Raw genomic sequence first — 143,095 nt, 5'->3', positions numbered from 1 at the left:
AAGAGTCTTCCAAGGCACATAGTCTTTTCTAATTTTAATATGTAGCACAATACAGTTACAAAGATATGGGGAAACAGTCTTGTAAACCCCATTTCTGTCTACACGGGAGCTAGGACAGCAGCTGTCTCAGGTCCCATCCAGCGAGGCACCTCTTTCTCTTAATCCCAGTTAAACCTCTCTGGTTATTTATGATGCCAACAACTAGCCTTGGATAGTATCTTCTGCTAAAGAACTAGTACTCTACCACTATTTACTTCATTGACAATCAAAGACATCTATCCATTACTCTGCCTCCTGCATTGCACGCACTCATTATTGCACACTCACTTGTGCACTTTGGGAATAAAAAAATCAACCTTTGTGTCCTCGTTTTTCCTTGGTAAACATGATTGAATGGGCTTAATGTGGGTACAGAGACCAGTCTACTAATGGTGAAAATGTTAAGAACTTTAACAAAAAACTGGAGTACAAATGATTTTGAAATCATCATGGAATGAACAAATATCGAAAGAAAATGATTTAAACACAATCCTCAAACCCTGTGTGTGTGTTAAGTGCCGTCAAGTCGCTTTCGACTCATGGCGACCCTATGAATGAAAGTCCTCCAAAATGTCCTATCTTTGACAGCCCTGCTCAGATCTTGCAAACTGAAGGCTGTGGCTTCCTTTATTGAGTCCATCCATCTCTTGTTGGGTCTTCCTCTTTTCCTCCTGCCCTCAACTTTTACTAGCATGACTGTCTTTTCCAGTGACTCTTGTCCTCTCATGGCGTGACCAAAATACGATAGCCGCACTTTAGTCATTTTAGCTTCTAGGGTCAGTTCAGGCTTGATTTGATCTATAACCCATTGATTTGTTTTTTTGGCAGTCCACGGAATCCGTAACACTCTCCTCCAACACCACATTTCAAAGGAATCTATTTTCTTCCTATCAGCTTTCTTCACTGTCCAGCTTTCACACCCATACATAGTAATAGGGAATACTGTAAGATAGCTCCCTGTAAGAAGGCAATATCTCTAAGGCCATTTTTGCCCAGGAGGTTTTGCCTTGGATTTGCCGCTCAATAGATGCACATAGTTCCCATCCGAATTCTCAAAACTCAAAAATAAGCCCCCATGCAGAGTTTTGAGAATCTGGATGGGGAAAATGTGCATCTAGAGAGTGGCAAATCCAAGGCAAAACCTTCTGTGCATAAATGACCTAAGAGCAATTCCTTCTCATGGTCAGGTTTTTTTTTTTTTTAAGATCTCCATCTCTCAGTTTTGGTAGACCTCCCATCTTTTCTGGTCCCCTTTGGCCTCTCCAGCTCTATGGTTTAGGTGCGAATTTTCTATCCTTTGTTCTTTTTGGGCTAGGACCATCAATATATCAATGGCTCTGGTGTTGACAGGTGAATCAAACTATCCTACTTTCCCCTTTAGTACTTGTTGGCCCATAAAAGGCCCTTAACACTCTCTGAGCATCAATGGAGGGCAGACCAAGTTATTATAACTTTGCTCAAAGTTCTGGAGTGTAAGGCATTTTACCACAGAAGGTTAGAAATTAATGCCCAACATTACATGAAAATATATAACATGCAATACATTCTTGATTGTGTATTTGAGAAGATTCTAGGAAGTATGCTTGGCTGCATGCCCTGGAGGAGAGGAGAAAGAACTCAGTAGGATTGCTATGGAAATCAAGTTGTTCCTTAAGCATGCCTTGAAATGTTAAAAATTACCAACACATACATAATACAACAGCTAAACATTAAACACATCTTTTGAGCATTCCTTTTCCCTTTCTTTTACACTTCTTGTGAATTCTGGGAAATTTACTTTCTTTGTTTCTATCAGACATTCTTAAAAGGGATAGGGACTCCAATATGGATTATCTCAAGTGGTTTATCTTTGCAGATTTCATGAGCTTTCCCAAAACTTAAAAATGGATACAATTTCCCAGTTAACTGAATGGAAATAGATAGTATAGAGAACATCACATCTGCATTGTAAAATGTTATCTTTTTCACTTCTTGATCCAGGAATATGCCAATCTGTGAATAGAGGACTTCCTTCTTTTCAATTTTATTTTGATTAGCAAAAAGAACTCCCCCAATACTTTTTAGAGAGCAGCTTTCTTCCCCCAGGGGCTTCTCAAACTTCTCAGTTTTGGCTTTGTCCCTTTGAGCTTTAGTCAGCACCCCCAACTCCCAGTCCATCTTGTCATCTACTTTCACCTCCCAGTAGTGCTTCCCAGAGTCATAAGCCTCCTTTGCCACTACAACAAGAATCCCAGAAAGGGCTACTTCTTGCCCAGACTTGTGAGGGTTAAAGAAGACTCTTTTTTTATCCTCACTGACGTTGATCCCAGGATGTTTAAAATCTGGATCCAAAGTTACAGCAGCTATAGGGAAGAGGAGCAAAAAATCATCATCATCATCACCACTACCAACAGCAGCAACAACAAAAACAAACCACAACTAGTATTTTCTCACTCAAAGTATATCATCAAGTATATCAGGAGTTTACTGCCATGATATTTTCATACAAAAAAAGGAAGAACAGTATCAACCACTCTTTCTGCTAGAAACCGCCTTTCTGCTAGAAGAAAAATGTCAATGCAAGTTCATTTGTCTTTCAGCATGTGAGAAGTCATTGAATGATGAACTAATTGAATGAGATCACACATGTGTGAATTAGGTTTTGTTTACAACATAGCTTTCTTACCTGCGTAACTCCGAGCTCTTCTGAAATCTCCAAAAATAAAGAAAAAATGGATCAGTTAAGAGAATGAGAAATAGGAAATTATCTATGAACCCAATGGGCAGTCCAGAATGTTTCATTACTGAGTGAGGTCATTTTAACATAATATTAAATATGTAATCATTTCCCATTACAGAACAATTTTCATCAAAAGCACTGTGGCTTACCAAGTTCAACTGTGAGTCTATCTGAAAAGAAGGCATTTCAAAATATATTACTATGCAGAATAAAAGTACTACAGGATGCTCTTATGGTATTATAATATACAGTAAATCTACCAGTAGTGTTAACTATATATAGGGTTGCCAACCTCCAGGTGATAGCTGGAGATCTCCTGCTATTACAACTAATCTCCAGCTGATGGAGATCAGATCACCTGGAGAAAATGGCCGCTTTTAGAATTGGACTCTATGACTTTGAAGTCCTTCCCCCCTAAACCCTGCCCTCCTCAGGCTCCACCCAAAAAACCTCCCGCTGGTGGCAAAGAGGGACCTGGCAACCCTAATTATATATGAAATAAATTTTACCACCACCCCCATTCAAATTATCCTGTGTTTCTTGGCCTTGCTTCAGGAGTTGCCAATGGGTAGGATCCAACCAGCTTTTCTACTACTGAAGAAGGGAGGAGTCTCCTTTTGGCACCCAAAAAGGCTCTGCTAGGGAGCATGGAGAATAGCCATGATGGATGGGGGCTGGAGTAAGTGGGACAAATGGGTGAGTGAGGAAAAAAGCTGGCTGAATCCCATCCAGTGTTATACTATTACTATTACTCCTCTGTATTCACTAATCCAACTCTTTCCCCCATCCCTCAAACCCATATCGGAGCTCTTACCAGAACGATTTTGTAATTCAGCGATATCTACAAAATAATGACTTAAATTAGCACAAGGGGAAGTTCTTATAAACAAAGATAAATAAGCACAAATTTGTGATCAATTCATATAACAGAGTAGTTCAGTATATACTACAGCTTAAAGGTAAAGGTCCCCTGTGAAAGCACTGGGTCATTCCTGACCCATGGGGTGACGTCACATCCCAGCGTTTACTAGGCAGACTTTGTTTTCAGGGTGGTTTGCAAGTGTCTTCCCCAGTCATCTTTTCTTTACCCCCAGCAAGCTGGGTACTCATTTTACCAACCTGGGCAGGACGGAAGGCTGAGTCAACCTTGAGCCGGCTACCTGAAACCAACTTCCATTGGGATCAAACTCAGGTCGTGAGCAGAGCTTGGACTGCAGTACTGCAGCTTACCACTCTGCGCCACGGGGCTCCTTATACTACAGTTTACCACGTGGGAAAGAAGTAATCAGATTATCAAGTTACCTGACTAGTTTAAAGCACATTGTGTGGTAGTGTAATTCACATGTTTACTTCATGAATCGGAAATGGATTTGACTATATGACAGAACTACATTTGTCACTGAATTCTGCCACAGGTGAAACGTGGCAGTGAATCTGAGGTTCTGTTCATGGCAGTACTGTTCCAGAATGTACTTTCTAGAATCTGGTAATATTTTTTGGGAATAGGTATGTCATTCAATAAGCCTTGCATTCATTAGACACAGCCCACACTGGCATGGCAGAATGGCATCATCATACAGCTCTGACACAGAAGCTTCATCTGCTTATTTAGCCACATTAGTACTGGAGCCATCTGTACATGTTATATTGTATTCTCTCTCTTATGACAATGACATACTTTAATTGAATAGGTTTAGCAGAAACAGATCACAATGATCAAGGTACAGTTTTTGCTAGAATGAACCTGGAAAATGTCAAATTTCCAAGTTGACATACATTGTTCAAGACATATTAAATACAGAGTAAGCAAAACAGGGAGCATCTAAATGGCAAAGGCCGGGTGCAACTAAAAAAAATTGCTATTGTTACTTTGCCTTTTCTTGAATATAGCAAATTAGGGCTACAAAAGAAACCCTCATGTTCATCAGCTCAATTGGAACCATGGTGTTTCAATCAGTAATTTTAATACTACAAAACCTTATCTTCACTGTATTTCTGTCACTTGCTTGTTCTTTCTCTCTCCCCCCATTTCCTCACTCCAGGAAAGGTAGCAGGTGGCAATGTAGCCAAAATAGCAGGCATTTATTCTTTCTTTTTTGTATAAAGAATACTCACTGGCTTGCCTTGTAGATATTTCTGTGCCTACAATAATACAGAAACAAAGAAAATTGTTCATCAAAGTTTGTACAGTTTCTTCACTTTCAGCCAATTCCTGAGCCTGGGGGCCAAATGGGATTAGGAGGAGACTAGAGCCCTACACCAGAGCCCGTACCACTTGCACCATGCAAATTGGCGTGGTGTAGTGCCACTTGCGCCGCTCCCCCGCCCCCAGGACTGCCGCAGCAGCATGGCCCATGGACTCCGGCTCAGCCTCCCAACGGTGCCCTGCCAGCACAAGTGCTCATGCCAACATCTTGGGAGGCATTCCCAGGGTGTTCCAGGGGGTGGAGCTGCCAGTAGGCAGCTTCCTAACCCCTTCCAGGCTAGGAACCCCCCTTCAGAAACACTGGTGCTACGCCAGTTTTTTTGTTAGAGCAGCATCGCTGATTTCAATGGAACTATTTCCCCCATTTTAAACTTTTTATTTTTTAAATACCTGTTTTTTAACTTGCAGCAGCCGGGAAATCTCTTTGGAAGCTCGGCGGTCATGCCTCGGCCATGCCGTCCCCGGCCACTGCAGGGCTCAGGAATGGGCTGATATACATATAAAACTCTACAAGATGGGCTTTATAAGGTTTGGGTAAAATTGTGGCACCATTTACTGAATTTCAGGGGCCTTATTTATTTTCAGTTTGTAATAAGATCAACATAATTGCTCATTATTGTATTCAAATTACCTTGACTCTGCATTTGTATTCTTTTGAAGAGCTTAAGGTAACTTGCATATTGTTTTTGTGACTGATGCAAATGCCCTATACATGTGAGCAGTGCAGGAGATTGGTTGAGAACATGCTGATTTCAGGGGCAGCAGTTTCCATATTGGTCTGCATCTTGAGTCTGTGAGTTCCCGACTTACAGCCCATTCCTAATTCTGCAGTAGCCAGGGACGGCGTGGCTGTGCCAGCGCCGCTGCGCCTCCACAGAGGTTTTGCAGCCACTGCAGGGGGGGAGGGGCATTTTTTAACCAAAAATTTCAAAGGTGGGGGAAAACCCCATGGAAAACCGCAGTGCTGCACCAGAGGAAACCTGGCTAAAGGGGGAGTTCATGGGCTGAAAGGGGTTAGGAAGCTGCCTACCAGCAGTTCTGCCCCCTGGAACAACCCGGGAATGCCTTCCAGTGTGTCAGTGTCCAGCAAGATACCGGCAGGAGGCCGAGCCGGTGTCTGAGGGCAGCGATGCTATGGCAGTCCTGGGGGGCCAGCGCAAGTTGCACTATGCTGGCATCCATGCCAGTTTGCATGGTGCAAGTGGCACAGATGCCGGTGTAGGGGTCTGGGCACCTCCTAAGCCCATTCAGCCCCCAGGCTTAGGAATGGGCTGTAACATTTTTACAGGGCTCACATCAACAGTGAGCAAGTATTGTTCTTCATCATCTTTCTGCTTTTCTTTTCCAATGCTGAAAAGTGACTTCATCTCTTTGCTGCCTTAATTTTCTGTCCTCTAAGCCAGTGGTTCTCAACCTTTTTCGAGTCGTGACCCCCTTTTACAATTGCCAAGTAACCTGTGACCCTCGTCACATTTGCATAAATTTGCATAAATTACATTTTCAATAGGATAAAGAAAACACATTTTTTTTGGCAGTCCAGGGTATCCATATATATAATTACTTTACATTTTAAAGTTTAAAACAAACAAGCAAACGGTACTACCACCTGTTGCACAGTGGCTGTGACTGTATGGCACGGCAACCTTTCCTGGCACGGAGGAAAGAGTGCCTCTGAGCATGCACTGTGTTCCTTGTCCTCCCCTCTCTCCCCAAAAACTCTTCCAAGCAGGCCGGGGCTCTCGCGAGGAAACCCCCTCTCTTGTGACTGGGACACTGCTTGTGCACAGAACTGCACTTATCCCTCAAAGCGGAGCTCTGTTTAATCACCTCACGAGAGCGAAGGGCCAGGAAAGAGCCGAGGGCCGCTTATCCCACTCGGACTTTTCGTGCCTTTTTCTCCCCTCTGCCAGTCAGTTTTCTGCCCTCTGCGCCTCACCGAACCTGTGCACTCGAGGGGGAAATCCCAAACTGCACCTCGACTCTCTCCCCCTTGGCCTTGCCAGAGCGGAACTGATGACTCAGGGCAGAAAAGTGAAGCCACACTACAGACATGCGCACTTGGATTCCAGGCTGAAGCTCCCGCCCCACCTGAGCGCGGCTAAAAGTAAAAACAACGTGGCTGTAGTGGCCCTCTTCTCCTCCGAGACCTGAACTGGCCGAGCCAGGGGAGCTTCCTCGGCCTCCCACACATCCTGCTGCATCATCCGCCCGGCGCAGGTGCGACCGCGCCCATGGCTGGCCTGCCCACCTTTCAGCTGGGCAGCAGGGCTACAGCTGGTGTGCGGCGGCACGCCGCCTCGTCTCTGCAGCCCGGCTCCTTCTGGCTGTCGGTCAGTCAGTTCCTCACCACTCTGCCTGGGGTCTTCCCTGCCCTCGCGGATGGATCAGGGTTACAGGGTGTCTGGGTTAGTCTTGGACAGTCCGGGATGGGGGCTGTCCCCCCAGAAAACACTTCGCGACCCCCTTGGGGGTCTCGACCCCCAGGTTGAGAACCACTGCTCTAAGCCAAACGTAACCATTTCCTTTAGCCTTTCCTCTAATGTTATATCTTTCAGCCTTCTTTATCGTCCTGTCAACCCTTTTTAAAACTTCCCAACTGAACAACGTTCTTGTGGAATGGCTTGAAGAGATCACAAATGTCCCTTTGTGCCTTTTATAAATTTTCCTTGATCAGAGGAGCATGCCTATTATCTTAGGTGCTGTGGAACACAGGCAGGATGGTGCTGCTGCAATCGTCTTGTTTGTGGACTTCCTAGAGGCACCTGGTTGGCCACTGTGTGAACAGACTGCTGGACTTGAAGGGCCTTGGTCTGATCCAGCAGGGCCTTTCTTATGTTCTTATGTTCTTAACTCATCATAGCAATTATAAACCTACATTGCTAAGGATGTGGTTCGTCCCTCCAAACTAAATTTCATTTTGAAACTCTTGCAAATATAGAAAAAATCCATCTTACCTAATGCATGTTTTAGTTGTTCTTGCTCTGAAAACATTTATAGTGAAGTGTTATTAGACCAAATTATATACTAACAAATTATTTCTATAGTAGGCCAGCTCCCAGCTCTCACATATACGCCAGAAGAAAAGGAAAAAGAATGAACATAACAACAGTGATACAATGAACAATATGCAATAAAAGGCAATCACAGTTATCAGCAGTATATAGTAAAATAATAATGACCATTAAACAGTAATTATCCTAATATTCTTAGCATGTCATAAGATACATAAGGTACTTGATAAACATAGTATTGATGTTAAACAGTCTTTACCATTTTGTATTGCATTCTTCTTATTTTCTGCAAAAGAAAAAATTGCATTTCCCCATTAATTATATACTTGTTGAATCTTTTCAGAAGGAACTACATTTTGCATCAAATGTACTGTACTGCTAAGAGTAGCCACAAATGTAAATCCCCCTTCCCCTCCAGGGATGGTGGAAGACAGGTTGTTTAGATATATAAGCTCAGGGTCCAGTCTGGAAGTCTGGAGGTTCATTTACACAGAACCCATATCTAACACATACAAATATAAACAATACCCATATTAATAGAAAAGCTTTGTTTTCTTGATGGCACTGCTGCACATAGCATTTGAGACTCACATGATGGAATGCTCCCACATGAAATCATGTTCTTATGCATTAAAAACTAGCATAACAAGATAAAAGACCACACCCAGACATTCCTTCCCTGATATCTAATTTGCTTGTATATGCTACAATTTATCAAAAAAGTGATAAATGCTTTAAAAAATTGAAGACGTCATGTAAGTGTAAATCAGGCATGTTCAACTGAACTTCAATGAAACAAACAATTCATTTAAACAATTTAGCAACAGAAAATGTAGAGGTTCTGACATCCCTACAGATATGTAATTACTTTTAAGCAACAGGCTCTAAACATTGCTCCTTATCCCTCCACCATTAACATTATACCAAATGGTCTTTTCCTTTTCAAAAAAATTTGATGTATGAAAAATTATTGTTAATTACTCACCAGATTGAGATACATTCTGATTACTCTCTGAAACAAAACAGAACCAGTTATCAGGGAGCTCATGGCTCAAACTGGAATCTAAAGTGTAATTGATCCTATCTATTTTTTGCAGAAGGAAGAAGATATCGTAGTAGCCCATCTTGATAGTTGCCAAGATGCCTCCATTTTGATTCATACCCCCCTCTCCCCACTTCCCTTTTGGAGCTTGGACTACTTTTTCTCTGTGTGTCTTTATAACCGTTTCCAGCCCTCACAGAAACAAAAGAAAAGAGAGTCAGCAGAGTAAGTAGGACAACACACAACTCAATCATATTAGCTGGGGTTGTCTCAGTGAGAAATCTTGCCTTGCCCAGTATCAGATCATCTATCTAGGTAGTCACCCATGCAAAACTGAAGTCTTCTACAATATTCTTAATTTACCCTAATAAGAAATTTTGTAATACTTACTTCTCAGTTTATGCACAGCAAAAAGAATAATGCCCAGGGTAATTAATAAAATTATTATGAAGGGAGGAAGCCAAGCAGAGGTGGTAGGATAAAAGACATCTGAAAAACATATTAAAATATTGGTTACAGTTTCTTATTTGTCTCCAAAAAAATTTCAAGTTGCAAAACAATATCAAATCAGAATTATGCCAGTGCCAGAATGCCTGCTGTTCTCACCCAGCCCAATCTCACCTCCTGTTTTCTACTTGCAGTCCCTTTGGAGGAACCTTGCCCAGATGAGCAGATAACAAAGCTAGTAGTGCTGCTCCAGCCATACCTTTCCTGCCTCTCAACAATTCATAAGGGACAGAACTTGAAACACTGTGTCATCTAGGTTCACAGCAAAATCTACAAGCATTCAGTACAGATCATAAGCCCTAAAAGTTTCTATATGAAGCATTTATGGCTAAAACATTGTGAGGGCTTTGGAACTTTTCACTCTGACCTTAAGCTATAAGAAAAACCACCCAAATTAGCAAGATTATAGATTCCTGAGGGTGGACTCCCTCCTCCACATACAAATATTCAATGCCACATCAACTATCAGCCATTTCCATTCCCGATGAGAGGAATCAAAGAGGGTAAAGGAATCATACATAGAACAAAATCTGAGTCTAGTAGCACCTTAAAGACCAACAAAATTTTCCAGGGTACTAACTTTCATGGGTATCTGAAGAAGTAAGTTTGACCCACAAAAGCGTATACCATGGAAAATTCTGCTGGTGCTTCTGGGCTCAAATTTTGTTCCGCTACTACAGACTTAGCATGGCAAACTACCTGAAAACACCTAGAAATGGTATGTCAAATGGCTGCATAGGAGAACCTGACCAAACGCCTGACCATCTATTATATTTGTATCCCACCCTCCCTCAAAGAAGTTCAGAGCGGCATTCAAAGGTCTCTTCATCTCTCTGAAAGAAGTGAAGCTGACAAATATGTCTTCACTTATGAAAATATTTCTACTTTGCTGTTCAACTGAAGGATCCTCAAAGCCACTAGAATTACATTTCTAATATTAATGTTAAAATAAAAATCGCATTAAAGCAATACTATCCAGAAAGGAGCACTTTAACACAACATAAGTGATACTAGCCAACCACAGAACTATGACTTGGCTCACTTCAGGAAGTAGTACAATCAGGATTAAAGGATGAAACAACCATCCGCTAAAAGTAAGGAATGGAAATTGGGAATGGGAATACTGGCTCAAAGAGTAGGGTATGAACAAGATTAAGTGTTTGAAGAAGATTAGGTTTGGATTCTGCCATTTTGTGTATGCAATCTCACCAAATTGGCCTCCATACTACCCCTCCCCCATCCCACATAGCTTTTGTACATGCAGGTTCTGCCACCCCCCAGCATAACTTTATTTGGTGGCTAAAGGGGATCCTTTTTTTCTTTTCACCAGCAGAAAGTCTGATTGAATCTAACTCATAGTCTAGATTAGGGCCATGTACCTTTTTTTTCTTTTTCTTTTTTGTATTTTTCAGGTTCGGGTTTAAAATGCCGGTGGGGCCAAAGCAGCCCCAAATGCCAAAGAATTCAGCATTATTTGGGATCTGCTTTTTCAGCTTCCTTTCATTGCCATTTTTTACTGGTACTCCCCTAGGGTTGTCACGTCCCTCTTCACCACCACCTACGGGACAAACTTGTAAAATCTGATTGTCTACCTCCCCAGCAGAATTGTCTGCCAGTCGGCCATTTTAAGTGTGGCAGCTGCAGTGCTTGTGCACAAGCGCTACCGGTGAAAGAATTTCGAGACACCAGGACGGGCTTTACTTTCACACTAAGGCACTTTAGTAATTGTAACAGCAAACTTGTTATTTATTTAATTCGTTGCCCGTGTGGTCTACTCTACGTAGGTAAAACGAAGAGGGAGATCAAACTTCGTATAGGGGAACACCGGTCCCGGATTAGGAATTCTAATTTAGAAGCCCCATTGACTGCCCATTATAAAGAACTTAAGCGTTTAGATACGGATATGCAATGTTTTGTTATCTGGCAGTTCCAAGGTAAGGTTTTTCAGAATCATAACATAGATAGGATTTTAGCACAACAGGAGTCCCGCTTCATTTTCCTTTTTGACACTTTGATGCCAAAAGGATTAAATTCATTTTTGGATCTCTCCAGTTTTCTTTAATTTTCTAACTATTGCAGTAGGTTTGCCTCTTCACCATAGTTTACGGTAGCATGACTTAGTACTATTGAGAAGATAACATGCACCTGTGGAACCATGAAAGCCTTAAGAGAGAGTCAGCTAGTTTCACTTTAGACGCTTACCAAGCCTTTTACACAGAATGGCAGAATAGACGTCTCTTCCCAATTTTGGTATGTAAGATGAAATATATTTTTGTAAGCATGACATTTTAATATTTGTAATTTATAATTAACTTATATTAAATGACGTTTTGTAAATTTGATTGGATATCTTGATAGCATGCATTTTATTACAGGTGATATTGGCACGTGGTACTTCTTGAAGCTTGAGAAAAGCTCTGAAATGGGGATTTTACCGGAAGCCCATTGAGTCTGATATTTATTCCGTGCTATATTTGGACTTTACCATTCTGGATTGTCTATCATTGTATACCTGACTTATTCTTGTACACATTTACTTTTTGTATTCTCTTTGTGTATTAACTTACCTTGCTCTATATTTATATCCTTTGGATATTCTTGCATTGAAGTTTCTCCTTTTTCCTGAATACAATTGTTTGCATATTGCTTATATGTGCTTCATTGAGCTTTCAACGAGTACATAACTTTGATTCCACGTTCTCCTATTTTGTACTTGCAGCCCGATTTTGATTACCAACTACCTGGCAGTTGGCAACCCTATACCCCCCCCCAAAAAAAACCAAAAAGTTATTTTTCAGAGTTTTTTCCATTTCAGCTTTAGTCAAAAGCACACCCCTAGTCTGGATGAGGTTGAACCCACTAATGCATGTTGCCAGATGAATTCATTTTGTAGCTGGTTCTTGGTGAGGAAGATACACTAAGTACTAGAGAACAAACCATGTGTGCTATTATGTCCTTCTACCACACACTCTGCCCTATTTCTACTCACCAGAGATCAGGATTCTGGATTCACTCTCCAGTTGCAAGACACTGCTGATGATTTTGCAAGAGATCTCACTGTCAATTCCTGGCTCTATTGTAATGGAACTGGAAATGCTGAAGGTCCCTGCTGGGGTCTCTGTGTTTGTGGTGTCTGATTTCTCGACTCGATTTTTCCCTTTGCTGTCCAGCCAGAGAGCCTGGGGCTTCGGATACCAACCCTTAGAGTTGCAAGTGAGGCCAATTCCATTGCCCTCATAAAGCTCCAAGGAAATGGAAGGCTCCTCTCCTTTTGCTGCACAAAAATAACAAGACATGTTTGTTTTTTACTGTCTCATGTAAAAAGGAATCTGTCAAGAGAGTCCTCATTGAGATAGACTCGAAGCATGACTCAACAAAACCTCCACTGAATCAGAACAAAGTCCCATCTAGCACAACATTCTTGTTTCCTAAAGTCGCCACACAGATGCCCCCCAGGAAGCCCATAAATACAGCATGAAGGCAGTAGCTCTTCACTGCTGCTGCCTCCCAGCAACTAGTATTCAGTGGCTTACCACCTCTGAACATAGAGGTTCCATTTAGCCATCATAACTAATAAACCATTGGGTTATACACTCCCCAGTTTCCGGACAAACAGATAACATACAAGTGCTTGAGTCTGTAAATGTCTGTTCTATGTTGCTATGTTTTTATCCTTTTAATCAATGTTAATATTTTTGTATCTTTTCTTTGCTGGTCAATGACTGTAATAAATTGATTTGACTTTGAGTCTGTAAATGGATGAAATATATCCCTAGCCTTTTCTTCAGCTTCCTTGTTATGTTTCATACATTCAGTCATTGAACATCATTGCAGGAAAAGAAACAGTAACCTTTAGACTGTTAACTCAAATGTTTTGAGGAGAGGGCTTTCCTACACAAACAATAGAGTTGCATTGTACTAAATGATTCACAAAGTCGCTTAGATAAATTATTAGGGACCCTGGTCTATACTACTGTGTTTTCCCACAATTCTTTAATGGGGGGAATGGCCATTACTGACTATGAAAAGTAAGTACTTTTTAAATTATCCGGGGGGGGGGCATTTTTCGAGGTAGGGTAAGCAAATTTGCAGTGTAGCTGCAAGGGACTCTCCTTGCATAAACTGCAAAGTTTGGGACAGGGGGTCCAATTTTATGGGGCTCCAAAGAGGTTGACCCTCTCCTCAATAGAAAAACATTGTAAACTTTACCATGCATTTCTATGGAGGAGGGGGGCATCACCCTGATCCAATCTTCATCAAACTTTGGGGTTCATAAAAGGAGATTCACTCGAAGGTACCCTGAAAATTTGAGAACTCTACCTCCAAAAATGTTCCCACAGGAATTTTGAAAATATCCCCATAGACTAAAATGGGCTTGAATTTTTTCAGTAAACCCAGAAATAAAGCTGAATACCCCTTTACCGATATGGATATCTGGCTTTTTCCAGGTTTACCGGGGGGGAAATCGAGCCCAATAAACCATAAATTTATTTAGGGTACCAATATTTATTTATTTTTTTGCACAACCCTAATCTCTAATACTAGCATGTCTTGAGTAGGGATGATTACAAAATCAAATCTCATGATCAAATCTTGGTTCATCCCACCCAGAATGTTGTTTGTGTTAGGGAGTAATGCTCCTTGTATTACTGAGTTGCATCATTAGGTTCAGTGCCTGTCCTCGCTAAACACTGTTCATGTGTCCTGACTCCTAGTTGTTTCTGTCCCATAACAAATCCCTGCTTTTCTTCCCACTTCTAGGTGAAGAGTGATGCAAGAGGAGGGACTTGGGGAGTGTGGGGATTTGTCCCAGTTATGGCTGTTCCCATCAGCTACATAGTGTAACCTACATTTTTAAAAAAAAAAGTCTGAGAAAGTTTGGATCTTTCCTACACAACCTAGAAGGGGAGGAAAGCCAAGGTTTTCCTCCTCTATCTTAAAATCTTGGTGGTTGCAGCTAGGTTCATTATTCCTGGAGCCTGAAGGGCTGGTGAGGGGAGGTTAAAGGGTGCCAGGTATGGATGTCAGCCTCCAGGTGGGACCTGGGGATCCCCTGGAATTATGGCTCCTCTCCAGACAATAAAGATCAGTTCCTCTGGAGAAATGGATGCTTTGGAGGGTGGACTCTATGGCATTGTACCCCACTGAGGTCCCTGTCCTCCCCCAGCTACATCCCCTAATCTCCAGGAGTTTCCCAACCCGGATCTGGCAACCTTATCCTCCCCCCAATATGTTCCAGTGGCCAGGGGGGACCTTGCAACCCTAGTGCCAGGGCAGGGGCAGACCATCCAGTAGGAAGTGTCATCCCTTCCTTGGAAGAGGAGAGCCAGGAAGCTGAACCATCTCTCCCTCACAGATGGTGAGGGAACCATCTCTCCCTAGACATGTCATTGTCCTAATGCTGATTATCTTAGCATAATAAACAGTCAGCTCACCTATCATATTCAGCTCAATGACTGCCTGGTCATACCAGTTTTCAAGGTAGATCATGCAGGTGTATTGTCCTTGGTCAGAGAGCTGGCTGTTTTTCAAATTCAAGGACATGTTCCCTTTACTAAGCTCAGAGTGAAAGAGCTCTGTTCGGCCTTGGTATCTCTTGTCCTGTATTTCTACTTTCTTTCTTCCATCATAGGACTTCACATCAATTTTTTCAGAGGAATGGTCAAAGGTCCAATGGACAGTTAATCTGATGCTTTCAGGTACACTGGAAGTTGTTAGCTGGCATGGCAGGATTATGTCTTCTCCAAGAAATCCAGTGACAGGGTTTGGGGGTGGAATGATGGCAAATTGACCTTCAGGAAGTGATAAAGCAAAAATCCATCTTAGATATGTTCCTTCCCTTGCAGTGTTAGTTGCAAGGAGTAACCTTTTTCTCAAGTTGGTCCATTTACAATTTCCAACTATCTTTTCTTAATGTTAAAAAAAACAGGAGGAATACTTTAAATTTACTAATACTGGATTCAAGTTTCTACTTGTAACTTGTCATTATGCCAGTGTACATAAAGGGATGATATAATGATGAATTATAAAACATATAGCTGAGAGCTTCTCTGATTGCCTGGCATCCTTTTTTTTGTCATGTGCTAACAAGCAGTAATACTTCCCCATGTATTTAAATTGTTCATGCAAGTGAGGAATAAGCAGGTCTTGAGTTCACTACTACCTCTGTGAGTAAAAGTATTTGAGTGTCCTTGCCACACGACACAGAACTGGATGACAGGTATGGTAATCAGGAATCTATTTGTTTACATTATTTTATACTAGAACTGTAACATTTGCAAGGGAAGGCAAAGGTACACCAATCGACAAATATATCACAATCACTACAAACTAGTGACAGCAATAACTTTACAACAATAAAAGCAGAAGCAATGAAAATGTTGAACATATCCCTACATTGTCCAAATAGGAATATCTTAAATAAATTTAGCAGGATTAAAGAGCAATTAAACAAGCAATTGAATAAAAGAGCCATACCAGCCACAGCTGCATAAAAATAAAAATCCAGAGAAATAAAAACATTTTTACAAAACTGCATAGAGAAGGTGTCAAGCATGTAGTGGTGGGAAAAGAGCTCTGCATGCAAGGTGCCACCACAGAAAAGGTTCTTTCCCTCATGGGTAGGGTTGCCAGGTGCCTCCTCTCCTCCAGTGGGAGGGTTTTCTTTTTAATCGCACGTGCTCGCACCGACGCACACACGGCACTTTAGGTTTAGAACCGGAAGTACTGCCTCGCAAGGGGCCTTTACCTCTTAGTTTGAGTGGTAAAGTGGCCCTTTACCATTCAAACTAAGAGGTAAAAGGCCCCTCACGAGGCGGAACGTCTGGTTCTAAACCAGAAGTGCTGCGTGCGGTGTACGGTGTGCGCACATTTGCCTGCCAACCCTCAGGTGGTTGACGGGCAGAGGGGTAAAAATGGCCAGGGGTTTGCCCGCTACCTGTGGGCACCTGGCAACCCTACTCATGGGTACTTACTTGGGGCAAACTGCATAGGGCCTTGCATAGGGCCTGTGATGCTGCTTTTAATGTTTGGGCAGGTTCACATAAGAAAATATTTTACGATACCCAGGACCCATTCAGTGCTTTCAAAGTAAGCATCAGTGGTTTGGAGTGAGCTCAGAAATAGAATGGCAGCCACCATGGCCTCTTCAAGATCTTTTCTCATACAGGTGTCTCAGTCAACAATCTCTGCTGCATTCTGCACTAAGTGACATTTCCGAACAGTCTTCAGGGGCAACCCCATGCAGAGCACATAATTGATGTGAACAGGCCACTTATAACTATAACCAGATCCCAGTTTCCCAAGAAGAAAAACAACTGGTGATTTAATCAAGTTAGTTGAATGACCAATATACCACAGATTATACCTGAGTATCTATCGCCTGGTATGGATCTAATAATAATAATACCCTCAAGCTACAATTCTGGGGTTGGATCCAGCCAGCTTTCCCACTAATACAAAAGAGAGGAGAGTTGGATCCAACCCCTGATCTTTCAGGAAGAGTGCAAACCTATCTAAAACGAACTGACACCTGATTTCCTGGTTAGCATAATTATTAACCCATTGGCACCTCACTCTTCACTGGCTTGAACTTTGGTGCATTAGCCCTCATGCACCCCATTACTTCTCTAGAATCTAGTTAGAACATCCACTATCTCACCTGACTCTGCTGAAAAAGAGAAATAGAACTGTGTCAGCCTACGGAAGATACAAGGAGATCTAAACAAGTGAAATACCTCATCCCTCTGCGTTTACACACATCCAAGTGTAGAATTGCTCAACTTCATGGACTGTCTGTACAAAAGTAGTTTACCTGCGTATACTACATGAGTCTGCAGAACCATCAAGATGCAAATAGCAGTTGATAAGGAACACATGGATTAGAAGAAGAGCAGAATAGGGCTGTACCTAGAAGACTCTCCCAGTATGCTGAGAAACAAAACAGGAGCCACTGTGAGTATACAAAGAACACGTCATCATACCGGTGAAATGCTTACTGAATTCAATAGGGAATGCACTGACACAAATAACCTCATCCTCAGTATCCTCCACCAGCATTCCAAAAAGTGATCAGACATTCCTAGGATACACTACAGCTATTCTTTGGGACAATTCGCACACAAATATTCAGTACTCAGTGACTGCAGGATCAAGTGATTACCAGCATGTGTGAATGGGCCATCACTGATCACCAATAGAACTTCAAGAATACTTCATATCATTTCAAAACTATGGGTTTGCAAATACTGGCCATGAGGGCTGCCTCATGCACACATTTAGGTGCCTTGATTATCTAACCATGCATTCCTGAGGTGAATGCCTGTGCCGGACATAGGAGGCAATGCAGCGGCTCTGCATTAGGTGGCCGAAACCTCCGCCCGGAGCAAAAAATCAATGCAACCCTCATAGGGTTGCATGGGAGATATGCCACCTAAAAGGTGGCGTATCTCACTGAAAAAAGGGGGCGTTCCCAAGCCATAACAGCTTAGGAGGCCACCTAACGGTGGCCCCACCCCCAGGCTGGCAACATGACGCCCCGGGAACGCCTCCCAGGACGCCGCTGTGGTCTTTGCCGGCATCCGGACACCGGCGGAAGGCTCCATCGGCGGCCCAGCCCAGTGCTGCCACGGCAGTGGCCAGCAACCAACATCCAGGCTGTCACGCCGGCGTTGGGATGTACGCTGCCAGCGCTGTGGGCCCTTGTGCCGACGAAGGTCTTTGCCTGCCTCCAAAAGACTTTCATCCATTATAAATGTATAAATTATTGTCATTAAATAGGTTATGTTTTACATGACATGTTGTGATGGAAGCCTCTCCCTGTAGTGGTGGCTCATTCAAACATGCAAGTCTTCACTGGAAGTTGTGTTATAAACTGCTTAATAAGTAAGTAAATACCAGATGAGATCCAACCAGCTTTTCTACTACTGGCAAAGTCAACAGGAATCACAAACAGGCTATGCTAGGGAGCTGAATGGGCCCTGACCTGGATGGCCCAGGCTAGCCTGATCTTGTCAGATCTCAGAAGCTAAGAAGGGTCAACAACCCTGGTTAGTATTTGGATGGGAGACCACCAAGGAGTACCAGGGTTGCTGTGCAGAGGAAGGCACTGGCAAACCACCTCTGTTAGTCTTTTGCCGTGAAAACCCCAAAAGGGGTCGCCATAAGTTGGCTGTGACTTGACGGCACTTTACACACACACAGGGAGCTGAATGGACAAAAGCCATGTGGAACAAGGGCTAATAAGAAGGAGAACTAGCAAAAAAACCTGGCTGGATCCAACCCATTAATTCAGACATGCCACCAAATAAAATATTCAGCAGCATAGACTGCAGTTTATCACATAATTCATGATTTTATGTTGATAGCAACCCTGGCCACATGTTAACATTGAATACACATATATCCTACATATACAGGTGTATATCTGTTTTTTAAGAGCCAACGCCTGTTCACTTTACAAATGAAACATGAGATTTTACATGCATTTCTAACATGAGAATTACTCAACGCATCTTTAAAGAAAAATCAAATGCACACTATACATAGATCGTACTGTAGCTTGTGAACAGGGCTGGTATGAACACTTTACTTTAGGAAGAGTAATCCAAGGAAATATGGATAAAACCCCCATTTACCCTGAATCCTGGTTAGAACAAAATCCCCCTCTCAAAACTGCCTCTTTCCAACATTTCACCCTACAGAAGATCTCCTTTCCCTCACTTGAGCAATTCCCTCCTTCCTTTTAGTCATACTCCTCATTACACATTACAATGGAAACAATTAAATGGAAGAATTGTTATGTTAATTGCTCATTGTCACAGTGTATATGTTTAACAATGGAAACTGATCAAATCTAGGGGGAAAAACTGATTTCTTTCTTGCCAACACAATGTGGCAGTCACTAAAAATATAACCTAAATATAACTTTCTCTTTACCCAAAGGTCACATGGACTAGATAGTTTACAACACCAATGAGTATCATAATTTAACTGTTAAAATTGCTATATATAACATACTGACTTTGTTTCAGTTAATGACTGAAACAAACTGAAAAGAGAAAAAAACTGGCCTGTGTGCTGACGATAAATATAATTTGCTTTTATAAAATGGGAATGGCAGCAAACAACCATTTTTTTTGTCCACTACAAATCAAAGTTGTCGTGGTCAGTAACAAAGTTTATACTTTTAGGAAGGCTCTTTACAGCAAGAAATGCAGTTCTTTCCCAATAATTAATTTATATTCCCTAAAACCACCAGTGAAATCTAGTATCAAAATATCTCTGTTCTTAAAGCTTATATACAAAACAGAATTCAAGGGGAACCTCCTTTAAGCAAACCCCTGATTCAACATTAACCCAATGTCCAGTTAATGGAAAAATCAACTTAAGTTCTGATTCAGTTAAAACATAATTTCTTACCTCCCCAGAATATTCTGTTATACTCTTTTGCAGCTTCACTTCCCTCTGGGTTCTGGTGGACTTTTGCCCTTTTACAGGAACAGTTTACTACTGATTATATTTGTTCTTTCATTTTGCATTTACTGAATAGAAACAGGTAGGAGTTAACAATATGCTCAGTTGTGCAGTTTATATCCCTTGTTCAAAACTTCTCTTGCGGGCCTCTGCAGAACATTCCAGGGCTTGGTGTCACATAGTGATGGGCAGCTCAGTCCTAAGGGCCATCGCAGTGAAGGCAGCCAGCTGCCGAGGAACAGCAATGCCTCTTGGTCTTTCCCTAAGGTCAGGGACCAGGGGGGCTGCATGGGCTACAACCACACTGGTGTCCCCAGCAAGCACACTGTCACATTCCAAAGAGGTCATAGATGTATGATGGTGGGGCCATGGTGGACAGGGGGAACCAACCAGCCACATGGCAGTAGCCATGGGAAACCAGCTCAGGGGATAGTTAATAAGGGGGACAAGGAGGGGGGCTCAAGCAGTGGTGGGCCATTCTTGTGGTCCCCACTCCCTAAAGACATAGGCCACTGCCCAAACGAATGGAGGCAGCAACATGGTTGGGAAAGGGATCCCATTACCCTTCACATAGTCACCCAAAGAACACCTGCACCCCTAATCCCATGCAGGCCCAGCCCAGTAAATCAACTGCTTGCTGTCTTTGTGAAACTTGATCTTGTTCAAGCATGTCATCAGTTGATTTTTGATGCTGCTGCAGCAAACACCATAAAAGTCATCACAGAGGGGCATTTTGGGTGAAGCACCTCCAATTCAGAATTTCTGTTGCCCCTGGAATTTCCCAACAATTTTTAGAGAGCTTTCTGTCTGGAATTCCTGAGGTTATTCCATACTTTATTGATACCCTGATTATGGGATCAACAGAGGGTTGATCCTACATCGTTTTGACAAATCAGGTCTCTGTATTAAAAATGCAAAACATGAAACTGGAACTTCTAGTGTAACATTCTTGGGCTATCACAGTGATGCTTCAGATAACCGCCCTACAGAAGATAAGGTATGTATAATCCAGGATGCGCCCCTTCCAAATCCTAAAAAGGAGCTTCAGGCGTTTCCTAGGGCTTCTCAAAGTTTACCACATCTTCCTTCCACAAAAGGCAAACATTGCTAAGCCCCTGCATTGCCTATTGATAAAGAGGTGCCTTGGATTTGGACTAGCCAGCATTCTAGAATTTTAAGAATTTTTTGACTTCTAATACTGTGCTTATACATTATGATGAGAAGAAACCACTGATCCTCACTACTGATGCTTCACCTTATTGGTGATGGAGCTGTGCTTAGCCACCAATTGGCAGATGACATAGAGGCACAGATCGCTTACTACTCAAGAACAATGTTATCCACTGAAAGGAACTTTGGTCACTCCTGAACAACAGAAGTTTGGCTGTGGAGCAAGGCACCTATGAGTCAAAAGGCAGAGCCAAAAGACCTAGTAGTGAAGCCAAGTGATAAAAGGGTAAAACCTAGACAAAGTGCAAAGACTAGTAAATGGTCAGAGTCCACAAAAAATGCTGTGTTTGTCTAAGCATAAATATTCCTCTATGGGTTTATAAGTCTCATGCTGCTAAGCAACATGGCAATTACATGATAGCAAGCCAAAGTAATAATCATATCTCTAATTCTGAACAAGGTCACAGAGTGTGACTTAATAGATCCACAAGATGGAACTAGGGACAGATAGGAGGATTTCTCAACAAAACTGAAGTCCTTCAAGACCTCTGCCTTCCCAACTAGCATTATTTCTGTCTTTCCAGGATTTAGTTTCAATCTGTTCACTCTTAGCCATTTAACCACAGCAGCCAGGTGGCAATTTAGGACTAGGAGTGTGCATTCAGATACGTTGAACCGAATGAACGTGCCATTTGACTGGAGCCGGAAAAGCTTTATTAAAAAAAGATGGACATTTTTGGATTTTTTCAGCTTTTTTGAGCTGCTGTCAAAGGGTGCCTTAAAATTTTTTTAATTGATCCAGCATTCTTTCGCTAACCTGAGCACCCAAAAAAATTTAAAATTGGTGGATGGGGGGAAGGAGAGGGTCTTGCTCTTCTCAGTTGTGTGTTTGAATCACTCTTCTATTTTTCTGGTAGCATCAAAAGTTAGCTGCTCAAAGAAATCTGGTTTCGAAAGAAAAGGGGGGAATCTGGGCATTAACATGCACAGAAAGCTTGGGGAGGAGAGGGAAGGCTATACTTTTTCAAATTGAAATGAAAGGAGGAAGCCACAAACTTGAGAATCTCTCCCCCCTTTCTGTATTCTTTTGGATCGAATGCAGAAGGGGGAGATTCTCACATTCCTACTATATTCGATCCAGTGTAAAACAATATAAAAATTAGGGAGGGAAATGGGTGGATGGAGGGGAAGGGAGAGGATTTGAGCAAAATAGTGGGCATGTAAAAGGGAAGGGTGTTTGGTGGGGCAGAGACATAATGACCATTTCAAGAAGTTAGAGTGGTTCCTCCGTGGAACAGGCTTCCTCGAGAGGTGGTAACCTTCCCTGGAGGTTTTTAAGAAGAGGTTAGATGGCCATCTGTCAGCAATGCTGATTCTATAACCTTAGGCATATGATGAGAGGGAAGGCATCTTGTCCATCTTCTGGGCATGTAGTAGGGGTCACTGGGGGTTTGGGGGGAGGTAGTTGTGAATTTCCTGCATTGTGCAGGGGGTTGGACTAGATGACCCTGGTAGTCCTTTCCAACTCTATGATTCTAAGTTTGAACGCTGGAGGACAGCTGGCTTGGACACAGATTTAAAAAAACACCCTGGTAAAAGTGTCGAGGAAAACAACAAAAAGATGTTGGGTAAACGTTTCTGACACCAAATGGTGGGGAAATGTGCAGAAATGAAAAAAATAAAATGTAGCTTTTAACAGCATGAAACTTTGTAAACCATTTGTGTGGAAAAGGCCATAGACAGGAAAGTTATTACCAACATTCCTTCACACTCTATAATAGCCAAGAAACCAAAACAAAGGGAAGGGTATGCAGAAAGGGGATGGGTTAATACTTAAAAGAGGGTGATACTAGCATCTGGGAGCCCCATGTACAAATCCCCATGCTCCTAAGCATGGATGCCAGCTCCAGGTTGGGAAATTCCTGGAGATTTGGGGGGTGGAGCCTGGGGTGGGTGGTATTTGGGGTGGCCACAGACCTCAGTGAAATATAATGCTTTATAGTCCCAAAGCACCCATTTCCTCCAGGTGAACTGACCTCTGTAGTCTGGAGATCAGTAGTATTTCCAAGGAAGTTTGCTGAGTGATCATAGGCACAGTTACTCTATTGCAGCCTAATCTACCTCATTGTGAGGATAAAATGGAGTAGTGGGAAATGATGTTGTAAGCCACTTTTGGAAAAGTGGTACATAGATATCCAAATAAGTGATAGCGGGGATCATTAAAGACAGGGATCACACCTACCCAAAATATTGTCTTTGGGGAGTTAATCATTGGCATCTTCTCCCATGGTAAAAAGTAAAGCACTGTACTTGGGGACCTTGTAGTGAAGGCCCCCACCACAACAGTGGATGTCCCAACGATAAACAAAGTCATTCTCACTTTGCACAATGATGGGTGTACTGCTAATATAGCCAGTTTCTTATGCGTATGTGGGGGGGGGGGTGTTCCTAAGTGGGAAAGGGAGTTGTTCTTTGTAATCAAAAATGCTTCTATGTAAACTCATCAGACACATATGGCATCCTTAGTGGAAAACATAAATAATAATTAAGTAACTGTGCCCAGGTTGATTAATGTGTAACCTGTTATCGCTCCTTTCATTTTTTTCTGGTTAAAGTTCAGTAGTTGATTTGTTTTCTCCTACACAATTTCAAATGACACTTTAAGTCTTCAGACCAGGATACAAATACTAAATGCAGTTCTCTTTTTAGTAGCTTACTACGCCGTTGTGGTTATTCCAAAATTTCAGGAAACGGTAAGTTCTTCCTTATTATTTTTTAATATCAAAAGTGGGTGAAATCATATTATAAAATGGAGTGAGCGTGTTTGTATGCATGCACATAATTCTGAGCATTGTTGGCAGTTTTGTTCATCAAAGAATCATTGAGCGCTGCTGCCTCAGCTCTTCAGAGGCTGGTAAGGATGGGCAGCCATGGTGGGACTCACAGCAGTGGTGGCTCCTTCTTCCCCGCCTGCAGCACCAACACTGCCAGCTCCCCACCCACACTGCAGCAGAGTCTGGTGAGGAGACACTAGGCTGACAGGGGAGATTCTGTGAAAGAACGGAGAGGTTTGTTTAAGGGATTAACCCCCACCGAATTCAGAAAATTTTTAGATTTTTCTGCAGACCAGTGGTTTGCAGGAAATTCTTCCTTCTCTCCACCTGCTCCCCTCCCGATTCACAGATTTAAGTACCTGTAGATGGGGCCAGGTTATGAATTAGAGATATTGATCATGTTAATGGTGTATGACAGGGATGGGGAACCTCAGGCCCGGGGGCCGGATCCGGCCCTCGAGATAATTTTCCCTGGCCCTCGAGCCGATTCCGGGAGCTCCAGGGCCCTGCCACTCGAGCTCTCCCTATTAGGCTCTCCCCTCGGCACTTCGGGCATTGTTGGCAGGCAGGCACGTGTGTAAAATTGATGCTGATTGGGTAATTGTTGGGACGTTTGTCCCAACTCTCCCCACTTCCTGCTCCTGGAGAGATACACAACTTCCCCCCAAAACCTGCGCCTGGCCGGAAGCCCCCCTCCCCTTTCTCTCACCAGCTGTTTTCAGGTGAGTGGGTGGCGTGCCGTGCCCTCCCTTCACTCTCCAGCTTGAAACTGCTTGGCCGCCTGGAACTTGTGTCACCATCTCCCCCTCGCCTGCCTGCCACTGGCCGCACCCTCCGCCGGCTCAGTGGGCTCTCCCCTCGCTCTCCCCTGGGCCGAGGCCAACAAGAAAAGTGGGCTCTCCAGCCATTCCACCCTGAAACCTTCCTCCCCCCCAAGCTTGCCTGTGACCCATGTGGTGGGGCGATCCCCCGCAGCTTGAAGCTGCTTGAGCGCCCGGAGCTCGTTCCACCATCTCCCCCTCGCCTGGCTACTGTTGGCTTCTCCCTTCCCTCGCTCACCCCTGTATATGTGTGTGTGGAAGTGGGGCATTCCCCCAATCGCCGGGCCACTAGCATGGCCCGGTGAGGACATGTGTGAAAGTATGGAAAGGGGGGGAGCCGAAAAGCTTCCCCCAATCGCGTGTGTGTGTGGAGTGGGGGGGGAGCCGAGAAGGTTTCCCCGCCGGGCCGCTATGTGAAAGTGGGGAGGGGGAGAAGCTGAGAGAAGGCTTCCCCAATGGTGTGTGTGTGTGTTTGAAAATGGGGAAGGGTTGGGAAGCGTGTGTGAGTGAGTGCGTGTATGAAAGTGGAGAGGGGGGAGAAGCTGAGAAGGCTTCCCCCAATGGCGTGTTTGTGTGTGAAAGTGGGGAGGGGGGGAAGCGTGTGTGAAAGTGGGGAGGGGAGAGAAGCCAAGAAGGCTTCACCCAATCGCGTGTGTTCATGTGTGTGTGTGGGGGGGAAGCCTCCCTCCCTTCTTTCCTTTCCTTCCTTCCCTCTCTCCCTCCTCTGCATAGCCTCTCCTAGAGTTGCCAACCTCCAGGTGGTGGCTGGAGACCTGGCAACCCTAGCCTCCCCCCCCCCGCCGCCAGGAGATCTACACCTGGTATGGCCCCTGAATGATGTTATAAATGGGCAAATGGCCCTTGGCAGGAAAAAGGTTCCCCACCCCTGGTGTATGACAAATTAGATCAAAATCAGAAGGGAAATTTTTTATATGAACAAGTTACACACACACCCAAGACTTACCTAAGACCTTCCTCACGTTTTCTCTTTTTTGCCTCATATTTCAGGTAACCTTTCCTCACATACTTCACACTGAATAATTGCCTTGAGGATATTGGCTGTAATACTTTTCCTAGCTCTTGCAAGCAATATGTTCAGCTGCTGCTGCCCCTCTGGAAAAAGTAGGTACAGTAAAGTTTTTTTAAAAAACTTTATAGTTTAGACTAGAGTGTCACACATTTGCCATTTTGTGGCACAGTACTCAAAACTACGAACACCACACTGTTAGCTAAAGGCCTGGTTACGTGTGTGCACTGTAAGCCTTTGATGCACTACAAAGGGGGCAATATTCATCTACTAGGGGCTCAGCCCCTGCTCAATACTCTTGTCAACCCTGTAGTTCATTGTAATGGTAGTTTCAATGGTGAATGAACACTTCTGCCTCCTGCTAAAAGAGTTGTAGAAATAACTGAAAAAGTAACAGCAAGAATGATAGCTTTTTGTGGGTGAGGGGTAATAAAATTAGATTTATAACAAAGGTCATAATCTCACAACATGAAGGCACTCAGGCACTTTCCATTTGTCATGGCATTGGAACTCCAAGCCAGCTGGGTCTTTGATTTATAATTACCCCATACTTATTATTACCCCACACAAGTCCTTTACATAATATCTAGCGTTCAGTTAATTTGTCATTTTAGCCTGTGCAGGCTGAAATATTACAGTGTGTCCTGACCCTTGGATTGACAATGACACTATCACACAATTTCCTCCTGTAACAGTGCCATTGATCACTAAGTGTAGGCATGCTTTTCATGGAGTCCACAGATGTTATTCTGAAACTAGTTCTTTATTTTTCAACCAAGTGTAATATCTTTTTTTTCAGAAAAATCAAAAGCAAACTATGGTAAGCGATTTTCTTATGGCCTTTTCCAGTGTCATTTCATTTTATAAAAAAGGGTTGGCAAAATCTGGTGGGGGGACCATTTTAATTTTGGCAAATAGTTTGGGTTGAAATAGTTTTGATGTTGAGAAAGGTGGCCACACTCCCAGACTGACCTCCAACTTTGTAGTAGGGTTACCAGCCTCCTGATGGGCTAGGGTTGCTAGCCTCCAGGTGGTTGCTGGAGATCTCCCACGAGTACAACAGATCTCCAAGCAAGATAAATCAATTCACCTGGAGAAAATGGCTGCTTTGGCAATTGGACTCTATGGCATTGAGGTCCCTCCCCTCTCCAAACCCCGCCCTCCTCTGGCTCCACCCCCAAAATCTCCAGGTATTTCCCAACCCAGAGCTGGCAACCCTAAGGTGGGGGCTGGAGATCTCCCAGGATTACAACTCATCTCCAGATGACAGAAATTAGTTCCCCTGGAGAAAATGGCAGCTTCAAAGGGTGGGTTCTGTATGGCATTATACCTTGCTGAGGTCCGTCCCCTTTCCAAATCCAACTCTTGCCAAGCTTCATCCCTCCATATCTACAGGTTTTTCCCAAGCAGGAGTTGGCAACCTACTTGCTAGGCAAGGCCACTGCACAAGCTTTGGAATTCTGGGATCAGCATTTTTGGTTGCTGGTTTTTCAACCAAATGTATTTTTTTCCAGGTGAACAAAAAGCCAAAATAGGTAAGTGAGCTTCTTCTGGCCTTTTCCAGTGTCATTTATTAAAAATTAGGGGTTCTTCTAAGACTGTCAACCAGCAAGTGGGGCCTAGAGATCTCCAGACATTAAAAACAGTTCTGCCCACTGCAGGGATCAGTTTTCCTGGGAAATGGCTGTTGTGGAGGATGGACTCTATGGCACTATACCCTGCTGAGGTCCCTCTCCTCCCCAGGCCCCATCCTCCCCAGAGCCATCCCAAATCCCCAGGAATTTTTTCACCATGAGGCATAGCTGAGCTATGGTCAAGTGAACCTAAGTCAGATGACCCATGACTCCCATGGTTACCAAGTTGTTACCAAGGAGAAGTCTTTGGATGGTTCAAACCGGTCTAGGCCAGAATATGGTTCTCAGGAGCAAGAAGTGAGATCCTCCCCTCCTCCCAACTCCCTACAGTTGAGTCAAATCACCCAATTAAACTGGTATGCAGTACTGCCCTTGAACATGCATTATCTGCTGGGGTAACAAGCTGCAGGTTTTGCTTGTTAGCTACTAGCTCTGGTAGGCCTCTGTGAATTACGAAGCAAATTCTAGGCACACAAAATGGAGAATAAACTGATGTCAAGCTAATGTCAAGAACAAGATGGTGCTTTTGTCTTCACAGAAGAAACCCAACACAGCAGTGGAACACCAGGCCAAGCAGAAATAGGTAATTAGTTTAACTTGACCGCTGAACCTCAAACCTCATAATTCCCATTACTTAAAGGGTGCCGGGGAAGGGAGCTGGTTGGTCAATAGATTGTTAGATCCCTGGAGTGCACTGGTGCACTAAGCCATGCCTGAAGAACCTAATCAGAGTAAGCAGGAGATTCTGGCAGTAGGAAGAGCCTGTAAATGGCGGCACAAGCGGAGTGCAAAGAGTGCTTTCCCTCTTAATGGGAGATGCTCTGAATGGCCAGCTAGAGGCAGTGTAGGTAGAAAGAGACATGACAAACCTCTCTGGGCACTGAGTGGGTTCAGGAGAGCATGTTCTTAGGTGTTTTTGATGTTGATGAAATGAGAAGGTTCACACGCAGTTCTGCTATGTATAGTTTGTTTACAATATTTACACAGTCTTTTAGCAATTAACATTCACTGCTCAGACTATCAAAGTGCTTCGCCTATCACCAGCATTCCTAACAGGACAATCTTACATTCAATGCATAGACTTATATATACATTCATGACCAATCACATTTCACCTGAGATTAGTCATTCTGGAAATCCCCATTTCTGGCTGTACAAACTAGCTCAGATCAGCATAATCACCTGACTCAGCTGTCAATCTGATCAGTATGATCTATCTAACAAACTTCAGACTAGCTAAACTTAGACATATGTTGACAAGATACATATACAATCAACATATATAATATACATATATAATTAACCACTCTATTAAATGATAGACTACATTGTGTTGATCTCTATGAATTGTTAATGAATAATCACACTTTTACATTATCTGTCTATTAGCTATAAATAATCATACTTTTCACACTTGTCAAAAGAGTAAGCTGATAGGTCTCAAAGCCTGGCAGATTGGATCAAGTATGGAGAGAATTTAATTAACAGTTGTCATGGGGCCTTGCATACGGATGGGGAGACCAGTGAGAGGGACAACAGAGTGGATGACTTCCCTAATGAGAAAGGGTGTCTTCTTATTAACCAACAGGCTAGAGTTGGTAGATGGGGTGAAGGTGGTGGTGACTTCAGGGGGACGTGGTATGTGTGACCAAGACGTGGGTGGGGGAAGACAAGACAATCACCCTAAAAGAACTGCCCTCCAGGTTTTCAGTCCTCTATCAGTCATGGATAAAGGGCCAGGGGAAGGGTTGCAGTGCTTATTTGGGAGTCTTTCTCCTTCAGGGCAATTCCCACCCTGGAGATCTCTGGCATAGATAGTGTTGGTCTGTTGTGGGATACTGAGAAATTGGTTTCCAGAATGCTCTGCAGGATCCAATCCCAGGAGTGCTGACAGAAGACTGGCATAGCCGTCTTGCAGAAGCCATCAACAAGATCACTCCCCGATGTTCTGTTAGCCCCTGCTCTAAATTAGCCCCTTACTACACTTGGAGCTGAGGGAAAATAAGTAGCAGCTTAGATGACTAAAGAGCTTGGTGTAGTACTCATGACAAAGCTGCAAGAACATCTTATAGGGTGGTTATGAGATCCTGTGAGATAGCAGTGATGGCTGCAAAGAAAACTTATCATGCAGCCTTCATTGCATTTTCTTTAGTGAAAGGGGACATCCTACATCAAAGAATTTAGTGATCAGGAGAAGGATAGTCTCAGTTTGTGAGAGGCACCAGGATGTGTACTGACTCAGTTACATGCTGTTTAAGTTCTTATTTCCTACTCTTTTTCAGATAATTCTAATGAAGAAAAATGTAAGTTCATAGAAAGGGAAACATGGAATTTTTCTCCAAAGAGACCATAGAGATGGGCAAGTGGGAACAGGGTTACTTCTTGGTTCTAAATACTAACATTATTTTGCTCCCATATTATTAACTTCTGTGATAGAATCTGGGTTGGTAGGGACATTTTGACAACTCAAAATTGTAACTTTGGGTTTTGATGCAGGGATTTACCTGACACCATAAACATGATCAGATAAGACAGGTTCCCTGATCAATGTGTTTTTTTCTTGCAGGCCAATTGCTGACAATTAAGGGTGAGTTTGTTTCATGTTTTTGAGGGATCTCCCCTGTTCTCTCTGATCCTAACAACCCCTCTAAATATCAGCAGGCTTCCTTGTTTACATTTCTATACATCTTCATATGTGGAGACAGACACATTAATGATTGGATGGGAGTAGGGTTGCCAACCTCCAGGTAATTGGAGGGGAGGACAAGCTTCCCTAAAAGTGATTATCAGCCTGTCCCTGACTTCAGGGTTTTTCCCCAGGAATGTTGAAGGAGTCAGTAGTGAAATCATTAATGAAAATGCCATCGCTAGATCCTTTAGATCAAGGTGGCTGTACGGGTGGCAGGTAGATCAGCTTCAGGCTTTCTTGGATGACACATTGGCTTTAGACCCATTCCAATCTGGCTTCTGACCTGGCCATGCGATGAAGACTGTGCTGGTTGCCCTCACAGATGATCTTCATAGATAGCTGCATTGGGGCAGGTCAGCACTGATGTTGTTAGATCTCTCAGCAGAGTTTGACACAGTCAGCCATAATCTGTTGACTCGCTACCTTGCCAATACTGGAGTATGTGGGACAGTCCTTCCCTGGCTGGTCTCATTTCTCCAGGGTCGGAGACAGAGGGTGGCACTATTTCAAAATGACACCCTTTAGTTTGTGTAGTCCTACAAGGGCCAGTCCTCTCCCCAATGTTGTTTAACGTCTATATGAGCCCCCTCACCCAGCTAGTCAGGACTTTGGGGCTGGTTCTCATCAATATACAGATGACACCCAGCTATATCTGTTGATGGACAGCAGGCCGGACACTGTCCCAGAAGGTCTGACCAGATGTTTGGAGTCTGTGGAGCGATGGCTGAAGCAGAGCCATCTGAAACTGAACTCATGGAGATCCTGTGGATGAGCCAGGAATGGCTAGGTGAGGAGATACTGCTCCCAACTCTTGATAGAGTGCAATAGATTCCAGGTGCCTCCATCAAGTGTTGGAGGCCTGTCATTCGAGGCTGAGGTCACCAATATGGAAAGGATGACAGTTTTCCATCTCCATCAAGCCCACCAGTTGACCCCTTACCTGTCCCATGCTGACCTGGCTGCAGTGATCCATGCAACGGTCACCTCTAGACTGCACTTCTGTAACTCACTCTACTCAGGGCTATCCCTGAAGCTGCTCCAGAAAACTTCGCGCTAGTTGGTCAATAGATTGTTAGATCCCTGGAACTAGTTTTGAAACTAGTTTTTTTTATTTTTCACCCAAATGTAATTTCTTTTTTCAGAACACTTAGAGGAAATCTATGGTAAGTAATTTTCTTGTGGCCTTTTCCAGTGTCATTCATTTATTTTTATTTAAAAAAGACAAGGCTCTTGAAGGTTTGTTAAGATCTAGGTGGGTGCTAGAGACTTCCAGGATTTTAAATGTTTGGGATGAAATAGTTTTGATGTTGGGAAAGGTGGTTGAATATAAAATCTCTCTTTTGCTGGAACTGCCCATGTTCAAAAATTTTATGACACTGTGGCACTGATGCACCGATTAGGACACAAGTATGGCCGTACTCCCAGACTAACCTCCAACTTTCTAGTAGGATTGCCAGCCTCCAGGTGGGAGCTGGAGATCTCCCAGGATCACAACTCAACTCCAGAGATGAGTTCCCCTGGAGAAAATGGCAGCTTCAAAGGGTGGGTTCTGTATGGCATTATACCTTGCTGAGGTCCGTCCCCTTTCCAAATCCCACTCTTGCCAGGCTCCACCCCTCCATATCTACAGGTTTTTCCCATATCTACAGGTTTTCTCCACAGCGACCATAGAGACTGGCAAGTAGGAACAGGGTTACTTCTTGGTTTTAAATATTAACATTAGTTTGCTCCCATTGTATTATCTTCTGTGATAGGATCTGGGTTGGTAGGGACATTTTGACAACTCAAAATTGTAACTTTGGGTTTTGATGCAGGGATTTACCTGACACCATAAACATGATCAGATAAGACAGGTTCCCCTACCAATGTATTTTTTTCCTTGCAGGCCAATTGATGACAATTAAGGGTGAGTTTGTTTCATGTTTTTGAGGGATCTCCCCTGTTCTCTCTGATCCTAACAACCCCTCTAAATATCAGCGGGCTTCCTTGTTTACATTTCTATACATCTTCATATGTGGAGACAGACATATTAAGAAGCACAGCAAGCTGTGGCAAACCCCAAATTGGTCATTGTTGGCGTGCTCTCATCCCAGCAGAAGAGAGTTCAGGAGAGGAGAATGAGGCTCCCATGCCTGGAGGGCCAGCCAAAGGGCAGGGTGGGCCATAGGGTTGCCAGGTCCCTCTTTGCCACCGGCGGGAGGTTTTTGGGACAGAGCCTGAGGAGGGTGGGGTTTGGGGAGGGGAGGGACTTCAATGCCGTATAGTCCAATTGCCAAAACAGCTATTTTCTCCAGGTGAACTGATCTCTATCGGCTGAAAATGAGTTGTCATAGCAGGAGATCTCCTGCTAGTACCTGGAGGTTGGCAACCCTAGGAGGTAGGCAGTGTCCTACCCTGGGGACTGGCTCAGGCACTAGTGCGGTGGATTAAAAGCTGGTGCTGTATGATAGCTGGAAAGGGACAGAGTTAAGGGGCTTTAAAAGAGAAGCTCCTGAGGATGGCCAAGGAGGAGAAACAGGCTGAGCTCATGCCTGGGAGAACTGCTGCCTGAGGAAGTGAGGAAAAAGGTGGAACAACCTCCTCTACATCCCTATCTGAGGCCTATGTAGGTCCTACTCCCCCACACACACACACACCCATTGCAGCAATATATCTGAGAGGTGGCCCACAGAGGAAGGGAAGGAGGCATGCCCCATCATAATACCCAGCATAGCATTTTCTTTAGTGAAAGGGGACATCCTACATCAAAGAATTTAGTGATCAGGAGAAGGATAGTCTCAGTTTGTGAGAGGCACCAGGATGTGTACTGACTCAGTTACATGCTGTTTAAGTTCTTATTTCCTACTCTTTTTCAGATAATGCTAATGAAGAAAAATGTAAGTTCATAGAAAGGGAAACATATGGAATTTTTCTCCAAAGAGACCATAGAGATGGGCAAGTGGGAACAGGGTTACTTCTTGGTTCTAAATACTAACATTATTTTGCTCCCATATTATTAACTTCTGTGATAGAATCTGGGTTGGTAGGGACATTTTGACAACTCAAAATTGTAACTTTGGGTTTTGATGCAGGGATTTACCTGACACCATAAACATGATCAGATAAGACAGGTTCCCTGATCAATGTGTTTTTTTCTTGCAGGCCAATTGCTGACAATTAAGGGTGAGTTTGTTTCATGTTTTTGAGGGATCTCCCTTGTTCTCTCTGATCCTAACAACCCCTCTAAATATCAGCAGGCTTCCTTGTTTACATTTCTATACATCTTCCTATGTGGAGACAGACACATTAATGATTGGATGGGAGTAGGGTTGCCAACCTCCAGGTAATAGCAGAAGATCTCCTGCTATTACAACTGATCTCCAGCCGATAGACATCCGTTCCCCTGGAGAAAATGGCCTCTTTGGCAATTGGACTCTATGGCATTGAAATCCCTCCCCTACCAAACCTCGCCCTCCTCAGGCTCCGCCCCAAAAATCTCCCACCAATAGTGAAGAGGGACCTGACAACCGTAGATGGGAGGAGCAGAGAATCAACCGTCAGTTCAAGTATTTGGTATGGGGCTTGATCTATCAATTCATAGAGATCCAAGAAACAGTATTAACCTGTGTCTACTGGAAATGGGGAGATATATTTAATATATATTTTTAATGTTTCTTTCCAGAAGAACTCAGGAAACTTCGCGGAGATGTTGGTAAGTCTGAAATGATTTTTTTTATGTCCCTTCTAAGTCATGTCATTGGATTGGACCCAACCAGTTTTCTGTTCAGCCTCACCAAATTCTCCTCCTTACTACAGCCCTCCTCCACACAGCCTTTGTGTGGAGGGTAAAAGGCTTGTTGTTTCTCTCTTTCAGGAAAATCTTTAAGTCCATAGAAAGGGAAACTTATGGAATTTTCCTCCAGAAATCTTATAGAGATTGGGAAACGGGAATAGGGTTACATCCTGGGTTTAAGAGTTAACATTATGCTGCTCTTATTGTGTTGTGTTGCATTGCGTTTTGTTGTGTGAATGGATCTGGACTGGTATGGACATTTCAATAACTCAAAATTGTAACTTTGGGTCATGATGCAAAGATTTAGCTATTTATCATAGATGTCATCAGATAAGACTGGTTCCCTGATAAATGTGTTGTTTTTCTTGCAGGCCAACTGCTGGTAGACAAGAGTGAGTTTGGTTCACATTTATCTCCTTCCTCTGTATTTTCAATGCACTTACCTTCCCTTGTGTGTCTAGGATGGAATTCAGCCAGCTTTTTCTCCAAATCTCACCCTCTGCTTCCTATAGCTGCCATCCAACATGGCTTTTATCCATGTAGGTCCTATGATCCCCACTTAGGGCTGCCTCCCCTGGTCATACTGTAGAATTTCCCACCTGGAGCTCCAGTTGCCTCCTACCGCTGCAGGTGGCAGCAGGAGAAAAATAAAAATACCGGTAGAATTACTGGTGTGACGTCAATTCCAGGGAAGTAGTGGGTTTTACCATAGCATTTCCAGCCATTCCTAGAGCTACCCTCTACCTTTTCCACAAGAATTGACATTGTCATGCTGGCAATGCCTCCACCTACCATGTTCCCACCCACAACCTTCCTGCTGGTTGGCAGGCTTCGTCTGACAACCTTATGGGCCCACCATAGGTTAGTCAAACCATTGTTCTTTATTGATTTAAGTTGCTTTGAGAGATGATTGTTGAAAAAGCAGAATTTAACTTTAACAGGAGGCTGGCAACAAGCCCTCCCCAAGCTAGAATTGTGATTGTATGAAAATACCAATAAGAGTACCTCTGTGTGGCATGAATATGGGATAGGTTTCATGTCAAACCAACTTAGCTTAAAACACCTGTGGGGGGGACTTCAGTGATGGGGACTCATGTGGAAAGGGCAATTTGTGCATAAAGAAAGCACTTGGCAAAACAAGCTGTCCGATAAGTAATTTTTATAAAGCATATTGATAAGTAGGGGTGTACATTCGGGTTCTGGTTATTTTGCTTTGAACTGTTTGGATTTTTTTTACAAATTGTTTGGATTATTTAATATTATTATGTCTAGCTTAATTCAAGAAGTGTTACAGCATAGTATGAAGGGTTGCTCTGGAGGGGTTGCAGGAGCTCTCTTAGAATTACAACTGATTCTAAGAGAGCTCCAGACTACAGGGATCACTGTATCTGGAGAAAATGGCAGCTTTGGAGGGTCAGCTGCATAGCATCACATCCCTGCTGAGCTCCTTCCCCTCCACAATCTTTGCCCTCCTCAGGCTGTGCTCTCAAATCTCCAGGAAGGTCCCCACCCAGAGCTGACACAAGCCTAACAGTAAGCAGAACTGGAGGATGAATGGTACAATGGAAAAGACTCGGTTGATTCACCTGAATTTTAAAACTCCATCTGTAATCAAACTATGACTGATTTTTTGTTTGTTGGTTTTCAGAACTGAGAGAAGCTCGTAGCAATGCAGGTGAGATGAAATGCACATTCTAGCACAAATATGGCAAATCCATTAATTCCCCTAATGTCATAATTTCATCACTGGTGTTTGGATTGCAACACAAATCTATACACTGAGTGCCTGTTCTAATTATTTTAATTCCAAGTGGCATACTGAAGTGTGGGCTGTGTTCATATAGTTACAGCTACAACTAAGACCAAGTATGTGTTGCCATCAATCATTTGATTATACAAACATGATAGTGTGCATATGCACAGTGTTTTTATTTAATTTATTGAGTTATCTATGCCTCTCCTTATCTCAGGAGGGAAGGAGGCATGGTATAACCTGATCTCATCAGGTCTTAGAAGCTAAGCAGGGTTAGTACTTGGAAGGGAGATCAGAAAGGAAAACTCTGCAGAGGAAAGCAATGGCAACCCACCTCTACTTCTCACTTGCCCTGAAAGCCCCTTGGTAGGGTTGTCATAAGTCAGCTGTAATTTATGGGCACTTTGCACATATGCACACCTTATGTCAGAAAACTCTTTTATCTAAACTGAAGAGTCCAACACTCTGTGGCATACACATACATACATACATACACATACACACATACATACATACATACATACATACATACATACATACATACATACATACATATACAGGGGCATTACAATATTCACCATTTTGTTTTCCATTCCTTTCTTAATAACCCCCAGCACACAGCTTGCTTTTATCACTGTTAGCACACAGTGAGTCAATATTTTCATTGAGCTATCCACTACAACCCCAAGATTTATTCCATTTCAGCCAGTTCGGATCCCATCAGCATATATTTAAAGTATATGTCTGCTCCTGCTTTCATATTAAAAATAAGGACTTGATACTGGAGGATAGTAATTCATCCAAGGCTACCTAATGAATCTGTGTTTTTTAAGATGCAAAACCATGTTTCTATCCATTGAATCCTAGTTGCCTAACCAAGAACTCTCTTTTCAGACAACATCACTCTAGATGCAGATTCAGCGCATCCCAAACTCGTAATTGCTAGAGATAAGAAAAGCCTCACCCATGGACCAAAGACTTTCACATCTTCAACTAATTCTCAGTGTTTTGATGGGATTGTGTCTGTCTTGGGCAGTGAAGCATTCTCCTCTGGAAGTCATTTTTGGGAGGTAGAAATTAATAACTGTACTGAATGGGATTTGGGAGTAGCCAGAAGATCAATAAAGAGAAAAGGACAAATTTCCTTCTCCCCAAAAAAGGGGTTCTGGGTCCTGGGGAGAAGTGGAAAGGATTATTGGGCAAAGACAGATCCCTGGACAAGAGTCACAGTGCAAAGAAAGCCCAACAAAATTGGAGTTTACCTCAATTTCCAAGAGAAAGAGTTGACTTTTTTCAATATTACTGACATGTCTGAAATGTTTGTATTTAACAATTGTTCATTCTCAGAAGACATAGTTCCATTCTTTAAAAATGGACATGAAGGAACAACCATGAAAATCGGCTCCCAAAAAAAGGATGCAGCTTAGGTGGAGTGCTTGTTCATTTTTGAACAACAAATTTCTTTCTGAGGATAACAGACGTCACAAATAATGACATTTCTCTCCTTTGGTCTTGGTTTACATTGTACTTCTAGTGCATTTTTATAAACATAATGTTGTTGTGCTAAGAAAACTATATATTTCTAAATAAAGTTTCTTTAAATCTTCGGACTTAGTTCAGGTATCCAGACTTGCCTTGGCTGCTTTCGCTGCAGGATTGGGGATTGTGGGAAAATTCCCCGCTTTTCCGGATGTGCTTTTTCCTTTATTTTTTTTCCTGTCGCTTTCCACTTGTTGGATTTTTAGTGGGGGATTTGTCAATCTACAGCTATTTTGTTCTGCCCATTTCTGAGCATCACCACCATGTCATCCAGACCCCGCCTTCCCATCCCTTTCCTCCACACTCTATCATTCCCTCCCTTGCTCCAAATTGCCCGTTGATGGTAAACAACAATTCTTGAAATAATTTTTAATCGCATTTCACTGATGTCCATTGATATCAATACTTTCATAGCAGTTGAAGCGTAATTATGCACTTTCCATCCAAAAGTATTTTTATGGTTGTGTTTAGTCTCCTTGAAAAAGTTGAATAAATGTTTTGAAATCACTGCACAGTTTGTGGTTCAAGAGAGGAAGGGGTTGGCTGACTTTCCATCATGTCTATGGTGCAAGGTTACTTTTTTCTGTCTGCATATTTGATATTAGTGTGCATAAATGTTTTCACCAAGTGATAATCCCCCCCCAGTTCAGACTTTCAATGCCACTTAAAAAGAAATGAGTTGCAGTAACACTACTGCAAAGTGACACCTGGTATAGCATGGAATAACTGCACCTAAATGATTTCTCAGTGCTTGAAAACGGTCTGGGCACCATTAAACATGTTTGTTTTTTCTCATCAAGATGGCTGCAATCAGCAAGAGCCTGTGTGTGTTAAGTGCCATCAAGTTGCTTCCAATTTATGGCAACGCTATTTAAAGCACTATTACTATTTTTTGGCTTCACTAAAATGTTGCCCTTTATTTTTCGGCCAAAAAAAGCCAAAATTGATTTCTCTGGCTTTTTTTTTTTTTTGGTTCGGCATATCCGAATTAGGGCTGTCGATTCAGTTTGTCCCAAACTGAAAAACAGCCGAATTTGCCCCGATTTGGAGGTTATCAGTTCAAGACCAACCGAATTCAAAAATAGGCGGGAAAATGACAAACCGAATTCTGTGAGTTCGGGCGATCACTGAATAAATTCGGCAGGTTCGCCATTCCCGAACCTGCCTTTTCCTGCCTTTTTTTGAATTTCCTGGAGTTCCTGGAAGCTGAGCAGGGGGTCTTTAAACTGCTCCGCACTGCCAGCCCAGGCGGCACGGAGCAGTTTAAAGACCCCCCCCCCCGGCTTCCAGGGACTCCCTGGAAGGGAGGAGGGATGCCTTTTTTTTTAATTTCCTGGAGTTCCTGGAAGTTCCTGCTTCCCTGCCTGGTTCCTGGAATTCCTGCTCCCCTGCCTGGGTCCCGACGCTCAGCTGTTGGGCGGGGTCCCAGGCAGAGACTCCCTGGAAGCCCGTGGGGGGGGTGCTTAAACTCCTCCGCACTGTCAGCCCAGGCAGCATGAAGCCCTTTAAAGACCCCCCCTGCGTGAAGCCCTTTAAAGACTCCTTGGAAGCCCAGCGGGGGGGGGGCTTAAACTTCTCTGCGCTGCCTGGGCTGGCAGTGCGGAGCCCTTTAAAGACCCCCCGCCTGGCTTCCAGGGACTCCCTGGAAGCCCAGCAGGGGGGTATTTAAACTCCTCCACGCTGCCTGGGCTGGCAGCGCAGAGCACTTTAAAGACCCCCTGCCCAGTTTCCAGGGACTCCCTGTAAACAGAGAAGGGGTCTTTATTCGGCTGAATTGATTCGGGAACTCCGAATCTAGTGCCGAATTCCCCAGATCCGAATCGGGGGAGTTCGGACTTCGGCATTTCCCGAATCAAAACAGGCTGAATTTTGCCGAATCTGAATTTTGCTGAGTTTCGAAGGGGACCTCCTCTGCTCCCCTTTTCAACAGCAGAAAAGATGGTTGATGGTTGAATCCAACCCATTGTGTGTTCCCCTGCACCAACCAGGGGTAAGGAACACATGGTGTTGCCAGGTACCCCCTGGCAACTGGCAGGGGTGGGAGGAATACTGGCACTGGTAAGGAGGCCTAGGCCTTCCTCCACTGCTTCTCTAACCCCCAACAAGGGACTGGCAACCCTAAGAATTCATCATATAATAACAACAGAGCATGGGTAAGTTGTACTACACATTACAGGGAAGGTGGGCAGGAGCTATACACACAGTTGTCATTTTGGTTGCAGCCTTAAGTCATATTTAACAATCTTCATTTCTTTGGGGTGATATATCTGGTCTAATTATAAATGATGCAATCGGAATAAAGTGAATAAAGTGCTTACACAAGGTAAACTTTTTTAAAGAACAAAAATTTCATAACCAAAGTAGAACTTTAAATTACCAACTGCTAAATTCACTAACAACTGGGTCTTTTGTGCTTATTAGTGCAGCAAAGCAAAATCTCAGTCTCCCCTCTGCCCCAGTTTTGCCACCCTGTGTGCAGGCTGCAAAGATGGGAGATGTTTCAGTGAATTGAGGGAGAGTCGCAAAGAAGGGCAACATTTCCCCTATTTACTAATGGTTACCTTACATTCTGGCTATCTTAGTGACAATTGGGGCCAAATGGAAAAGTGGGCCACATTCACACAGACATGTGTCTAAGACCCATCTGCCTGATCAGATATGGTAAGACTGCCAACAGACAGATTGCAGTTACTGTTGCCAAGACCAAATGAGTAAGCATCAGTGAAGGTGAAAAAGGTGAATGGGGGGCCAGTTTCAGAAAATCTTTTGTGTGATTAGCCCCCGGTTTCAATGTGTAAAAGTTCAGAACATAATTTTGAATTAGCTCTGTTTGTACATTCTGATCCTACTAAGTTCTACAGAAATATCACCTAATGAAAGAAAGTATAAGGAGAGAGCACCAAAATCAAAATATCTATACATTTATTGCTTTGGAATATGCACTGGCATTGGTGAAATTAATAGTCCATGCTTATTTGAGAGAATCCCTGTGAAAAGGCATCAAGAACACTGCAAATACCAGTATATGGATCAGAATAAGTACACAAACCATAAATATATACCATGTCCAGTTCTGTAATAAACACGCAGGGTCTTGCCTTTTCATTTCACATAATACATTGCCAAATCTTGCCTTTTCTGGTGAAGATAGTTGGGAATTTTTGTAATTCAAAGGATCTATGCTCTAGCCATAAACTTAAGTATTTCTGAAATGTTTTCTCCCCCTGGTTTTTTGATCCTATGGTGTACATTCTTCTGACACACAAGTTTTGATAATCTTTTCAGACCCATGAGAAACTTTTGGGCTTTTATCTCTTGAATCAAATTAAAAATACAAAAATGTCATCTTCTGTGAATAGCACCAGGTCTTCATTTTCATTAGTCATTGCCTTTCTCTGTTTTCTGCTGTATCATATAACTCCAACTAAATATTTCTCCTTGTTTAGCTTCTATTTATCATCTCTTTTATTTCTCATCTCATCTTTGTCTCATCTCTTTGGGCTGCTTCACACATTATTTGTCACTTGACTGTTGGCTCCAGCATCAAGCGATGCCATTCTGTGCATCAGAAATCCAATATCCCATCTCCTCACATCACTTAAATGCAGTGCCTTCTGATAAAGAGTGCACACATTCAGCTTGAAGTCATTAAATGTAGAGGAAGATATCAGGTGATCGATAAGTATGTGTAAATCAGCCCATGCACGGTTCCCAATGGCATGGATAACACTGGTGTTCTGTTGACTTTCAAAGGGAAGGTAAACATGGAGGGGAGCTCACAGGGCGAATACGCAGGGACTTTTTATAACTTCCTGGACTGAAGAATGGATACATTTTCTCAACAAACTCAACAGGGATTGACCTAATAGAACACATTAACTGAACATTGTAAAAAGACAGCATGTTCTCTTCCAAGTCCAGAAATACACCTACGACTGCACACTCCTCATTCTGACTATCAGTTAGACTATTTCCTCCAATGCAGTGGTATTGACTCTGGAACCATTGCATACTTACAAACCCTTCCTTCAATGGCTTTTCCAGCTTCTGGCTTATTAATCTTTTTCTTACTGTCTCAGTAAGTACCCCCAGCTCCCAAGAAACTTCGCCTCTCATTTCCACCTCCCAGTAAAGTTTCCCAGAAGAAAACCCTTCATTTGCCACTGCAATCAAAGTTCCTTTGAAATCCTTCATTCCTGACCGTAAATAATCTTGTTTAACTCTATTTTTCCCTTTGATGAGGAGTTCGGGATGTGCACACTGAGGATCCAAAGTGATGTTGACTAGAAAGCAACAGAATATCATTGGTAAAAAGGAGGTCATTAATATTCAAACTAAAAAGAAATAACAAGAGGAATAGGAGCTGGTCAGCACATACTAACTTTTTCATGGAGGCTGCTTTCCATTGCTCCACATGGTGAATGTTACACATGGCAAGTTCACAGGGATGCCAACAGAAAAATACCCCATCCCTTTAATGGGGCTTAACTTGTGGGAATGGGCAAAGCCTTTTGTGGCACGGAGATAAATGACATTTCATTGTGTGTGTAAAGTGCCGTGAAGTCACAGCTGACGTCTGGCAACCCCACAGGGTTTTCAAGGCAAGAGACTAACAGAGGTGGTTTGCCATTGCATGCCTCTGCACGGGTTGAGAGAGTTCTGAGAGAACTGTGACTGGCCCAAGGTCACCCAGCAGGCGTCATGCCTCTGTTAATGAGGCAAGAATTTTTTCTCCCAGCCCATTGGCATCCCTACAAGTTCAACTCACCGTTCATATTAGGTAAGTTTCACCATGTCACACCACAACTGCCTAGCTTGCAGTGGTAAATTCAAATCCATCTGATGTGAAATGGTTAAAAGCCACCATATGGAACCTGAGATAAAGCAGAGCTCATGTGCTGGTTCTGAATTGTGATGAGCTTTATCTTTAAGAGCAGCTCACTACAACTGGTGGTCATAGCAAGTCTGGCTAGACAAGGTCTCATCATCTAGGTTACAGAGCCAAGCCTTGATTGTTCTTATCTTTTGCACAAAGCGAGTTATACTTCACTAATGCTACTATCAAAGCAGGTACTCTTAGGTTTTTCTGTACATGATGCTACACCAAAGAAGTCTATGGAAATGTGAATTTAATTGGATTTTACGCTTGATATTTTCCTTTCAGTAACTAACATTTCCAAAAGCTTGATACCACTAAAACTCCCCAAGACTCTGAATGTGACAACATTGTATAGTCAATAAAGTGTTGGACTAGGATCTGGGAGACCCAGGTTTGAATCACCTTTCTGCCATAGAAACTTACTGGGTGACCTTGGGACAGTCACACACTCCTGGCCTAACCTTCCTCACAGGGTTCTAGTGGGGATAAAATGGAGAAAAGGAGGGAGATGTAAGTAAGCCACTTTGGGGAGAAAAAAGTAAAGGTGTGCAAGCACCAGGTCATTAATGACCCATGGGATGATGTCACATCACAATGTTTACTAGGGAGACTTGTTTATGAGGTGGTTTGCCATTGCCTTCCCCAGTCATCTACACTTTACCCCCAGCAAGCTGAGTACGGTACTCATTTTACCAACCTTGGAAGGATGGAAGGCTGAGTCAATCTTGAGCCGGCTACCTGAAACCGACTTCCGTCGGGATCTAATTCAGGTTGTAAGCAGAGCTTGGACTGCAGTACTGCAGCTTGCCACTCTGCACCATGGGGCTCCTTTTGGGGAAAAAGGCAAAGTATAAATGAAGCAAAATAAAAAGAATTTAAAAAGATAACAGGATATAAAATAGCAAGCTGATTCACGTTTTTTTCATATTGCATTTTTAAAAGCAGGAGCCAGCGTGATATAGTGGTTAAGAGTGGCACACTAATCTGGAGAACTGGGTTTGATTCCCCACTCCTCCACATGAAGTCTGCTGGGTGACCTTGGGCCAGTCACAGTTCTCTCCGAACTTTCCCAGGCCGCACAGAAGCAGGCAATGGCAAACCACCTCTGAATGTCTCTTGCCTGGAAAACCCGATGGAGTTGCCATCAGTCAGTTGCGACTTTCCACCACCACTTTTAAAAGTTCATAATAATAAAACATTTTATCAAAGAAACTTTGGACTTTTTGAATGAATATTTGAGAGCAAAATTCTCATTGCAATGAAAAATCATGACCACTGATTTCAATGTAATGAAAACTGATTCTATAATTCTTTAAATGAAATACCTGCCTGTCTATCCATTGGAAAGACCAGCACTCTGACCCAGCAATTTGATGTATCTGAGGGGCATATGAAGTTATACAGCTGCAATTCCTTTCCCATTTGACTCAATGAGATGGGCAACTTGACATAGATCTTTCCCTTCAACTGGTGAATAGATGTGTTCACAACTGATGTAACAAGTGCCTAGTAGAGTGTTCATAAAGCGGTGGGTTGGGATGCAAATTTATAGAGTGACAGTTACTAGGGAGTGTTATATTGACATGTTACCATACCTGCATAGGAAGCTGCCCTTCTGAACTCTGCAATGGAAAAAAAAAGGCTGTAATGATATTTGCAATGCTTAACAGCTTATTTTTGATGAACTTTTCTTGCTTGATTCCAAACAGAGGCGCTATGACTCACCCAATTCTGCCATGGTTTTCTCTGAAATGAAAGAAGTTGGCAATTATTATACAGAAATCCTTTGGCAAAACATTGTTGATATCACAGCCAAGAAGTTGTCAAGGGTGTGAATGGCCATGTCTAGAGAAATAAGAATCACAGGGCTTTGGACATAGCCAATGTTATTGGTTAACAGAAATGGAGCATAACAGAATTTGAACGCAACTGATGTATGCTTTCCATCTACATTAGGATTGTAAACAAAACTCAGTTTAAGTCTCATGCAAGAGAGGGATTTGTTGGATGTTCTACCAGAAATCGTCATCTTACCATAACTAACGTGTGCTTCTTTCCAAGCTGCAAATGAACAAAATGGGAAATTAAACATCTAGGAAAAAAGAATTTTCCCCCAAAGCATAAACAGTATGGGCTTTTTCTTTTCTTTCTACAATGTATATTTTAGAACATTTGGAATATGTAGTATGCTTATGGTTACGCATTTTGGAGGAGGGACATATTCAGATCCATAACCCAGGGCTAGGCCAACCAGACACATTCTATATTCTATAATTCCAGAAATGTCTTAGATCAGGAGGAAAAAAATTAATGTTCAAACTGGGAGTTCTTTCTGAGCCAGTGTGGTGTAGTGGTAAGAGCAGTGGTTTGGAGTGGTGGACTCTGATCTGGAGAACTGGGTTTGATTCCCCACTCCTCCACATGAGCAGAGGAGGCTAATCTGGTGAACTGGTTTGGTTTCCCCACTCCTACATATGAAGGCTGCTGGGTAACCTTGGGCTAGTCACACTTTCTCAGCCCCACCTACCTCACAGGGTGTCTGTTGTGAGGAGGGGAAGGGAAGGTGACTGTAAGCCGGTTTGAGTCTCCCTTAAGTGGTAGAGAAAGTCGGCATATAAAAACCAACTCTTCTTTTGCCCAGGGCTGGGTGTTAGACTAAGTGTTATTGGGTTCCTCAACAGCTTTATCAGGCCCAGAAGCCAAGCCCAGAAAATGAACTTCCTATTTGTGTGCTTGACCAGCACTATGGGGACAGGTGAGAGTTATTTTTCCTGGGAGCTGTCACTGGCATCCAGAGACAGCAGCAGTGTTTGCAGCAGCATCTGGACCATTAGAGGGCTGGGGGCGAACCCAGGTGTCACTAGAGAAGCCCTGATGTCTTGTAAACTGTTGTCGCCATTGCCTGTGGTATTCTTCAACAGCTGTCGAAGCCCAGACATGGAACTGACCCTGCTATCTGACTACTGGAGCACTTGGGGGGGGGGGGGTATTTTTACCAGGACACTTGGTCAACACTGAAAAACAGAGTGGTCACAGCTGGACCATTGGGGGCCTGGAGAGGTACAACTAGGTTCCATTGCTCCCTCCACTGCTCTTTTTGCTGCTACATCCACTGAGCCAAGTTTGCCCTAGAAACTCAGATGCAGAATTAACTTTGCCATGTAACAGTCACTTCTGGGGGGAGCAAATGTTTGGGATCCCTCCCAGCCTGGAGGGTTGACAACAAAGGGATCGCTCCCCTAGATTACTGCAATGTGATCTATGTGGGGCTGCCTTCAAAAACTGTTTGAAAACTTTACTTAATTTAAAATGCCGCACCAATGCTGCTGATAGGCACAATTATAGAAAATGTATCTTCCCAACATTGAAAGAGCTCCACTGGTTACCCATTTGATTCTGGGATCAATTTCAAGTCTTAGGGCCTGACTCAATGGCCTTTTATGCACAGGTTTTTCCTGTCTTGGTCACCCCCCCCCCCAACTACTTTAGGGCTTCATTTTAATTATGCATGTATTTTCCGACCTTCAGAAGTCGCCTCGCTCTCCCCTCATGTTTTCCCTTCATTTTCAGGATGCTTTTTTACCCTGAGTTTAAAGTCTGCCTCAGTCCCAAATTGAAACCCAGTCCTGTGCATACTTATCACTTTGGGTTTTTCTGCCCACACCCATTCTCGCGTGTACCTCCCACATGTCTGCCCCCCTCATCCATCCCCTCCCCTCAAAGTCATTTGTGAGTGCACTAGCAAGAGAACAATGCTGGAATACCATGAGGCTGCTTATTTGGTCAGTTTCACAGCAAGTTTGGGTCAATTTCAGTTCTTGACAGGATGGAACCTAGCCAGACTGATTTGTTGCCCTCCTCTTATAGGCATGAAAGCCTTTTTGTTTGTTTACGAGTGCAAGATTACCGATGGAATGATGAAATGGTCACAAATGACTATGCCAGTGTTTTTACATTCTTTTGACCCCTGCATTGAGATAGCCAGAAACAAATTGGTTGGGGAGGGTTGTCCAGACCCTTCTCTGCTTTGGATGTAATGTGACCACTCAGTTCAGATCAAATGAAAGAATCCCACTGCGGGGCTGGTGGGGGCTGATGATGTATTTCAAAAAATTACACTACAGCCAATTACAAAGCAGCGTTTTCAGGAGAAAGAGACCCACACCTGGTTCAGAAGCTCCTCATTTTCACTGGGGATGCATAATTGATCAAGAGGTACTCCTGGAATTTCTTCATGGGTGATAGCATCTGTGCATAGTGCTTTGAGAATTCAACTGCAAATACTGTGCAGTTAGAGAGCAACAGATCCAGAGGAAACAGACCATGCATAAAAGGCCAATGTTACATTTTCCTTGCATCCTCTCTGGATCTTGGAGATCACATTTATATTGTGACTTCCATGGTCAGAACTTAGTTCCCAGGCATGCAGGGGCTGGTTCAGATTGGGAATTTAAGACCTCCCTGATATATAACATTATTCCAACCTGAAATGACCTAGTGGGATACTATTGGCCCCATTTGGGAAATTTACATGTAGTCCATCAATACGTGTGTTTTTTCTAACAGGGAAACAGTGCCCCCTGAGACCATTCCTCATTTGCTGTGGCCCCAGTATAGATTGGCCCTTGCAGACCCTCCCCCCAATTCCCTGGGTAGAACTGTAAAAAAGCTGTGATTTGTTGACATCTCTGACTGGACTTTTGAATTACCTTCCTGGGTTTCTTTTCTTTCTTTTTCTGAAAGAGAAAGCAAATGGTAGAATGAGTCCCAACATAGTTTGGTGGATAGAAAGCTTATTAAATCGCACAAGGAAATATCCAGTGTTATGTGAATGAAGCACTTCACAGTTACTTAACCTGAATTAAACTGGGATTTAAATTAAGTAACTAGACCTGCAAATGACCTAGCCCTAGAAAAATCACCACCCTCTCTGCTTCTAAGAACAGCAATATGTGGCCTGGCACCCACCAATAATGTTTTGAGAGTGATTTTTCCATTCTCCATCTTTTTTTTTACACTTTGTACAAAACAAAACAAAGAAGGGACTTTTACCACAGCAGTTAATAATACTATACTGTTATATGAACAAGTCAGAAACTGACTTTTCAGCATTCAACTCATACAGAATAAATTATCTATAAGAGGGCAGTGCTAGGCAGATCTATTCAGAAATACCACAAAAAATGTCCTTAAATTTGCAACCTGAGCCAATTGTATCATTCCATCTGGATGAACTAAAAGGCAGGCTTACCCAGGGTACTTTTAAGGCATGCTGTTTCTGGAAGACACAAAAATTACATTATTTGAGTATTATTGGAGATAACACACATAGTAACAACAGTGAAATTAGGAAGGGAAGTTATAATCTTTATTTCATCCCATGCTTTAGTAAACGTTTAGAATTATATACTAAGAATGTAAAATAGCCAAAATTAAGGATTTTGCAGACTGATCCTGTTCATATAAAGGTAAAGTTAAAGGTCCCCTGTGCAAGCACTAGGTCATTCCAGACCCATGGGGTGATGTCACATCCCAATGTTTACTAGGCAGACTTTGTTTTATGGGGTGGTTTGCCAGTGCCTTCCCCAGTCATCTTCCCTTTACCCCCAGCAACCTGGGTATTCATTTTACTGACCTCAGAAGGATGGAAGGCTGAGTCGACCTTGAGCCGGCTACCTGAAACCAACTTCCGTCGGGATCGAACTCAGGTCGTGAGCAGAGTTTTTGACTGCAGTACTGCAGTTTACCACTCTGCGCCACGGGGCTCGTTTTGATCCTGTTAATAATTAGATATAAATCCCACCGTGTTCAATGTGATTTAATCCCAGCTAAATGTCCATATAATTTAACCTTTAATGTTCCATTTGTTTCAATCAAAGATGTTTACATTTGTACTTAACTTTCACATTCAAACCAATGGGTCGTCAGTTTTGACTGGGTTGTACCATATGTGTAATTTACACTAATTAAACTAAATGGGGGAGAGCAGAAAATTGCAGCAAAAGTGAAAAACAGGTGTTGGTAACATAATTTGGCACCTCATGAAGATTTGCAGAATGGGTTTTGTGATCAGCTTCCTTATCAACCATTGTGATTTAGTTTTGTCTTTATTGATATTATGGACTTTCAGATTTAATTAGTATTTAATTAGTACTGGCAATAACAAGAAGTGAATTTCTAAGTAGAGTTATACCCATCTAAACCCATACTATGATTGTTCTCAAAAATCCTGAGAATTAGAGTCCTTTGCATTATGCAGTTTCTAATATGAACTAGTAGCAATGTCATCCTCTTGACTAGTATCTGGTGTGTTATTGAAAGACACAACTTCTGAGTAAAGCGGTTACCTGTGGACCGCTACCAGTTGAACTTAGTCTTTATAGTCCCTGAGATTCCCCTGAAATTTGCACAATTTAACCTCCTTTATTACAAAATTTTGCTTTTTATTTTCCTTAACCAATAAAGTAGATTATTCCACAAAAAACATGGTTTCTCATACAAATGACTCTAAATTTCCTTAAATTGAGAATGTTCCACATTCAGTGTATTAATCTCTTCCCCTGTGATTTTAGTTAACAAAGCCATCAAAACCATGAAACTAGGGGCAGAGTGGGAGGCATAAATTACCCTTGAAAGAGCCCAGCCAACCACCACCCCAACCTGTGGGGGAAAGGAGGAAGAGCAGGCTAGCCATGTCGCATTGCGACAGTGACTGTTAGTGCTGCTCCCACCAGGACTTTTTCTGGTGGCCTTAATAGTCAATCCACCCCTGCATGGAACTTTTCTCAAGAATAGTAGGATAATAAACAGTCTTTATTTGAAGTTATCATTCTGGGGAAACTTACTGGGGTCCTATCTAATGTTCTCCCTGACCTGGATATCCCCAGGCCAGCCTGATCTTGTCAGATCTCAGAAGCTAAGCAGGGTCGGCCCTGGTTAGAATGTGGATGTGTGACCTCCAAGGACTACCAGGAGTGTGACGCGGAGGCAGGAAATGGCAAACCACCTCTGAACATCTCTTGCCTTGAAAACTCTATGGGGTCGGCATAAGTCAGCTGTGAGTTGACAGCACTTTCCACCACCAAAAATAAACACCTACCTTCTTCCATTGCTTCCCGTTCATTTTCTGTGTACATGGAAATATGCATTAGAATTATAATAATCTGTGTTGAAATATCTGGTGCTTAAAGTCACAATACATTTTGCCACAAACAACATTGAACCTTTTAGAAATTCTCAACATACATAGGAAGCGGGCAGTTGTAGTCCTTCTTGGTCCTCCCACACCTGTGTTATGTAGCTCTTTCCAGCCACCACAGATTTCCATCTTCCCTTGTTTTGCCCCATATTCACCACATAAATTGATATGGCAACTAACCTGAAAGAGCTAGCTTCCGGCGGTTTTCTGAAATAATATAAACACAATAGTTAATACACTTCTTGTGCTTACGATTTTCATGCATTCACGGTTGGGTAGATACTGGAGTTCTTTCTATGACAGCACGCCTAAGCCTGTGACCTGTTGTACACATGGCAGAGCACTGTAGCTTATCTTGACTCTCTAGTATATTAGTCTCATTCCTATCATCAGGATCCAACCAGTTTTTCCTGCCGATAATGGAAACAGGGTTCTCCTTGACCACCCAAAAATGCTATGATGGGGATCATGGGGACAAAAGCCATGTGGGATGGGGACAATAGTAAAGAGGTGAGATTGGGTGGATCTAACCCTATATTTTTAGGTGTACACCCAAAAAAGTTGGGTGCAAAGTGAAAAAGCACTTGCACATTATTATCATAGAATGGACCATGAACACAGTTCTGATATAACTCCTTAATTCACTTTCTTTTTTTCTTTTTTTTACACTACCAGCCCAGGAGCATTATTTGTATTGCATAATAATGCATATACATAGATTCTTCTCTGGAAATTTAGCATTTTGAAAGTGAAAAATTAGTATGACAATGAAAATGTACCAGTACTCATTTAACACGTGTCTCTGCATACTAGAACATTATTAATGATAAAACTTACTCTTCAATGTATAATAGATGGCAGTGATGACAATGATTCCAAGTACCATAATCACAAAAAAGGCAACCATCCATTGAGAGGCAGATGGAAAGAAGATATCTGGAAAGAGATCAAAGTCACTATTATAAGGTTTTCTATACCCCCCCCCAAAAAAAATCTTGCTCGTCTCTAAGGTCCTACCGGACTCAAAGCTAGTTGTTCTACTGTAGACCAAGATGGCTACCCTGTACAAAGGTTGCTCCCGCTTTATAAATATTGTTGTTTCCAATTGCTCGCTCATTTCCCCATTTAAAGAGCATTTCGGCTAACAACCCTCTGAAACTAAGGTTTTATATTGTTCGTGATGCACATCTTGTATGGTTGTCTTCCACTTCTACTCAATGCCATTTCTCACTCACCTGCAACGACAAGAGATGCTGATCCTGCTGATGTCTTTGTGGATTTACTAACAGTTCTGCAGGATGCAGAATTCCCAGAACCTGGCTGTAGAAGAACAGAACTTGCAATGCTGGTGTTGTCTGGAGTAGCTGTTGCTGGATCAGCAAGAAGTTCCTGTCCTTTGCCATCCACCCAAAGCAGCTGGAGCTCAGGAGACAGCATCTCAGATGTACAGATAAGTCTGATTCCTCTGCCTTCATATTGGTTCAGCACAATCATAGGGCCTCTACTATTACCTGGAGACACAAGAAGTAAGCTTAGTCCAAACAATAAACACCAGGAGAGCTTAGCACAAACTATAAACGCCAGGAAACATTTATGCCTCAGATCTGAATTTCATAAATTTATCTAATTTACCTAATTTAGCTTATATACATATAGACCCTTTTGGATGGCCACAGAGGACCATGCTTCCATTATTGGCAGAAAAAAACTGGTTGGATCCTGATGACAGGACCTTTTGGACTGCAACTCACAAGAGATCATGCCTCGGCCTTCAAGGGTAGATCCAGTAAAAATTATGGAAGTGAAAGGGAAACAGAAGCCAAAATATACTGATTTGACCCAACCAGCTTTTCCACTGGTGAAAAAGGAAGGAGAGGGTCCCTTTGATCAACAAAAAGCCTTTACTTGGTATCATGAAACCGGTGTGGACAGAAGCTTTCTGGGATGGGGCTGTAATAAGGAGCATAACTGGGTGAACTTGAATGAAAAAAATTACTAGATCCAACTGTGCAAAATCACAAATGAGTACTACATTTCAGGCCGGGGCTCATTATAGTTTCCAGGGCTGGAAAAAGTTGAAGACATATAGTCTATAAAACAATCCATATGTCTTAATTTGGCCTCTTCCAAAGTTTGGGAATAGATGGGAATATACAGAATAATAGATGGGAATATATTTCTCTAATTTGAAGGCAGAAGGGAAATACCACACAGCAAAACACACCACTTCAAAGAGAGGATGTAAGGCAATTACCACCATGTTTGGGAAAAGACAAATGCAAGTAAGCTCACTCCCCCACTCCATTGAAAGGTTATAACAGTATCTCGCTTAACTACAGTTGGCATTCCACAAACACTAACAGGATGTGTCCGTGAGTTAGGAATGACACATCAACTCATCAGTCTCCAATCTCCTATTTTGATATATTTATTTTCTTCACTATATCTTTCCTCAGAATTAAATCTGATCAAATGGTGACCAGAGAGCCAGGGTGGTGGAGTGGTTAAAAGCGGTTAAGAGAGTTTCCCTCAGCCTCTTAGTAAATGCTGCAGAAAGGCCTGGCCAGCAAAGTCAGACCAACTCCTGTTTACTATGCTGTGCCTTCCCTGCACTGATATTAACTGCCGTGCAGAACTGCATTATAAAAAAATTAAATGTGTTCTGTGACTGCAGCATGGCATTGGCTTCAGGGACCTCCAGCTGAATTGGGGCCTGGGAATTTTGTCCCCAACCCACATTCCCCTCCATTGGCCCTGTTCGAATCTCAGCAGCTAAGCAAGTTTGGCCCTGGTTAGTACTTGTATGGCAGACCACCAAGGAAGTCCAGGGTATGCTATGCAGAAGCAGGAAATGACAAACCACCTCTCTTGCTTTGGAAACCCTACATGGTTGCCATAAGTTGGATGAACCTTGATGGCACTTTCCACCCCCACAATGTCAACCAAGTATAGCCATTTCCCACTTACAGTATTATTTATTTAAACAAAAAGCACCTGGGACATAAAATAAATCAAGAAATCTATTGATTTTACCATGGGGGAGCTTTTTATACTTGGTCAATGAATAGGATTGCTAGGTCCCTCTTTGCCACCGGTGGGATGTTTTGGGGGTGGAGCCTGAGGAGGGCAGGGTTTGGGGAGGGGAGAGACTTCAATGCCATAGAATCCAATTGCCAAAGCAGCCATTTTCTCCAGGTGAACTGATCTCTATTGGCTGGAGATCAGTTGTAATAGCAGGAGATCTCCAGCTAGTACCTGGAGGTTGGCAACCCTATCAATGAAACTTATGGGGTAATACATGTTCCATGAGTTTTGCAAAGGAGAAATGATCCATGAAAGCAGTGGAGCAGAATGTCATAGTTTGCCAGTAGGTTGTTGCAAACTGTGGATTTCAGTGTAAAATATTTACATCACTACAGACAGATTATTTTGAGTAGAAAAACAACCCACAATGCTAACAATGTTTGTGTTAATAATGACATTTTCCCCCTTACAGTTTATAACAGTTTATGGTGGTTTTCTGGTATCTTGGATTCAAAATTTGGGTATTATAAAACAGTTGTGCCACTACAGATATTGGTTTGCCTCACAACAATTTTTCACAGGGTTTTAATATTTTCTTTATCAATTACCATAAGATACCAGAAATATAATAGCCTCAAATGTATTAACAGGTGTGTCCTTAACTCAGCCCTTACTAATTAATATTGAGTTCTTCCAATTAGCCAGTTAAAGATATAATTGGTTAATGTGTTAATTAAACTTTCTAATCCTAGTTTTAAAAAAATCATACAGAATCTACTTACCCAGAGTCAAATGATTCATAAGCAGAAATAGCAGAAAGTAGTTCCATAGTGACTGTGTCTTCTGTGGGGAGAAAACAGCCATACAACAAAAAAGAATCTGTGGATCAACGCTGAACATTTTAAAACGTGTAGGCACACTTCATGTGGAAAGTATATAAGGCGAATTCTGATCTTGGTTCCATGCAGACAGAAAGCACTCAAGTGTTACTGTGAAAACTGTTTCATCTACTTTGATTAGCTTCTCCACCTTCATGAACCTTCTCCTCTTCCTCACAATGGTAATGGAAAATGCCGTCAAGTCACAGTTGACTTATGGCGACCCTGTAGGGTTTTCAAGGCAAGAGACATTCAGAGGTTATTCGCCTGCCTCTGTGTGGCTTGAGAGAGTTCTGAGAGAACTGTGACTGGCCCAAGGTCACCCAGCAGGCTTCATGCGGAGGAGTGGGGAATTGAACTTAGTTCTCCAGATTAGAGTCCACCGCTCTTAACCACTACACCACGCTGGCTCTTCCTCTCAATACTAGTTAAGTATTAGTTTCAGTCTTCCTATATGTGTAATCAGTTACTGTGTGTAATCAGTTATCAATTTATTGTGAACTGAAAATAAAGCAGTGAAGCGGGGGTAAAGTGTACATGCTCTGTATAAATTAGCCCAAGTAGGGTGTGTTGGACAAATATATGCCTTTGTTCTCCAACAAGCCTTGGTGGACTTCCTTGGCATCTCATAAGATATACACAGGGCACTCCATGCCAATATCCCATACACCTTACAGAGTCAACCGTAAGGTGGCAGAATGAAAAAAGCAGAAATTGGGGATATGCTTAAAATGGCTTTGATAGTCCCATCAAAAAGTCCCTAGTCTCATTACCTGTAGTATAAGTCCCAAAACCACACCACACTGTAAGATTCTGTGTGGTCTACAGGCAACTGAATAAAGTCACACAGGCTGATGTATATCTGATCCCCAGGGTAGATGAGATGGTGGAGAAAATGGGAACAGCCAAACATATCTCCACTTTAGATTTGACAAGAAGCTATTGGCAAGTTCCTACAGAACCACAGTCAAAAACAGCCTTTTGTGGTGCAGCAAGGATTGAGTCCACAGTAATCCCTTTCGGTCTTTGAAATGCTCCTCGCACATTCTAAAGGTTAGCACACCAATTATTATGGGGGCTAAGTAGTTTTGCCATTGCCTATATAGATGATACAGGGATATTTATCACTATGTGGCAAGACCACTTAAAACATTTGGATATGGTATTGAGCCAGATTAAAGAGGCAGGTACAACCATCAAGGCATCTAAATGCCAAATTGCTCTGAGGTTAGATATCAAAAACATGGATTATATCAAAGATTTGCAATTGGATAACTGCTAAATTGGTACTTGGAGTATTTAAGCAAAGGTAACTGGACTTAAAAGACATGTTAATCAACTGCATGTGGGACAAGCTGCATCATTTTCTTGTGAGGAAGGCAAGATGACCCCTTCGGCTTTCTATATTATAAACTTGATTCTGAGTTGTACTTGCTATGCTGCATGAGTCTAGTGTACTAAGAGGCAATTTTAGCCAATGGGCAAGTGGGGCGGCGGTCCAAGGCCCAATGGTGCCATGGGTTCTATTCTACCACCATGGAGGGGGGAAGGAAGAAAAAGAGCAGGCTCCTGCCACTCCTACTCACATTGATCCCATCCAGAATTCAGGCTGCCCACTGACAGTGACAGCCATTTGCACCCACCCCATCTGGGGCTTGGGCAGCCAGCTCACCAAAGCTGCTGGTGACTCCTCCATCTGGGGGCTCTTGCAGCCAGCTTCCAGTGATGGCTCCTACTGGGGTGAGGGAGGCCCCCTACTTTGCCCTGGCAGGGGTGGGAAACCAAGGTGGATGTAGCAATGATTCTGGGACCCATCCTGGACTTTTGCCCAGGGACCCAGCAACACTAAGACTTCCCCAAGGGCAAGGAATTGTCAGGGGATAAGCTGATGTGTGAGTGGCATAGCAGGATCAGAGGAAAGGAATAGGCAAATATTTCTGCCTATCTCTGCCTACTTCCGTTTGCAAAAGTTGCTGGAAAGATGGAACTAAGGAGAATTTACAAAAGGTGAGCTTACACTCTAATGCTAAATGAGGCTGCAGGTGAGAGATTCTGAGCAGGAATGTTGGTGGCTCCAGAGGTGAACTGGCTACTTCAGATTTCCTCTTGACTGCCTCACTATCCCAGGGTCTCAACCAGCAACCTGTTGCAACCATTAATTTAATAACCATTGGTTTATTAAATCTATACAAGGTGAGGCAGGAAGAGAATTTATTCTTTCATGTCTCCTATAAACAGCAATCTAGGAAAAGGAAGAGTCTGGTGGCACATACAAGACCAACAAGATTAATTGTAGCATAAAAATATGGGCGAGAGCCCCTTTTCTACTGGAAAAGATAAGTAATCTTCAGAGGACTTTCCCCTAGAGGTTAATATTTAATATTCCAAAGTGCCTTATTGACTTTCATTTTTTTCCTGGTCAACCTTGCTTTCTCCTACACAATTTTATTTTCAGTAATTAAAGACTGAATACTTCCTGCACCACCAGGAATACTTCTAAATCTCAAGAAAGGTACATTTTTCATTATAGCTCTTACTTTTAGGATCATAAAAAATGGTCCATATTGTTAAAGGGGAGGGTGGCCTTTGTGTAATTTTTTTAAAATAATATTTTATTAGATTTTTTAGGTAATACAGAAACGAAAGGGAAAAGGGGATAGGGAATATATAACACATCTTGTTCGGTTGGTGTCTAGGACAGGTCTTCTCCCTTCTTATCTCTTGCTAACATCAAACTTCTATTTTAATCTAATTTCTATGTTGACTTCATTCGATCTCTATTATCATTATGTAATTCACGTATATCAAACAGTTGCTTAAACATTTCTTATTTTTATCTATTGTTACTCATTTCTTAAATCATCCACAATCTGCTCAATTAAACACATATTATTTCTATCTTTAATTTACAGTGTATCTTCCATAGAATAGTTGCCATTTTTGTTCGTGTTCTTCCGGCGAGTTCTTCTTTGCCTTTGTGTAATTTTAAGATGAGTTGCCTCTTCAGTTAACCAAACAATCTGGAGTATGTTGTCTATCTCCCACCATATTTAGAAAATGAATTCACATCAGTGACAATTGAATTGTATCACCATTGGTTATTACTGGTTGGGTCCCACCCAGTTATTTCAATGAATGCATCACTCACTATTGATGCAAAGCATGTGCATTTTATATTGGTAGGGCCAAACTGGAAATTGGGGTAGCCTCAGCCAGGAGGCAAGACAAGTTTCAGAAGCAATGGAGGAAGAGTGGGTAAGGGAAGGGAAGGACTCCAATTTCCTTCATCTATATGCCTCTTTCCACATTAAAAGGAGGTACAAATGAATTGAATAAATAAATCATTTCACCCCCACTTTACAAATGAATAGTTCAGAAGAATGGTCCAGAAAACACATGAACACATGAAGCTGCCTTCTACTGAATCAGACCCTCTGTCCATCAAAGTCAGTATTGTCTACTCAGACCAGCAGCGGCTCTCCAGGGTCTCAGGCAGAGGTCTTCCACATCACCTACTTGTCTAGTCCGTTTTAACTGGAGATGCCAGGGACTGAACTTGGGACCTTCTACATGCCAAGCAGATGCTGTACCACTGAGCCACAGCCCCTTCCCATAAATACTGACAACCTTTATTAAAGTATGGCTATTTGTAAATCAGAGCTCACTTCTTCAGATACAAGGGGAAGAAGCCCCTGAACCATATTGAGCCATCAGGATTCCTCTGTCTCCATTAAAAAAAAAACTGTCAGGAGCATGTCTATCATGTGGAGCAGGTCAGATTGGGTTGGTAGTCAATGTTATTCAGTTTTAGGCTCCTTCTCTTTGAATCCAATGAGTTCTTGGGAATGCAGCAGAGAGCACCAAAACACAAATTACATGTTCATATTCACACTTAATGTTCATTGGTTTCGTTGTTGATATTTCAGATCAGAACTACCTGAGGAGATATGAGGGGCGATGGATGTGAAGCAATGTCTCATTCTTGGTTCCTTTTTGTGGTAATCTTAGCAACAATCTCTTTATCAGGTAAAATGCTTAGAACAATCCTAGGAATGTGCTATGTTCTCACAGATTTGGTCAAGAAGGATTTAAAAAAGCTAGAGCTGCTTTTCTGCATGGGTCCCCGCTTACTTTACAGTAAACAGATCTTCTTTACATGGAGTTCTTCTCCCTTCCATTGGTAGCAATGTGAAAGTTCCACTAGTACACATGGCATTGCCAGAGCCAGAAAAGACAGTGTTTGCCTTGAAATTGTGCTCTAGTTATAGATGCTGAGAGAGTCTAACCAAGGAAGCCAGGAATCATACAGGCCCAAATCACAACCAAAAGCACCATTGGTTATTTTATTAATGCATCTATTCCAATTAGAAGTGGGCTCTGATTTTATACTAATAACAGATGGAGTTGTTAGTCCAAGGCAGATGGTTAAGCTTTATTTTGTGGGTAGCGCTGTAGCTCACTGGTAGTACATCTGTTTTGCATGCAGAAGGTTCCAGGTTCAATTCCTGGCACCACCAGTTAAAGGAATAAAGTGGTAGGTTATTCAAAGCACCTGTACCCAAGACTCAGAATAGATGCTGCCGATCAGAGTAGACTACTGACCTTGGTAGACCAATGGTCTGGCTTGGTATAAGGCAGCTTCATGTGTATCCAGATAGTATAGTCACTGATGTGACTTCAAACTAGGTGGATTACACTAAATACCAATGAAACAAATTTTCAGTACCAATCCCATCCAGTGAAAAGCATGACAGATCCCAATAACTGTAGTTATTACCAGGCAACAATGATCTAAGCCTCCTTGCCACTGATCTTCTTGCACCCAGATTTAGGCAGAGGCAAGCTATTTCTCCTAACCAGGAAATCCAAACAGCTGAATCTTGATGACTTTCACATTCCAATATGTGTTACCTCCATCATTTTTAACATTTTAAAAAATCCTATTTGTGATTGATTTTTTCCAGAACACTTTGAAATAAGCTCTTCTCCATCTGTCCTTGGTACTGTGGGTCAAGATGTGATACTGCCATGCCAGATCTCTCTTGGGAGACAGCCACAGAGTATGGAAGTCCAGTGGCAAAAAATTGGTGATAATAACTATGTCAACATCTACCAGTTCAAAGCTCCCTCTGGCTTGGAAACATTTGGGCAAGGATACAAGTCCCGGACAATGATGACTAAGGAGGGACTGCCCAATGGAAATGTGTCTTTGAAGCTGAAGAATGTGCAAGTGACTGATGAAGGAACCTACAGGTGCATTGTTAAGTCTACTGGCTGGAGTGATAACACCCAAACAGTTCTTTATGTTGCAGGTTGGAAATCAAATATCTTTTTGATATATCTCAATGAAGCAATGTGCAAATTTCTAGAGTGATGAAGAGAACAAGGGGGAAAGGTTCAAGAATTGATTTCCAGTATTGAACAGGGAGCTGCATTGTTTAGGCTTCTAATGCAGGATAAACATACTACCATTTGCCAATAGAGACAGCACAAAAATTAGGAAAGGCACTGGAAGTACCCTCTCAGCAGAATGCAAGTGCGTGTTTCCAGATCTCTGGGATATACGTCTTTATCTGTATTATACTTGTTGCATCCAGTGCTACAGCTCAGTAGCTGAAAGTATATTTTGCATGCAGAGCTAAATCAAATTAATGTCACCGGCACAGAGATATGTGGCTTTTCTCTGAGTCTGCATGCCTTGCAGTGCAATTATAGCAGTGCAAGTCTGTGGAAGTCAATGGGATTTAGGGCTACCAGGTTGCCCACCACAGTTAGCAACCTCTTGCCCCTGTGCTCCAGGCTCCCTCTTCCACTCAGGGTAGCAGCAGGAGCAGTAATGGGGAGGAACTGGTGGCACACAATTTCCCAGATTACTATGGGAAAAACCAGAGAGATTTGGGAAATTCCTAGACACCATAATGTCACTTCCAGGTACATAACCAGAAGTGACATCACATTGTCAAGTGCCTCCAATTTCCACAGACTCCCTCCACCAATTATTCTGATGTTGCTAGCAATGGAGTGGCAACCCTAATGGGCTTTGAAGTGTGTAACAGTGTAGAATTGCACTGTTTTCTTGATATTTATATGTAGGGTTGCCAACCTCCAGGTACTAGCTGGAGATCTCCTGCTATTACAACTGATCTCCAGCCAATAGAGACCAGTTCACCTGGAGAAAATGGCTGCTTTGGCAATAGGACTCTACCGCATTGAAATCCCCCCTCCCCAAACCACGCCCTCCTCAGGCTCCACCCCAAAAACCTCCTGCAAAGAGGGACCTAACAATCCTATTTATATGCAAAATTGTGACAGAGTTCCAAGAGAAATGCAGGCATTTGATTAAGCAACACATAATCCCAGATAAATAAGTGGCAGACAGTGAAATTATATTACCTGTTACAGAATGTGATTCACAACCCTTGGAAATGTTCTAATTACATTTCTTAATAATAAAAATGATAGTGATTATATCAGTAGTATGATTTCAGTAAGCTGAAAATATTATTTCCTTGTTTTTCAGATCTTGTGTTTGTGGCTGTGTCAAACAGCATATTAGTGTGTGTGTGTATATATATATGTTTGTGGCTGTGTCAAACAGCATATTAGTGTGTGTGTGTGTGTATATATATATATATATATATATATATATATATATATAGAGAGAGAGAGAGAGAGAGAGAGAGAGAGAGAGAGAGAGAGAGAGAGAGAGAGAGAGAGAGAGAGAGAATTTCCACCTCTGTGTTCAGAAATTTATTGAAATTTAGGGGTGGAGCCTGGGGAGGGCAGGATTTGGGAAGGGAAAGGTCCTCAGTGTGGTATAATGCCATAACCTCCATCCTCCAAAGCAGCCATTTTCTCTAGGGGAACTGATCTCTGACATTGGGAGATTAGTTGTTATTCCAGATCTCCAGGTTCTACTTGAACATTAGCAACCCTGTTCCTTCATTTAAGACTGTCCCTTGCCTATATATAAAAAAGGAAGTGATGCAGCCCCAGTACAACCTACTATGTAGCAGGTCTAGTTTTTGAGGACTAGGCCTGCCTTAGGATCATTGGTGTCTCTCACAAAAGTTTAGGCTTTGAAGCTTGGTTTGCTTTGGTGTAACTGAGACAGGCTGGTTTATATGCCTAGGCGAAGGAGATTGCTGTATTTTTGTTCGTTCACTTTGCTCATTCTTGCTCTCCCTTCCCCAGTCTGAAAATAATTAAAATATTCACAATGACTTCATGGGTCTTTAGAAATCTCTCCCTCTGCATGTGTGTTTGATGAAGGTTTCTTTGATGGATGATCAAATACAGCATTTACACTGTCCTAGGAAACATCCTTTTGTTTCAGGCATGGGAATGGTGTCAATTGAGATTTTGGGTCCAGAAGGAGAGGGGATCAAACTGGCTTGCAGATCTTCGGGATGGTTCCCCCGTCCTGAACTCCAGTGGCTAGTGGAGGACACTCAGAATCATCCATTTGAACTTGAGCAGGATCATGAGCAGCTGTTCAGTGTTTTTAGCTCTATAACAGTCTTGAGAAGCACAAGAGAAGTTACCTGTTTAGTCCACGATAAAAGCCATCTGCAGCTGAAACAGAAATCCACCATCTTCCTTTCACGTGAGTAATGTGTGCTTAAGGCTATATAGTTATTGTGAATCCAAAAGTGTTCACCAGTTCCCATTTTCATTAGGGGAAAGCCTTATATTCAGCTACAACCAAACTGACCTCCTTACATTGCATGCTCCTTCTGATAGTTCCGACAAAATTCTTTCTGGATCATGTCCTTATAGCAGATTTCTTCGCTGTATTGTCTATCTATGAATATTCAATGGTTTAGTACATGTGTTTCAATATTGTGTGCTCATTTGTAAAAATTAATTGATCCAGATGGTTTTTGGTTCTGTTCACATTCACAACTGTTCACATTCACAATGAAAAATTATCCACTGTGAGTGATGTCTAGGGTTGCCAATCTCCATGTACTAACTGGAGATCTCCTACTATTACAACTGATCTCCAGCCAATAGAGATCAGTTCACCTGGAGAAAATGGCCACTTTGGCAATTGGACTCTATGACACTGAAGTCCCTCTCCTCCCCAAACCCCACCCTTCTCAGGCTCCATCCCAAAAATCGCCAGGTATTTCCCATCCCAGAGCTGGCAGCCCTAGGGATTTATACTAGCAAAGAACCTTTATACTGGCAAAGAAATGTAATACTGGACGGGGCCTTGTCCTGCTTGGCAAAGTGGTTCCCTGGAACTCACCTCAATGTAGAGATTGTCATTATCAAGAAATAAAAAAAATATTTTGTGCATGTGATGTGCCTGATTCACACATTACTCAAAGTAGTGAGATAAAAATCCGATGTCCTTATTCTGCCAAGGGGGGGTATATTGTTCAGAACTTGTGAATTAGCTTGCGTTCAGCAGTCTTATACTGTAATGTCCCAGGGCTGAACTCTATGGGTGGACTCTATGGCATTATATCCCATTAAGGCCCCTCCCCCTCCCCAAACACTGCTCTCCCAGCCTTCACTCTCAAAGTCTCCAACCTGGAGTCCACAACCCTGTGTAGGAACCTCATAACTGATGCATTCAACTTTGTCAGAAGTACAAATATCTCAATCCATGACAATCCAGCATATCACTAAATCATTGTCTTGCAATTTCTGTTTTCCAGGTGACATTTTCCCACAGACTTCTCCATGGCTCTTTGCATTCTGGGTGTTGTTTATGCTGTCTTTTCTGGTTTTTGGAATTACCGGATATTATATATGTAGAGGTACTATGAAGTCCATCTGATCTAGTCAGTGCAAAAAATAGGAGTATCGAATCGAATTTAATGTTGTTACCATAGTTCATAACGTAACATAAACATCAGATATAGACACACACAAGAACATACCATAAATAAATGAAATTAAAACATGTCAAAATACAAAGATAAGCTATAACTCCCAACCAAGCACAGCTTCAAACTCAAGGCTACACTTTAAATAAAAACCTTATTAAGTAGAAGATATGAACGTTTTCCTAATTTTGCTAGACAAAAACATAAAAATAGCCATTTAAAAAGTAACATAAGGGGTTGCAAATTTAATGCACTCATCAGAACCTGAAACCATAATAATGAACTAACTCGGCAGTTTATTTCTTATAATCCCATAGAGCAATATAAAGCATAATGCTTAATCTCTTCAACAATCATAACTACAGGGACAAAGTCATTGCTCCACAGGAATTTTTTGAAATCTGCCAAAAAGATAGGCAGAAGGCATTGTTGGAAAGTGTACTATTGTAAATGCATTTCTTAGTAAGATCACAAATAATGAGAGAGAAAAATATTTTTCTTGACAGAAGTGAACCATAAGGAAAATTTAGAATGACAAGCTAAGCTGACATCGTAGCATCACACTCAAACATCCAGTTATGTACGGGACGGGGGAGGAGCTGCCATTAGGCAGCCTCCTGTCCCCGTTCGCCCTGGGTCCGCAGGCACAGAAAAAAGCCCTATTTAAAATTTTAAAAGCCTTTAAAAGGTGTTTTTTTTTTTTTTTTAGTTTTCAGCACCAAGGAAACATGTTAGGAGGCGCCGCAGCGGCACTTCCTCCTTGCTGTTCCCCCATGTCGAAAGCTCAGGAATGCACTGCCAGGTTCAGTCCCCAGCATTTCCTGTTAAAAGGATCAGTAGGTGATTTGAAAACCCTTTTCTCTGAGGACACTACTGACCTGGATAGACCAAAGGTCTGATTTAGTGAAAACAGCTATGTATTCAAATAACAATGATTTCCAAAAGAAATTAACCAGGCGATCCTGACGGGGGGAATCTCCATAGGAGCCAGTATGACCCTTATGCTGGTATCTGTGGCACTTGCGCCGTGCAAACTGGCACAAACTGGCACAAACTGGCACAGATGCCAGTGTAGGGTGACTTACGCTGGCCCCAGGGAGCCACGCAGCAGCTCAGTGCTGGGACGACAGCAACAGCACAGCCTCCCCGCTGGCATTGTCCTGGCTTTTTTCCCTGCAGCATCATCCTAGGAGGCGTTCCCGGGACGTTCCTGAGGGTGAGCTGCCTTTAGGCAGCTTCCTAACCCCTTTCACCCCAGGAACGCCCCTTTACACTGCAGCAGGCCTACAGCAGCTAAATAGCTTGTGTAGCCTCGCTTATCCCAATGGGTAATTTTCCTATTTTCTACTTTTTAACCCTTTTTGTTTCCCTTGTTTTTGGACAGGCTGCACCATTCCCAGCCACTGTCTATCTGCACCTCCCTTAGGAATGGGCTGCCCATCTACATTTCTGAATAATTCTTCATAGAAGATAGTTTGCATTGGATTATTAGTATCTGCACTTACTAACTCTTGAGGTTTTTTAAAACAGTTCGTTTTAGTTTAAAACAACAATACAAAAAATGAAAGAACATATAGTTCATCATATCCAATGCATTAGATATATAAGGCTGAGCTCCATCTGGAAATTTACTGTTCCAGAACACAATAAACAGTGGCCTCTTCTCTACAAACCCCTGAGACTTTTTAATAGCCTTGTTGATTTTTTACTATATCTGCTGTTAATCTGTTTCTGTTCTTCTCTTACCTGCTGGAAATCTCTTCCTCTTCCAGAAAGGCAGAAATATCTCCTGAAGAAACACACTGAAGAGGAGGAAAAATTAATTCAAGGTATACTCTGGTTTGGATCAGGGAGACAAAAGGAAGTTTCTGTGATCCTATGCTTCTGCATAGCCTCCATACTAGGGCTGAAAACTCTGTGTTGGGAAATTCTAAGAGGTGGTTTGGCCACTACAATTAAAAAAATGGCATTCAGTTCCATGGTTTCGTCTGGTTTGGCCCCAAGTGCGTCAAAGGAAATGTCTTCCTATATAGATTAAAGGCAATACTAACACCAAGTCTTTCCATTTCAGAAAGAGCACGAACTGAATTAGGTAAGGCACCATGTAACATGAATGTATCAGTGGCCATCCTTCTTTGTAGAACAGAGTTCTCTCATTCTGTTTTATAATTCTTCCTATATAGATTAAAGGCAATACTAACACCAAGTCTTTCCATTTCAGAAAGCGCACAAACTGAATTAGGTAAGGCACCATGTAACATGAATGTATCAGTGGCCATCCTTCTTTGTAGAACAGAGTTCTCTCATTCTGTTTTATAATTCTTCCTATATAGATTAAAGGCAATACTAACACCAAGTCTTTCCATTTCAGAAAGCGCACAAACTGAATTAGGTAAGGCACCATGTAACATGAATGTATCAGTGGCCATCCTTCTTTGTAGAACAGAGTTCTCTCATTCTGTTTTATAATTCTTCCTATATAGATTAAAGGCAATACTAACACCAAGTCTTTCCATTTCAGAAAGCGCACGAACTGAATTAGGTAAGGCACCATGTAACATGAATGTATCAGTGGCCATCCTTCTTTGTAGAACAGAGTTCTCTCAGTCTGTTTTATAATTCTTCCTATATAGATTAAAGGCAATACTAACACCAAGTCTTTCCATTTCAGAAAGAGCACAAGCTGAATTAGGTAAGGCACCGTGTAACGTGACTATCTATGGCCATCAATCCTTGTAGAACAGAGTTCTCTCATTCTGTTTTATAATTCTTCCAAGGGTTGGCTCCATCCTGCATTCTACTCAGACTGCCTCCCCATTTTATTTGGAGAGTTTCTACAATAACATTTTAAAAATGGTGCATAAACAGTATTCTCATCACCCTTTCCATACTGACCCGTCTGGTGTGACCTTTCTCCTCATGGACAGAAATCAGTCCTGTGCATTACAACATGGACAGTTTGTTCTGCAACATGCAATGGTCTGCATAACCAAATCAACATCCCTTTTGGTTAATGGAAATATCTCAGCTTGCAAGGACATTAGCCACAATAGATACTTATATGCATTGTTCCAAATTACTTTTAGATAATGGAAGGTCCCATTCCTAACTTGTTCATTTGCATGTAAATACAGATCAAGTGCACATCATTCCCTATTAATTTAAAGTTGCTGAGCAGACCAAGCCCTATTCATTGCTTTTACCCTGTGAGTCATTCTTGAATCAGATATCTCATGGAGAGAAGAGGTGAGGTTAGATCCAACCAGTTTTTCTTTTGGTGAAATGGGAGGAGGAGGTCCCTTTTGATCCCCCAAAAAGATTGTGCTGGGGATCACAGGAACTGTGTGGACAAAAGACTTGGGCATGAACTGGGGTAGAGAGGATATTTGGGTGAGAGTGAGCAAAAAAAGCTGGTTGGATGCAGCCCATGACTTGTCCCCTCCTTCTTGCCTATTTGCATGGGAGGAAAGCAATCTCATATGTCCAGAACAATGTCGTGTAACTTTTTCCCTGCAGTTTGTTTACTGCATCCAATTAATCCAACCCCTTTGATGACTTTTCATTCTGCAGAGGATGTAGTATGAGTTTCCTGACCTCGTCCCTTACTTTTGCTTTGCAGACTTTAGGAAGGCCAAACACTACCTAGGTGAGTCCAGTTTGTCATGGGGGGTGGGTTAGGTTGACCACCAAGGCCTCATGGCAAGCATGAAGCTTAAATATGAGCTGGTCCATGGGTAGGGTTGCCAGGTCCCTCTTCACCACCGGCGGGAGGTTTTTGGAGCAGAGCCTGAGGAGGGTGGGGTTTGGGGAGGGGAGGGACTTCAATGCCATAGGGTTCAATTGCCAAAGTGGCCATTTTCTCCAGGTGATCTGATCTCTATCAGCTGGAGATCAGTCGTATTAGCAGGAGATCTCCAACTACTACCTGGCAGTTGGCAACCCTATCCATGGGTAGTTTTTCATATAACCATTGCTGTAGGAAATGTTACATTGATGTTTTACCCAGGAAAGGAGAAGTGTATAAGTAAAGCATACATGTTTATGACATGCTCCTTTAAACATCTAGGTACATGTGTCAAGAAATCCTGGGCCAATCATGAGACTTACAATTGTGCTTAAGGATCTATATCCATTCCCAAACTTTGTATTCCGTGCTGATAACACCAGAATATCCCACAGTAACCATAATGTATTGAACTACCCTAACAGTGCATTCCTGAGAGTTCAGCATTTGGGGACAGCGGGGAGGAGGCGCCACTGCGGCACCTCCTAACCTGTTTCCTCGGCTCCGAAAACTCAAAAAAAGTCTTTTAAATGCTTTTTAAGTTTTAAATGGGACCCGGGCAAAAGGGGACAAGAGCTTCCTAACGGCAGCTCCTCCCACCAGCCTGTCCTGAGAATGCCTCCCGGGATCCCACGACACCCCCCGGAATGCTGGTGTGGGCCTTTACACCGGTGGGATGCTAGTGGAAGACCCCATCAGCATTCTGCGGCGCCGCTGCCACAGCAGCACCCAGAGACCAGCATCCAGGCCTCCCAGCTGGCATTGGGGCCACTAACACTGGCGTAAGTAGCCCAGATGCTGGCGTGGGCGTCCCTAACACCGGTACAGCACCTTCCTTGTCTCCTAAGGGCTTTTGTCTTTAAAGGTCAGGAATGCTCTGTAAGACACCTCTTCTTAAAGCCTACAAAAAGCTTTTAGAGACCACTAGGGTGTGGGAGATGCATCTTGGGGAGGAGCTGTGGCTCAGTGGTAGAGCATCTGCTTGGCATGCAAAAGGTCTCTGTTTCAGTCCCCAGCATCTCCAGTTAAAATGGCCAGGTAGTAGGTGATGTGAAAGACCTCTGCCCGAGATCCTGGAGAGCCGCTGCCAGTCTGAGTAAACAATACTGACCTTGATGGACCAATGGTCTCACTCAATATAAGGGAGATTCATGTGTTCATGCGTTCATCTTCCTTAATTCATAAAAGCAACATGTGGCAGCTGGAATTCTGATAACTGATGCAATGGCCACTTTGTTCTTTTAATATCACTTGAGCTTCTGTCCTTTTATCCTATGTCACATTAATTGTACACCCTTTTCTTATAAATTTTTGTTTGTTCTCCAGTTCCTGTTCATCTGGATCCACACTGTAAACATCCTGAACTTGCATTGTCTGAAGATCGCAGCAAAGTCCAACACAATCTCACATCTTCAAAAGCAGCTGCCAGTCCTGGAGCCCTGATTGTAGTGGGAACAGAGAGGTTCAAGCAGGGGAGGCAGTATTGGCAGGTAGGGGTGTGGGACAAACCAGACTGGGAATTAGGAGTGCTGACAGAGACCACAAGGGATAAGCTGAAAAAACAGAAGTTTGATCCCCCCCCGGAGGAGGGATACTGGTCCCTGAGAAAATCAAATGGAAAATATCACTTTGAAGAGGCAGATCGTAAAATCTGTGGTCATTCTGTTGAGCCTCAAGTGGTTGGAGTTTATCTGGACTGGGAAGGGCACACTGTGTCGTTCTATAGCGTAAACAGCACAACAGCCATTTGGAAGACTCCTATAGAAACATCTGAGAAGCTGTATCCATTTTTCAGTCCTGGCCACTCTAAGGTGGGAGACGAAGTGAAGCCCCTCATCATCTGCCACAACAGTGACTGGGATTTCCCTTCACAATTAGGACAACAAAATTTCCTCCTCAGTTCCAGTAATGATGAAAAGGCAAATACAAGGGTAACAGAAAACTCACAAGAGTCAGGAATAACAATTAATAAGCTGAGAATGATCAAATATACACTGAAGTGAAGAAAAACCATATTTTCTCCTTTAAACTGATAAAAACTGTCTCAAATAAGAAAACTTAAGAAATCCTCGTCTGCCAAATTTCTATACAGACTGAAAGAAAGCTCAAAATATCAGAATATGGGGTTAAAGATAGCTCAAAATATCAGAATATGGGGTTCTGGAGCTGTATTTCTGAAATGCATTCACTTAAAATAAGTACAAATGAAAGCAATGCTTTGGCTGACAGGATTCTTTATGAAGGGTTTCTTGCTGTTTTTTCATTATTGCTCAGTGCACTCCTGTGGGACAAAAAATAAAATAATGTTTTAAGCACAGAAGGTTTCACTTTGAATATATGTTTTAATTGGTTTCTATGTTACAGAGGAATACAGTGGCACTCTTGAAGAAGAAGAAAAAATGGGGGAAAATAAATATTAGTTTTAGCACAAGATGGGTTAGATTTGAAGGGTTTTTCCTTGTACATATATTTGACAGGCATACTATTGGTGTGCTTCTTTTTCTTTGGGGAAACCACTGATTCCATACATCCTACAAAGTATTAGAAGATGGTGGGATTTCCAAGAAATGCCCATTTTGAGAGTGGTCTATTCATATATATATATATATATATATATATATATATATATATATATATATATATATATATATATATATATATTCAAACCTTTGTTGGCATAGATCTTTTAAATACATCAGTCAGTCATTAAAATACAATATTTAAATGATAGAATATCAATAAAATAATTAAAATCTGTGATTCTTAAAGTGCTACGTAGTCTATTTAATAGAGTTTAGCTCAGTGGAGGGAGCTTGGCGCAGTGCTCCTAGAGAGGTTTCCAAGAATCTGGCTACCATCAGTGTTATATGTGCATTACTGTCCCTTAGTAGGTAGCACACTAGGTCTGGTCTATTCTGCAAATATTTCAAATAAATATATAGTCAGTAATAACCATATTTCAAATATGGTTCCTTTATAATATTTGTTATATCTAAAGGATATACAAAATATTTGATATTTTGTATCTAAAATATTACATTTTCCAGTGATTTTTTTTTTGCTTATTTCAGAAGTAAATTGATAAAAACTGGACCTCTTTTTTGCACAGCAGGCTACATTGTACATCTGTCTAAATGTAATAGACTATCATTCCTTTGCTTCAGAATATTTGTGGTTCTTCGGGTGTTACCTACCCTCATACACACTTGATAGTTTGTATAAAGAAGATGCTACCCTCTGGTTTGTTTTGAGGACTTCAAACTCTACAAATAACAATTACAGCTATTCACAGAACTGGATTTAGACATACAAATAATGATGGAAATGAGATGAAGACAGGTGAACAACTGAGAGTGTTAACAAATAGAAACTCCAAAAATTTCTATTGGTTTGCATATTCTATTTATTTATCATATTTATATGCCACATTTCTCCTGGAACACAGGACTCAATGTGGTTTACAAACACTAAAGGCATAGGACATCAAAGATAAGTATAATCACTTAAAATTATAATACATCAGAACTTATCTTGCTCACACTCCTATTACTACCAAATTTAAAATTGGAGAAAAAATGGGGGGAAAATACTATACCAGTAAGAACCCTCCTACAGAGACTCAAAAAATCAGCTATGAAACCCAAAAATTAAACCAAAAAAATCGAAGTTGGAACCCCTACTTTCATCAAATGATACACACTGGGGAGAAACCATATAAATTCCTGGAGTGTGGAAAAGGTTTATGTGATTATAGAAACCTTACTTCTCATCAAAGAATTCACACTGGGGAGATACCATCTATATTCCTGGAGTATGGGCAAAGCTTCAGGTGGAGTAGTCAGTTAACTTCCCACCAAAGAATTCACACAGGGGGAGGAACCATATACATTCTTGGAGTGTGGGAAAAGCTTCAGTGTTCGTGGAAGCCTTACTTCTCATCAAAAGATTCACACGGGAGAAACCATATAAATGCCTGGAGTTTGGGACAAACTTCATGTGGAATAATCAGCTTCCCACCAAAGGATTCACACAGGGGAGGAATCATATAAATGTCTGGAATGTGGGAAATGCTTCAGGCAGAGTGACAGTCTTACTTCCCACCAAAGAATTTACAGAGGGGAGAAACCATATAAATACCTGGAGCATAGTCAAAGCTTCAGTCGGATTGACAGCCTTACTTCCCACCAAAAAATTCATACAAAGAAGGAACCATATAAATGCCTAGGCAGTTCATGAGAGGGAGAGCAGGGAGGGCTGCATCAGTGCTTGGCTTATGTGGCGCTTTCTCGCATGCCCAGGGAAATACTGATTGCCACTTTGGGGCCAGGAAGCAATTTCCCTCCAGACCAGGTTGGCCAGGGATCCTGGAGGGGGGAGGGTTTGCTATCTTCTGGGCATGGAGTAGGGGTTGCTGGGTGTGTGGGGGGGAGGTAGTTGTAATTTCGTGCAGGGGGTTGGACTAGAGTCCTTGGAGGTCCCTTCCAACTCCCTGTTTCTATGATTCTATGAAAACATTAACAAGGTAACAATCTGCAGGTAGCCTCTCCCTTCCCCAGTCCTAGGTAGCATGTCTTTATATCCTCTCTAGGTAGGGGGTGGAGTTGCAACTCTGCAGGTGTGGAATGAGGAGCTGGCAATCTGCAGGCCAAGGTGGTAGCCTGTCCCTTCCCAGTCCCTGGGTGAATTTTGGTGGAGAGGATTTGGCAGCTCATTTAGTGGGTCTGGCTATTACAAGTTTTCTTAGAATTATGGGAGAGAGGGAATAATATTTTTTTTTGTTTCTGCAGATTCTCCAATTTTGCTCATAATTGCTGGGTTCTTTTTCAAATCAAGCCTGAAGGAATTTAGCACTCAGTAGTTTGGAATAGTCCACTACCCATAAGCACTGGAAGAGTAGATGAGCTGCCGCCCCCATTTTACCACTTCAGCTACTCTTATTATATGAATGGGTGGTCAAAGTACATCAATAAGGCATTAATGCACTGTGAGAATGTACCTGCAGATACCAGAAAGAAATATATATATAATCAAGGCATGCAAAACAGCTCTCTAGAACTGTATACCACATTCAGATTTCGCCTTTCCAATAAGACTTGGTAGAGACAGGCCTTTGAAAACAACAGTGTGGTTGCCACTTTCTGCTGAATGCGTCATGTAGGCTAGAAACCAGAATGCACATGGACCACAATTTCTTTTAAATAAACGCATTCTACCAGAATAGGTTTTGTGGTATTTGGAGGCAAGCATAAAGCAGAAGTTCAACTGAATTACAGATGATTTAAAAAAAAAAAATCTGCTGGGGAGGGGACAACTTAGGGGACTGTATCTAGGCCCATGAGAGCCAGCATGGTTAAGGTGTTGGAGCAGGATGTGGGAAACCCAGGTTCGAATCCTCACTCTGCCATGGAAATTTGCTGGGTGACCAGCCACTAGACAGAGAGAAGAACCCTGTGGGTCTGCTGATCACTATATGAGGTCTTTGTACCCTTGCAATACGCATAAAACAGTACAGAAGAACAACTGATGAAGCAAGTTTATTGCGAAACATGCACTGATCAGGAGGTGTCGTTTTGTTTTTTGTTGAAAACTGGACTATTGCATTATTATACATACATGGAATTCTTCTTGGAACTGTGCCTGATTGGTGAAGTAACCTGGCATTAATACCCTGAATGACAAAGAGGGAAAACATTATTGTTTCTACTTACCTGGCGGTCTGTTTTGAAGACTTGTTTCTATACATGAGACATATATGAATTGTATTATTTTGTATATACTTAAATCATTTTTCCATGTCGTTGTTGTTGTGTTTGGAAGTGCAATTGTTATTTCAGTAAAATAGTATTAGAATATGAGCCTTTGTGCTGTTGTTATCCTCAACTAGTGTTTTGTTCAACCTCCAGGTAATAGCAGAAGATCTCCTGGCATTACAACTGATCTTCAGCCGATAGAGATCAGTTCCTCTGGAGAAAATGGCTGCTTTGGCCATTGGACTCTATGGCATTGAAGTCCCTCCCCTCCCCAAACCCCGCCCTCCTCAGGCTCCGCCCCCCAAAATCTCCAGGTATTTCCCAACCCAGAGCTGGCAACCCTAGCCATAGACTCCACCTCCTAAAGCAGCCATTTTCCCCAGGGAAACTGACCTTTGTAGTCTGGAGAGCAGTTGTAATTCTGGAAGATCTCCAGGCCCTGCCTGGAGGAGGGGCCACCCTACTCCAATGTATAATCAAATAGCAATAAGAATAAATAAAATCACTGATAAAGGAGCAGTAAAAAATATTTATTATAGGAAAAGACATTACTAATCTCCACTCAATGGGCAAAGACAATAGATTTTGCCTGGTGTTCAAATGATATCAGAGATGCCACTCAGTGAACATACTCGCAAGAACGAGCTCCATAGCCAAACTTCCGGTAGTCGCTGACTTGACCTCTGAAGGTGGGATACCAAGAGAAGGGCCTCCAATGATGTTCTCACCAGTCAGGCAGGTTCATGTCAGAGACAGTGTCTATGCACACTCTATTTTTGAATGTTTTTTCCAGCCTAGGTAAGCTGATACTTGTTTAAAAGAAACCAAAGTCACTTTGCCTTACAAGGAGATTGATAGGTCTCCTCCTATGTCCTTAAGTAGTCCAAAAGCAGAAACCACTACCACTGATAGGGTTGCCAGGTCCCTCTTTGCCACCGGCGAGAGGTTTTTGGAGCAGAGCCTGAGGAGGCAGGGTTTGAGGAGGGGGGAGACTTCAACGCCATAGAGTCCAATTGCCAAAGCAGCCATTTTCATCAGGGGAACTGATCTCTATCAGCTGGAGATCAGCTGTAATAGCAGATCTCCAGCTAGTGCCTGGAGGTTGGCAACCCTAACCACTGATGAGGTAACTTAGGAAACAGTTCCTAAGGAAGCTGCACTGAAATGCCCTGCTTGGTTTGAACTGATTCATTGTGAATCACCCTTCTTTGACTAAAACATCCGTTTACTGCAAAAGTTGCTTTTGTACTGTTGGATTTGAAGGGAATCAAGACCCGGGAGGGTTACATTATAGGTATTCCCTTAATCTACCATAAGTGTAAAGGTCAAACTGTAGTCAATGCCACTGCTCAAAGAGCTGTTATCGCATAAAAGATTGTTACTGTTTGGAATCTGTCCTGTAGGTCAGATAACATGTGCAATTGGAGAATGCATTCTTTGCACTATTTTTCTCAAGACATCAAGGCCATTTTCCATTACCCACCTCTGCAAATTTAGTGACTGCATGAGTCCGGGGTTACCAAGTTCCAGGTGGTGGCTAGAGATCTCCCCAAATTACAGCTGATCTCCAGGCAACAGACATCAATTCTCCTGGAGGAAATGGCAACTTTGGAAGATAGACCCTATGGAATCATATCCCTCTCCTCCTCAAATTCCCTCTCCTTCTCATCTTCAAATTCCACCTCCTGCCAGCTATGCCCCCCAAATCTTCAAGAATTTCCCAAGCCACAGCTGGCCACCCTATGCACGACAGTCAGACAAACCTGCAAAGAATGCAGTTGTAAAAGCTAAGCATACCCATCAAGATAAAATCTCAAAAAAGTGCATTAACAAAACCTCCAAGGAAAGAACAGTCAAACTACTTGGTGCCTCAAAATAGATGCTGGGCTGAACCAGTGTGGTTGTGTCTGTAACAAGCCTAACACCTATTTTGAGGTATCCACTACTAATTCAGCTCTTCCCTCTTTTGCGTATTTTGGTTAAAGTATGTTCAGAATTATATCTTAACGAATACGCTTAGTTTTTTGCAACCACATTGTCTCTTGCAGTTGCAAGGGTTTTGTGTGATCCATACCAAACCCACCGATATTGGGTTTCTGCTTCAAGGACGCAAGCATACTTAGGTTGCAGGAATAGCTAAAGGCGGTACTACATCTTAGCTCAGCAAATGCAAGTTCTCAAAGTTTCTAGCTACATAAATTTTCTAAGCATTGTGACCTATTGCCCTCTGCTGGCTGTATTCAGAAAAGCAGGCTGAAAAGAAGCTCTCGTCCCTCAGTAGCATTGGGGGCAATTTCTCTTGGGCTTAAGGAAACTATTCTTTGATGCTAGTAGGAAATTCTAACTGGTGACGATTGGGAGCTTCGGAGGTAGAGAAAGGAAAAAAGACTAGAACAGCACAAAGATATTTTCAACTCCAGTGTATTCCAAAATGGAGCTTCTCTGAGTTGTAATAGTGCAGAAAATCTTTTCTCCTGTGTGTGCTGAAGAGTGGTGCAATCGTACAATACAGAAACTGTTTTCTGCACCTGTGTACTAAGGTCAAAAAAGGACTGTTGACTGGGCTTGGTGGAGATAATTTTGCTTCCTTATCATTATTGAAGTTATTGTAAGGCATAATTTCCCTACCATGGCCAGGTACCACACCTATTTCTTTTTCCTTATCTTTATTGAACTTATTGTAACTGACATGATTTTCCTGCAGCATCATGGGTTTCTAGGGTTGCCAGGTCCCTCTTCACCACCAGCGGGAGATTTTGGGGGTTGAGCCTGAGGGCAGGGTTTGGGGAGGGGAGGGACTTCAATGCCATAGAGTCCAATGGCCAAAGTGGCCATTTTCTCCAGGTGAGCTGATCTCTATCGGCTGGAGATCTGTTGTAATAGCAGGAGATCTCTAGCTAGTACCTGGAGGTTGGCAACCCTATGGGTTTCCAAAGGCCAGGTGTACAAAAAATCGGGAGGAATGTTTAATGAAGTGTTTGCTCAGTGACTCTGTGAAGGCTGCTCTGAAGAAGAGCAGGCAAAGACATTGACTACACTAGTAGGTTCTTTGAGGAAGGGGCTTCCTCAGAAGTAAAGGCCTACTTAAGTGTGGGCCCAGAACCATGGAGGGGGCATGGTGGGAGGAAAGGGAACAAAAGGGCAAGAGAGAGAAGTGCCTTGACAAAGGAGGTGGTATTCCTGGCCAGGAGAGCAGCATGTTACTGTGAGGTCCTGCCAGCTTTTGCCCTGTGTGCCCTGGCCTGGACTCGTAAAAGCAGTCCAGGTCTTTAGGGCTTTCCTTGGTTCAGGCGCTGCCTTTCGCAGGCCCCAGGTTGGAATGTCTCTACCCGCCATCCTCCTCCCTTGCTCTCCCTGACCCCCTCCCATCTACCATGGCCTTGGCGGGTAGATAGCAGTAACAAGCTTCCTGAAGTCTTTGATGTTTCTGTACCATGCTCTAATTATCTCGTTGTTCTCATAACATGTATTTGACACCTGCTTTCCTGTAGGGATTATATTCTGCCTTTGTGAATGTACTGTCACTTGCAACTTTCTAAGTGTAGGGCCTTGTCATACCTGAAGCTTTCAATAAAGTTCCTTGTTTCTGAGTGATCGTCTGAGCAAGTGATTTTATGGAAACTGCACAGGGAGGTTGGGAACCCTGACAGTTACTCCCTAGGGGCCAGCCTCTAGGTGGTGGCTGGAGATCTCCTGCTATTACAACTGATCTCCAGCCAATAGAGATCAGTTCACCTGGAGAAAATGGCTGCTTTGGTAATTGGACTCTATGGCATTGAAGTCCCTCCCCTCTCCAAACCCCACCCTCCTCAGACTCCACCCTCAAAATCTCCAAGTATTTCTCAACCCAGAGCTGGCAACCCTATTTATGCAGCATTTGGGTTGGGGGGGGGGAGTGATTTTCTCTCACAGTAAGCACTACAAAGTAAGCCAATTACAAAGCAGCATTTAAAAGGGCAGGGACTTGATTTGAGCTTGGAGACTGCTGGTGCCTATATTCCCAACAGGAAAGTGTGGGTCCATCGAGCAACGAACCTCAGATAAAACTCCCATGCATAAATGATCTTGGTCTAACACATATTATATGTTGTTTCCTCATTTCTGTTTGTACACACATGGTGTCAAGTGGGTCATTTGTAACATCCAGCCGAGCACTGTGGAGGATCTGACCACACATCACCACCTTATGAGCAATCTGATGAAGTAGGGGGGACATACAGTTCTCTTCGCCATTCGGTAGCATGTTATGAATATCTAGCTTATCATATTCCAAAGTGGTATCTGCAATAGACTGTTACAGAACAAACAGTCTTGTAACAGATTTATTATGAAAGGTTTCTTGGGCTATTGCTGGACTGCTAACTGCCTGTATTTCTTATCATTCTGGGTTGCTGTTTTTTTGCTGGTTTTAGATTATATTGTTATAATGGGTTTCCTTGTTTGTAAGTCAACTGGTCACATTATGAGAAGACAAGACTCACCGGGAAAGACAATCATGCTAGGAAAAGTTGCGGGCAGACCCAACGTGAGATGGGTTGACTCAGTCAAGGAAGCCATGGCCCTCAGTTTGCAAGGCTGTTAACAACAGGATGTTTTGGAGGACATTGATTCATAGGGTCGCCATGAGTCCGAAGCGACTTGGCGGCACTTAACCCACACATTATTTGTTATTACGGTGTACACCTCAGGATCAATTTGCTGACAGTTTATGAATTAATGACAGAGGTCCTTCTGTTTTCAGAATGCCATCAAGTGAAGTCAGTGCTGGACATCATGAGATTCCTCGCTGCTTCATTCTGTGTGTGTGGAAACAGCGAACAGTGAAAAATAATGGAGAACTCACAAGTGAGCTCGCAAGTGAGGGGAAAAGCACACTGTGATGGATCCAACCAGCTTTTCCTCTGGTCAAAAAGGGAGACGTCTCCCTTGACTACCCAAAAAGGGTACACTGGGGATCATGGGTCATGCATGGAAAAGCATGTTTTGTCTTTTTGGCAGTCCACAGTATCCGTAAAACTCTCCTCTAACACCACATTTCAAATTAATCAACTTTCTTCCTCTCTAATTTCTTCAACTTTCACACCCATATATAGTAATGGTGAATACTATGGTATGAATTATCTTGATCTTGGTTGCCAGTGACATATCCTAACACTTAAGAATCTTTCCTTGCTCCTTCTGGGCTACCCTTCAGTCTCAATCTCCTTCTGATTTCTTAGTTGCAGAAAGGGAGATTTTGGCTGATGATGGAGCCAAGGGATAGAAAATCTTGAACGAGTTCAGTTTCTTCTTCATCAACCTTAAAGTTGCGTAATTTCCCCATAACCATTACTTTTATCTTCTTGGTGTTCATCTGTAATCCTGCTTTGGCACTTTCTACTTTAATTTACAGCAGTAGTTGCTTCAGGTCTTTACTATTTTCTGTCAGTAACGTGGTATCATCTGCATATCTCAAACAGTTAACAGTCCTTCCACCAGTTTTCACTCCGGCCTCATCTAAATCTAATCCAGTTTTCCTTATGATATGTTCTGCATGCAGATTGAACAAACAGGGAGTTAAAATACATCCTTGTCTGACACCCTAAAAAAGAGACATAGCCAAAGATGTCAGGAGATGCTAAATTAGTCTGGCAAACTGCAGAAAGGTTCAGCTACCTGTAAGAGACTTCTCTTTCTTCAGATCACTACTGAGATGCTGAAAATGCAAACGTTGCCTTTGTCAAACTAAATGCACAGTTTTCCCATTTGTCCCTCGGGCAGGTACTTCACAGCTAGCTATTTGTAGACTTGAACACCAGGGGGAGCCATATAACTTTCTTGCTGCAAAACTTGAATTCTTTCACAAATCTGACTGCATTTTTCAGCATCCCGGCAAGCATTCAGTAAATATATAAATGTATTTAATACAGTCCAAGACCAGCATTCAGTATATGTGGGGGTGGTGAAAAGTGCCGTCAAGTCACAGCTGACTTATGGTGACCCCATAGGGTTTTCAAGGCAAGAGATGTTCAGAGATGGTTTGACATTGCCTGCTTCGGCATGGGCTGAGAGAGTTCTGAGAGAACTATGACTGGCCCAAGGTCACCCAGCAGGCTTCATGTGGAGCAGTATATATATTCAGTATATATAAATGCCTACATCACAATCCTGATGGGGAAATACTAAAAGGAATGACAGGATTGCCCATTGGAAACAATGGGAGAGATTTGAGAGCCTATTGGAGATCATGGGAGCCAGGAATGCCAATTGACTTGCATGGGCTCCATTGAAATACATTACAGCACAGAAAAAGTTGCAAAGAAAATGCAGAATGGACTTCCAAGTAAGGGCCCAGGCAGACTATTCTGGGACTGGAATGATAGGTGGCAGAGTGGAATGACAGCCCCTGGGAGTGGCAGAAGTGTTCTGGGACTGGAGTGACAGGAGACAAACCGGAATGGCACTATGACAGTGGAATGATAAAGTGACACTGTGGCAAATTTCTACTTTCCCTGACATAACACTAGTCAGACCCTGAGTGACAGCAAAAGCTATACATCCCAAGTCAAACCAAGGATGCCCTTAGGGTCAGTTCACACATGCGTCCTTTTCCTTCATTGATCCAAACGATTGCCTGCATTAATTTAAGCCCCAGTGCTAGAACTTCCAGATCATCCAGTATCAACTCCCAACAACCAAATCAAATCAAAATTAAGAGATGATATAGAAATAAAGGGCGGGGGAGAGAAAAATATTACTCCAAAGTTTTATGTGGAGGAAGAAACACTGTAAAAATGAATGCCCTTATGGAGTGGATGGACAGTACTTTGCATGAATTGTTTGCATGGGGTTTCTTATGGGCTGTCCCAAATAGGCCAGGCTAGACACGCAGAGCTAAATCTGACACCGTCCCGGTTGCTTCTCTGTGCTCTGCTTGGGATGCCTGCCAGTTATGGCCAGTCTCTTCATGTGGCAAGCAGGTGACTGAAGGGGCACCACCGTGGGAGCCTGCAAAAACCAGTTTGGGATGTTTCAGGACAGGTTCACACCTGAGGAAAGCAAAAGATACTTGGAAACAATGCTTGCTCATCTCAGCCGGTGTGAGTTTAGGAGACAGGTAAGTATGTTAATCCTAGCTCACCTGTGCATTGCAGCCAGTTTTTCTTATTTTGATCTCAGTTCAGGGTCAAATTGGCCATGTGAACATGTGAACAATATCATTAAAGAATTTCAGCCAGTGGAAAAAGTCTTTGCACTCCCCTTCTGAACGTATTTTAGCTCCTGAGACCACATGAAACAACTGGTGGTACACATTATTTGATTATTTCAAATTGCCTGAGAACGGCTATCTTGCGCTATGTCTGGCATGCATGGAAAAGATGGTGGGAATACAACCACTTTCACTTAGTACAGGCAGATGCCAATGAGTAACTTTTAGGACTTCTGCATGGGCAAGGACAGCTGCGCATGCAGAGATGTTCCATGGGATGCAACCCAAAGTTGGCAATTCAAGTAAAGAATGATAGTTTTATGCGCTGGAATTCGCCAGTTTATAAAGAAACCTTCCATGGAACCATGGAATACATATCATATTTTATTTCTGTTTATTTATTTATTTATTTTAAAAAAAAACTCCCTGAGATGAAATCGAATTTTTGTCTTTTATCACTTGAGCATTCATTGGGCACAATGTACCACTTAAAGAGATTTGTTCCCTTAATGTTCATTCACTGCTTCAGAATATGCATCCATATGGGAACGGTTAGCAGTGGACATTTTGAACCACGAACTGTCAGCCATCCACCTTCCTTTCAGAGGTAGACAATGGAAGAATGTTTGAACATTGGCCCATCATGCTCTCTTTCTGTGTCCCTCAGGAAAGCTCTTCAAGTGGCAGCCATGTTGTCACAGTTCCTTAGCCTCTCACTCTCCATTCCTGCATTTCCCAAGCTCATTTTATGAAACCTCGGAGAACATGATCCACAGCATTGTTCCGGACTTCAGCAGGGCACCATAGCCCTGAGACCCTGGAGAGCCGCTACCAGTCTGAGTAGACAATACTGACTTTGATGGACCTTGATGGTCTGATTCAGCATAAGGCAGCTTCATGTGACCACTTCCACAAACAGACCCTGCTCAGTGTCCTGTACTCCTCCGCAGTAGGGTTGCCAACCAACAGGTATGAGATGGATATCTCCTGCGATTACTACTGATCTCCAGGCAATAGAGATCAGTTCACCTGGAGAAAATGGCCGCTCTGGCAATTGGACTCTATGGCATTGAAGTCCCTCCCCTCTCCAAACCCTGCCCTTCTCAGGCTCCACCCCAAAAACCTCCTGCCAGTTGCGAAGAGGGTCCTGGCAACCCTACTCCACAGACTGTTTTAAGGACAGTTTATGATCTCTCCAGGAGAAGAAGAAGAGTTGGTTTTTATACCCCACTCTTCTCTACTTTTAAGGAGTTTCAGAGTGGCTTACAATCACCTTCCCTTCCCCTCCCCACAACAAACACCTTGCGTGGTAGAAGAGTTGATTTTTATATGTCGACTTTCTCTACCACGTAAGGAAGCACCGGCTTACAATCAAACCGGCTTACAATCGCCTTCCCTTCCCCTCCCCACAACAGAAACCCTGTGAGGTAGGTGGGGCTGAGAGAGTGTGACTAGCCCAAGGCCACCCAGCTGGCTTCATGGGGAGGTGTGGGGAAACAAACCCGGTTCACCAGATTAGCGTCCGCCGCTCGTGTGGAGGAGTGGGGAACCAAACCTGGTTCTTCGGATCAGAGTCCACCGCTCCAAACCACCACTCTTAACCACTACACCACGCTGCCTCTCCAAGGTAGGTGGGCTGAGAGAGTTCTGAGAGAACTGGAATCGACGCAAAGACACCTAACAGGCTTCAAGTGGAGAAGTAAGGAAACAAACCCGGTTCACCAGATTAGAGTCCACCGCTCTTAACCACTAAGCCGCACTGTTATGAGCAGTGACCCCATCACCACCCTCCAATCAATACAGAGAAGGCACCCTCCCATCCCCGTGAATTTTTTGGTGAGCCGAGAGATCCTTTGGTTTGCTGAAGCAGTCTCCACATGTGTCGCAAATGTAAGGCCTGTCTCCTCGGTGCCCCTTCTGGTGTTTATAAAAAAGGGACAGGTCCCCAAAGGTTTTCCCACACTCCGCGCACTGGTAGGGCTTCTCGGTCACGTGGCTCCTCTGGTGCTTGTAAAAATTGGAGGCGTCCGCGTATTGCTTCCCGCACTCGGTGCAGCGGTAAGGCTTCTCACCCGAGTGGATTCGCAGGTGCGTGGTGAGGTGGTACAGCCGGGTGAATCTCTTCCCACACACGGCGCAGGGGAAAGGCCTCTCCCGCCGGTGGATTCCCTTGTGCAGGGCAAGCTCTTGCTTCACTCTGAAGCTCTCCCCGCACTCGCAACACTGGTGAGGTTTTTCTCCCCAGGAGAAGGTCCTCGTTTGGCTTTCTGTGTCCTTTGGTTCCTCCCTGGACTTAAGGATCAGTGAAGGGAGGTGTGCTGAAAACTTACTAGGCCCTCTTGTTTTAATAGTAAGTTCGTCTTCTGAAGAGCACTCCCGCTCGCCCGGTTGTCTGTCCTCCTCCCACTCCGAGGACGTTGCCTCTCCCATATTCCTTGATATATCCTTGGGCATCTCCGGGGCTACGGGGTCCTCCTCAGAAGGGTCATCTCCAATCTGGCTGGCAGTCCTGGCGCCTGCTGAATTTAAAAAAGAAAAATCTAAATTTTATTCAAATTATATATGGCAACAGCATTTACTTGTGGTGGACTAATTTGTACAAACAAGCAAAATCAAGGGATAGAAGCTCTTTCTGGGCTGTACCATATCAGACTGCAGGTGGAGGGTGGCATATCTGAATGCTCCCCCATTAAAACCAACAAACAAATTCATTCTTTGAAGAAGAGTTGGTTTTTATATGCCGACTTTCTCTACCACTGAAGGAAGAATCAAACCGGCTTACAGTCACTTTCCCTCCCCACAACAGACACCCTGTGAGGTAGGTGGGGCTGAGAGAGCCCTAAGACAGCTGTGATTAGCCCAAGGTCACCCAGCTGGCTTCATGTGTAGGGGTGGGGAATCCAACCCGGTTCCCCAGATTAGAGTCCACCGCTCATGTGGAGGAATGGGGAATCAAACCCGGCTCTCCAGATTGGAGTCCGCCGCTCATGCAGAGGAGTGGGGAATCCAACCCGGTTCTCCAGATTAGAGTCCTCCGCTTTTACCCACCGCTCTTAACCACTACACCATGCTGGCGCTCTTGGTAACCCCCTTGATGGTTGAACCTGGAGAAAAGCAGGATAAAAGTAAATAAAATAGATTACCTATCTCCTGTGAAGTCTGAGCTGCTTCTCTGGTTAGTTCACGCTGGGCTTCTACGGGTTTATTCCATCCTGCTGCCTCCTGTGACTGGTGTGTAGGGTGGGACTGAGAGCCAGGAATGTCCCATGAGGCAGGGGATGTCATCTCCTCATCAGAGGTCACTTCCTCCACCTTCATGGGAACAGTGACCTGAGATTGAACCACAGATATCGTTTCTAAGCTGGAATGGGATGTCTTGGATTAAATTTGGGGGGGGGGGCGCTCTTCATTAATGTCCACCCCCCAAAAAAAGCTCTGTACTGCAGGAGATCTGAAGACAGATTGCCTGACATGCATCCAATCAAACCCATCTCTAGGGGTTTCAGTTCAAAGTTCCCAGCCATTGGTGAAAAAACTACACCATGTTTCTCCTCTGCCTGAGAATCTTCATTGCTAGCTGTTTTGAAGTGGTTCATTTTATATCAGAAGTAACATTAGTCGGAAGCGACTTGACGGCACTTAACACACACAACATTTCAGTGTTTCTCACTCCGATAATACACACAGCCAGAGTGCTTTGAAACCCTGCAGTGTGCACTTTGTTAGCATGGGGGATACATCATTCATGGAAGAGGCTCTCCAAGGTGATCTAGAACAACTGTGTTTGAAAATCGTGCCATTGGGAAACCATTTCCACTTTAACAAGTCACATGAACACATGAAGCTGCCTTATACCGAATCAGACCCTTGGTCCATCAAAGTCAGTATTGTCTACTCAGACCGGCAGCGGCTCTCCAGGGTCTCAAGTAGAGGTCTTTCACACCACCTACTTGCCTAGTTCCTTTAACTGGAGATGCCGGGGATTGAACCTGGGACCTTCTGCATGCCAAGCAGATGCTCTACCACTGAGCCACAGCCCCTCCCCTTATCAAGGATCTATCAAGTCTATCAAGGATCCCCTTAGTAGTTGCTACAAAGCTCCTCTGGGCGTGGTTGATGGCTCACATGGAGAGCTGACTAGGCCTATAGGACTTCATAGTTACCCTTGAGTTAAATCAGAGCTTCTCACAATTCACCTTATACTGTCACATGAATGTGAATTTCAGGGCAGGTTCACAAGTACTAACGCAAGCGTCTTTCAGAGTACCTTATCTGCCATTACTGATTTTCTGCTTGAGGAACTCTAGATCACCTGCCAAGGCTCCCTGGAACAGAGCCTGAAAAACCACCATTCTTTCTACAGTACCTCATATCGGAGCTCTTCTTGCCTTAAGCAGTCACCAAGTGTTTCCTCTACAGATCTGCATGAATCGCTTGCAGCACGCGTTCTGTGAAAATGCTAGTCACGTTTGGCTGCAATTGGCCATCCTGCTGTGATGTCACAGCAAGGCCGTGTCGACAGAGGCACCGACAGTAGCAGAATTGGCAGGGCTCTTCCCGTATAATAAAGCTTCACTACTTGCTTCCAGACATAAGCCATTGAATGAGCAGCTAAGGTACAGGAAAAGATAATATGAATAGAATCGATGGGCGCTTTCACACATGCTGAATAATGCACTTTCAATCCACTTTGCAGCTGGATTATACTGTGTGAATTGGCAAAATCCACTTGCAAACTATTATTAAAGTGCATTGAAAAAGGTAGGTAAAGGTGGTCTCCTGTGCAAGCACTGGGTCAGTCCTGACCGATGGGGTGATGTCACATCCCGACGTTTACTAGGCAGACTATGTTTACAGGGTAATTTGCCAGTGCCTTCCCCAGTCGTCTACACTTTACCCCTAGCAAGCTGGGTACTCATTTTACAGACCTCGGAAAGATGGAAGGCTGAGTAGACCTTGAGCCGGCTACCTGAAACCGACTTCCGTCGGGATCGAATTCAGGTTGTGAGTAGAGCTTGGGCTGCAGTACTGCCGTTTACCACCCTGCACCTGGGTGAAAGTGGACTGAAAGTGCATTATTCCGCATGTGTGAAAGTGCCCTAAAGTTGCCCAGGGGAAATTAAGTAACCTCCTGCCTCTTTCTCTCTGGTTGTACAGGAGAAAACAAACGAGATATGAAATAAAAAAAGGGCAGCTCCTATCGACAGGAGTCCATACAAGTTTTGTACCATTTCCAAAAGTAAAGCTTTCTTCCTTATGAGGATAGTGACCTTCAAAACATGGACCCCTAAAGGTTCACTCACCTGCAAATCTGACCTCCTGGCCTCTTGCCGCCTAAGGGCAAACTCTTCCACAAGGGCCACAGCCTGGGCGCAGGTCTCCGGATGACATTTCCAAACCCAAGTCCGTACTTCCTCTGGCAAAATGCTCAGGAACTGCTCCAGGATCAACAGTTCCAGAATCTGCTCCTTGGAGCGGATGTCGGGCTTCAGCCACTGATGGCAAAGGTCGTGCAAATATGCCCAAGCCTGGCGGGGGCCCTCGGCCTCCTGGAGACCAAACTGCCGGAAGCGCCGCCGTCGGGTCTCGCTGCCGATGTCACAGCAGCGCAAGATGGCGGCCTTCACCTTCCCGTAATCCTCCCTGTCTCTTGAGTCGAGGTGGCGGTAGGCCTCTCGGGCTGCACCGCTGAGGGCAGGCGCGAGTCGGACCACCCATTGCTCTCTCGGCCACTGGCAGGCGTCAGCCACACGCTCGAAGGTGGACAGGTAGACCTCGATATCATCTGCCGGTGTGAGCTGAGGCACTTGAAGGTTGCCCCATGCAGGAGAGGAGGCGGATGTAACTCCAGGAGCGACTGTCTCTTGCCACTGGACTTCCTGGCTCCCTCGTGTCTCCTGGCGTTGATTCCTGGGTTGTGCCAATGCCACCCATCTCAGAAGCTCTTCAGATGTCCCTGCCTGGATATTAAAAGGGGCTTTTCTTATACCCTTCAGGTCCTCCTCCGGCACCGACTCTGCTGGATCCTGTGCTTCTATTTTTATCACTGGCGGTAAGCCCCGTTCAAGCAGAGTCTCATGCCGAAGACTCAAGATTTTTGCGCTTCCCTGCGCGGCAGTCATTGCTTTCCTTATCCTAGCTCTGTGATTTCACACTGTGGGATCCACCTTGTCTGCTGCGCGGTGGGGTGAGACAATGCTGGGAGCGCCTGACCTTGAAGCTCAAACACAATCCAACACATTCACGGGTCCTGTGGCAGGCTTGTGAGGACACGTCGCTTCAAATGCCGCCGTTTTTTCAGCCTAAGCTCCCTGGCTTCTCCCTTAGATACAGAAATACAAACGAGTGTGAGAACATATGAGGGAAGATCCACTTTCACACACACACACACACACACACACCCTTCAACAGCATTATCCTAAACAGAGCAATTTGGCGTCAACTATGAAGTTACCAGCATCAATGCAGGGCAGGGCTCCTAAGAATTTCAGCAACTGCAACTCCGGCTTTCCACACCGCAACACTATGACCCGATCAAAGTTCTCCTTTCTATTCAGTTTAAAAAAGGTAAAGGTCCCTGTGCAAGCACCGGGACATTCCTGACCCATGGGGTGACGTCACATCCCGACGTTTACTAGGACGACAGTTCACGGGGTGGTTCGCCAATGCCTTCCCCAGTCATCTTCCCTTTACACCCAGCAAGCTGGGTACTCATGTTACCAACCTCGGAAGGATGGCAGGCTGAGTCAACCTTGAGCCGGCTACCTGAAACCAACTTCCGTCGGAATCGAACTCAGGTCATGAGTCGTGTGCAGAGCTTTTGACTGCATTACTGCAGCTTACCACTCTGCACCACGGGGCTCCTTTCTACTCAGTTTACTGTGACGATTTTACCCTTCTCTCACCCCCTCCCCAAAGCTTAGGGTGGGTAACGGCATCCAGCAATAGTTGTCAAAACATTGTGAGAGATTTTTTACCAATAGAGAACCAAGGCCAAAAAAAGATTTACTCAAATTCACAGATGAATGCAGAAGGTAGGACCTCCAGGTCACCCCCCTCTTTTCCTCTGGAAAACCCCTAGCCAACCTAGACCACACTGGCTAGCCTCGAACTACCTGTGCCAAGGAACTCCTTGCCACATGGACTCGCATTTAGTAAAAACAATCACCGAGTCACTTAATACACTGTATTACGGGGGAAGATTTTTTTTGCAATTGCGGAGCTGTTTACTAGTTTGCCCTGGAGGAAAAATTCCTCCTCCGCGTCAAACTTAAATCTTAAGTATGACCAGCCCAAGATACCACCCTGGCCTGAAAAATCTTCCTAAAAGTGCAGGGGTTTTTTCTTTTGATATCCCACCTGCAGTTATGACTGGGGAGGGAGGACCGCTAAAATCTTAGTAGAGGGATTTAATTTTATCCCTCTCACATCATTAGGTATCTAACCAGAGATGTATTTTTGGTGTCATGAGACAGCTGATGTAGTGTATAAAAGAATGTTGGAGTAAAATCTGAATTCAAGTCTTGCTCAAACTGTAAAGATTACTTGGGGGCCGGGGTGGGGGACGACAGTCATTATCTCTTACTGTAACCTATATCACGGGTATTCATGTGAAGATAAAATGGGGACAACACAATCAACGCTTCCCCAGATAAATCTGGACAACGCGCAAGACAAACGTGATTTTAAAAAAGGTAATTTTGGTTATACAGAATACCTACATTTCCCTTCTGCTCAGAAAACACATTTTTAGACATGGGCATCACAAGTCTATTATCTTTTGAAGCATTTCATACCGCTACGATGGCTACAATTGACAGGATTCTGAATTACAGACAAATCTGTTGGTGAACAATTCTGTGTAATTCTCAAGCCTGCACAGGAACAAATTGGTTCAGAAACATGCTAGGTACTGTACAGATCATAAATTATACAATCCATGTTTATAGTTACTATACAAAACAGGGATTGCAGAATCTGGATGGGGAGAGAGGAATCTGACAGTAGAATGGGAAACTGATATCTGAAAGAGCAAATGGGCAGTTTAATCTCAGCCAAAAAATTTTTTTGCAAACATTTAAAGTAAATAATCATAACTTTTGAGCAAACGTCATTATATCTTGGATGCTTCACAAAAACTGAAGGGCAGTTTTGCAGACCTGAGCCCTAGATGCCAGCTGACCAGAAATATTATTACTATTATTAGTAGTACATTCAGGTCATTTTTTCTTTCAATAGTCACCTGATCTACAGCAAGCTGCACGTGAAGTTTTTCACAGCAGGGAGAACAAACATTATCCTCCGTTCATGGCTGCACACCAAGTATTAGTTAAGCCTGCGGAGCCCATCTGAGAAGTCTATCTGGCACTTTTAAGCACCGTCAAGGCAAAAAAAACCTAGTTCTGTTCAGCAAACTGTTATCTCGGAACTGTAGAACCTGCAGAGTTTTTCTGAAATCCATCCCAGATCTAAAAAAGAGGAGCTTACCAGTTGGAGACAAACCCCATCTTCAAATACAAGCTAGGTGCATGCAGGAAAAAGTCGTGGGGGGTTGGCATTTATGCATTGGAGGTTTTGCCTTGGATTTGCCGCTCTCTAGACGCACAATTTCCCCATCTGAATTCTCAGAACTGTGAATGGGGGCTTATTGTTGAGTTCTGAGAATTTGGACGGGGAAAATGTGCATCTAAAGACTGGCAAATCAAAGGCAAAACTTCCCATGCATAAATGGCTGGGGTCAATGCTCAGACCACTTTTTGCTAGGAAAAGTCGAAGGCAGCAGGAAAAGAGGAAGACCCAACAAGAGATGGATGGACTCAATAAAGGAAGCCAGGACCCCCAGCTTGCAAGATCTGGCTGTTAAGGGTAGGTCATTTTGGAGGACACTGATTCATAGGGTCTTACTTGACACACACAAACTGAGTTACTCCCAGGTAACTCAGGACTGCAATCACTTGGTTGGACTTCCTTCCGAGGGGAAATGCCTAAAACCAGGCTTTCAGGGGGGTCGCCCGGAGGATCTTTTCTTGAATTCTTTTTAACCAGTGATAAAGTTTATTGTCTGCGGCCGAAGGCCATCACAATCCACCATACAAAACAATAATATAACATTAAACTAACACAAAGCAACATTGAAACAACTTTTAAAACAGTCTGACCTACAAGAAACTAGTATGTAAATATGCTAAGTTCCCTGATTAAAAACAGCTTTGGCTCGGATTTTCTTAGCTGCTCAAGCAAATTTGGCCATTTATTCATGGAAGGTTTTGCATTGGATTTGCCACTCTTTAGATGAACTTTTCCCCCCCATCCATATTCTCAAAACTCAACAATAAGCCGCCATGCAGAGTTTTGGGAATTCAGATGGGGAAAATGTGCCTCTAGAGAGTGGCAAATCCAATGCAAAACCTTCCATGAATAAATGGCCATGAATAATGAATAATGAATAAATTTATTCCATGAATAAATAAAGAGTAACACTTTGTAGGAAACATCAGGATGGGAGAAAGAGCAGCTCCTCTGGATCTGGAGAAAGATTTATGCTGCACCCGTATAAACACTTACCTGAAAACAAGTTTCCTTGACTCACTGGGACATATTGCAAGCAAACAGGCAATTAAAAAAAAAATCGGACAGAAAGATTGTTGCAAGGCTTTTCCTATTTATAGACAACAGGCTCGTCGATCTGCCTTGACCCTCTGATTCTGCAACCAGTTTTCTTCCCGCCGCCCCCCGAATAGCTCTTTGCTCCCCAGATCGCTTGCAGCAAGGCGAACTTCCTGCTCCCAGCGCAACCCGGGCGGCTCTAGGACCCAGAGGGGCTCAACCCACTTAACCCTTCCTCCTCCGGTTGAGCCCAAACTAGGCTCCCTGGGAATCAGAGCCGAGGACCTCCCGCCTTTGCAAACCATCAACAGTAGGAACAGACTAAAAGCAGCAAAAGCAGTTTAAAAAAAATAAAATAAAGGCAGGGCTTCTGAGCATAGGCAGAGTGCCTCCCCAACGCCGGTGCAGAAAAAAAAGCCCATGCCAGTTTTCCAGATCTCTGGGATCACCAGGGGGAAGGACTTCCCAGGTCAGAGGGATGCAGTTTCCGGGCAGGCTTAAGCCCCGGCACCTCTCGGGTTTGCAAACTGACCGCCGGCGGGAGCTCCGGGCGAGGTCAAGGCGAACTGAGCGCAAGAGTAGAGTTCAACCCTGCAGCCGCCCGGTGCAAAGTGCATGCTGCCGGGCAGGACTCGCTCTCAGCAAAGGTACCGTTGCACCGTCCGAAGCTGCTGCACCGATGCAGATATCCGGGGTGTTTTCTTGCACCCGGGGTGGGAGGGAAGGAAGGAAGGAAGGAAGGAGGGACACATCTTTTGCGCCTGGTCCTTTCCCACTGGTTGCTTTGCATAGCGGCAGACCCCATCGCCGCGGGCAGTTCGTCCGTGGCAGGAGATCAAGAATGCTGTCTGACCCGGAGGACGTTTGGGGGAGGGAGAGAGGGGCCTCTTCCCAAGGGAAAAAGGGGTGTGGGTGGGGGGGATGGCTCTTGCTTATGTGCACGTTGCTGCCTGCCGCTTTTTTTAAAAAAGAAACTGAGCATTGCTGGACTTGCAGCTTTAAATAGAATTTGGAGGGGGGCCGACCCTGCCAGGCCAGTTTTAAAATAGTTCCCAGTGGGCAGCCGTGTCAGTCTGTCTGCAGTAGTAGAAAAGGGCAAGAGTCCAGGAGCACCTTAAAGACTAACACGAATATTTTCTGGCAGGGTGTGAGCTTTCGTGAGCCACAGCTCGCTTCTTCAGATCTGAAGGTATCTGAAGAAGTGAGCTGTGGCTCACGAAAGCTCATACCCTGCCAGGAAATATTTGTGTTAGTCTTTAAGGTGCTACTGGACTCTTGCTCTTTTCTACAGTTTTAAAATGTTCAGCAGGAGGTGTTAGGGAGGGACTGTTAGTTTATTTTTAACTGGGGAAGGGGAGTGTGGTGGTTTTGCGTTGTGATCCTGCGTTAAGTAGAGGGAGGGGCCGTGGCTCGGTGGTAGAGCATCTGCTTGGCATGCAGAAGGTCCCAGGTTCAATCCCCGGCATCTCCAGTTAAAGGGACCAGGCAAGCGGGTGATGTGAAAGACCCCTGCCTGAGACCCCGGAGAGCCGCTGCCGGTCTGAGTAGACGATACTGACTTGGATGGACCAGGGGTCTGATTCGGTATAAGGCAGCTTGATGTGGCTCAGTGGTAGAGCATCTGCTTGGCATGCAGAAGGTCCCAGGTTCAATCCCCGGCATCTCCAGTCAAAGGGGCTAGGCAGGTAGGTGATGTGAAAGACCCCTGCCTGAGACCCTGGAGAGGCGCTGCCGGTCTGAGTAGACAATACTGACTTGGATGGACCCAGGGTCTGATTCAGTAGAAGGCAGCTTCATGTGTTCGTGTGAGGAGCCGGGCTTTCCCCTCTGGTCACTGGGCAAATGGCATTGCACTCCTATGCACAGTTGCTGGTGAATAAGCCCTGCTCAACTCCAGGAGGCTTACTTGTGGGCGAAGGTGCGTAGGATCGGGCTTCGAGAGTAACGAGAATGGCATGAAGCCCAATGCACCAGTGGGAGCAGTGTATAAAACTATATCCACCCCTTCAGCCCATATAAATTGATGGGGGTTGGATCAGTAGCGTCAAAGGACTTCAGCATCGGAGGTAAAGCTTCAGAATTAAAGGGGGGGGAGGGTCGTCTTACACCAAAGCAAGTGTGGTTGGGAATGCAGTCTTAATAAGCTGGTCCAAAAGGTAATTTGTGCCCAGTGCAGCTTTCTCACACCTGTATGGCAAGCTGCGCTATCAAAATTCTCTCATCTACACACCTTTTGAAGGTATAGTAGTACTTATTTGTGTTGGGCCCTGACCTGGATGGCCCAGGCTAGCCTGATGCTGTCCGATCTCAGAAGCTAAGCAGGGTCAGCCCTGGTTAGTATTTGGATGGGAGACCACCAAGGAAGTCCAGGGTTGCTGTGCAGAGGAAGGCACTGGCAAACCACCTCTGTTAGTCTCTTGCCTTGAAACCCCCCCCCAAAAGGGGTTGCCATAAGTCGGCTGCGGCTTGACGGCACTTTACACACACACACATTTGTGTTGGGTCGGACTACCTGCTGGCCTGGGTGTTGCTTTTTTAACAGTCCACATTTCATGGGGCTTCACTTCCAAGTAGGGTTGCCAACCTCCAGGTAGTAGCAGGAGATCTCCTGCTATTACAACTGATCTCCAGCTGATAGAGATCAGTTCACCTGGAGAGAATGGCCGCCTTTGGCAATTGGACCCTATGGCATTGAAGTCCCTCCCCAAACCCCACCCTCCTCAGGTTCCACCCCAAAAACCTCCCACCAGTAGGCCAAGTAGGCCAAGACTTCATAGCATGTGGATTGGCTCACTTGCTCGAGCCATATAGAGCTGTTTGCACAGCCCACGAGTTGCACCTAGCAGGTGTTGAGGTATAATTTGGGGGTTTCAGCAGATACTGCAAAATCGTATTCTAGTGCTCCTGCCTATGTTTCTTTTTCCGTAAAGGTAAAGAGCTTCTGCCACCTTATCGCACCCTTCTGAGGGTGTGTGTGAAGATCTAAAGGGGGACTATTTTTTCTTGGTGCCCAATACAGCAAATGTTTTCTGTCCCTTACTTTTAAAATCCTAATCTGGCAACAGTAGAGTAAGACATCTTATTTACCATATAATACGTAGACATGATATGATATGAGAGAGCCAGTGTGGTGTAGTGGTTAAGAGCAGCGGACTCTAATCTGGAGATCAGGTTTCATATTAGGTCGATAATCACATCAAACATATTATGGTGGATGGCAGAAATGCTCTGTTTAGTTGTAAACTATTTCGTTATTGACATTTCTCCCATTCTCCCCCTTCTCCATTTTATTCTCACAACAATCCTGTGAGGTAGGTTACACTGAGTGTGTGTGACTGGCCCAAGGTCACCCACCAAGCTTCCATGGCCAGAGTGTGGATTCGAACTTGGGCCTCCCTGATCCTAGTCTGACATGGACTGCCACACCACGCTGGTTTTAACATGTTTTACTGAGAGCGTTACCCAGTTGCACTGCATCATGGTTTAAGTAGTATGATAGCAAAGGGAAATATGATTGAAATCGATCCATCTTAGGCTGTGAACGCTTGTGGGGTGTCTTTTTCTGATACCTGGCTTTGTTTTGCCAGGTATCCTGTGCCTTTGGTACCTGCATGAGAGGCAGGAACTTGACAGAGCACGTTTTGGCACAATATTGCTTTTCTTCACTGTGAAATGCTGTACCTGTAGATTATTTTCCTGTAATGTGGTTTTTACAAGCAAAGGAGCCCTGCTTTTTTTTAAATGCCACTCGCAAGGATCTCTACTAATCACTGAACTACTGGAGAAGGGGAGATAGATCACAAAGGGTAGCCGTGTTAATCTGTCTGTAGAAGTAGAAAAGAGCAAGAGTCCAGTAGCACCTTGAAGACTAACAAAATTTCTGGCAGGGTATGAGCCACAGCTTCAGATACAGCTAGAATGTGAATCCATCTATCCTTAAGTAGAGAAGAGGGAGAGATATGTGTGTATGCACACAATTAAGTTCCACTGAATTCCATAGGACTTGCTTCTTAATGCATCTTTTCATGTGGCTTCTTTAGTCCTTAATGGTCTCTCCTGCAAATTATAATTTGGGTGTTTAAAGAGCAGAATCTTGACCCCACCCTTTGCACGTGTGACTGTTGTGCAGCAAATGGGGATTAAAATCTGTGTCAATAATTGTGACTGTACAGCTAGAAGGGGATGTTTACGTTCTGGTTTGATTTATGTGGAGTTCGAGGGGGTGTTCTTGTGACATCCTGACCACATACACCTTTAAAAACAAATAGACGCCTCTGTATGAATCTCCCAGTTGCATACCGATAGCGATCAACAGAGAGAGCTTTCTCCAACTCCGTCTCCCTGTTTGAAAAATGTCCCTTGCTATACACTTTTGTTAAAATGTATGGATCCCGTTTGTTGTTATGGTACCCCAGAGTTTTAAAATGTGCCGCACATTGGTTTTAAAAAGGTTGATAAATCTAAGCAGGGGCTAGAATTTTTGTAAGTGGCAATTTCGTGCGCACGTGGCTTTCGAAATTAAGAACTGGGAGTGCATGATCTGTGTGCATTTGGGAAGGTGACCACTGTAACTGGGTGGGGGCAGAGGTTGGTCTGGAAGAGGAAGGAGCCGGGCCGTCTAGCCGGCTGATGGCGTCTTTTGTGAAACGAAATCTCTTTCCTGGCCTGGGCTTTTTATATGCATTCCATACCAGTTGCATACCTTGGAGCACTCCAAGACAGGGTGGGGAAAAAACAAAAATGCCATCAGCCACATGGATACAGTGAAGGCCAGTCAATTGTACTGTGCACTTGTTCACAGCATGCTTGGAGGGGGGGCAGGTAGAACAGTGACATATGATGCCAGAGGGGAGAGAGAGGGAGAGATACACGTGTTGATGCCTGCTGAATGGATCCGGCACTCCTTGGTTGGCGGGGAGCACTGGCGCTTATTAGGACTTGTCAAAGTTTTTTTCAGACTCTGTTTCATTTTCGTACCATTTCCTGACATCATCCTACTTTGCTTTCCTTGCGCTACTTAATGAGAGTTGCTTGGAACGCTTAACGGGTTTGCAGGGTTGTCACTTTTTTTTCTTTGAAAATTGCTTCCCCAGTTGAAACCCAGTAATTTAATGGTTAATATCTGTCCTTGCATGGGGGTCTATAGTACTAGGCTCAAACCAAATAATATACGGTAAATAATACACAACCAAACAATGCAAACATATATTGTGAACAACGTGTAACATCTACAAACAAATGAAAACAGCAGTGATACTATGTACAAGCAAATCCAAGATGGAAAGTCTTTTTCAAGGTACCTTGAAAAAGACTTTACATCTTGGATTTGCTTGTACATAGTTGTGGAAATATAGTACTATATAGTACATTCGTTGTCTCTTACAGATGTACATGCAAGCATGCCGTATGTGCATGCATTTAATGTCACAGGGCTCCAGAGTGGGAGGCGGAGGGAAGCACTGATACATTTGTTTGCATGTACCTTGTAGCAAGGCCGGCAGCTGAAGGTAACTTTGCTGGAGTCCCTAGGCTGGATTTGTATTGCCACAAATTAATTGCCAGGCAAATTAATTGACAACTTAAAAAGAAAAACACTAGGGGTCAAATTAGCCTCTAAACCTGGTGGTTTTTATTAGTTTAACTGGAATGGGGGGGTGTGCAGAAGGTCATTTTTCTGATCAAAATCCCAACACGCCTTACACTTTCTTGCTTATAGTTTTTTCCCTGTGGATAAAAAGCTGTCTGGGGAGGGCAGTTTTTTTGCTTGGGAAAACCACCTGTGGGAATAGGGTTAAGCACCCACCCACCGTGTTAATCGAACGTGCACCTCACCAAGGCTGCGTCTCCGTTTAAAGCAAAAGCGTCCTGAGACTGGACTCTTGTGGTCATAACTGCTTACTTGAAAGGAAGCCAAGCAGCTTAAAAATGTTACGCATGCAAAAAAATTACTGAACATAACTGTAACTTGTATGCGAATGTAAGACAAGTCTGTCTTTTTTTTTTTTAGATGACATACCTGTGAAGAGACCTAGTTTTACCTTTGAGTAAGTACTGTAATCTGGTCTGTTACCCATTACCACACCAATATTCTGTAGTATTGCATCGAAGGGAGGGGGAAATCCACAAATGAGCGGCAGGAGAGGAACAGATATCCTATGACATAACAAACATTCCAAGAAAGTTTTACTGAACTGAACCAAATTGCATCATTTTCTCTTTCCCGCTGCCCAGATATATATATTTTTTGCATAGAGAGAGCTCAGTCATATACTGTTGGAAGAGAATTGTGTTGTTGTTTTCTCATACTTTAGAATAAAGCTTCCAAGCCTAATCTTGCATATGCTTACATGGAAGTAAATCCCACTGAGTTCAGTTGGACACTCCTCTACCTGTAAGAAGAAGAGTTGGTTTTTATAGGCCGACTTTGGCGGTTACCACACTAGGTATTCCCAGCAATGTATTAAGAGTTTGAAAATGTTATTAAAAAAAAATCACTTTAAAAGGGTTTTTGGATGTCACGGCTAAAAAATGGTTGGAAGACGTCTTCACAGCTAAAGGGGCCAAACAAAGTGCGAACAGTATTTTTTATAACAGTTTCAAACTCTTAATACATCGGTAGGAATACATAGAAAGTGCGAACAGTATTTCTTATAACATTTTCAAACTCTTAATACATCGCTGGGAATACCTAGTGTGGTAACAGCCTTTGTCTACCACTTAAGGGAGACTCAAACCGGCTTACAATCACCTTTCCTTCCCCTCCCCACAACAGACACCCTGTGAGGTAGGTGGGGCTGAGAGAGCTCTAACAGAGCTGTAACTTGCCCAAGGTCACCCTGCTGGCTTCAGGTGTAGGAGTGGGGAAACAAATCCAGTTCACCAGATTAGCCTCCACCGCTCACATGGAGGAGTGGGGATTCAAACCCGGTTCTCTAGATCAGACTCCACTGCTCCAAACCACCACTCTTAACCACTACACCACGCACCGCTCTTAACCACTACACCACGCACTTAAAGGTGCACTTTACAGAGTACAGAGTTGCATCTTTCTAATAACACAATGAGCTTAGACACGTTCAACTCTTAACTCTGCTTAGGATAGCACTGTTAGTAACTGAGAGGGGCCTGGCTTAGCCTTCATCCCTGTGAGTCAGTCAATTTGTGCATCCCAATTAATGGTGCTGCTGAATATTCATTCCTGTTTAATATTTGTCCTATGACTGTTGCTCCTCCAGGTTGCTATCCAGACCTAGACAGGACTTTTCCTGCCCGATAGCATCTTCCATTGGCAAACCGGTCCGTGGTCATCCATCTGCTCTAGAGGGAGACGGCACAAGGCCAGTGAAGGTCAGCACCCGAGAATGAGGAGGAAAATGACAGCAAAGCGAAACATGGTGGCCCAGTATTTCCAGTGTCAAGCCCCGCTAGAGCAAAGAATCCAGCCTTTGGTGAAAATGGAGAAGGAGCCGGACCCAGCAGGATCTGACCCACTGGGGGTATCGGAGGGTTCGGTCAAAACCTTTCGTATTGTCCAGGTTGGGACGACTGGGGGAGGCCTAAGACTGTTAACACCTCCGCAGGCTAGAAGTGAGCGGCAGGAACCTCCCCAGCGCTGGGAAATCCAGGGTCAGGAATTGCCGACCCCTGACCTCACACCCGTCCAATCGCCCGCATGGAGGAACCTGCAAGTGCCAGAACTCACCCCGACCGAAGATGTTGAAACCTACTTGGCTACCTTTGAGCACGTGGCTGGCGCGTGCAAGTGGCCGAGGGAACAGTGGGTCACCCGGCTCGTCCCGGCCCTCAACGGAGCCGCCCTCCAGGCCTACAACAGCTTGGATCCCAGGGAGAGCGGCGACTACGGCAGGGTGAAGGCGGCCATTTTGCGAGAGGATGCCGCCAGCCTCGAAAGGCACCGCCAGAACTTCCGGCACTTCCGCTACCAGGAGGCCGAGGGGCCGCGCGAGGTCTGTAGCCGGCTACGGGGGCTCTGCCATCGCTGGTTGGAGCCGGACAGCCGCACCAAGGAGCAGATCGTGGAGCTGCTGATCCTGGAGCAGTTCCTGATGGTCCTGCCGGAGGAAGTGCAGGGCTGGGTTCAGGAATATCGCCCAAAGACCTGTATCCAGGCAGTGGCTCTGGCAGAACACTATTTACTTAAGCAACGAGAGGGGGAAAGGTGGGACCAGCAGGTAAGTGCTTTTCATTCAGGTAACCGGAAGCCTAGGAAGCTGCACAGTGGCGATCGGATGTAAAATACAAACATTTGCTCTGTCCCGGGGAATCTCTATTTTAAATTTATTTTTAAAACGAGAGTTTCGGACCTTGCCATTGAGTAGAAGATCTAACCCTGAGATGTAATGTAAAATTCAAACATTTGCTCTGTGCTGGGGAATCTCTATTTTAAGTTTATTTTCAACACAGAGTTTTGGGCCTTTGTAACTGAGTAGAAGATCTAACCCTGAAATATCTAACCCTGAAGTCAAGATCTAACCCTGAAAGGAGACGGTTGAGTAGAAGATGTAACCCTGAGATCTAATGTAAAATTCAAACATTTGCTCTGTTCTGGGGAACCTCTATTTTAAATTTATTTTCAGCCCAGAGTTTTAGACCTTGTAATCGAGTAGAAGATCTAACCCTGAAATATCTAATCCTGCATCCAAGATCTAACCCTCAAAGGAGGTGGTGGTTGCTGTGCTGATGTTGTTTCCTCCTCTCCTTGAGTCTGCTATTACTTCTTCCCAAAGTGCTTCTGACCACGTAAATAAGAGGACTGTTTTGTATCTAGGGAGTATTGAGAACAACTCGGGTGCAGACTCACTTGACTGCAGCGAAGGTGAACTTTAGGGTGGGATGGGAAGCTCTACGAATCAAATCCAGCCAGATTTTCACTCAGTGGGTTGGATCCAGCCAGCTTTTTCGACTAGTGAAACAGAGAGGAAGGCATCCCCTTTTCCCCATTCAGGACCTTAACCTTGAATCGAATACTTTGCTAACATTTCAGGTGCTAGGGCCGTATGTGCTTGAGGACTCTGTAAGCTTTCCAGAAACAGAACAAATGACGTTGGACTCCAGGCAGACGTCACTCTGCAGAGAGGCCAAAGAAGAGGTTAACGAGAACCCCGGCTCCATGGGTAAGGATTCATGAGCCCTGTGCAGACAGGGTAGTAGCCCTACAAGCCATACCCCTGTCTAGGGACTTGTCAGTGTAGAGACAAAATAACTAACGGGTCACATGACTGAAGTCTATCAAATTAGGCATGGGATAGAGAGAGTGGATAAATGGAACTTGTTCTGCCTCTCCAGAGTACTGGCGCTCAGGGGCGTCCAGTGACGTCCAGCAGATTCTTATAGACCAGGGGTGTCAAACTCAATTGTTACAAGGGCCAGATATGACATAAATGTCACTTGGTTGGGCCGGGCCATGCCTCGCCAGCCCAGATCGAGAGTAGGGGAATGGGTGGTTCACAGGCCAGATAAGAGTTCTCAAGGGACCAGATCCGGCCTACGGGCCTTATGTTTGACACCCGATATAGACAAAAATGGAATACATAACTAACTTGTGTAATTCACAGCCGTAGGCAACTATATCATCTGCTGGCCTCCCTATCCTTCCCCCTCCTGGTATATTATTGATTTCAACTGAGGGGTAACCTGCTGTGTACATCAGGCAACATGAGTAGCATTTAGGCGCCATCTGTAGTTTTTGTTTTAAATTGGTATTTTATTGTTTTAAATTTAGACATTTTTGGTTAATTTTATTATTGATTATCTTAGTGTATCTTGTATGATGCTACCCACTTCGGCCGGGGAGGGCAGGATATAAATCACTAAATAAATAAATAAATAAATGCAAAAAGTTTAGGTTGTTTTAAAAAGAGATCAGAGAAATGAATGGAATGGAGAGGTCCAGCAATGGGTATTAGCAATTATGACTAAATTGAACCTTCATGTTCGGAAACAATAACCCTTTGAATAGCGTGGAGGAGGGCAGCAGGGGGAAGTGATGGGGGTGGTCTCTGCTTAGTTAAATTGTGAAACTCCTTGCCCCAGGATGTGGCGATGGCTGCCAACTTGGAAGGCTTTAAGAGGGAAATGGACAAGTTCATGGAGGGTATGGCAATCCATGGCTACTAGTCAAAATGAATACTAGTCATAATGCATAACTATTTGATCTTACTATCATCAGCTTGATCTACATGATTTGAGAGAAAGGGATCTAAAAGGACCGCACGAATTTCACAATAAAATGGGCAATACAAGAGCATATAGTCAATACTTTCTATCTTCCCCAGGGCACATTTACACACCCCGGCAGAGTATGGAATTTTCTTATATCTCCCATACAGAATAGCAGAAGGGAGAACATTAAAATGGGCTAACATATATGTCCAGAGATGAGGCACAGTAAGACAGGACAAGTACTCTGGCATGGAATTTGATATTCCCCATCGCAGCGGTGAGCATCTTCCAGAAGCTAGACTTCTAAGTCCAAGGCATAGTCACAGCTACTGTCTGTATATTTAGGAAGTGTGTGACTTCCAGCAAATTTTGAAGGTTGGTCTCTCTCCCTTAGTGTATTAAGCATTTCCGTCCTCATTGTGCTGGCCAATGGCCGCAACAATAAATGTAAATGTAAATTTCCATCTTCACAGAGTTGCTATGAGTGAAGGCTATAAAGCAGCTTACTACTAAAGGGAGCCGTGACGTAAAATAAAAGGTGTTAATGGAAACTTCTTGTTTCAATCCCAGCAGAGGACGAGAGCCTGACAAAAAACGAGGAAGAGTTCCTAGTCCAGGAGAGCACGAAGAGGCAAAGGAGCCGTCTCCTCCCCAATCTGCAACCAGCTCCGTTTTCTCGCCAAAATGCCGACGGCCTGCTGGCCGTGAACAAACAGGCCCATCACAAGCAGGAAGCCCTCTTCCCCTGCCCTGAATGCGGGAAGAACTTTTCCCGGAAGTCGACCCTCACCAGACACCGGCGGGTCCACACGGGCGTCAAGCCCCACCAGTGCTCCGAATGTGGGAAGAGGTTCCTCCACAAATTCAACCTGGTGAACCACATGCGGACCCACGTGCGGGAGGAGCCGAGCCGCTGTTCGCTGTGCGGGAAGAACGCCCGGCGGCATTCGGGCCAGGCGGGCCAGGACAAAAAGATGGGGGGTTGCGAGTGCGAGCAGAGTTTCGGGGCGCAGTTTGACGTCGAGCAGAGGGTGCAGGAGAGAGAGGAGGTGTTCAGCTGACTTGAATGTAGGGGGAAGAAACGTAGCTGACTTGAATGTAGGAAGAAACTTAGAAAATGCTCTGAACCCCGGAGGGGTTGGCTTTCGTGAAGCAGCTGCCCTTTCTGATAATAAGGTAGCTGCCCTTAACACAGGAGTGATGAGAAATGCTACCAGCAGCTCCAAAGCTGCATGTTGTTCTTTCCTTTGGGCATTTGGTACTTGTGGAAGCCTATGGGGAGGGGAAAAGGACAGCAAAGTTCCAGTCGACATTTATAATACAATGGGATGTCCCTCCTGACGCCACTGTGAAGCAGAAATCTGGACAAAGATCACTGGTGTGTCAAATGCACGTGACGTAGAGATTTGAGCAGAACTAAATGCATGTGACGAAGAGATTTGAGCAGAACTGGTCCAAATTCCAGTAGCGGCAGTTTTGTTTAAAGAGATTGAATGGCATCTGTCCATAGACTGATTTCTGTCCGTAGGCAAGGATTTCCGCGAACGGAGCGTGATTCTCCCCCCCCCCCCCCCCCCCGTTTGTGATGCCCCTGGAAATCCCGTTCTTGGCGGACGAGGGGCAGGAACAGGATTTCAGGGGGCATTTCAGGCTGTCGTGGGATGGGGGGAGGTGGGGAAATCATACTCCTGGAGCAGGAGTCCTTGCATCTGTGGAAATGGCTTGTCTGGCTCCAACCCATTGGGTTTCCTTCAGGAAGAACAGGATAGCTACCGAGAATTGTAATGAGAGCAGCGAAAATGTAAGGTTCACTCCCAGGATTGTGAGCACTACATTAATGTTGGTAATCGACACATGGATGCGTGCCATCCAATCCTATTTTGGATCATTAATGATGAATTTCACTAGCTTGGAGGAAATCTCCAGGTAACGTGTGGTGGAATAACACCTCAGAGGCCTTCTGTCTGGTGCTTCCTTTACGGTGTTTTTTTTTTTCCCTTTAAGCATGGCATATTTGATATTGTACTGTAGATAAGAACTATTATACCGACTGTCGACTTTTTGTTGAGTTCCTTATTGAATAGTGCCTCAGTAAGAGGTGGAACAGTTTGAGAAAGAGCGTCTTCCATTATGGTTGTTTGTATTAGGAATCCCCCTACCTGTAAAGCTGCTGGGCATTTTTTCCCCTCGATAAATAATTTTTAGGGTTTCTTCTAAATACACTTACAAAGTACTGGTGAGGATCTGAAGAACCACAGTGTACGTTTCTGGGACCCAAGAAAACTTTGTGCTCATGATTCTCGAACAGTAGCTGCTTTACTGTGTACCAATTTGAACCCGTTTGTGGGTACCAGTTTGTGACATGGTACAGGATACCTGCCGTTCAAAGGAGAAAAATTTACAAGAATCCCACTGAAGTGGATTTTTTGGATCCCTGCCTCAAATTCTGGGCTTGGGTTTTTTTGTTCTGTTTTTGGTACATGTTTGTCAGAAGCAAGTTTCTAGTGTCAAGTATTCCAAGGCCTTCTACACTACCGTTTTTAACCCCCGTAATACGGTTGATACACCAAAATTGCATGTTTGGGATTTTGCAGCCCACAGCTGCATATGTACATTTTAGATTTTTTTAAAGAAGAAAAAAAGTTATGTTTTTGTATATTTTTATTAAAGCTTTATTTTTTGTAGTTTGCACATTAAAGTTTAATGTTGTAATAAGAAACTTTCGTTCCCTAAGTATTCTGTTGATCGGGAGGGAAGGGGAGTAGGGGATTAATAGTTCTTCAGTTTGTTACTGGCTTTAGGGTACATATAGCCCACCTGATTCCAACAGAACTGAGCAGATGGACTTGCTTAAAATATTTGCATGCCACTTTTCCCCTTAATGGTCTCCAAAGCAACTTACAACCAAATGATTACACGCACAAAAATCACATTTTTAATCATTCGGATCAAAAGACATTGGAATCTAATTGTACAGGTGTTGGGAGACGGATGCATGCTAATAGTTCTTCATGAGGTTGATTTTAATTTCAATTACCCTATAGCAGCTTTTAAAAATCTATAATAATAAAAGTGTTTGTCCATCAGTGGAAGGAATAACTAGTTAGAAAATAATGCTGTATGCCTCAAAATTGGCCATTGGCTTCAGAATGATCGTGGGAGGGGAATCAGAGCATCCTGGCCTATGTAGTCTCTAGAAATCCTCTCCCCAGTTTTTGCAATGGAAAGCTCCGGTTCCAGGTTCAAATCCCAACTCAGTTGTGCCGGTCAAGGCACCATATTGGCACTGTCTGCCTAAACTATCCTCAGAGAACTGTTGTGTGGAGAGCCATGTACATCACCCCCAGACACCTTGGACGTGCGGAGGGAATACTGCAATAGACAGGAGGGTTGAAGACCATTGAGTAATACAGCGAAGGCAGCTGTTCCTCTTACCACAAAGCATCCATAAGACACAGAGATTTGAAAAATAGGATTTTTGTGCATCACAGAAAAAGTTGCACTCAGAACTGAAAAATATGATTGTCCTATCTCCTGGGCGCAATGCAAAAGTTATACAGATGTTCTGGATAACTAACCTTTTAAATACAGCCTTGCAGCTGCCCTAGATTACCCCTCCTTGCATTTAAAGATAATAACCCCTATCATAAATGCAGCCTCTCCTTCTTAAGCGCACTCCAGCAGCCCTCTCTGCACAAAATCCTGCAACCCCCCCCCAACAACAAAACGCAACTCTTACCCCAAATACAGGGGATTTCCCCCACCTCTGTGCATGCACCACTCTGTTTTCCTTCCTCCCCAACCACTTTCCCAGATGGTTACGTTCTCAATGGGGAGGGGAAAGCCCTCTGCCCATGCCCAGAGGCCGCGTTCTCGCCTTAGCCTGGCTCCAGAGTGAAGTCCTGGCCCTGAGAAACAGGTCTTGGGTCCTCGGCCCTTGGGATTTATTCCTCATCCCCGAACAGGTGTCTCCCCCTGTTTCCCTAGCTATTTAGGCCTGTGACCAGGGCCGGATTTAGGTTTGATGAGGCCCTAAGCTATTGAAGGTAATGGGGCCCTTTATATGTCCAGCTGTCCTTTGTCAACAACAAATTGTCGCTGCTTTTTGCGTTGAATATGTGCTATATGGTAATTTATGGACCTAATAGGTATCTAAAGCCATTTGCTTTTTATCAAAGTAAAAATGTAGGCACCCTATATATAGAAATGAGTAAACCAGTGATATTTTAGGGAGCAGGCTAGCAGGCGGGGCCCATTACTTACATCATAGGAGCCTACACAACACAAAACACTGTTGCTGTATGTAGGTTTTATTTACAGTGGGTAGCCGTGTTAGTCTGTCTGCAGTAGTAGAAAAGGGCAAGAGTCCAGGAGCACCTTAAAGACTAACAAGAATATTTTCTGGCAGGGTCTGAGCTTTCGTGAGCCACAGCTCACTTCTTCAGATACAGCTAGAATGTGAAACCACACCTAATCCCATCATGCCTGCTATTCACATTGACATACTGTTAACATTTACATACTAATGCTTGTCTGAATTCACTCTCCTCTACTTAAAGACAGATGGATTCACATTCTAGCTGTATCTGAAGAAGTGAGCTGGGGCTCACGAAAGCTCATACCCTGCCAGAAAATATTTTTGCTAGTCTTTAAGGTGCTTCTGGACTCTTGCCCTTTTCTACTGTTGCTGTATGTAGGTTTTATTTGTTTTTTATCTTATATTTTGGAAATGTACATCCAGTTGTTCTAAAGCTATATGTATTTTATCAAAGTAAAAGTGTAGGCACCCTATATATAGAAATGAGCAAACCAGTACATTTTGGAAATGTACATCTTTTGGGGGGGGGGAAATATTTCTTATAAAAATTAAATTATAGCCTTATAGTTCACAGTGGGCAGCCGTGTTAGTCTGTCTGCAGTAGTAGAAAAGGGCAAGAGTCCAGTAGCACCTTAAAGACTAACACACATATTTTCTGGGAGGGTGTGAGCTTTCGCGAGCCATAGCTCACTTCTTCAGATACAGCTAGAACGTGAAACCACACCTAATCCCATCACGCCTGCTATTCACATTGACATACTGTTAACATTTACATACTAATGCTTGTCTGAATTCACTCTCCTCTACTTAAAGCAGTAGTTCCCAACCTTTTTTTGACCAGGGACCACTAGGACTTTTTTGTTCAGTGCAGGGACCCCAAGGTTCAAAATAAAAATTCTGAGAATTTGAAAATAAACTTTAATCATAACTGTTAGTTAAACATTAAACTTAGAATAAAATTTGAATATATATTTTTATAATAGAGAACTTTTAATTGAAAATATTAATGTATTATGGGTTTATAACTTTGTTTCGTGGACCTTAATTTAGTTCTCGCGGACCCCTGGGGGTCCACGGACCCCTGGTTGGGAACCAGTGACTTAAAGACAGATGGATTCACATTCTAGCTGTATCTGAAGAAGTGAGCTGGGGCTCACGAAAGCTCAGACCCTGCCAGAAAATATTTGTGTTAGTCTTTAAGGTGCTACTGGACTCTTGCCCTTTTCTACTGTTGCTGCATGTGGGTTTTATTTGTTTTTTTTATCTTATATTTTGGAAATGTACACCCAGTTGTTGTTGTTTTTCCTTAAAAAATTTTTTTTGGGGGGGGGGGTCCTAAACTACAGCTCGTTGCGCTTAGACGTTAAATTAAGGTCCGCAAAGCAAAGTTATAAACCCGTAATAAATTAATATTTTCCATTAAAAGTTCTCTATTATTAAAAAAAAAATCCAAATATTATTCTAAGTTTAATGTTTAACTAACCATTCTGATTAAAGTGTATTTTCAAATTCTCTGAGTTTTTATGTTGAACCTTGGGGGTCCCTGCCCCGAACAAAAAAGTCCTAGCAATCCCTGGTCCAAAAAAGGTTGGGAACCACTGCGTCTATCTCGTTGAGCTTAGACGTCAATCCAGCGCTGCCTGCGACGTCTCCCCACCCACTGCCACCGCCACGCCCGGCCGCCAAGCCGTGCAGCCGAACGGCGGCGCTTCGCGGGAAGCTCCAGCAGAGGGAGCTCGAGGCCCGGGATCAGCCAGCTGGCGGCGGCGAGCCCGGGCAGGGCTTCTCGCGCCAAGACCCCCAGGGGGCTAGGAGGCGTCCGGGAGAGAGCAGCGCTGCAGGTACGGCTCAGGTTGCAGGGACGTTGCAGGTGCGGCTCAGGTTGCAGGTGCGGCTCAGATCCGGGGTGGCGTGGCTGCAGAAACAAGGGCTCGGGGCCCAGGGATGGCCGGGGGCTCCCTCTGCAGCCTCATCTCCCCCCCCCCCCAGGGCCCTCGTTGCTGGGCTGGTGGGCGCGACCCCGCACGCAGCAATAAACGCGCTTCTCCTGCGCTAGCCTATGCCTCTCCCCCTGCATGCCGGCGCAGTTCGTTTGCACTTCACCGCGTTGCATTAAAGGCCCGCAGATCCGTGTTTCTTGTAATGTGTTTCTTGCACTGTACGATCTGGGTTGAGCCCTGACCTGGATGGCCCAGGCTAGCCTGATCTCGCCTAGATCTCAGAAGCTAAGGGGTATCTTAATAGATTTAACAATGATACTTTTAAATTGTATTAATGAATATATATATGGATACTCCTGGGGTTTTTTTATTGTTATTTTGTTCATTATTATTTTTTGTTGTTATAACAATTGTTATTTTTTTATGTTATAAAATTTAATTATATATATATATATATATATATATATATATATATATATATATATATATATATATATATATATATATATATAAAAGAAGAAGCTAAGCAGGGTCGGTCCTGGTTAGTATTGGGATGGGAGGCCACCAAGGAAGACCAGGGTTGCTGTGCAGGGGAAGGCACTGGCAAACCGCCTCTGGTCGTCTCTTGCCATGAAAACCCCCAAAAAAGGGTCGCCGAAGTCGGCTGGGACTTGACGGCACTTTACACACACACACACACATAATCGGGATTGACGTATAAGCTAAACAGGACAGTCATGCTAGGAAAAGTTGAGGGCAGCGGGAAAAGAGGAAGACCCGACAAGAGATGGATGGGGTCTATAAAGGAAGCCACAGCCTTCAATTTGCAAGATCTGAGCAAGGCTGTCAAAGATAGGACCTTTTGGAGGACTTTCATTCATAGGGTCGCCATGAGTCGGAAGCGACTTGACGGCACTTAACACACACACATAATCTATATGTGCGCACGCGCATACCCATGTATGTGTAAGTGTGCACATGTGGGTGGGATTCATATTGAGTGTCTGTTTGTATGTGCCAGTTGAGTGTACAGGTGCCTGAAGGCTGCGCTAAACAGCAGGTACCTTACTTAACCAGTGCCTGTGACTTTTCAACCTGACTGATAGTTTTATTTTCTTTAAAATGCTGACACCCCCCTCCCCCCCAGCTTTTCCTGACATTCAAACCAGCCCACAGCCAGCCTGCACACTGCAGACATTTGTTAATGTGTCGGCTCTTCTCTCTCTCTCTCTCTCTCTCTCTCTCTCTCTCTCTCTCTCTCTCTCTCTCTCTCTCTCTCTCTCTCTCTCTCTCTCTCTCTCTCTCTCTCTCTCTCTCTCTCTCTCTCTCTCTCTCTATATATATATATATATATATATATATATATATTAAGGTCGCCAAATTTGGTTGGATAGCCTATATGATTAGGAAATCTTGGGTAAGCCATATATAGGCTTTTTAGTTATAATCTTTAGCTTATAAGATTAGGAAATTTAGGTGAGCCATATATAGGCTTTTTAGCTATAGGTTTTATAAGATATTGCATAATTCTGTGATTCTACACTTTTTAATTTTTTTTTTACCATGAGTTAATTGATATTCTGGAAGTTTGGATTATTGTATTGATTCTATTTTTATTGGTCTCAGGCAGTATTAAATAAATTTGACTATACACACACACACACACACGTGTGTGTGTATGTGCATACCCATGTATGTGTAAGTGTGCATATGTGGGTGGGATTCACATTGAGCGTCGGTTTGTATGTGCCAGTTTAGTGTACAGGTGTCTGAAAGCTGCATTAAGCAGCAGGTGCCTTATTTAACCAGTGCCTTTTCAACCTGGCTGGTAGTCTTATTCTGTTGAAAATACTGACTCCCCCCCCCCCAGCTTTCCCTGACATTCAAAGCAGCCCACAGCCAGGCCTGCACACTGCAAATGTCTGTTAATGTGTTCACAAGTGGGATCTGAACATTGCAGGGCATCCCTTTTGTATGCACATCCCAGAAACACTTTTGTACCACTAGACCTCTTTCTGGGTGCAGTTCCTACACAGTTATAAAATCCTCAGTCCGAAGCAAGAGCTGCTTCATAAGAGCAGAGATGCGTCTGGTCGTTTTATGGGCTTCAATTCCTTTCTTATGCTCCATAATATCCCCATATTTGCTACTTTATGCGTGACTATGTTTTTTCTTCTGTTTACTTTGCAGGGCAGCAAGATATCTCAATTCACAGAAAAAGCATCTGCTTTAGTAGGTATGTTTTATCACTGGTGATTGTGGTTGCTGGTATAAAGTGAATAGCCAAGGTTGGGATGTAGTTCATTCGTTTGTTGGTCTCAGACTCCAGCATGATCTCATCCTCTCCCTCTTCGCTTTTTTGGTCGCAGCAGGATTGGCTCGCAGCTTTGTCAGAGTCGCCATGGGGGACCTGGGGCTGGGCCAGGAGTTCCACACCTGGCACCAGTTCAGCACCTTCATCGACGACTGGTGCGAAAAGCACAAGGTGCTCTTCATCGTCGCCAGCCTGAAGCCGCTGATCTCCCTGCGCCAGAACCCACTGCACCATCAGCCTAGCCTGGCGGAGATCCTCCGCTTCCGTTTTGTGCGCCTCATCTGCAAGCACAGCGGGACCTACGTGGGGCAGAGCACGGTGCAGCGCAACCGCCTGTAAGTGTGCCTTACTGGGGATGGGCTGTGGCTCAGTGGTAGAGCCTCTGCTTGGCATACAGAAGGTCCCAGGTTCAATCCCCGGCATCTCCAGGTAAAGGGACTAGGCAAGTAGGTGATATGAAAGACCTCTGCCTGAGACCCTGGAGAGCCGCTGCCAGTCTGAGTAGACAAAACTGACTGTGATGGACCAAGGGTCTGATTCAGCATAAGGCAGCTTCATGTGTTCATGTGCCTTGGGGTCTGGGAGGGGCAGGAAATCCTCAGGGACCAGGCCCTGTCAAGCGTTGCATGGAGCCAAATGCTGAAACGACAGCCTGTTGTGTAGGTCTGAGAATGTGAGCAGGTTGGCCCCCAGCTCAGGTGTCACCATGACAACAAGCCATGCAGGTGGCCTTAGGACACCATTTTTATAGCAATGGGAACTGATGCAATCATGTCTCTAAGGAGCAAAATATGTATGTCTGAAACCTTTGTGAAAACAAGACAGATGCTTTCTTCTTCAAAACTAGGAAGGGAGAAAAAAAATCCAGTTTTCCCTCAAACGAAACACCCAAACCCTGGTAGGCCTTCATGAATAAAGATCTACGTTTTGGCTTAAATTCATTTCCTTTGTACTTTGGAGTCCCACATATGAAAAAAAAATTACTTCTCCTTCCCTGGAAAAATAGAACAGAATTTCCTGGATATCCTCATATGATGTCTCTGAGGTCATCTGAGGATATCTGTTTAGGTTGTGCTGAAGGATAGAGATGTACGGTCGAAATAAAAACGTGTGTGACCCATGCAAAATTCAGACACGCTTTTCTGAATAAACCCTACACAACTGCTTAATCCTCTTTGCCTTTATTTACAGGAACACTATCAAAGGTAGATCACGACGGAGTCCAGTAGAACCTTAAAGACTAACAACATTTCTGGCAGGGTATGATCTTTCGTGTGCCACAGGTATCTGAAGAAGTGAGCTGTGACTCGTGAAAGCTCATACCCTGCCAGAAATGTTGTTAGTCTTTAAGGTGCTAGTGGACTCTTGCTCTTTTCTACTACTACCAAAGTGGTAATCTGTTTGCCATTTTTAATAAATGTGAAGGTTTGAACAAGAGTAGATGGCTTCAGATGCTTTCCGTTTTTCCTCAGAGGCAGTGTACACGGTAGTGGTGGTTGGGTCGTTGTGGGTTGAAGGTTTGGGCAAGCTGCATGGGCTGCCGCCTAGTGCGTTCCTTTGCCAAACAGCCTTTAAAAACAATCTTCCCCCTTGCAGCAGTGAGAAAATTGACTGCCCAGCCTCCATCACGCTGCGCCTAGGCCCCAAGAAAGACCGCTTGGTGGTGATCGAGGCCAACCTGGAGCACAATCACCGCCTGTCCGAACTGGAGTTCGCACTCCACTTCAAGCGGCACCAGCTGAGAGCCAGCCTGGGGCTGCCCATCCGCATCACCAACAGCATTTCCAAGCGCTTCCTGTCGCCTGATCTTATCTGGAAGATCGAGGATTACAGCCGAGCCAAAGACAAGGGCATGTGCGAGCTCTTGGCTGTCCTCGACGGACTCTTCAAGGCAGACGCGGGCGCCAAAGTCAAGCTGGTGTTCCAGGAGGACGTAGCGATCCTCAACAGCATCTTCCTGGCCACCTCGCGCATGCGTGGACTGGTGCAGCGCTTCCCAGCTCGCCTTTTCCTGGAGCGTGCTGCCTTCCTCGACGAAGACTTCGAGCTCTATACAGTGCTGTGCCAGGACGCCAACGGGCGCGGGCGGGAGGTGGCCTATTGTCTCGCACGCCAGGGGCTGCCTGACCTTCTCATATTCATTGTGGCTTCGTTGGTGCAGAGTGCCCCGGACATCAAGCTGCAAGTGAAGGTGGTTACAGTCGGGGCTGGCGTGACAGGCCTCGATGCTGTGGAGGAGGTGCTGCCGTGCGCCCGGGTGCAGATCTGTCGCCTCCAGGCCTTGGAGGCGCTCTACCGCAAGGCCTGCGAACTGGCTGTCCCCAAGGAAGACCGGATCCGCAACCTGCTGCTCAACCTGGCCAACGCCGACTCGCCGCGGGTCTACAGCCAGTACCTGAGCGACCTCGAAGACGTGGCCCCGCTTTCCTTTCTGCAGTACTTCCTGGAGCGCTGGCACCCCCACAAAGGGATGTGGGTGGAGTGCTGGGCCTTCGAGAAGCACCGAGAGTGCCTCTTCCTGGACCACCTGAGCATGCACCGCCACAAGCTGCTGACGGCGCTCAGTCCCCCCATGACGCTGGCTGCCGGCGTCCAGGGTCTGTTGGATCTTCAGGCCCTCCATGTCGAGACCTCGACGCTAAATGTGGCGCCAGTGGTCGAACTGTACCGGACTGCCTGCCTGCCTGCCGGCACCGACCTGATATGTGAGGAATTAGACCTGGTGCCCCATGCCCACTACGAGCTCAGGGACACTCCTGATGGGTACCTCCTGGAGGGGAGCACCTGCTCTTTTCTGGTGAGCCTAGACCTGACCGCTTGCAGTTGCTCTATTTACATGGCTCACCAGCTGCCCTGCCGACACATCTTTGCTGCACGCCTTTGGGCAGGGGAGCCCCTCTTTGACCCCCGCCTGCTGCCCAGCTCGACAGATGGACATCGAAACATTACAGGCCCGGAGGAGTGCTGACCACAGCACCTGTTGGACTGATGACTGCTCAAGACAGGTGCGGTATGCATCGAGTGATGGTTCGCTGACCTGGTCGCCGCCTCAAAGAATTGTCAGTCAGGAACGAGGGAGATACCCTTTCGCTGAACCGCCTAATTTCTTGGGTTGGCCCAGTCTGGGATTAGTGGCAGGACTAGCTGCTGACCCAGCCATTCCAATAACAGGTATTGTTCACCTGTCTGCACAAGAGACTGCTAAGATCTATCACATTATCACTGCCAAGGTCTAAAACCGGGTTGTCACAACCCACGCCAGTTAGTTGAGAAAAGGGAACAAGAGGAGGTTCAGTGCAAAGTGCAGTCCTTGCTTGCTCACATCTACGGGGACTCGGTGGAAGCTCAGGTTCTGGATTTGACTGCTATTCTGCAAATCAAAAGTCATGAAGTTCTTCATCCAGGAAAGCAAAATTCTTCAAATGTCAGTGAATAGAATTAAGAGGCGCTAGCTTTTTCATGAGACCTTGCCCTATTCCTGCTACAGCCCTGCTGTACATGGGTTTTGTGCATTTCTGAGCAGAGTTACACTTTTCTAAATTCACTGAATTAAGTGCCCTGGTAATCTTTTATCCAGACCAACCGAAATATCACAAAAAGGTGTGCAAGCTTCTGAGTTCTCCAGAACTCTTCATCAGCTTAGACAAAACGTTTTCTCCCCGCCCCATTTTTAAAAACATCCAACCTGATGAAGAGTTTGGAGAACTGAGAAACTGTCGCATCATAAGAATATAAGAAGAGTTCTGCTGGATCAAACCAGTGGTCCATCTAGTCCAGCATCCTGTCTCACACAACGGCCAACCTGTTCCTTTAGAGGTCCATCAACAGGGCATAGAGGCCGAGGCCTTCTCCTGACGCTGCCTCGTGGCCCTGTGATTCAGAGGTTGACTGCTTCTGAACATGGAGGTTCCCCTTAGTCATCATGGGTAGTACCCACTGATAGACCTATCCTCCATAAATCTGTCTAATCCCCTTTTAAAGCTGTCTACGCCTGTGGCCATCGCTACATCCTCTGGAAGCAATTTCCACATTTTAATAACTTGTTGTGTAAAGAAGTATTTCTTTTTGTCTGTCCTGAATCACTGTATGATAATTTGATTGGTCCAGATAAGAAGCATTGGGTTGGATCCAGCTCATGGAAAAAGAAGGGGTCCCTTTTGACCACCCAAAAAGACTGTGCTGGTCATCATGGGACCTGCATGTACAAAAGGCATGTAGAATAGGGACTGTAGTAAAGGAAATAATTGGGTGGGATTGAGTGAAGCAATTAGCTGAATCCAACCCATTGCATGGCTTTTGTTTTGGAGTTTGTCTTCAAACCAGTGGAGCAAACCAGTGGATGCAATCTGTGCCTCATATCAGTTCGAGCACTTAAAAAACATACACAGTCCCAGGAATAAGCTGTGTGTCTTAACTTTAACATAATGTTTGAGAACCTGATCTAATAATAAACCCACTGATTTTGTCTTACTTGGTTGCTTGTACAAATTCTGTCCAATGTACTTTTCCAGAGTGCAGCCTAAGCAAGGCAAGTGTGATTGAGGTTAAAGAACATTGATGCATATGTTAACAAATGGCTATATAAAGGAAATGTAATTCTAAATCAAGGGCCCCTCTGGGTGCCATCGTGCCCACCAACAACTTTTCCAGTGCCTACCAAGTATTTTTTTTGTTATGGTTTTTATTTATTTCTGGTTGGGGTAATTAAAGAAAAAGAAAGTGTTCTTTCGAAATTGAGCAGGGCCAAGCGGGGCTTTTGCCTAGCAGGATTTCTGATTGGTTGTTGGAGTAGGGTTGCCAAACTCCAGGTACTCCAAAATTAGCGTGCTGTAGTTAGCTAGCAAACCAAGGAACAGCATACAATTGCAAAAGAACAAAAATTACTTCTTTATGCTACCATAAGCATATAAGAGTACAACCAACTTTTGGTACAGACATAAATAATGTCAACAATAATACAATTGGCCACACTACAAGGAAAAGTCCTAGAATGTGACTAGGAGCATAACTTTCTTTCCTTTTATTTTCCAAGAGGTAAGGAGTGATGGAACAGTCAACAGAAGCCCGGTTTCCTTTCTGTTTCGGCTTGTACAAACAGCCTTCCTCAGGGGGCCAACGCTAGCTGTAAATTACATTGCTTCCGCGTTGGCCAGGTACTAGCTGGAGATCTCCTGCTATTACAACTGATCTCCATCTGATACAGATCAGTTTACCTGGAGGAAATGGCTGCTCTGGCCATTGGACTCTATGGCATTGAAGACAGACTAACACGGCTACCCGCTGTGAATTACTTTCCAATGAGTAAGCCCCGCTGACTGGACTTGAGTAGGATTTAGAGTAGACCTGCATAAGATTGCGCTGCTGATCACTTTTTGTTTTATATATATAAATTTTATATATATAAATATATATATAATATATATAAATTTTATATATATAAATCTTGTACGGCCCCCGAATGATGTCAAAGATATTCAAATGGCCCTTGGCGGAAAAAAAAAAGGTTCCCCACCCCTGCTATAAGTGGTCGCCATCAGTCGGCTCCGACTTGATGGCCCTTTACACGCAACAAGACTACATTTCCCAACATCCTCCGTGAAAAGGGTGGCCCAGACAGCTCAGGAACCGTGCGTGCTGCGTCGCCGCTCGGTCTCCAACATTAGGCCTACATTTCCCAGCATGCCAGGGAAAGGGGTGAGGTCGCCTTTTAAAGACGACGCCTCTCTTTATTGGTCCCGTTGGGCAGGCGCCGAGCGCGTGACGTCGCCCGCTCTGTCAATCAACGGATTTCGCGCGGGAAAAAAAAAAACCGTTCGCTTGTAAGGGGAGGGAGAGACGTCGAGGAGGCAACGCCAGGTGAGCGCCAGGTAATGCCCCACGTCCCTTGCAGGGGCGTCCTGCCCCACGTCCCCCTTAGCGTCTGGGGGGTGGGGGAGAGTTTGCGGGAGTGATCTCCCGTGTGCGAGAGGGAAGGAAAATGGCGGGAATATCACGTCCTCCTCCTCACCTGGATTCTGCCCCTCCCCCTTCCAACTGCCCCTTTTTCACGCAGGAAAGCGAGGCCCTCCCATAACTACACCTGGACCTTTTCTCCCAGGTGAAGAAGGAAGAAAGTGGGGGGGGGGAGAGACACCCCCTTGACCTCTCCTCTTTCCCCAACTGATGATAATGTCTTACTTGATGCTTGTCTTCTTTATGTTGTTATTCGCCCACATTTGCCAAAGGTATAAAACTAACCAATGGGCCAAGCAGCTGTCATCTAACCCTCCATAACCCAGAGGGAGCCTTTTCAGACAGTTTTGTTGGATGAAAGAATGAGATAGAGATGTAATTGGGGTGCGGGGGGAGATTACAGAATGTATGCCACAATTGGTATTACTTCTCACTTGATGAACAATAAAAACTTCACCTGACCTACTTATTCACAGTGGGCCGCCGGGTTAGTCTGTCTGCAGTAGTAGAAAAGAGCAAGAGTCCAGTAGCACCTTAAAGACTAACAACAGTATTTTCTGGCAGGGTATGAGCCACAGGTCACTTCTTCAGGTATCTGAATGTAGAAAAGGGCAAGAGTCCAGTAGCACCTTAAAGACTAACAACAGTATTTTCTGGCAGGGTATGAACTTTCGTGAGCCACAGATCACTTCTTCAGGTATCTGAATGTAGAAAAGGGCAAGAGTCCAGTACCACCTTAAAGACTAACAACAGTATTTTCTGGCAGGGTATGAGCTTTCGTGAGCCACAGATCACTTCTTCAGGTATCTGAATGTAGAAAAGGGCAAGAGTCCAGTACCACCTTAAAGACTAACAACAGTATTTTCTGGCAGGGTATGAGCTTTCGTGAGCCACAGCTCACTTCTTCAGATACCTGAAGAATCTTTTTAAAGAGCTTGTCAAGTATCTGAAGAAGTGAGCTGTGGCTCACGAAAGCTCATATCCTGCCAGAAAATATTTTTGTTAGTCTTTAAGGTGCTCCTGGACTCTTGCTCTGACTTACTTTTGAGAGCCTTTTTGAACATGAGGCCCAAAAAAATGCATTTGACTTCTCACACGTCTTGTTTTTGTGTGAATGTTAATGTGACCTTTTCTCATTTTAAAAGTAAACAACTGTGAGTTGTTTAGGACTGTGTTTAGGACTGGCATGTATTAAGAAGAGGGAAGACTTCCAAATTAAAACAACAACACACAAGCAAAAACTGGAGGTTGCAAAATCTTTGTGCATTGCAGTGCCTTTTGAGATCCCTGTCACTGAGGACAGGGCAGGGTCCCCAGTGAAGAGTCTCCGTTTTCCTCAAGTGACTGGCAACATTTTTATGTGACTGAACATAACGGAGTGTAGTTAGAATACTGTTGTGGTGGGGGCTATATCCGTTCCCAGCGACCAAAAGCAAGCCTACAGTTGCTTACAACTGTTCTGGTGCAAAATAAAAATCCAAAAACAAACCAAAACTCACATCATATCTTTTGTCGAGGCCAGCTATAGGCTGTTACCGCACTAGGCATTCCCAGCGATGTATTAAGAGTTTGGAAATGTTATAAAAACTGTTCGCACTTTCTATGTATTCCCTCCGATGTATTAAGAGTTTGAAACTATTATAAAAAATACTGTTCGCACTTTGGCCCCTTTAGCTGTGAAGACGTCTTCCAACCAGTTTTTAGCCGTGTCATCCAAAAACCCTTTTAAAGTGATATTTTTTATAACATTTCCAAACTCTTGGTACATCGCTGGGAATACCTAGTGCGGCAACAGCCGTAGTGTCACAAAAGAGTGCCCAAGCTTTTGAGTTCTACAGAACTCTTCCTCAGGCTGAATGTTATGAAATAAAAAAAGAGGTGGTGGGAGAAAAGTGACATTTCAGGCCATAGTTGTAAAGGCCTTTTCTTGCCAACATCTCTGGGCTCTATTCCAGCTAGCAAGTTAGAACTACAGTGGCGCCTTTGGTATCGGATTGTACCATAGTTCCTCTGAATAATGCTGAGAAATAAACTTGCTTATTTATGTACATAGCCCCATCTTGGGTCCCCATTTTGGGTCGGGCTGGAGTGAAAGAATGGTAGGAACTAGCTTTATTTAGGTAGCCTCTGGTTTTGGAGTATCATGGATACCTGTTGCATAGTGCTAGTGAGTAAGAGGCTCAGGTGTAATGGAGAATGAGGTTCCTACAACTTCAGTAGTTGCGTAGAAGAGGGAATTTCTGCACAGGCAACTTTAGCCAATCTTTTTTCTGCCTAACTATTAAAGGTGCCGGAGCTTAATTCTCTTTTCCATCTAATGGCCTCACCAGTGATGAGAACAAATTTCCCTTGCATATGTTATTTTTCATATTTCTTTTTAAAGAGCTTGTCAATTACATGCAAACACAGCTCTGTAATGGTTCCCATAGTCATACGATATACTTCTGTGAATGAGTTGCAAGAGAAAAGGAGAAAAAATATGTGCAACCACAAAAGGCCTTAATCTACACTAGTGACTGTGGGTATGGAATTGTTGAGGATCGCCACGTCCTCCTGGAACACCAGTAGTAATTCCTGGTTAATGCTCCATAAATTATATAATGTATGTATGTAAATTATATAATGTATGTATGCTGAGAAGAGACAGCAATTGTTTTGTGTGCGTGTGTGTTTTAAACAAATATTTTCCCTATGCATAGTGGATGGTGACAGTTGTATCTAAGGAAAGAATTTTTATTAGTGGTTTTTTTTTTTTGTATAGGCCTGTATAGATCTTCAAAGTCCGACACTCTAACCATTAGACTATAATGGTTCTCACAGTCTTGCAGTTTTTCTAAAAGTTGCCCAGGCTGTTGTATGGATAAAGGCAGTGATTGTGGTTCATTGGTAGAACATCTGATTTGCATGCAGAGGGTCCAAGGTTCAGTCCCTGGAATCTCCAGTTAAGGGAGCCAACAGTAAGTGATATGAAAGACCTCTATCTTAAGACTGGAGAGCTGCTCAGACAAAGTAGATAATACTGGCCTTGTTAGACTTACGCAGTATCAGGCAACTGCTAACCTGCTCCCTCTCCCTATTCTCCATCAGTTGTGGCCTGTGAGAGAACAAGGTCTAAAAGGTACCCTTTTCCATGAATTCCATTCTCCTTGCCTTGTGGAACTGGCAGGCTGAGCTGTCACCCTGACAGCAGCTTCAGTATCATCTTTTTCCAGACATCCACAATGCAGAGTACCATCAGGTAAGTGCCAGCTTGAAAATATTGAAGGTCCTCATGTTTGTATGTATGAAACCAAAACCTTGTGGGAGGGATTGAAATTGAAATGGGGGGGGGGGAGTTACCTGTGAAATTCTTTTCCTTGGGATGGACACTTGTAGTTTTGCAAAGAATTTCTTTTAAGTCTGTTTGTTTTCCGAATAATTTCAGAAGTATGTAAAATGAATGTACTTTATTTAAATAGTTACAATACTAGATAAGTGTTGTGGACATTAGGAAATATAAAATGTAAACAAAGATTGCTAGGAAATACAAAGGGCAACAAATACTAATGTGAAACATGTTTGTATTTCTAAGTGACTTCTATAGCTGATTCTCTAAGGAACAGTAAAACCACCATCCTGGCCTTTTCGCCACCAAAAAAATCCCTAATACCAGGGTGGTTGACTTTTTGAACAGGGGTCCTGCAAGATGTATTGATGCCCTCAGCCCTATTGTAAAAACTGCATTGAACTGTGCAGTTGTAAGTCTGGCAGGAGAGTCCATGTAAACTGTTTGTTTTATTTCTGGGCAGATCATTCTTCCAGCCCCTAGCCCAAATTAAGCCTGGAAAAGAGACAGCAGAGAAGAAGCAACCGGAAGACAAGACAACCCCTAAAAAGTGAGTTACCTTGAGCCATGGGATGGTCTGTGGACAAAACTGTGTATTTTGAACCTCACCTCTCCATTCTTTTTATACAGTATGAGAGAACTGGGATGTCAAATTTTGTACCATATGCTACCAGATTCTGCATATTCACAACAAACCCTGTTTGTGTGTAGAGTGCACACAGCCTACCTATTGTAGTCAGAGTTGCTCTTTGCTTTCCTCTAAGATTGTTTAGTTATATTTTCTCCTCTATAAAGTCATCTGAGATAGTTACAGTTGGAGACATCATGTTGACTGAAATGGCTTTAAGGGTAGAGAGCATATTCTTGGAAAGACACAGCAAACAGGTTTTTGCATCCCTGTTGAAAATCTTACAGTGCCATATTGGAGGATCTGCATGTGTGCCAAAAGGAAGATTTGTTTCTGATTAGTGTAGGGGGTAGGTTAATAGAAGCAGTTTAGAAATGTCTTAAATAAGAAAGCAAACAAACACTAAAAAAATATTGTTGAAGGCTTTCACAGTCAGAGTTCATTGGTTCTTGTAGGTTATCCGAGTTGTGTGACCATGGTCTTGGTATTTTCTTTCCTGACGTTTCGCCCACAGCTGTGGCAGGCATCTTCAGAGGAGTAACACTGAAGAGAGTAACACTGAGAGTAACACTGTGGGCGAAACGTCAGGAAAGAAAATACCAAGACCACGGTCACACAACTCGGATAACCTACAAGAACTAAAAAAAATGCATTTTGAAAAGAGAGTCTCTGAGCAACTATTAAAAGTATGCATTTCCAGTGGTTGTGGAAGACCTAAAATGATGATAAAATTTGTTGTTACTCATCCTTCCAGGGAATTGCCTGGTTGGGAGGCCTTATTGTGGGGAAGGTTAGTGCTTTGGCTAGTGAAACATGAAAGTAGGAAGATCTGAAGTGTGAAGCATCCAAAAAAGATGTATGTGGATATAATCACTCATTGTCTGCTTAGGACTGTAGTGTATGCCTGCTAAACTTTTAAAATACATTGAAGTACACTTTCAATTTATTCCAACTCATGGAGTCCATAGACGTTTTAGTAGCGAGTATTGCTTTTGTACTCAGGTGGCTCTTTGTGTATGGAGAGGAAAGGGGTAGAGGCCCCAATGATGCTGTTGTTAAGTGTTACTGTTTTTCAGGGAACCAATACATTCTGACCAGTTGGTGAATGGTACAACTGTCCATGAAGATACCTCTGAGAAATGTGTAGCCAAACAAGCCACTCAGGTCCTTAATGGTGGAGGTGAAGAAGATTCTGAGAAACCAGGAGGAAAGGATACAAAGCAGGTAGGCCCTTTCCTGTTTTGTCCTGATCGCTGTTGAACTAACCAAATAGTTGTCAATTTTCTAACTCTGTAGTGTAGATTTTTGCCTTCTCTTCCTGAAGTGGGAAGGATTATAGTTCTAGTTTGGTTATAGTCTCAGTTTCCCACAATTTATCTTGGTTGGGAATTATGCAGGCCTCCTTCTGGAACCTACATCAAATATCTTTTGTAATGTTTCTTCTTTTCCTTATATAAGTTACCCCTCGTGGAGAATAACCCTAAAAAAGACCTACTCAGAAGTAAGTCCCATTTTATTCAGTGAGGCATGCTCCCAGGAAAGTATTCTTAGGATTGTAGCCATAGTTTTCTTATTCAGCCCACTTGCAAGAATGCAGCACCTTGATTGTGGGTTGTTCCTTCTGTCCTCACCTTTTGACCTTGCAGCTGTGCCTTTTTAGGAACTGGATGGTGTTCCTGAGGAACAGACACCTGTAGAGAACATCTCCCCAAGCACCAGCCCAGTTGCCTCTAATTCACCCTCACCTTCCAGCATCCCCCGGCGCAGAACTGGTATGTACTCACCTTTTTTGGCTCTCAGGCAAGACAGGGATTGTGAGACTTGTCTTTCTCTTCACACAAGACATTAGTGAGGCATTTATCTGGATCTTTGATCTTCTGTTTAGAAGATCTTTGATCTTCTGTTTAGTTAGCTGCAACGATGGTCCTGAATTTAGTCATAAGGCAGCTCATATCTCAGTGAACTTGCCTTCCTCGTAGGTTCAAGCAATAGAAAAGTGTAATTTCAGCTTGATGTTCAACATGATTTACCTCTGCCTTCAGCTCGTAAGCAGCTCCCTAAACGTAAATTGGAGGAAGATGTCGGCAGCCAAGACGGCGGGATGCAGGAGGAGCTGTGTGCTAAAAAACAGAAGACAGACGATGCTGGAGAAGGTGAGTGCTTTCTGAGGGCTGGTTGAAAGGCTGGAGAAGGATTAGGACATAAAGTGATAAAGAGAAGAAACACTGGCATTCGGTGATGTGAGTGGGTAGCAGGGTGGGAATACCGTCCCTCCTGAAGGTGAGATGTGATTCCTGCCTGCAAGGTAGTGGTGATAGCCTGGAGGAGATGTGTAGGGGCAGTCATTACAGGCATAGTACTACTCCATCTCTTCCCATTTTTAACTCTGCTTGGATCTCTTTACCTACTAAAAATGTAATGTGTGCAGCTGCCTTTACATCCAGTATGTAAAGTTTGCTTCGATTAACAAGAATCTAAGCTTGGATTGCCTTCAGCCCATCGCTTGGCCTCCCAGGCTCAGACATTGTTCCCTATACCCTTGCTTCAGAGTAGGAACCTGTTGCCATCTTACTGTGCAGTTCTATGCAGAGTTACTTCAGTCTAAGCCCTTGATTTCAGTGGGCTTAGACTAAAGTAACTGAATAGGACTGTGTCGTTAGACACTGCCTAGGTCAGAGGCAAACATTTTGTAACCTTGCATTTAGGTGGGGTGTGCTTTGTACAAAAAGAAATCCAAGCACTTCTTTATAGTCTGCTGCATACTTGGCACCTGCTCCTTGTGTGTAGGCTCAAAAGAGGAGCCAGATGAGAAGCCAATGGAAGCGGAAGATGTGAAAGATGAGGATTCTAAGATGGTTGAGGATAAAGCTGAGAAAGAAGAGGAAGCAAAGGAAGAGAAGACACCGACACCCTCCAAGCCACCCAGCAAACCTATCTCTAGTTTTTTTGGTGAGTATAAGGGAGCTGTGGCACTTCTTGTGTGTCTAACAGATCTCCAGTAGGAATGTTCTGTGGAACATGTCCACAGCTGGATATATTCTCTCGTTCCACCTGGAATTTGCTATGTGACGTATCTGAAAACATGAGAATTTATTAAAATACTTCTAGCTAGCTTGGTAGTGGAAAGAGACTAGGAAACATACATGCAGATCTGAGAAAAGGCAATAATGTGTGAAAGAAAGGATGTCTTCTATGCCAGCATCCCACTGCACAAAGGGAACTGATACTGGGAGACCGGCATACTGTGGGTGAGTCTTGCAGGGCTTGAAAACAGTCTCTGCTTTTGATACCTTAAAAGTGGGGAGGGTGTTTGAAGAGCCTGGCTCACAATGGGATCCTTCCAAAGTCACAGATGCCCACAAATTCATCAAGCCTCCAAAATGTGAATTCTGCATTCATAGGGAAAGTGCCACATTTGTCCCCTTTCTCCCATGGTAGCCCCTAGGAAAGCTTCTGTGAAAGCAGAGAAAAAACAGACACCTTCAAGGAGGGAAAATACGCCTGCACAAAAGAGCCACAGTGAAGTCAGTAGCCATGAGTCTGGCAGCGCAATTGGAAGGTAAGTGATGGATGCCTTTTGGGGGGGGGGGTGTACCATATGTGAGAAAGAGAAGCTGTAAAAGCACTTTGTCTGCACAAGAAATAGAGTACAATAGCTGTAACTGTTTATTGTTAAGGGGTTCAGGGATTGCAGGCTAAGTTTTCACAAGCCTTGAACTTTTTCTGTCACTTTGTGTGTAGAGAAACTGGTACAGATTGCTGTTTATCCCAAAGTAGAAGCAACCCCCACCTGCTATTCTTATTTGTCTTATTTCTTTCTTGAACAGGACATTCATTCAGCAACTAAATAAGGCAGGCAGGTTTACTGGCATTGCCAACACTAGTTAAAATGTAGTGGGCTAGGAACTATTTCCAAACTGTTTTAGAATTTACATGATAACCACTCTTCAACTAACCAAGCCTCTTTCCTGTTTTCATAGTTCTCTCAGCTCGTCTCCCACACTTGCCCCAGCAGATTATAACCCCACTAAGAGCAACTATCATCCTGTTCATGATGCTTGTTGGGGTTCTGGACAGAGGTGAGTGTAGCCAAGGTGGGGATTTATCTGGCTGTAATGCTCAGCCATTGCTTCCATGTGGTTTTTGCAGTCTGAATTGCCACCCAGACAGGAGCTGCTAAAATGATCCAAAACTGTAGTGTGTATAGCTTACTTGCTCTGGGTCAGTGACCCGGGAGGGGGGGTGGCTTTCTTCACAACATGTCTTAGCTTACTTGGTCCAGTCATAGGTTAATTACCTTCTCTCCACTTGTTTACTCCATGACCTGGATTGATGACGGCTGGAAATTTTGGCATACAGGAATGAACCTCGGGATGCTCTGATTCTGTGATCCCCACTTCCCTGTAAGGACGAGACAATATAAGAGTTCTGAGGAGAAGTCAGTGGGCTCAGTGTGTTTCTGCTGATCTCTGTGGTTTTGCTTAATAGCCCTGAGTTACTGTCTTACCTCTGTTTCTCCCAACAGGGTACCGTATCTGGCTTTGGCCCGTACTTTTGAGGAGATCGAAGAGGAGTCTGCCCGGTAAGCTGACTTACTAGAATCTGAGATAGATATAGTCTTTTCATTCTATCCTGCCCTTTAATCCATTAATCACTATATTACTCTTTTTTCCAGGCTGAAAATCATAGAGACTCTGAGCAACCTGTTCCGCTCTGTGATTGCTCTGTCTCCTGAAGACTTGCTGCCTTGTGTATACCTTTGCCTCAATCAGCTAGGCCCTGCATATGAGGGTCTAGAGCTGGGCATTGGCAAAACCATCCTCATGAAAGCCTTGGCTCAGGCCACAGGTGAGCTGGACCAATTTATATTACTTTAGATGAAAATGCTGTCAGGCAATTACACCAGTAAGGCTGCCAAGTACCTGAAAGCTAACAGCGTTCACAATTAATAGTTTTGTAATTGAGAAAGAGCATTCTTATATGGTTCATGAACATGTGGCCCTTCCTTACCCCTAGGTCGGCAGCTGGACCAGATCAAGGCAGAGGCAGCAGAGAAGGGAGACCTGGGTTTGGTGGCGGAGAGTAGCCGCAGCACCCAGGGCACCATGTTTGCTCCACCCAAGCTTGGTGCTGCTGTTGTCTTCAGCAAGTTACAGGCAATTGGGCGTATGACAGGGAGCTCTGTAAGTATTGTGTGAATGAGCCTGGAAGGTCAGGGGACAAAGCCAAAGGGAGTGTCATTGAGAGAGGGTGTCCGGGTTTCTTCTTTGCCTGTGACAATGTTCAGCTTGTCCCAAACTTTGATATAACAGGTCAGATGTGCTCAATTTGTCCCAAACTTTGATATAACAGGTCAGATGTGTTCAGCTGGTCCCAAACTTTGATATAACAGGTCAGATATGATTTCCTGCTCCTGACCCCAAGACTGTGCAGTGTAGTGCTGACCTTGGGGAGGCAGGGATGCAACGATTCTCAAACCAAACCGAGAGGTGGTTTTTCCTAAAACTTTGTGGTTCTCACTGCTCTTGCTACAAAGGTCCTGCAAAACAGTTGGGAGGAGTGGGAAAGAGTCCTTTGGAGCCAGCGTGGTGGTGTGGTTCAAAGCGGTGGACTCTGATCTGGAGAACCGAGTTGGTTTCCCCACTCCTACACGTGAAGCCAGCTGGGTGACCTTGGGCTAGTCACAGTTCTCAGAACTCTCTCAGCCCCACCTACCTCACAAAGGGTCTGTTGTGGGGAGGGGAAGGGAAGGTGATTGTAAGCCGGTTTGATTCTTCCTTAAGTGGGTAAAGAAAGTCGGCATGTAAAAACCAATTCTTCGTTGTCTTTAGGGGAATTAAGGTTGTAATAATCTTTGGAAGCAGAGCTGTAAAAGCATCTGTCTGAATCTCTCTGTCGCATGGATACAAATGAATGTGGGGGAAGAGCCTTTTATTGTGAACTGGCTATCAGTATATACCGCTGGAAAAAGTTCCTCTAGCATATGCAAGCTTGGGGAGGGGACGTGGCTCAGTGGTGGAGCATCTGCTTGGCATGCAGAAAGTCCCAGGTTCAATCCCTGGCATCTCCAGTTAAAGGGACTAGGCAAGTAGGTGATGTGAAAGACCTTGACTGGAGTACCTGGAGAGCCGCTACCGGTCTGAGTAGACAATACTGACTTTGATGGACCAAGGGTCTGATTCAGTATAAGTCAGCTTCATGTGTTCCCTTTCTCCAGCCACTCAGGATGCATCCCAGCTCACTCCCTTTTCTTTCCCCTTCAGTCCATGAACAAGAAGATTGACATTATCAAGTCCTTGTTTGTTGCTTGCCGTTGCTCGGAGGCCCGCTATGTTGCTCGGTGAGTATGATATGCTTTCATTTTATGTGGCTGCTCTCATTATCCCAACCCATCAAGAACTTTATATCCTTCTACTTAGATTTGTTTTTTTTTTATCTCACACTTCCTTCAAGGAGATCATGGTGGTGTACACGGTCTTTCTCTCCTTCCAGCAGCCCTATAAGGGTAGACTGGGCTGTGAGATAGCGGCTGACTCAAGGTCACCAGTTGAGTCTGAGCAGGAATTATACTGGGGTCTCCCAAGTCTCTCTAAAGCTCAATTCGTTGCACCATACTAGCTGTTCAAATTTTTTGTTTAGCAATTCTCAAGAACTTTCCTGAAACCCTACTGTAGTATAGAATCCTAGAAACGTAGAGTTGGAAGGGATCTCCAGGGTCATCTAGTCCAACCCCCTGCGCAATGCAGGAAATTCACAACTACCCCTCAAACGTTTCAACATGTGAAGAAATGTATAAGCAGTAAATGAATCCTTCCTGTGTATACCCGAAATGTTTTAGATCCTTACTCACAGGAGAACATGGAGCTGCCTTGTACTGAATCAGACCCATGGTCTATCCAAGTCAGTATCATCTCCTCAGACTGGCAGTGGCTCTCCAGGGTCTGTGGCAAACGTCTTTTCACATCTCCTACTGCCTCATCTTTTAAGCTGGAGATACCAGGGATTGAACCTGGGACTTTTTGCTTGCAAAGCAGTTTATTTAGCAGTCTTTTCCCTACCTCTACATGTACCTACTGGGTTATTTCCAGCATGTAGCACTTGGCTTCTTTGTCCCCATTCATAGTTCCTATTCAACAAACACAGAGCCGGACCCTTCACTGCAGCCTTGCAATGTTCTAATGAAGTCCTTTGTGCGTTACAGGTCGTTGGAAGGGAAGCTGCGGATTGGGCTAGCAGAGCAGTCTGTCCTGTCCGCCCTGGCCCAGGCAGCATCGCTCACGCCTCCAGGACAAAGTGAGTTCAGAATGCTGCTAGAGGACGGCATTAGTGTGTGTTCATTGGAGACTTAGTGGGGAGAGTTAACTGGTGTGCTGCACCTGGGTATAGTTTCCCTGGCAGCCTAGTGTGAAAATGTGGTGGCAGTGGAATGTCTGGATGCTGTGTACAGGGGTTCGTGGGGAGTCTGGTGCGATCTACTTGAGAGGGGTATTTGAATTCTGCAGTTAGCCACAATAAGCATCGTGTCTAGGATTCCAAGCATAGGAATGCAAGAGCAACTTTGCTAGAGAGCCAGCATGGTATAGTGGTTAAGAGCAGCAGACTCTAATCTGGAGAACTGGGTTTGATTCCCCACTCCTCCACATGAAGCCTGCTGGGTGACCTTGGGCCAGTCATAATTCTCTCCGAACTCTCTCAGTCCCACCCACCTCACGAGGTGTCTGTTGTGGGAAGGGGAAGGGAAGGCGGGGAGGGGCTGTGGCTCAGTGGTAGAGCATCTGCTCTGCATACAGAAGGCCCCAGGTTCAAGCCCCGGCATCTCCAGCTAAAGGGACTAGGCAAGGAGGTGATGTGAAAGTCCTCTACTTGAGACCCTGGAGAGCCGCTGCCGGTCTGAGTAGACAATACTGACCTGGATGGACCAAGGGTCTGATTCAGTATAAGGCAGCTTCATGTGTTCAAGGCGATTGTAAGCCACTTTGAGACTCCTTAAAAATAAAGAAGAAGCCGGGTATAAAAATCAGGTCGTCTTCTTCTAGATCAGGCCTGTCTTATCTATCATCCTGTTTCCCTACAGTGGGCAACCAGATGGCATCTGACAGCAAGGCATGGAAGCCAAAGCCTCTCCTGTTGTGCCCACAGTAACTAATTCAGTTTCTGAGCATGGAGGGTTAATTTAGCCAATTCTAACAAATTTGAGGGCTGGATGTTTTTTGTTGTTTTTGTTTGTTGGTTTTTTTACCATATCTCAGCCTAACAATAGATCCTTGTGCTTGCACAGTGAAATCATGAAAATGCAAAATATGTACTTTCCTGATAGTGGGAACCTAACATTGCAGAGCCGAGGAAGATGGTGACTTACACATGTGTGTATTCTTTCCGTGAACAGAATTCCCTCCAGAGATTTTGGATGCTTCAAAGGGCAAATCTGCAGAGGCACGCAAAGCCTGGCTGGATGAAAGAGCCTTGATTGTTAAGCAAGCCTTCTGGTTAGTAACATTCTATAACCTCTTTCCGGAAGTTCCCACACCTTTGTTTTTAGAGGCTGCAATAGCTGAAATTCTAAAGAGAATGAGAGTATCCAAAGGCCCTTCTGAATCCAGCAACCTGGGGTATGAACTGGGTTTGGGATTTGATGCCTCAGAACAGCCACCCACAGTAGCAGGCTATTCTGTTTGTTTTTCAGTGAGCTGCCAAATTATGACACCATTGTGCCTGTCCTGCTAGAGCATGGGGTAGAGAGCCTTCCTCAGCACTGCAAGATCACACCAGGTACCTGCAGCATTACAGGGATTGGAAGGCAACTGATGTAACAGGAATGTGAGCCCAGAATTATGCATGAAATGTTATGCAACATAGAATATGGATTTCTAAAAATCTTATGCTTTCATGTATTTTTTAAATTGTAGACCTCATGATTATTAAAAGGTAAAGGGAGTCCCCTGTGCAAGTACCGGGACATTACAGACCCATGGGGTGACGTCACATCCTGACGTTAACTAGGCAGACTATGTTTATGGGGTGGTCTGCCTTTGCCTTCCCCAGTTATCTACACTTTACCCCCAGCAAGCTGGGTACTCATTTTACCAACCTCAGAAGGATGGAAGGCTGAGCCAACCATGAGCCAGCTACCTGAAACCGACTTCCGTCGGGATCGAACTCAGGTCGTGATCAGAGTTTTAACTGCAGTACTGCAGCTTACCACTCTGCACCATGGGGCTCTCATTATTATTGGGTTAGATTTAAAAGAGTGTAGATATTTCCTATGGAGAAAGCTCCATTGACCTCTTGGATAACATGCTTTCTAATCATTTCACCTAACTACATGAATTGGCTATTTTCCCACTATCTTTACTATTCTTTCTTTCGCTGCAACTTCCTGCCAGGAATGCACACCAACATAATGTGTTTCATGGCAAAGCTTGCACATAGAATGTATTTATGTGTAATGAGATGTTATGTATACATTTATAGAAAATCACCCTCAAAAAAAGCTTAATCTCTGCTCAAACTAGAAAACCTACTTGGGCAAGAAAATATGGAACATCCTTTACCCATTGAACATCCTCCCTCACTGTTTTATGTGATCTGAGTCCTGCACTCTGCCTTGTTGTGAGCTTAGTTGCTTTATCTTTCTAACTCAGAGACTGGGTTTTGCAAGTCTTAGCCTCATGAACCTTTCTATGCAGGGATCCCATTGAAGCCAATGCTTGCCCACCCAACCAAAGGCATTGGGGAAGTCTTAAAGCGTTTTGAGGAAGCAGCTTTCACTTGTGAATACAAGTATGATGGGGAACGGGCACAGGTAAGAATATGTGGTGCAGGCCCATTAAAGGGAAGCTCCTGTTCCCCTTTCCTCTTACAGTTCAATACTCTTTCCATCCTTGCAGATCCACATCTTGGAGAATGGGGAAGTTCACATTTACAGCAGGAACCAAGAGAATAACACATCCAAGTATCCTGACATTGTCAGCCGTATGCCTAAGGTACGTAAGTTTTTGAAAATGTAACTTGAAGGGTGGGGGACAGAAACCAGTGGCATCGCTATCATGAATGAGGCTTTTATTGGGGTAGAGTTACTGAGGCTGGGATCTTTCTGCAATGAGAGTTGTGGCTAAACTGAGCTCTCTCCCTTGTCCAGGTGAAAAAAAGCACTGTGCAGTCATGCATCATAGATGCAGAGGCTGTGGCCTGGGACCCAGATTCAAAACAGATCCAGCCCTTCCAGGTACTGACCACCCGCAAGCGCAAGGTAAGCTTAAACTCTCACCACGGCATTGCTGTACGGAACAATTCCTTGAGTTGTTTGCTCCTGACTTTTTCTTTTTTCTTGGACTACATCACAATACAGTGAGACAGATTAATCTCAGAGAGGGTTTTGAGCAGTGAAAATTATTGCTCGAAGTACAATGCCCACTGTGAAGAAATTAAGGGGCACTTAGAAAGGCTAAAGCTGATGCAGAATTTTAAACCCATCGGACTAGCTCAAACGTTCATGCAGCTATTTTTGTTGTTGTATTGAACTATTGTTGTTTTAATGATGTTTTAACTTTATAATGAATGAAAGGATATTGCTGTTCCTGCCGCTGTTTGTGGGGGTGTTTGCAAAAGATCCCTGAGGAAGATATAAGCTAACAAGCAGAAATATATGAAAGAAACTAGGAATGAAAATAAAACTCCCTTGTGTTCTGTCGTGAAAATGTTGACGCCCTCGACTTCATCCATATCTTCCAGGATGTGGACGCTGCAGAGATCCGAGTGCAAGTGTGTGTGTACGCGTTCGACATGCTCTACCTCAATGGGCAGGTAAGTATAGCCATTCTTCCTTGACTATGCCTAATTGTTGCCTTTAGTCATAATACTGTTTCCAGTCCCACCTGCCTTATGCAGCTTTCCTGTTTTCCTGTTTCTCTTCTTTGCCGCCTTCCTCACCCCACCGGAGTCCCTCTTCAGCACCTGCCTTTTTAATATATAATTGTGTTTTCCATCCAGTCTTTGGTCCGAGAACCCCTAGCCCAGCGCCGTACTTTGCTGCTTGATTCTTTCACTGAGGTCGAAGGCCAGTTCCTCTTTGCCACCTCCATGGATACTAGCAACACCGACGAAATAGCAGATTTCCTGGAGTGCTCCATCAAAGGTATTTTGGAGGGAATGGGAGCACATTCGTGGCTTTCCTTCCCCTGTGGTGGTGTAGTGGTTAAGAGTAGTGGTATGGAGCGGTGGACTCTGATCTGGAAAACCGGGTTTGATTCCCCACCACTCCACATGAGTGGTGGAGGCTGATCTGGTGAACTGGATTTGTTTCCCCACTCCTACACATGAAACTAGCTGGGTGACCTTGGGCGAGTCACACTCTCTCAGCCCCACCTTCCTCACAGGGGGTCTGTTGAGGGGAGGGGAAGGTGATTGTAAGCCGGTTTGATTCTCCCTTAAGTGGTAGAGAAAGTCGGCATATAAAAACCAACTCTTCTTTGTCGTCTTCTGTATTATTTCCTTATGACCCCAGATGCAATCTTCTGTATTATTTCCTTATGACCCCAGATGCAAGCTGAATCCAAATTGTACTAGGGAGGGGATAGAGTAATAAGGTGATTTTTTTTTCTCTTTCAGACTCATGCGAGGGGCTAATGTTGAAAACGTTGGAAGTGGATGCCACATATGAAATTGCAAAGAGATCCCACAACTGGCTGAAGGTGAGAATTGAGTGCCTGGGTACTGAAACGGCTGGTCACTTAATACAGGTTAAGTATCCCTTATCCGGACATCCGAAACGATCCAAAAACTGGATGTTTTGAGCCGGCGTGCAGGCATTACTCACAGAGATGTGATTCATTATATCCTGTCTCATGATCATAAGTTGTAATACTGGAAGCACCAGACATATTGACTGGGGAGGGTTGGGTAGAAATAAAATAAAATAAATGAATAAATAAAATGGCTGCTGACTAATACAAGTTTACTGCTTGTACCTGGAGATGAATTATTCCATTTCTTCTTTCTTTTATGGATACCTATTTCCTGTTCCAGCTTAAAAAAGATTACCTGGACGGTGTTGGGGACACACTGGACCTGGTGGTGATTGGTGCTTACCTGGGCAAGGGCAAACGTGCAGGCACCTACGGAGGCTACCTCATGGCTTGCTACGACGAGGAAAGCGAAGAGTTCCAGAGCATCTGCAAGGTGAGACATCCCCAGGCTCACTCCCAACATCAAGAGCATTTGGGCACTTACCTCCTGTCTCGGGGAAATTTATGGTTCCATTAAGTACACCTAGCCTGACAAATAGGGACTGCTGTGGTTGGGATTATTTGGACCTGGCTGCGACTCTGAGAGAGAGAAAAGAAGAACTAATGGATGGGTTGGTTGGCAAGAATATGTAGGGGGAGGGGGTGGCATTTGCAGAATAAAACTGATTGGTTTGCACTTCCTGTACTGTGGTCAGCGGGTGTGTTTGCCAGCCCTGCCAAGGCAACACTCTTCAGAGCAAACCGCTGTTTGATTTCTAACAGCCATCCCTCCCTCTGCTCTCAGATCGGCACTGGATTCACAGACGAGAACCTGGAGAAACTTCATGCCTCCGTCAAGGTGGGCCCTCTTCTCTGCTTTCACAGGGCATCCTCTCTGCCAGGGACCAGCAGGTGCCCTTCCCCCTCACCCTATCCCCAGTATCTCTGCTGGCAGGCATCATCTCAGCCAAGTCTCTGGTGAAGCTGTTCCCAAACTGTGCTCCACGGAGCACTTGGTGCTCCGCGAAACATCTCCTAGTACTCTGTGAAGAGTTTGGAAAGAAAAATAACTGCTGTCATTCGGTTTAGTATATAGGTGCTAGGTGAAAATTAGCGCTCTGTGACTAATTTCTCCCCTGAAAAGTGCTCCATGACTCAGAAAGTTTGGGAACGGCTGCTCTCATGGAGAGGAGAGCACCCCATGGTCTGAACCACTGGAAAGGCACAAGTAGGGAGAAAATGTTCTGATTCTCATGGCCAAACAGTGATAGCATACCCCACCCTCAAATACTCCAATCATCAGATTTTTAAAAATGACTAAGTTATGTTGGGGAGCATCGAGTACACACTCTTTGCTGTGCTGCCATGCAAATACTACTCATCCTAGTCTGTCTTTTGCAGGACCACGTGATTCCACAGCCGCGCCCGTACTACCGCTGGGGTGGAACAGTTGAACCTGATCATTGGCTAGAGGCCCAACATGTCTGGGAAGTGAAGTGTTCTGACTTATCCATTTCTCCTGTTTACAAGGCAGCCACTGGTTTGGTGAGTGACTGATAAGCTAGTAGGAAGTGGTACAGATGTAGACAGAATTCTGCACTAAACATTCCCAACTTTGCAATATGGATTTACTACCTGGTATTAGCATATCAGATTTTTATTTTTGCTCCATACACCTTGTTAACTGGCCTCTTCACGTTATAATTCTATTCACAAATGCGCAGTGTGTTCTGAATAGGCTATAACTTTCCAAGACTGGTTTTGAGATTGCAGTGCAAAGTTTTGCATACTTTGGAAGTGGAGAAGGTAAACAGTAGATATGGTAATGAAAGGGACGAAAAGACAACATTGGCATATAAATCATTTTCTTTCTTTTCTTTCTTTTTAAATATTTTATTTTCAACCATGCTAAAGATGTAATACTGGGGGGGGAATTTGGATTGAGGCTTAGCAGTCATTTGCACAGTTGCTGTACTTGCAACCAGAGCTGCCAAAATTAAGACAAGTTTCATTAATATGCAGTATGTGCTGCCACAACGATGTGATATAAAATGCAGATTACATACTGTCTTACCACATATTCCAGTTTTTTGTGTTTAGAACTAAATTGGTAGCCTTTGTTTTAATTTTACAAATAATGCAGTTATTGTTACGGACAATGGCTGCAACATAAATATACCTCTATTCACAGCTAGTGTGCCTGAAATTAGGGATTTGGTTACTAGATAGCATATGCTACACTATTTGCTTTACTGTGCGCTTGGTCAGTCATTACAACAGTGACTTGCACAAAAACCTGTTAAACTGGAAATCCTGTGCCAGTTTTTCAGATCTTGATCACAAATGCATTTCATAGAATCATAAAATAGAATCATAGAGTTGGAAGGGGCCACCAGGGTCATCTAGTCCAACCCCCTGCACAATGCAGTAAGTTCCAAACTACCTCCCCCCACACCCCCAGTGACCCCTATTCCATAACCAGAAGATGGCCAAGTTGCCCTCCCTTTCATGATCTGCCTACGGTCATAGAATCAGCATGGCTGACAGATGGCCATCTAGCCTCTGCTTAAAAACCTCCAGGGAAGGAGAGCTCACCACCTCCCGAGGAAGCCTGTTCTACTGAGGAACAGGCTTCTCCATTGTGGTTCTCCACTGAGGAACAGGCTTCTCCAATGTGGTTCTCCATTGACACTTACGGTTTATGTGTAGACGTTTATGTAGATATAGATAAAAATATTCCTGCATCCACTGTATTGCAGTATCTGAATTGACTCTGAGGCCATCATATAGCTTAACATAGAATGGTTGTAGAAAGGCCTTACAGTGATCAGTGCGCCCAAATCCTTCTCTCTTGACTAACTTGTCTCTGATTGCAAAAGCTGGAACTGGGGAGGCAGCTTGAGAGCCTTTGAGGCAACACTTTCTGTACCCGTCTCAATATAACACCTGTGCACAGGGCTGTTGGGAAAGAAAATTACCTGTGGGTATGGAACTATGCAGTGACAAATAACTAGGTATTGCAGGACTCTGTCCGAGTTCTATGATCAAATTGTCCTTCTGCTGTAGGTGGATGAGGAAAAGGGAATTTCTCTACGCTTCCCCAGATACCTTCGCATCCGAGAGGATAAGAAACCGGAAGAGGCCACCGTCAGCACCCAGGTATAGAGGCGGGTAGGACATGAAGTGTGGAATTACAGCAAAGAGTACACTGACAGCGTTCCACAGCTGTGCACAGAATAGCTTCTAACCCCTTTTTTTTACTGCCTTTGTATTGTGTGTGTGTATGTGCATGCCATCAAGTCACAGTTGACTTATGGCGACCCCAGGGTGGGGGGGGGGGTTCAAGGCAAGAGATGTTTGGAGGTGGCTTGCTATTGCCTGCCTCTGCGTGGGTTGAGAGAGTTCTGAGAGAACTGTGACCAGCCCAAAGTCATCCAGCTGTCTTTATGTGTTAGAGTGGGGAATCGAACCCGGTTTTCCGGTTTAGAGTCCGCCACTCTTAACCATTACACCATGCTGGCTCTGCCCTTGTATTAATCACTGGTAATTGGGGATGGGGAGTAGAATTACATTATCATATCCCATTTGGGACTGGGCAATATTTGCTACTGTGAAAATGCTTCAAAGCAACACGACAGGGATAGTAAGGGACCACCCTTCTCAAGGACTTATGACTGATCTGGAGGGTGATGGTAGGGAGGGGCTGTGGCTCAGTGGCAGAGCATCTGCTTGACATGCAGAAGGTCCCAAGTTCAATCCCCGGCATCTCCAGTTAAAGGAACCAGGCAGGTAGGTGATGTGAAAGCCCTCTGCCTGAGACCCTGGAGAGCCACTGCTGGTCTGAGTAGACAATACTGACTCTGATGGACCAAGGGTCTGATTCAGTAGAAGTCAGCTTCATGTTATTGTCGAAGGCTTTCACGGTCAGAGTTCATTGGTTCTTGTAGGTTATCCGGGCTGTGTAACCGTGGTCTTGGAATTTTCTTTCCTGACGTTTCGCCAGCAACTGTGGCAGGCATCTTCAGAGTAGTAACACTGAAGGACAGTGTCTCTCAGTGTCAAGGGTGTAGGAAGAGTAATATATAGTCAGAAAGGGGTTGGGTTTGAGCTGAGTATTGTCCTGCAAAAGTAATGTGCTAATCATTGTCCTGTAAGTATCAAGATAATGTGCTAATGAGGGTATGGTATGTTAATATGGAACCATTGTATCCTGAAATGATCTGTTAATGTGTGTAATCCAAAGCTAATCTGCATGGCTATTGTTGAATGTTGTCTTTGTTAGTCTGGAGGTTTTCAGAACAGGAAAGACACTGAGAGACACTGTCCTTCAGTGTTACTCCTCTGAAGATGCCTGCCACAGTTGCTGGCGAAACGTCAGGAAAGAAAATTCCAAGACCACGGTTACACAGCCCGGATAACCTACAAGAACCAATCAGCTTCATGTGTTCATCTGTGTCCGGTAGAGATAAGGGTCTTAGGGCTGGTATGGCACAGTGGTTAAGTGTCAGACTAGGACCTGGGACATCTGAGTTTGAATCCCTGGCTCAACCATGGAAACCTGCCATGTGACCTTGGGCCAGTCATAGTCTCTCAGCCTAATCTACCCTCACAAGGTTGTCGTGAAGATTAACTGGAGGTGGGAGGAAATGATGTGAAATCTGTTTTGGGTCCCCAATCTGGGAGAAAAGCAAGCAGGATATTAATTAAAAATAATAATAAGATAGCAGTTTTTGGTATGGCATGGAAGCCATGGGAATGGAGATTGCTGCCCACAATATGTTTCTCTGGTTGCAGGTGGCTGAGCTGTACCGAAAGCAGCAACAGATCCAAAACCAACAGACAGTGGAAAAAGGCGATGACGATTTTTACTAGTAAAGGTGCTTATCTGGTTGGGCAAAAGGTCTCTTTTCTGCTTCTTCCTTGGGATGAGGTTGGAATCTACTTGGGCCTCTATAAGCTGAGACTTATAAATACAGCCTGCCACCTTTTGACGCTTGGGTAGGAGTCCACTGAAACCAGACGCTCCCTTTCACTGCAGGCGCTACCTTATGACGTTCTGCTGCCTCCCCTCCAACCTGCCCAGTGGCAGGCAAGTGTTGAGTTGGTGACAACCTGTTAATAAACTGTTTGGTATTTCTTGACTGGTTGCCTGGTTTGCGGCTTGAGGATGCTTTGCTTCAGCTTTTACTCGCGATTTGACTCAGAGCGGGTGTTTAAAACAGTGTTTATTGGTGCGTAGTTGAGAAAAGGTAGCGCAAAAAAAATGAAGTGCTAGGAAAGCGTACATACAAAATAGCCATCTCACAGCCTTGGGACTGTGACTGGTACCTGATAAGTAGGGGAAAGGGGGAAAAGATACTAACCCCAGACAGCCTATCCCCTAGAAACCCCAATCCTATTGCCAAAACTGGCTAACCTTGGGCCTCTCTTACCTCATCACTCTCATTTTCATCCAAATAAAATCCATTTACCCTTCACCCTGTCCTACGCAGTTTAGTAGCCCCACTTGACTCTGAATTTGTCTTGCACAGTTCAGATACTAGCCACCCACATATCACATAGGCTACTGATTCCCAATGCCTCCCCAACGTTATTCCTACATGCTTCCTCCGGTCTTGTTCACATTCGGTGCCCCCCCTTAAGTTTTTTTTTTCATTTGAGGGGGAAACAAAAGAGAATTGGGGTGCAGCTCCCTGCCTCTAAGGGGTAGTACGTAGGCGCTGGCTCCGCGCCTTATAGACCTCAATAAGCAGGTCCTTGACATATTGGATCTCTCTCTCGATAGATTCTGCTTTCTCGCGTAGCTCGCGGTTGCGTGCCTCTAGGACCTGGCACTCATCTCCCAGCGCCTCGTGTTCAGCCCGTTTGCGCTGACGGTACCGCAGGGCCGCTGTTTTATTCTGGTCCCGCTTCTTCTGGCGCCGGTCCCCCTTTGGTGGCAGGGTACGCGGGCGTTGTAGTGGGATAGGTACTTCATTGCCCTGCAGGGGAAGCTCAGCGGGCACATCTCTACCATAGAGCTCTAACAACTCTAAGCAGCTCGAATCCAAGGTCTGCAAGGGGGCAGATGCGCTGTGGTGCTCGAGGGGTTGGAAACCATCGCCAAAAGGGAAGTGGAAGTTGTTCCCGTCGGAAGGGGGTGTGCTGGGAGCTACCTGATCAGGAGAGAGCGACTCCTCCAAGAAATAGTCCTCCAGCTGCTCCAACTCTTTCTTGAGCAGCGAGGCCATGGCCTCCAGGTCCGGAGTCGGAGGGGAGGGCAGGGAGAGCGGCGAGGGCTCCCCTGACACACTCAGGAGCGTGGCCAGGTCCGTGCGCTCCGTCATCCAGTCTGAGTAGCCATCGCCTGCAGACGAGCAGGAGCAAAGTCAATGGTGGGCAGACAAGCAAGGGCCCAGAGCCTACACAAGATTGCCTAGCACACAAATTTCGCCCCCCCTCCCGTGTTGTATGTAAAAAAATGGGCAGAAAGACAGAACAGAAATGCTTCCCAATTAGTGGGAGCTCTCTCCAAAGTCTGTTATTCTTGAAACATTAACTACCTTCCAGCTTTCAAGCTGTCCTCAAAACCATCCAGGGTTAAAAAAAAAAGTCATCAAACTTGGCACAAAGGGCAAGGGTGGACATTAGAAATTTCAAGAGGTATAACATGCTTTAAAGAACTGTAGACCTCTGCTACGTTTGATTCATTGATTTTCTGGCCGTTGACAAAGCTGCTGCAGTTTTACAAATGAAGTGAATTATATTTCATAGATGTAACTAAACTCTATCCAAAAGTTAATTTCCCTTTGTTCTGTGTTATGAAGGATGATTGGGGAGGGGATGTGGCTCAAGGGAAGAGCCTCTGCTTGGCACGCAGAAGGTGCCAGGTTCAATCCCTGGCACCTCTAGCTAAAAGGACCAGGCGATGTTAAAGACCTCTGCCTGAGACCCTGGAGAGCTGCTGCCAGTCAGAGTAGGCAATACTGGACTTGATGGACTGAGGGTCTGATTCAGTATAAGGCAGCTTCACGTGTTCGTGCGATCTATCTTACATAGGGTGCTTTCACACATACTGAATAATGCACTTGCAATCCACTTTCAATGCACTTTAACGATCGTTTGTAAGTGGATTTTGCCGTTTCACACAGTAAAATCCAGCTGCAAAGTGCATTGAAAGTACATTCTTCAGCATGTGTGAAAGCACCCATTGCGTAAGGGAGACCAGCCTGTCTCCCGCTCCTCCTCAGCCTGCAGACTCTCTCTCCTCCCACCCCCCAGATTTTTTCACCTGTCAGTGGCGGGCGCTCCATACTGAGGGCAAAGCCCTCATCTACAGGTCCGGTTAGCAGCTCACAGTGACCGGCGTGGGGCAGCCGGTGCTTGAGCAGCTCCGGCCTGCAGGACATGGTGCTAGCTGGGAGCATGGTCAGGTCGAGGTCCAGGGTCAGCGCCGCCAGCAGAGACATGGTAGTGATGGTCGTTCACGGTTGACGCAGGATTGGGTTGCGGCAGGCGAGGAGGGGCTTGAGTCCTGCGGGCAGGGATGGCGGCGGTGGCAAAACGAGACCTGAAGGAGGAGGGAAACGGTAAGGCGAGGTGGAAATCCATGCTGCTTGATTTCTCTTGTGATACGAAGGAGGAGTTCTGTTCAAAGTTAGCTATGGGGAAAGATCTGTATATTCCACAGCGGCACCCGTTCCTTGCAGAAAAACACCCAAAAAGGATTCTTATGGCACACTAAAGCCTGGACTATGGATAGCAAAAACATTAGCCTTCGGAATGGTTCCAAAATTACTTTTTGCAGATTTTCAGCAGAGGCCATGACAGACTACTGCTGCACTGACTGCAGATAATATAGTCTCTTAGTCTCTCTCCCCTGCCATTCCAACTAGCCTGCAGGAGAGCGATATGCAGATATACAAAAATGCCTCAAATCGATTCAGCACTTTTGAGGGGTTCCAAGTGTTTCACACATTGTCTTAATCTAACAACGTCCCTGTAAGGAAGGACAGTAATAACACTATGTTCTAGATCAGTGGTTCCCAAATTGGCCACTACCACCCCCTGGGGGGCGGTGGGATTACCTAGGGGAGCACTAAGAGGAAAGAGGGCAGCAGGGGGGCGCTAGAGGTGGGGCCCTTCAACTGTGTCGTTCCCTAATTTACAATAGCTCAAGCTACAGCACCATGCTGGCAAATCTGGTGGAAACTATCAGAATTTTTTCCAGACTTTGAAGAGCTGGTACCACTGGATCCAGTTCATCAGTTTTGCTGAATAAATTTCAACTAAAGTTTTAATTTGATTTTGAACAGATGTGCGATTAGTTGTTAGGAGTTTGCATGACTCACTAAAGAAGATAATAAAATTTCAAAACACTATTTTGAATAATGCTTTTTATAGGGTAGGGGGCGTTGGGGTTGAGTTTGTGGAACCAAGGGGGAGGTGGCCCAAAAAGTTTGGGAACCACTGGTCTAGATAATGGGTTATGGCGGGGGTGCTTTTCCACGGTCACTGTCTGGACGGAGACTCCTGATCACAGATCTCATCCTCTCCTGCCAAAGGGGGGAGAAATTAGGGTACAATCCTTGTACCCTAATTTCTAAGAACTATTCCATGCCCCCCACGGTTTGTGCTGGTCTTTGCAACGCTGCATGAGCGCAGCCCCTGCGAGACAGCTGGAATGGAAAAACCCTCTCCGTTCCCCAGGGGGTACAGCCGGAGCCAAGCGAGTTAGATGGGTGCCGCCCCTTCTGCTTTCCATCCCCTCCCTCCGCTCCTCGTGCGCTGTCACGGCCGCAACCACAAGGGCGGATCGGCTTCTCCCAGTGGACTTTGGCATCAAACACCTGCTTCCCCAGGCCCCAGAACAAGCTCACCTGGTCTGGAAAGGGAAAGGGGGGGGAAACAAGACCGGCCCTACTGTCAACAGGGGGATCGCTGCTGGTGCGCCACACATAGTGGCGGACTGGGTCTAAAAATATTGGTTGCCAGGAGGCAAAGGGGGCCCACCCACAACTATAAGGCTAGAAAGGGGCAAGAGTCCAGTAGCACCTTAAAGACTAACACAAATATTTTCTGGTAGGGTATGAGCTTTCATGAGCCACAGCTCACTTCTTCCGATACTAAAAGAAGAGAGCTGTGGCTCACGAAAGCTCATACCCTACCAGAAAATATTTGTGTTAGTCTTTAAGGTGCTACTGGACTCTTGCCCTTTTTGACTACTGCAAACAGACTAACACGGCTACCCACTAAGAAAATATTTATGTTAGTCTTTAAGGTGCTACTGGACTCTTGCCCTTTTCTACTACTGCAGACAGACTAACACGGCTGCCCACTGTGAACTATAAGGCTATAATTTCATTTTTATAAGAAATTTTTCCAAAAAAAAAAAATACATAAGCGGAAAAAAGGTGCAATTAGAATTTTAGTTGCAGACAGTCAGTATTGGAACTTCTATTATATTTTCAAGATACTAAAAGGGCATTCGCATGTTTAACATATTCCCTAACGTGGAAGGGGGCCCCCTTGCCATGGGGCAAGCGGAGCCCCTGGCCAGTCCGCCACTTGCCCGCGCATCTAGGGCCGCTTGGAAAACCCCACCCCGCACGGCCGCGCTCGGGGTCTCTTTCCCTCCCGGGGCTCGCCCAGCCCCAACGACAACCCCCCCTTCCCTGATCCCCAAAACCCACCACCCCCCCGAGTCCTCCACTCACTCCATGTCGCTGGTTTGGTTGCAGCGCGCAACACACGCTCGCTGGCTTCGAGATGGGCGCGGGTCTAGAAAGCCATGTCCTCGATCTCGCCCCCGGGCGTGCGCGTCTCTCCGTGCAAAACGTCTATCTGGGGTCCGTGCAGAGAAGGGAATGAGTCACGGCCCGGGTGGAGTCCCCCTATATGGCCGCGCCGCCTTCCCCGGCCGCAGCGCAGCCCCGGCGCGTATCCATCCTCCGGCTCTTTCCCCGGGGGTTTCGCTCTTCGTTGAGCATGCTCGGCAGGTGAAGTGGGGGGGGGGAGGAAGTCTGGCGCCTGTTCACACACCCCTCCCCAAAGGCGTAGAAAAGGGCAAGAGTCCAGTAGCACCATAAAGACCAACACAAATATTTTCTGCTAGGGTGTGAGCTTTCGTGAGCCACAGCTCACTTCTTCGGATCTGAAATAGAAAAGGGCAAGAGTCCAGTAGCACCTGAAAGACCAACACAAATATTTTCTGCTAGGGTGTGAGCTTTCGGGAGCCACAGCTCACTTCTTCGGATCTGAAATAGAAAAGGGCAAGAGTCCAGTAGCATCTGAAAGACCAACACAAATATTTTCTGCTAGGGTGTGAGCTTTCGTGAGCCACAGCTCACTTCTTCGGATCTGAAATAGAAAAGGGCAAGAGTCCAGTAGCACCTGAAAGACCAACACAAATATTTTCTGCTAGGGTGTGAGCTTTCGGGAGCCACAGCTCACTTCTTCGGATCTGAAATAGAAAAGGGCAAGAGTCCAGTAGCACCTGAAAGACCAACACAAATATTTTCTGCTAGGGTGTGAGCTTTCGTGAGCCACAGCTCACTTCTTCGGATCTGAAATAGAAAAGGGCAAGAGTCCAGTAGCACCTTAAAGACCAACACAAATATTTTCTGCTAGGGTGTGAGCTTTCGGGAGCCACAGCTCACTTCTTCGGATCTGAAATAGAAAAGGGCAAGAGTCCAGTACCACCTTAAAGGCTAACAAAAATATTTTCTGGTAGGGTATGAGCTTTCGTGAGCCACAGCTCACGAAAGCTCAGACCCTACCAGAAAATATTTGTGTTAGTCTTTAAGGTGCTACTGGACTCTTGCCCTTTTCTACTACTACAGACAGACTAACACGGCTACCCACTGGGAATTATCTCCCAAAAGGCAGAGGTGGTGAATCTCCAATAGCTTTGGTCCTGGGCAGTGCCGGTTTTAAGTATAAGCTAAACAAGCTATAGCTTAGGACACCACTCTCTTGGGGGGGCCCCCAAAAATTTAAAGGAAGTAATAATTATTTCACTATTCACAGCGGGTAGCCGTGTTAGTCTGTGTGCAGTCGTAGAAAAGGGCAAGAGTCCAGTAGCGCCTTAAAGACTAACAAAAAATATTTTCTGTAGGGTATGAGCTTTCGTGAGCCACAGCTCACTTCTTCCGATACGAAAAGAAGAAGTGAGCTGTGGCTCGCGAAAGCTCATACCCTACCAGAAAATATTTTTGTTAGTCTTTAAGGTGCTACTGGACTCTTGCCCTTTTCTATTATTTCACCATTAATATACTTCTTCTTCATTGTATTTCGGTTCAACAATTACTTTGATAAAATACATATTCTGTTACGTGCAAATGGCTTTCGATACCTATTAGGTCCATAAATTACCGTATAGCATATATGCAGCACAAAAAAACAGCGACAGTTTGTTGTTGACAAGGGACAGCTGGACATATAAAGGGCCCCACTACCTTCAATAGCTTAGGGCCTCATCAAACCTAAATCCGGCCCTGGTCCTTGGAATCCAGACAAATAGACAGGTGTCGTCGGTGGTGCAGAGGGGACATCTTTGGACATCTTTGGAGGCAGCCCTGTCACCTTAAATAACTTTCTTGTTATTAAGAGCCTGGAACATGCAGTGGAGGACTGGGTCTAAAAATATTGTTTGCTAGAAGACAAAGGGGGCCCACCCACAACTATAAGGCTATCATTTAATTTTTATTTATTTTTCAACATATTGTTTAATGTTTAGGGGGGGCACTTCGCTTCATCAGGGGCGCATAGGGCCCACTTGCCATCGGGCAAGCTGACGCAATGGCCGGTCCGCCACTGGGAATATGAATGCACACCCCCCCCCACTCAAATTGCACTTTAGATTTAGGCCTGGCTCAGTTGGGAAGCTATGCCCACCCACTTCCAGAACTGATAAGATATGCCTGCCTTCTTCTGGGCATTGAGTAGGGTTGCCAACCTCCAGGTACTAGCTGGAGATCTCTGCTATTACAGCTGATCTCCAGCCGATAGAGATCAGTTCACCTGGAGACAATGGCCGCTTCAGCAATTAGACTCTATGGCATTGAAGTCCCTCTCCTCCCCAAACCCCTCCTCAGGGTCCGCCCCAAAAACCTCCTGCCGGTGGCGTAGGGGGACCTGGCAACCCTAGCGTTGAATAGGGGGTCGCTGGGGGTGTGGAGGGGAGGTAGTTGTGAATTTCCTGGATTGTGCAGAGGGTTGGACTAGATGACCCTGATGGTCCCTTCCAACTCATATGAGTCTTTGAATGGTATTACACAGGGGAGGTAGGGTTGCCAACCTTCAGGAAGTAGCTGGAGATCTCCTACTATTACAACTTATCTCCAGCCGGTAGAGAGCAGTTGCTTTTTTTTTGTAAGTGTTACTTTCTGTTACGTGTCTGTTTCTAGGAATAATGTTAGCTTCTGAGTTTCACTGAGTTGTTTGTCAGGATGGACATAAAAGAGTAAATTGAAACAGAAGTCCCAGGGCAGCTTAAAAAGTAACAAAACGTATTCCAGCAGCATTCTATTAGTCTTTTAAGGTGCCACTGGATATCTGTTTATTTTTGCTTCAACAGACTAATATGGCTACCCTTCTGGAATTACTGAGTATAGAAAAGTGACCTGCCAACCAAATCAGTTTCCCCTCTCTTTTTTACACAGGGCTGCAAAAATTTAGCCGCACCATGAGATAGGATTTCTTCCTTCCCGTTGATCATTGCAGCTTCTACTGAGAAGTTCAAATATATTCCGTGATTTATTATCCTTTCCTGTTTCTCTCCCTCGGACAACCCTATAAATGAGTTGCGCTTAATATTCCCATTTTGCAGGTGTGTAAACTGAGGCTGAGAGGAAGTGACATGCCTCAGAAGGTCTAGTGAATTCATGTAGTACTGAAGCTTGAAAGGGCTCCAGTCTGTTCATCTGGCCCCGCATCTCTAATTTGGGAGAGGTTTGTTCCCAACAGAGATTGGTCCACTGACTTCCTTCAGAGTACCACAAGACATCGCCAGTAAATTAAATGCAACTTTCAAATGTATTTCCCTGTGACTGGCACCTTTCTCTGCAGCTATGGAAGGGCACACACACACACCTCGTTTGAAATAGCGTACAAGCTTCGGCTTTTTCCTATATGAAATTGGGGCGGTTGTTCCCATTATTTGTCAATTCTTGACCCGTCATCCTACCAGTGTAATTCACAAAGCAAATAAAACAATATTTGAATTACATTTACCTTATTTTCGAATAGGATTTTTGTATAAATGTAAAGGGATATTTTATACATACGCACATCCTGAGAAAGAGGACTGTGTAACTCAAACGTCTGCACACTACGTGTTCAGTCCTAGCAAAGATGGCAGCTTACTTATCCTTGTGAATTTTGTGCCAATGAAGCAACACAGCTGCCTGTTTTATCCATCTAATGTGAAACTCCTGAACACAATCCTTTCTGTACAGCACCTACTATATAGATGGTTAAATGATATTCTTAGTTGTCATACTCTGGCCCCAGATTGAGAATGCAACCCCATTCTGCTCTTTGGATATTAATATTTGTGCTTGCCTACGGTTCCCAGACATTAGCAGGACTATTTTACCAGCGGAGAGCGCGCCCAGCAGAGGCAACAGCGATGCGGCCGATTGCAGCAGGGTTGCATCAGCTGTGGGTGTACTAAGTCGGAAGGAAATCTCTGATTTCAGTTGCCTCTGATGAACCAAGGGTGTATGTGTGCTATGATTGGCTTCGGGAGCTGTCTGTCTCAAGTGCGGCGGCGAATTCAGTCCCACCTCTTACAGCTGACCCCTTGGGCTGAGACCAGAGTCACGAGTGAACAAAATACATTGGAGGGACTCCTTTTTTTTCTGAGCGTATTTTATTTACACGAGTTGCATTTATTTTATTTACATGAGTTGCATTTATGTTATTTACACACAGCAGGCTTTTGCATTGTCTGTCAGGCAACTTAGATAAGCATTTGGTACGGTGCTGAAGAGAGTCAATCTAAGAGTTGCAAGGACAATAAGAGAAAAAAGGAGGCCTGTTTATTTTTTACCAGACAAACAGGGCTACTCTTCTGAAACTAGGTAGGAAAACTCAATGCACATATTGATATGATATGTGTAGGGAAGTTATTGAAAGCTAATTGTTTGCAACTAAGAAGTAGTAGTCGTAGTCCTTTCAGGTTTATCACACCAAGATACTGTTGTCCCTATGACTGCCATCCATTTGTAGAAATTTGACCTGTACCTAGGGTTGCCAACCTCCAGGTACTAGCTGGAGATCTGCTATTACAACTGCTCTCCAGCTGATAGAGATCAGTTCACCTGGAGAAAATGGCCACTTTGGCAAT

General features: G+C 44.3%; 5 protein-coding genes across 5 annotated transcripts; 3 read left to right on the top strand and 2 right to left on the bottom strand.

Moving 5' to 3' along the window:
- Positions 1–18,052: 18,052 nt before the first annotated feature.
- LOC130490571 (butyrophilin subfamily 1 member A1-like) lies at positions 18,053–67,842 on the top strand. Its single transcript, XM_056864392.1, has 14 exons — positions 18,053–18,200; positions 29,766–29,786; positions 30,050–30,070; positions 31,315–31,335; positions 33,028–33,048; positions 33,314–33,334; positions 34,316–34,336; positions 35,593–35,619; positions 58,180–58,527; positions 60,552–60,825; positions 62,421–62,501; positions 64,389–64,447; positions 65,675–65,701; positions 67,166–67,842. The coding sequence occupies exons 1-14, from the start codon at positions 18,053–18,055 to the stop codon at positions 67,840–67,842; spliced, it is 1,767 nt and encodes a 588-aa protein (XP_056720370.1).
- A 12,730-nt stretch (positions 67,843–80,572) lies between these two features.
- LOC130489349 (zinc finger and SCAN domain-containing protein 30-like) lies at positions 80,573–84,900 on the bottom strand. Its single transcript, XM_056863045.1, has 3 exons — positions 84,082–84,900; positions 81,922–82,108; positions 80,573–81,297 (listed from the first exon to the last, which is right to left on the bottom strand). Exons 1-3 carry the CDS (start codon positions 84,898–84,900, stop codon positions 80,573–80,575), a joined length of 1,731 nt encoding a protein of 576 aa, XP_056719023.1.
- A 22,312-nt stretch (positions 84,901–107,212) lies between these two features.
- Positions 107,213–110,106, top strand: ZSWIM9 (zinc finger SWIM-type containing 9). The gene is made up of 2 exons (XM_056863046.1): positions 107,213–107,473; positions 108,735–110,106. Exons 1-2 carry the CDS (start codon positions 107,226–107,228, stop codon positions 110,104–110,106), a joined length of 1,620 nt encoding a protein of 539 aa, XP_056719024.1. The 5' UTR covers positions 107,213–107,225.
- A 6,071-nt stretch (positions 110,107–116,177) lies between these two features.
- Positions 116,178–133,690, top strand: LIG1 (DNA ligase 1). Its single transcript, XM_056863049.1, has 26 exons — positions 116,178–116,328; positions 116,879–116,965; positions 118,120–118,267; positions 118,704–118,815; positions 119,086–119,196; positions 119,831–119,992; positions 120,482–120,602; positions 121,024–121,122; positions 121,569–121,625; positions 121,719–121,891; positions 122,060–122,226; positions 123,307–123,383; positions 124,245–124,336; positions 125,430–125,529; positions 125,727–125,812; positions 126,730–126,845; positions 126,931–127,026; positions 127,182–127,292; positions 127,775–127,846; positions 128,033–128,177; positions 128,651–128,733; positions 129,068–129,220; positions 129,572–129,625; positions 130,168–130,311; positions 131,833–131,925; positions 133,561–133,690. The coding sequence occupies exons 1-26, from the start codon at positions 116,312–116,314 to the stop codon at positions 133,636–133,638; spliced, it is 2,754 nt and encodes a 917-aa protein (XP_056719027.1). The 5' UTR covers positions 116,178–116,311; the 3' UTR covers positions 133,639–133,690.
- Positions 133,691–134,456: 766 nt separating this feature from the next.
- Positions 134,457–138,538, bottom strand: ATF5 (activating transcription factor 5). The gene is made up of 3 exons (XM_056863048.1): positions 138,462–138,538; positions 136,037–136,315; positions 134,457–135,112 (listed from the first exon to the last, which is right to left on the bottom strand). The coding sequence occupies exons 2-3, from the start codon at positions 136,212–136,214 to the stop codon at positions 134,466–134,468; spliced, it is 825 nt and encodes a 274-aa protein (XP_056719026.1). The 5' UTR covers positions 136,215–136,315; positions 138,462–138,538; the 3' UTR covers positions 134,457–134,465.
- Positions 138,539–143,095: the final 4,557 nt, after the last annotated feature.

Source organism: Euleptes europaea, chromosome 18 (genome assembly GCF_029931775.1).
Source record: "Euleptes europaea isolate rEulEur1 chromosome 18, rEulEur1.hap1, whole genome shotgun sequence".
In the NCBI taxonomy this organism is placed as follows: domain Eukaryota; kingdom Metazoa; phylum Chordata; class Lepidosauria; order Squamata; family Sphaerodactylidae; genus Euleptes; species Euleptes europaea.
The sequence above is the reverse complement of the archived record's forward strand: the minus strand, read 5'-3'. Positions and strand labels throughout refer to the sequence as shown.

Bases quoted from the DNA above. Each gene is read 5' to 3' on its own strand.
- LOC130490571 (XM_056864392.1), top strand. From the start codon at position 18,053: ATGACGCCCCGGGAACGCCTCCCAGGACGCCGCTGTGGTCTTTGCCGG. The intron at 29,787-30,049 runs GTAAGTTCATAG...TTTTTCTTGCAG, and splicing joins TAATTCTAATGAAGAAAAAT to GCCAATTGCTGACAATTAAG. The intron at 33,049-33,313 runs GTAAGTTCATAG...TTTTTCTTGCAG, and splicing joins TAATGCTAATGAAGAAAAAT to GCCAATTGCTGACAATTAAG.
- LOC130489349 (XM_056863045.1), bottom strand. From the start codon at position 84,900: ATGACTGCCGCGCAGGGAAGCGCAAAAATCTTGAGTCTTCGGCATGAG. The intron at 82,109-84,081 runs GTGAGTGAACCT...GTTCAATCTCAG, and splicing joins CCAGGAGGTCAGATTTGCAG to GTCACTGTTCCCATGAAGGT. The intron at 81,298-81,921 runs GTAATCTATTTT...TTTTAAATTCAG, and splicing joins TCAGACTTCACAGGAGATAG to CAGGCGCCAGGACTGCCAGC.
- ZSWIM9 (XM_056863046.1), top strand. From the start codon at position 107,226: ATGGGGGACCTGGGGCTGGGCCAGGAGTTCCACACCTGGCACCAGTTC. The intron at 107,474-108,734 runs GTAAGTGTGCCT...TCCCCCTTGCAG, and splicing joins ACGGTGCAGCGCAACCGCCT to CAGTGAGAAAATTGACTGCC.
- LIG1 (XM_056863049.1), top strand. The intron at 119,197-119,830 runs GTGAGTGCTTTC...CCTTGTGTGTAG, and splicing joins GACAGACGATGCTGGAGAAG to GCTCAAAAGAGGAGCCAGAT. The intron at 121,626-121,718 runs GTAAGCTGACTT...TCTTTTTTCCAG, and splicing joins ATCGAAGAGGAGTCTGCCCG to GCTGAAAATCATAGAGACTC.
- ATF5 (XM_056863048.1), bottom strand. From the start codon at position 136,214: ATGTCTCTGCTGGCGGCGCTGACCCTGGACCTCGACCTGACCATGCTC. The intron at 135,113-136,036 runs GTGAAAAAATCT...GCTCGTCTGCAG, and splicing joins GGAGCGCCCGCCACTGACAG to GCGATGGCTACTCAGACTGG.